Genomic DNA, 116,428 nt, shown 5'->3' with positions numbered 1-116,428 from the left:
GAATTTCCAATACCACATATGTTACTGATGGCCTACAACATGACTTGCTTTGTATCATGCATACTTAACAATCTGCACTATTCAAGGGTTTTGGTGACAAAAAACACATTTGCTCTGTCAAGAGCAGATACAGTGCTTTCAGAGCAGGCAGAGACATTGCTGTGGTGCAGACCCTGCCTTTAAACGTCTTATTCCATCTGAGGTGGCACAAGTACTGAGTTCACAGGCTGAGCTATGCAAATGATGGTCCAAGTGCATGCATATAATCTCAAAGGAGGCTCAAATGACCCCGCTTAATGCAACTGACATTTCTTTAGAGAATTTGATTCCATGGTGGTGGTTATACCTGAAGTGATTGAGGAGATCCCCCAATTCCGTGGAGGCATGATGGACTCAAGCGAAAGTGAAAGCGGGAGTTGGTTCCCTATGTGCTATGGCAACCCGCCACTGGAAGCACGTCTCTGCAACCCTGTATCACCTATGAGACAATCCCCATGATGAGGAAGTACCGCACTGGCAAACCCATGGCTAGGACCACTTGACAGCAAGCTCTGAAACATTTGGGGGAAAGCTCCTTAAGTCAAGGGGAACATTATTTACTCTGGAACAGAAATCACATCCTTGACTCATTTGGGGTTATAGGGGATATCCTGAAACAGGTGTGTAGGAAGTCAAGCAAAAGAAGAGCTGAACCTGACTCGTCCTTATTAGATTATTCATCATCTAAGGGGGGTGGGGGTGACCAATGAAGGTCAATTAATGCATCAGTGGACCTGTTAGCGCAGGATTCTGGTTCTTCAGATTCCGCAATATTTAAATCATTGATGGCCTTTGCCAGTACCAGCTCAGTGGATGGTGGGGTTGGCGGATAGATGGTAAAGGTCTGGAGGTGAGGTGTAGATAGGGGCGGAGACTCTGAGAAGTTTAAGAAAGAGCAACACGGGACAGACTGGTTTGGAAAGTGATCTGAAGGGAACGTATGGCCTGGAAATATCTTATATTTTTGAAGACTGGAAAAAACAAGTGGGTTCTCAGCTAGGAAAATGCCCATGGTATTTAGCGGATTGAAAGAGCCTTTCTTTTCTCCCTCACCTTCGAGGGAACTGGACAAGTGCAGCCCTCACGGGAAACTTGGGGCGGGGCTTTTCCTGTGGCAGTTACCGGAAGTGACGCAGTCATATCGCGAGAAGAGAGACGCGCGAGCCTCGGCGGCCCGGAACCGGCCTTGGAACGGTGGTGGAATCTGAGAACGCTTGCCCTCCCGCCCCATGGAGCGGCCCCCGGGGCTGCGGCCGGGCGCGGGCGGGCCCTGGGAAATGCGGGAGCGGCTGGGCACTGGCGGCTTCGGAAACGTCTCCCTGTACCAGCATCGGGTGAGGCGGGGCGCGAGAGGGAGCGGCGGTGGGTGTTTGTCAGAGCGTCTGTGGAACACAGCGACTGTCAGTATGTGAAACATGTCGGTGAGACCTTGGGCAGTATTGTGGGCCAGTGAGCCTCTGTATGTGCGTGTGTGCGTGTGTATGTGTGTCTGTAAGAGAGAGAGAGAGAGAGCGCCTACTGATTGAGGTCCTAGGTCAGCGTGTGTGAGATAGAGCTCTTAAGGAAACCTAATAGTATTGAGTGTCAAGATGTGACGAAGTATTTACCGAATGTGACAGTGCACATGTGTCCCTGTGAATGTAGAGAGTGTCAGGGTGTATGAAGCAGGTGCACATCAGAGTGTGTATTATGAGCACGAGTGGATGAGAAAATGGGGTTGAAGAGGGGGGCTTCCTGTTGGAATATGTGTGTACTGACTTGTGTGTGCTTGAGGCCATGTGATATCAGTGGGGCTGGAGTAGACAAGGAAGGTTTCATGGTGGGTCTGCAGTTAAGCTTTTGGAAGCATTGGATAGGCTTTGACATTGGGAATGGGTTTCAGGTAGAAAACTGTGAGGGTCCGCTCTTGAAAATGATCATGGCTTCACAAGGGAAGGAGGTAGATGGGGGTGAGATGCCCTAGTCTGGAAGACAGATCACATCCCACTGGGGAATTTTGCATTGATTTAATTAAAAATGTTTATAACCAGTGTAGCAGCAGTTAATCATGTTTGAGCTATGCACCTTTTGATATAAAAGCTATGAACCCTTTCCTCAGAAAAATGCACAGAGACACAGCCATGCAGCCTTTTTTGCATTTCCATTTGAGGAAGTTCATGCTTTCCTGAAGAACATTCACAGACCTTTTAGATCTACAGTAGTCCCTCTCTATATCGCGGTTCACTTATAGCGGCCTCACTGTATTGCAGGATTTCAAAAAAATATTATATTTAATTATTTATCGCAGATTTTTCGCTATATCACGGGATTTTGCGGTACTGTATACGTATGTTGTTAAAGTTACGTAGGTTTAAGAGTGTAGAATATGTTTGAGAACATAAGTAGTGTTTATAAAAGTGTGGAAAAGGTTAATAAGGGAGTGGGAAAGGTTAATAAGGGACTGGGAACGGTTTATACGTGTGGGAAGGGTTTATAAAGCCTTAAAATATATATAAATACTAAAATGTAAGGTTCGTACTTCGCGGATTTTCACCTATTGCTGGGGAATCTAGAACGTAATACCCGCTATAAGTGAGGGAATACTGTATAGACTCTGGACCAATAACCCCTGCAATATAATATAGCCTTTGTTCTGGCATCTGTAAAATGGTTAAAATAATGTATATGAGTCTGTTTGAGATTCAATAAGATAATGTGTGTGTATCTAAGTACAGTACCTGGCCCATGGTAAGCACTCAGATGTTAGCTTCTGCTGTTGCTGTGTTTTTGGTATTATCGTCATCATTAATTGACCTTCTAAAAGGAAATGCCAAGATAAAAGTGGCGTTCTCAGAAGATTTTTTAGTGAAAGACAAATCTGAGTGGAAAACATATGGGACAAGATGAGCAGTTAAGATAATACTAAAATGTTTGCAATTGGGTTTTGAATCGAGATGTGAATTCAAGAGGACAAATCATGATTTTCTGTCTTAAGATATACAGGTGTGGGTAGAGAGCCCATAATATAGGGTGGGAGGTAGGGGAGATGGAAATGTACCTGGAATAGGCATGTTTGTGTGGCAGTTACAATGACAGATGTCACTGATAGAACTGAGGAAATTTATGCGGTAGGTTTCCAGATAGAGCATAGGAGGAAATCTTGGAGAGAGGGAGAATGGAAGATGAAGACTAAGGCATTAAGTACTTTGACAGCCAGACAAATAGTAAATTTAGTCATTCTCACCATCAGGACAGAAAGGCATTCTAAAGAGAAAAGAGGGGGAGCCAAGTTCTTCCAGCGGATGTTGCCTGTGACCTTTTTATCTAAACCTGACCATCAGCCTGGTCATATGGAAATAAAGTATGCATGCTGGCATGCTTTTGTGATTGCTTTTCTTGGTCCTTGTCTGGGGATGGATGAATATATTACATTTTTTAAAAATTGTAAAGTGTATATATAAGTATAATTTACCATTTTAACCATTTTAAGTATACAGTTCAGTGGCATTAAGCACATTAACATTGTTGTGCAACCATCACCACCATTCATTTCCATAACTTTCATCTTAAACCGAAACTTTGTACCCATTATACAATAACTCCCTATTTCCTCTTCCTGGGAGTGTCTGTCAACATCATTTTACTTTCTCTCTCTACGGAATTTATCACTTTTTAAATGGAAGAGATTTGGATTCTCTAGAATCTCAGAACTCTTTCAGAAATTTTCCAGATGTCCAGAGTGGACTTCCCCCAAACTGGGGCATTTGACAGCTGGACTTGTATTGAGAAGAGAATACCCTGTCATAAGACTTGGAAACAGCATCATTACTTTTCCAAGCCTGACTTAGGGTTTACATGTACAGCTTTCAAGATCTTTGTGTTTTAGTGGAAGTCATGCCCCAATATTTCATCTACATCTCTTAAGTCATAATGAGGAAGAGAAAAGGATATGAGATGGTTATTTAGCTGATTTTCGTATTGGGGGCTGATGGTGTCCAAATAAACAAAAACAGTGTTTTCTGCCCTCTGGGAGATTTCAAGTCTAGTGGGAGAGGTAAACATAGAAACACTTTTAAGTACAATCTGGTAACCTATTAATGAAGGTATTTGTAAAGTAGTGTGGAAGCATGGCAAAATAACCAAAGAACTCTTCCTAGGGGAGAGAATAACACTTCTCAAAGTGTGTTTGGAAAAAATAATCCCGTGAAACACTTTTTAAAAAGGATACTATGGTCAAATATGTGCCCCGACCAGGGACCAAACCCACAACCCAGGCATGTGCCCTGACAGGGAATTGAACTGGTAACTTCCGCTTTGCAGGGTGATGCCCAACCCACTGAGCCACACTGATCAGGGCCATTTTAACCATTTTTAAGTATACAGGTCTGTGACATTAAGTACATTTACACTGCTGTGCAACCATCACTATCTGTCTCTGGAGTATCCCCCCCCCCCACATTTTTAAAAAAAATCCTCACTCAAGAATATGTTTATTGATTTCTAGAGAGAAAGAGAGAGAGAAACATTGATCTCTTGCCTCCCATACATGCTCTGACTAGGGATCGAACCAGCAACCTAGTTATGTGCCCTCACTGGGAATTGAACCTGCAACCTTTTGGTGTACAGGACAATGCTCCAACCACCTGAACCACCTGGCCAGGGCTATTCCCATTTTTTAAAACACAGAGCTCTTTAAAATTTTTTTTGCTGGACATCTGTAAACTTCTCACAACATTCTTTGTGTAAAGGTAGAGTGAGGAAAGCCTTTTAAGAGTAGGTGAAGTAGCATCTAAGGAGCGGAAGGGTTTTACAGAATGGGATCTTTTTGAAGTAGATCCTGCCTCACTCATGAGAGTTTGGGTTTAATGTTCGTGGACATACCAGATTATTTCCATAGTGGTAAAAGCTTACTTGCGACCTAGCTAAAACGAAGTACCTGCTTAAAACAAAAGAAAGGTTGAAGGGTGTGAGTCTGTGGTTAGACTAGATTGTAGTCTTAGTTCCTTTCTTTGTTCTGTATATCTACTGTCTTACCTCTAGCTTCTTTCTCACACCTTCTACTTTCCTCCATTTAGATTATCCCATACAAGTTATGTTTTGCTTCTTCATTTTAGTCAGAATTGGGTCAATTACTAATCATAGGCAAGATCTGTTAGGTTCATTTTTATAAATATGGACACAAGTACAACTATTGTTAGGATTTTTTGTGTCATTTGAAATGCAAAGAAATCAGAAACTAATTTAGAATTTTTTGTATTAGATTTGGTCATATTAAAACTATTTTTTGCTATTGAGGCCAGGGAGCCCTGAATTATCCTCTTCATTCTTCTGCTGGAGGCTGGTGCCCCTGCTAGCTTTCTTGACTAAGCTCAAAAAGGGGTTTGTTGGGGAGACAGACAGGGTCTTTGTATTTCCCAGCAGTATATAATGACAGTGTTTAGAAGAGACCTGTTATAGGATCAGCCTCAGTCACTTTTTGCTTGTGTGCCTTGGTGTGTTTGGTCAGTTTTAAAGCATTGGTTCTCGTGGTTTACCTAGCAAAAGCACTGGCACAACAGAGCTGTGGATAAATATGTTTATTTAGTAAAGCTAAGGAGTTTTGTTTTTCTAGGTTGGCATTTCTTTGGTAGCAGCAAGTAAATCTGCACAAGAACCTCATTTATGTATTTTTCTGTTGATTTTCTATTTTGGTAGGAACTTGATCTCAAAATAGCAATTAAGTCTTGTCGCCTAGAGCTGAGTACCAAAAACAGAGAACGGTGGTGCCATGAAATCCAGATCATGAAAAAGTAAGTGTACTTCTGTTTCCCAAGTCTGCAGCCCATCCTGATGTCGTCATTAAGAAAGAAGCTAGGAATCCATTCTTCTTAGGATCGTTTTGGGAATATAGTTTTCTCTTTCTCACTAAATAGATAAGCTCTATTTAAAATACTAACATCACATTATGATTAATTAAGTTTAGTTAAAAAAATCAGCTAGGTATTATCAGATTCTGCTCTCAGGGCTGAATCTGTTTCTTCTGAATCTTGGGCAATGCTTATCTACTTACTTTCTGGTTAAATAATAACTACGTATTTTCATTTCTTACTTTCACGTACTTTTGTTAAATAGTGTATCACGTGGTAAAAAATTACCCCAAAACTTATTGACTTAAAACAACAGACATTTAGAATCTCAGTTTTTGTGGCTTAGGAATTTGGGGACGACTTACCTGGGTGGTTTTAATGCAGATCTCTTCCAAAACATCTCAGAATGTTGACTGCAGTTGTAGTCATCCAAAAGCTTGAGTGGGATAGAGTATCTACTTCCACGCTCATTTATGTGCTGTTGGCTGGAGATATCAGTTTGTCACTCTATGGGTTTTTTTTATAGGTAAGCTTTAATGTTTTCATGAAATGGCAGCAAGCTTTCTTCAAAGTAACTGATCTGAGAGAGAGGTCAAGATGAAAGCTAACATATCTTTTATGATTTTTCCTTGGAAGTTGTACTCCATCCTTTCTGCCGCATTGTGTCTGTTAGAAATGAGACACTAAGTACAGCTCACACTCAAGGAGAGGAGAATTCAGCTTTTGGTGGGAGAAGTGGACACATTTTAAAACTGTCACAGGTAGTATGCTAAGTGCTTTACAGATAATTCTTCTGGTTGCCACAGCAACCCTGTATTTAGGTATTATTCCTATTTTATAGATGAGGAAGTTGAAGCTGATAAGAGTCATAAAATTGGTAGGTAAGGGAGTCTGGCTTTGAAATAAGCACTTTCTGACTTCAGTATCTGTTTTCAGTTCACTGGAAAGCTTAACAACAATATGAATTTTCAGGTCCTACATGTAGAGATTATGTCTCTTTAGGTTACTAAATCCTGGGAATCTATTTCAGTTTTGAGATCCGCTGTGTGATGATGATGATGATGGCTGGGATGATACATTTTAAGTTAAAAAAAGATGTTAGGAAACAATATATAGCATGATGTAGTATTTAATGGAAAATACATTTGTGCACAGATTAAAAATTGGAAGGAAGTATGCCAAAAGTATAATAGTATTCACCTCTGGGTAACTGATTGTGGGAGAGGCAGTATAATACAGGCTTTGGAGCCAGACTGCCAGATTTTGATCCTTACTTGACTACCTGCTTGCTGTGTGATCTTATGTACATAACCCGTTTGTGTTTCAGTTTTCTCCTGTGTGATGAGACTTTTAATAAATCTACATATAGTAGGATTATACATGACAAGTAAATAAATTAATGTATAGAAGGTGCTTACCACATGGCATAGTATTTTTATTTGTATTTTCTCTTTAAAAATTATTCATTTTTAATTATACAAATGAGGAATTAGAATACAGTAGTCCCTCTCCATATCGCGGTTTACTTATCGTGGCTTCACTGTATTGCGGGATTTAAAAAAATATTATATTTAATTATATATCGCGGATTTTTCGCTATATCGCGGAATTTTGTGGTATTGTATACGTATGTTGTTAAAGTTACGTAGGTTTAAGAGTTTAGAATAAATGTAAGGTTCCTACTTCGTGGGGAGGTCTAGAACGTAATACCCGCGATATATGAGGGAATACTGTATTACAAATAATGCCAGCCTTTCTTCTCTCACTGCCCCTCAATTAACTACCATTTCAAACCCAGTCCCTTTTCATTGGAAAAAAATGTTTTGATTATAATGTTTTCCCCTTTTTGTTAGGTTGAACCACTCCAATGTTGTGAAGGCCTGTGACGTTCCTGAGGAATTGAATTTTTTGATTAATGAGGTGCCTCTTCTAGCAATGGAATACTGTTCTGGAGGAGATCTCCGGAAGGTAGTGTGGATGTTTTCAGATGATGAGATACTAGATCATGAACTTTCAACAGTGTTTGAATCACCATGAGTGTGATAATCTAGAATCAGGGTCATTAAACTGTAGCCTGTTAACTGTTTTTATGGCTTCTTATTTTACTACAGTGGCAGCATTGAGTAGTTGTTACAGAGACCATATGGCTTGCAAAGCCTAAAGCATTTATTGTCTGTCTCTTTACAGGGAACATTTGCTGACCCTGATTTAGAACGTGCATTCTTTTGTTGGTGGTGGTATTTGTAGGATGGGAATATATTGGTATATTGGTGGTGTTAGTTAAAAATATCAATGTTTAAGGTGTTTCTTAAAACATTTTTTTCAATTAAAGTTTACTTTCAATATTATTTTGTATTGGTTTTAGGTGTATAGCATAGCGGTTAGACAATCATATACTTTATACAGTGATCCCCTAGATATTTCCAGTACCCAACTGGCACCATACATAGTTACAGCAATATTATTGACTGTACTTCCTATACTTTACATCCCTGTGACTGTTTTGTAACTGCCAGTTTTCACTTCTTAATCCCTTTACCTCTTTCTCCCAGTCCTCCAACCCACCTCGAAAAGGCTTTTTATTCTATTGCAAATCTTTCCTGTCTTATTTTAAATCTGCCATATGGATTATATATATATATATATATATATATATGATTTTTCAACCTTTTTCAATTTTAAATACTTTCTCCCTTCACCTTTTCTTCTATAAGCCTTGTTATGAAATTTTCCTCCTCTTACATTTTCTTAATCATGACTTTTTTTTCTTGACTGTTCTCTTAGAGTATAGTGATTAATGTGTTGCTGTTATTCCCCAGCAACATTAGCAGTATACATTTTTAGACTTCTTTTTTTCTTTAGCTACTCAACAAACCAGAAAATTGCTGTGGACTTAAAGAAAGCCAGATACTTTCTTTACTGAGTGACATAGGTATGTAATCATTATGAAAATGCCATCATACTTTAATGCCCCCTTGGTACATAAAAGATTCTGTATACTACTTACTATAAAGCATACATTTTTAGCATCTAAGAAATAATCAGAAAAATTTAACTGTTATTGTTGATGCTAAGTTAAAACTAGGATATTTTGTTATTTATTTTTTGTTTTTGGCTAGGAGTCAATTTTTGGCTAATAGATTAACTCCAATTGCTGACCAAAATAAAAGGGGGGTTGTTAAATGACCTAATTTAATTTTATTCTCCCCTCCTCCTTGATTAGCGCAGTAATGTTATTTAATAGTGGCATTGCATCTGTTAAAATAGGTTCTCAAGTCAACTCTAAGAGTAAAATCTCTTTTAATCAGAATAACTCCTGAAAACTCCCTAAAATGATCAGTACGTAGGCCCTTGGAGCAAGCTAAAATCCAAGAATATGTTTCCCTACATATTTTGATTTTGCTTCTTTTCCTCCGTTATGGAGGCCGAAGCCTAGTTGAAGAGGGAGGGAAAGGCTACAAGGGTAAATATAGGGTTTTTCTAAAGTGCTTCTTCCACTTCTTTTTAATGTTAATTCTCGTATGTTTAAATGGACATATATTATCATTTTATAGTATTTGTTAAATGTTTCTGGATTTTCTGTGGAGAAAATTTGAACTGCTGTAATATTAATTGAGTAGTTATGATAGTCCATATAAATTTGAGCATTAGAGAAGTACAAGAGATAAGGTGATATTTTTTTAATTCAGTGCTTTCTTTTATGTCAAAATACCTTTTAAATTTTATTTAGGGTCTGGGATCCGATATTTGCATGAAAACAAAATTATACATCGTGACCTAAAACCTGAAAACATAGTTCTTCAGGACATTGGTGGAAAGGTAGGTGAAAACTGAAGAAATGTTCCCTGCCAATTGAATACAGTATCCCTGAGGTAGTTAGTCTTTGAGGTTTGATGCCCTTCCATAGCACTCTTACTTTTCTACACAGCCCTCACTACACTGAATTGTGGTTTTGTGTTTAGTTGTTTGCCTCCACTGCTGAAACGCTAGCTCCATTATAGAAGAAACTGCACCTGTCTTGTTCACTTTTGTTTTTCCAACACAGTATCTAGCAGAGATAGTAGGCAGTGAGTAAATAATTTATTAATCTTTATGAAACACATTAAAAAAAAAAAGACATTCATCCTGGGTCTGCTATACTTTAAGAAAAAAAAGTACATTTACTTAAGTATTGGGTTGGCCAAAAAGTTCATCTGGTGTTTTCCGTAAGATGTTTCCAATACTACTTAGTTGTCTTTAACTTCATTTAAAACAATTTTGTTAGATTGTATTGTGACAACTGTCATATCAGCATGCATTTAAAAGCAAACATCAAAATTCGTGAATTTTTGTGTAGCCATTTTAATATTGAAGTTGGAAGGAAATTTGCAACATTTTCAAGATACTATGCTTTATTATTCAAGAAAGGTCAAAATGCAAGTGAAACACAAAAAAAGATTGTACAGTGTATGGAGAAGGTGCTGTGACTGGTCAAATGTGTCAAAAGTGGTTTGCAAAGTTTTGTGCTAGAGATTTCTCACCGGACAATGCTCCACATTTGAGTAGACCAGTTGAAGTTGATACTGATCAAAGACATTAATTGAGAACAAACAACCATGTGGGAGATAGCCAACATACTCAAAATATCCAAATCAATAAAGTTATTGGTGAAATGAAAAATGTGTCTTCTATTTTATGGAAAAAACCATACAAACTTTTTGGCCAACCCAAATAGCTTTTGTATTAAAAACAGAACACCTCATTCTCTTCCACAAAAGTCCTAAGTTCTATATTTAATTAAAATTCAAAACCTTAATTTCTCAGATTCTTAAATGAGTCATCTTGAGAAGAACCAGAAATTGTGTATTGACTCCTGAAATATTTGTTTTTGTAAGAATAATTTGAGCAATTTTCTTGCTTTTAGCACTGAAGTTCCATCCTGATAAAGACATAAAGCCAAGACTCTGAACTTTGAATTGAATTGTGAGGTCTTGTGGTTAGTTAAGATGGTGGTCAGCTGGAAGTGATGAAACCTTGATGATGCCTCTTGTGAAACTTTCATGTGTGCTTGGCATCAACTTCTCTCTCTCTTTTTATATCTAAAGACTTCCCGATAGAGTATTTCTGAAGTTAGATGGGTATTCACTCATATTGATCCATTGTAAGATGGTATGCTGCTGCTTCAAGTTTGGAAGTCACCTTTACCTTTGCCTTTCAGTATAATGGATCAAGTTTATTCTGAATATACCAAAATAAAAATTAATAGCCAGTTTATATTTAGTTTTTACCATGTACCAGGCATTGTGTTAAATTCTTTTCTTTGACTGTTTCACTGAATCCCAGTAACAGTTCTGTGAAGTAGGTATTGTTAGTTATATCATTATGTAGGAAACCAAGAGAAGTTAAGTAACTTGATCAAGAACCCAGGGCTAGTTAAGTGATGGAGGTCAGGCCTGAATCACATTTGTGTTATTACAGAGCCCAAGCTCTTCACCACCTCCCTCTCCAGAGCTTTATCAGAACATTGTTACCTTTCCATTTCAGATTTCTCAACCATTTAATGCTTATTATTTTACAGATTATACATAAAATAATTGATCTGGGATATGCCAAAGATGTTGATCAAGGAAGTCTGTGTACATCTTTTGTGGGAACATTGCAGTACCTGGTAAGACATGTATTGCTTCTTTGAATTTAACTGTACAAGATTGTTGTTATTTCTGAAGGTCATGAATATACAGGGGGGGGCAAAAGTAGGTTTACAGTTTTGAGTATGTGAATCAGAGTTTTGTTCTTGTATTATTGTTTATTATTGTATTTTGTTTTGTATTATTTCCATACAAATAACTCTAAAACCTCCTTTTGCTCACCCCTATAGTAATTCAAAAATAAAGTAGCTTTCTCTTATTGTATGATGTTTAAAGCATTTTTTCTTTTTAAGGCCCCAGAACTCTTTGAGAATAAGCCTTACACAGCCACTGTTGATTATTGGAGCTTTGGGACCATGGTGTTTGAATGTATTGCTGGGTATAGGCCTTTTTTACATCATCTCCAGCCATTTACCTGGTAAGAAGTGGAAGAGAACTTTGGTATGCTTGATGGGAATGAAAATTTTCAGTTGACTGTCTTTACTCTCCTTTTTTCCCCTCTCTTTTTTAAGTGGTATAAATGCCTTTTAAGTACATAACTGAATAAAATTAAATGGCAAAAATTTTAGAGTTATTTGTGAGTCAGGTTGCCTATTGAGGTAGTTTTTGTTTTTTATAGGCATGAGAAGATTAAGAAGAAGGATCCCAAGTGTATATTTGCATGTGAAGAGATGACAGGAGAAGTTCAGTTTAGTAGTCATTTACCTCAACCAAATAACCTTTGTAGGTAAGTATATTTCAGTGTAGGAAGTTCGCCTCAGTTTCTTCAGGACTGTAAAAGGACAATAGGGTTGTTGTCTGTTTCGAGTAGCATAATCCAGTAGAACTTTCTGTGATGGTGGAAATGTTTTTTATCTGCTGACCATATGAGGCTAATGAGCACTGAAAGGTGAGTAGTGTGACTAAAGCTGAATTCTAAATTTTAATTGTAATTAACTTAAGTGTAAATTCAAATAGCCACTTGTGATTAGTGTCTCCCATATTGGACAGCACAAGTCTAGTGGTAACAATAACTGCTGCCATTCAACTGATTGGCTTAGGTGCTAAGAAGGCTCTTGGGTTCCTTGGAGAATGGAACTGTACTTGCCTCTTGGAGTTGCCAGTAACTAACTTACAAGTGTGGATTTGGGGTTGTTTTTTATGGAAGTTTGCCCCCCTATCATTTCATGAATTATTTGAACATAAGATACAAAATGATACAGATAAGTAATGAGAAAGGAGATGGACAACCTATAAAATTACCTTTTTTACAGTACTAAAGAAAAATCGGAATAAGGATTTTCACCCTATTTTTGTACATTTTCTAGTTTAATAGTAGAACCCATGGAAAACTGGCTACAGTTGATGCTGAATTGGGATCCTCAGCAGAGAGGAGGACCTATTGATCTTACTTTGAAGCAGCCAAGGTGTTTTGTATTAATGGATCACATTCTGAATTTGAAGGTTAGTTTCTTATGAATGGGGTCTATTTCCTAAAACTTGCATTGAGGTTAACAATTTATTTGAAAAATTAGCATAAATATATTTTAATAATCTTTTCCTGATGCTTTTTTGAAAAAGAAAATTATGTTTTTAGAATGGATGTGTTTTTATTTTTTTAGTAAGCCTTCTCAGTTTTACTTTTAACTCATCTTTGTTGATTACTCCTTTGAAGCATCTTTTGGATTTTCCCCTTCCTCAGATTGGCACCATTATTACCTTACTCGTTTAGATCTGGATTTTGTTTGGTGAGAAAGGTTTCTACCTGCCTTATATGCTTCTATAGTTCTACCCATCTCATCTTCAGAAAATATTTTTGTATTTCCCTGTCCAAGAAACCAACATAGTTCTTCCTTGCCTACCAAGTCAAATCTAAACTGATCTGCCTTGCTTTGGGGGGCTTTCCTAATGCAGGTCCATCCCAACCACACTCTTGCTTCATACCTGCTTCTTTTACCCTTTACTTCATTCAGGACCAGCTTATGACTGCTTCTTACACCATCAAGTTCTTTATCCATTTTTGTGCTTAAACATGCTATCCTTTTGCCCAGAATGATCTCTGTTTCTGTGTACCTCCTCACCTACACTGGCACGTACTCAGCTCTCCTTTTCTCTTAATGGTTTCTGCCACTGTTTGTCATTTAATGATATTTACTGTAGTTTCTAATTGGTTCTCATCTTCCACTTACTCCTCTCCTTATAGACTGTCTTCTTCTTTAAGCTGGGATTGTTTTTACTACTTGTATTAACAACCGCCAACCCTACCACCGTGCCATCCCTACCCTGGCATTCTGTGTAAAGCAGGGCATGTATCAGGCTCTCAGTAAATCTTCAGTAATATCAATGAGAATTTCTTTTATGCTACATACCCAGAAATAGTTCTCATCTGTAGTATGCAGTCTTTCCATATTTGCTGGTGGCTTGGAGTAGATAGGGTTTCTGAAATTAAATGAGAAAGTATAATCATAAGATTTTTATGCTAGTCTTGAAATACATTTAAAAATATATATTTTATTTATTTTTAGAGAGAGTGTAAGGGAGGGAGAAAGAGAGGGAGAGAAACCTTGATCAGTTGCCTCTCGCACAAACCCCCACCGGGGACCAGGCCTGCAGCCTAGGTGTGTGCCCTCACAGGGAATTGAACTGGCGACCTTCCGCTTTGCAGGATGGTGCTCAACCAAGTGAACCACACAGGTCAGGGCTTGGAATACTTTTTAAAAATAGGAACTTAAGGCCATGTTGATGTCATTCATGACTAACATTGAAAAGGTATCTGTCTTCTTGATTTGGTTTTCTTCTACTATGCCAAGGAATAATTCATCCTTCAATGTGTTAGTTAAGCAGGACTTGGTCATACCTTTTAGTTCTCTGTGGCCTCCAGTAAATTTTGGGTTTTATCTCAATTTTTTTTCAGATTTGTCATGGTAATTGTAACATCATTTCCATTGTACTTTGAAGGGAGTCCGTGATCATCTGCTTGTCATAGAGTAGAGAAAGTGTCCTCCCTACGTGTTTTGTGGTCTGTAGACTTTAGTTCAATTTGTAGCACCACTGCCCTGGCTGGGTGGACCTGTTGGTTGGAGCATTGTCTGGTATACCATAAAAGGTTGCAGTTTCAATCCCCTGTCTGGGCACATACATAGGTTGTGGGTTTGATCCCCAGTTGGGGTGCATACAGGAGGCGACTGATAGATGTTTCTCTCTCACATTGATGTTTTTCTCTCTCTTCCTTCCTTTCTCTAAAAAGCAATTAAAAAACAGAAAACAAAACATAGCATCAGGTGAAGATTGCAAAAAGGAAAAAAAATTCGTAGTGCCACTATTTGGCTATTGTGTTTATTTATTTAGAGCTCACATTCAGTAATAGCTTCTTTAAAGGGTCAGTGTTATTGTCAGTTGTCCAGGATAAGGTATGCATGGGGTACTATTCATAATAGTTCAGGCATGCCTCCTAGACATGATAATAGGACTGAATTTTGAAGGATGAGGAAGAGTTAATCAGGGGAATGGCCAGGGGGAAAGATTAACAGGCAGGGGAATATCATGAACACAGAAGCATGAACTGCAAAATAGCTTGGTCTTATTGTAGGGCATTCTTCTAAGGTGTTTATTATATTGTTCAGTGAGAGAATGATGTCTATTTGATTTTCACTTAAAAATAAACCAACAGAAGTTACTAAAGTGTTTCTTTTTCTTTAAAAAATAGTGTAGAGCCCTGGCTGGTGTGGCTCAGTGGATTGAGTTGCTGGCCTGTGAACCAGACGGTCACTGGTTCAATTCCCGGTCAGGGCACATGCCTGGGTTACAGGCCAGGTTCCCAATTGGGGGTGTGTGAGAGGCAACCACACACTGGTGTTTCTCTCCCTCTCTTTCTCCCTCCCTTCCCCTCTCTCTAAAATAAATAAATAAGAAAGAATCTTAAAATAAAATTGGGTTGTCAATGTAAAAAAAAATAGTGTAAGAGTCTGATTGCATATTTTCCAACTATTCTGAAAAACTTTAAATTTGTAGAGAAGTTTTTAAAAAGTATACTGAACTTGCCACTGAAGATAAGATGAAACAGGAGTATTTAATTATTCCTTCTTTGCCTCCTTTCAGCCACTAACTATATCCTAAGAGCCACTTCTTCGTTTTGTTTTTTTCCATGTTACTTTTTCTTCCTTTTCTATGTACATTTCTTCAGTCATATAAACTTGAACTATAAAGTTCCACATTTTCTCCTCAGTTATGACTTTTCTGTATATTGCTATACCTAGTGTTACTGCTGGAACCCAAGACTTACTTAAAATGGAACACAATTTGCTTCATTAAATCTATTTCCACAGGTTTTCCTGTGCCTCTTGCTTTCACTATCACCTTTCCAGTTACCTTGGTTAGAAACTTTGGCTGTCTGATGATTCCTTCTGCTTCAATCTACATATTCAGTTACTTTATCAGATTTATCTTTTGAATGTCTTAACAACTGAGCTTGTCAGGTAAACTTAGAGAGTTTTCTATAGTTTACCCTGGATCAGTTGGTTGGAGTGTTGTCCCTTTTGGTTGCGGGTTCAGTTCTCGGTCAGGGCACGTACCTAGGTTGCAGGTTCCATCCCTGGTCCAGGCACCTATGATCCCCAGTGCTGGCGGGTGCAGGAGGCAGTCAGTTGATGCCTATCTCTCTCTCTCGCTCTCTCGCTCTCTCGCTCTCTCGCTCTCTCGCTCTCTCCCTCTCTCCCTCTCTCCGTCTCTCCCTCTCTCTCTCTCTCTCTCTCCCTCTCCCTCTCCCTCCCCCCCTCCCCCTCCCCCTCCCTCCCTCTCCCTCTCCCTCTCCCTCTCCCTATCTAAAAAAGCAATGAAAACATGTCCTCAGGTGAGGATAAAAAAGAAAAAGTTTTCTATGGTTCCTTTTTGCTTATTGAATAAAGTTTGAACCCTTACATTGGTATTCAGAATCTATCTTGGTCTTATTTCATCCCTACACTGCCAGCCTTACCTCATATTAGGCCTTAAGGGTGCATTGTTTTAGGTACATTTGAACTGGATTATTTATGTTCTCTGATTACACTCATCCCTTTCAACCTCTCTGCCTACCTTGTTTTCTGCCTAAAAGAACCTTTCTTCTTTCATTTATTTCTCATTCTAATATTTCTTCCTTTTCAAAGTTTAGCTCAAATAGTGCCTCTTTTATAAAGCATCCCTTTCCTCCTTACCAAGTAATTTCCTTTGGAATCTGCACAATACTTTATTATAGTACAAGCATTTTGCCTTGTATTTTAGTTCTCTTAATGTTTCTTAATATCTTCTATTTTACTATTATCCTATCGAGGGCAAGGTTCACAAGTTACTCAATTTGCATACCCACTGTCAACACACTTAATAGTATATACCATAGTAGGCACTCATTAAAATACTTGTGTGAACAAAAGGATAAATTTAAGTTATATTTCTGTTCCCTTTCTTTTGCTCCCTTCTGCCTCAGCTTTGGTAGTGGGATGCTGTGATCACTTACCCTAGTTTGACATATTCTCTGTATAAAGGTAAATGTTCACCTTAGGATTTTGATACTTGTATTGTATGTACATCTATGTCAACTTTGAAGATTTTCTTCTCTTCCCCCGACCTTTAAACATAAAAGGTTATTATATAGTAAAGGAAAGTTAATGCCTCGAGAGTAAGCATTTTCAGTAGATAATTCCAATCATTTCTATACAGGGCTGGGCAAAAGTAGGTTTACAGTTGTTGAGTACACAAAATTTATTTTTAAATTATTATTTATTTATTGTGTTATTATTAACCTACTTTATCCACCCTTGTACACTATCAGTATAAGACACTGGAGAAACATAGTTATTCATTTTGTATAGCATATCTAAGGATAGTGGAAGGAAGAGGATTTAAAATCATGTTGTTCAGAACACTCACCTCTAACTCTGCGGCTGTCTGTGGTTCCCTGGGTAGAGCCCCCACCTAATTCAGTTTCACATTTAGTTGGCCTGTATTAGGCTACCCCTACATTCAGTGGGTCTTTAGGTAAGAGTAGTATGACTCTTTATTTTCTTATCTGACTTTGGGCTCTTAGGCAGATCACTGCTGTGGGAAATGAGGATAACAATGCTTCTTCCTATTTAAAGAGAGGCCTACCTCTTTTATCATGATTATTTCTTGAGACAATGTTAGGTAGTCAAACAAATAGGAGTTCAGATCTAAGCTCTACCAGTTATCAGCTATGTGATCCCTCAGAGCTCTATTTTTTTTTTTTTCTACTGAAATGGAGGTTAGAAGATCTAATTAACAGGGTGTTTTGTTAAATATAACTTAACTAATTAATGGGATGTTATGTTAGACATAAGGCACTTAACTCTGTGGTTGGCATCTGTTAGGCACTTCATAAATGGGAATGCTTCCTTGTAGGTCTGTGATATGTTTCACAGAATAAATAAGTGTTTGGTTGTTTTTGTTGTTGTTGTTTAGTTTTCTGTATTTTTTTCCATTACCATTTACCCACTTTATACCCTCTTTACCTCCACCCACCTCCTTCCCCCTGGGTTTTTCTTTTCTCTTTTCTTTTTGTTGTTGTTGTTGTTGGGTTTTTGTGCATCCCTAGAACTTTGAAACTTTATTTCTGGGAACTAACATCTATTGTAGTAGAAAAGGAAACTTACATTTCCAGATGTCATTTTATAATTATAGAGGGAGATTTTACTTTGGAAAATGGTTGACTGTTGTGTAGTATAGAGATAATGCCTTTTGCTCATATACCGTTTAGTATCTAACACTGAATCCTTTATGTAGCAGATGGTTAATATCATTTCTCTTTTTTTTTTTATGTTTATACAGATAGTACACATCCTAAATATGACTTCTGCAAAGATAATTTCTTTTCTGTTACCACCTGATGAAAGTCTTCATTCATTGCAGTCTCGTATTGAGCGTGAAACTGGAATAAATACTGCTTCTCAAGAACTTCTTTCAGAAACGGGAATTTCTCTTGATCCTCGGAAACCCGCTTCTCAATGTGTGCTAGATGGAGTAGTAAGAAAATTCTAATATATCTAGAATAATATAATGAACCTGTTTGCATAGAGGGGTTTCAGATCATGCATTTTTGGATGTGTATTTGAAATTCCTTGGGGGGCGATACACATCTTGTAATTCTTTTAGTTTTATTCTACTTATTTCTTTTACTGCTTTGCAAGGAGAACCAAACAGAGGTGAAAAACATTTATTATTTTGAACGTAGTACAACTTTCTCTCTGGTGCTAGTTCTCTCCTTCCTCTTTTTTCCCTTTTTGTAGTTGAAGCCTAGAACCTTGAAATTAGATCAGCAGTCTCATAGGCCTTGCCAGAGGATAGATGGATGGTAAAATATGATTGTGGTCATGACTCTTTTTAAATTTTATTTGACTTTATTGAGGCATATTTTACATATTATATAATTTACCCATTTCAAGTGTATAATTCAGGTTTTTTTGTTTTAGTAAATTTATCTAATTGTGTGGCCATCACCATAGATCAGTTTTAAAATATTTCCATCTCAGTAAGGTGGTTCATGTCTACTGACTGTTAATCTCCATTCTGCCCACCCCAGGCAATCACTAATTTACTTTCTATAGCCGTATAGTTGCCTTTTCTGACCACTTGATATAAATGGACCATACAACCTGTAGTCCCTTATGTCAGACTTTCTGAGGCTCATTCTTGTCATAGCATGTATCTGTACTCATTCCTTTGGATTGCTGAATAGCATTCCTGTTGTATGGCTTATGTTGTTACAACCTTTTTGCTTTTGTCCTCTTGGATTTGGTGATTATTTTTCACTTTAGCCCATACTGAAGTTATTTACTTACTTTTTCTAAACAAAAGTTTAGATCTTAAGTCTGTAAGATGTATGCTAATGAACATTGACTTTGTTCATTTGTATTTTAGAGAAGGAAATTTGGTACTTAAGTACTTGGAGAATCTGGGATTTTCAAGGATGTTTTTAAAAATCATTTCTTTCTTTTTCAGAGAGGCTGTGATAGCTATATGGTTTATTTGTTTGATAAAAGTAAGACTGTGTATGAAGGACCATTTGCTTCCAGAAGTTTATCTGACTGTGTAAATTATATTGGTAAGTCTACTCCCTTACTGACTGAGATTTAAACCTGAAGTAATGTAATTTTGATTCAGCGTGATTAGTAGAAATGATCTTTGGTGTTTGTGTTCTGTACCTCACACTTCAGCTTACTCTTTATGGTGAAAAATGGATTTCTATAGTTTGGAAGGTGAAACGGTAGGTTTCAAATCACTGAGGATAGGCTTCTCACAGATAGAGGAATGAATCTCCATCATTCATTAAGCCTACTTTTTAGTTTCTCTTTCATTATTTAAGCTTGTCAAATATTTCATTTTATCCTATGAATATTGCTTAATGTTCAATTGTTTTCATTTATCCTATGAGTATTATTCTTTTCTTTTGAAGAAGGTAGTAGTCAATTTCTGTCTACCTCAAACTAAAATTAAGAGCAAAATTATAAAATCAAGAACAGAATTATGCATAAGGTCTAAAATTATTTAATCTTTTCTCTTTTACCTTTTTGTTAGTTTTTTAAAGAACAGATTTACAGAAAAAATGAGCAGATAATAGTTCTCATGTTATCCACCTCCCACACACATAGTTTTCCCCATTTTTAAAAATATTAGTGTAGTACATTTGGTTACAATACATAAAACACTATTTATTATTAATTACAGTCCATACTTTGTTCAGATTTCCTTAGTTTTCACCTGGTGTTCATTTTCTGTTCCAGGATCTCATCTAGGACACCACATTGCATTTAGTTGTCGTGTCTCCTTAGGCTTCTCTTGGCTGTGACAGTTTCTCAGACTTTGCTTGTTTTTGATGACTTTGACAGTTTTGAAGAGTACTGGTCAAGTATTTTGTAGGATGCTGCTCTGTTGCTATTTGTCTGTCCCCCCCCCCCTCATAATTACACTAGAATTGTGGTTTTTGAGGGAAAGATTACAGAAATATCATTTTTGTCACATTATATAATGGGTACATACTGTCAGCATGATGTATGACTTGGCTAAAGTAGTGTTTGTCATGTTTCCCCACTGCCCCTTTCCCCTTCAATATTGTACTCTTTGGAAGGAAGTCACTATGCAGAACCCACACTTAAGGAGTGGGACGTTATGCTCCCCTTCCTTTAAGGTGGAACATCCAAATAATTTATTTGGAGTTCTTCTGCACATGAGGTTTGTCTCTTTTCTTTCACTTATTAACTTGTTCAATTATTATATCAATATAGATTCATGGATATTTTATTTTATATTTTGGATTATAATCCAATACTAGTTTATTTATTTCGTTCAAAGTGTTGCAGCTTTGGCCATTAGGAACTCTTTTAGTTGGCTCTCTGTGCCTCTTTTACTTGTCTCATCAATGACGGTTTTCTTTTTTTAGCACTTCCTTACTTCCTGGCACTACAATGTACTCCAGGCCCATCTTGTATATTTCCTGCCCAGTCTTAGTTTCAGCTATTTCCCTAAGAAGTCCTGGTTCCTTTATTGGCAAACAGTATTAGAAACCAAGATCTGGACACTACGTGTGCTTCTTGCTACTATGGTATCATTTCTTAGGTCCTTTCAGATTGTGTGTGTGTGTACTTTGGTCAGGCTTCCCTCCTAGGCTCTTTTTATAAGTGTTTTGTGTTTTTTTTTTGTCTCTTGTATGTAAGAAGAAAGATTAATTGAGACTATTAATAATTATTAGGGGAGGCAAAGATTTTTCTAGGTATATAACTATATTTTTGAAGTCTGCTTCAAATAATTTGTTTTCTCATTATGAATCCTACTGTAGCAACCTTTCTCTGAAGGTTTGCATTGGAAAAGAATAACAGAATAGTAATTGCCACCATAAAGTACAGGATGACACTTTCATTCTTGGAGAAATCTACATAATTTCATAACATTAAAATGGGGTTTCATTGAACTTTAAATACATACCTGTCATGATTTTAGAAAGTAGCATTCCCTTTACCAAAAAAAAAAGCAAGATAATCATAAATAGATAATTTTGTAAGTTTGGCATTGTAAGTCTGTCTTATTAAACTGCTATTTACCTTGTATGTTTTCCTGAAGCTCAGTTGGTAGTCTAGGATATAAAATTTATTATTCAGAGTCAGGAAAGACTGCAGCAGGTTGTGGAAGAGAGAAGACTTGATTTAAAAATGGAAATAAATTAAGAGTTTATATTAGAGAGATAAAAAACAGAGTTCCATGTTGGAGGAAAGCAAGAAAAAAAAGTAAGAATAATCTCAGTTTTGTGATTATGTGGTGATTATGTTTTATTTTTATTTCCCCTTGTATGTGGAACAGAGTTTGTGTATTGCAGGTGCTCAGTAAATGTATATTGAACTGAATAAAACAGTAACAAGTGGTTTTTTCTAGCATCTATGGGAATGATATTTGTAAGGACAGGAAATCACAAAGTGTGATTATTGAGCTCTAAAATCTTAAAAAGTAACTCTTGTCTTTTTCCCGTCTTCCTACATATAGTACGGGACAGCAAAATACAGCTTCCTATTATACAGCTACGTAAAGTATGGGCTGAAGCAGTGCACTATGTGTCTGGGCTAAAAGAAGACTACAGCAGACTCTTTCAGGGGCAAAGAGCAGCAATGTAAGCTGATTGTCTTGTTTATAGGGATAGTGTCATGCACAGTAATGTTCAGGAGTTAATCTTGCCAGTTTTCACTAATCAATATTCCATGTGATACTAAAATAACAGGCCAATTTGAAGTGTAATATTTTGATCAGACTTGTAGAATTCTTACTAATGATCTGAAACCATCCAATTGCAATGGCTTGAGAGTAGTTCATGAGCAGAATGTCTTATTATAAAGGAAATTGTGTTACCACAGGCAGAAAGTCTTTAGGGACCAGATTCTAGAGATCAGCCATTTATCATAGATTGATAATAGAAACTTAGGCTTTGGGCTTATGGAAATTTAAGTTTTAAAATTTTTGTCCAGTGTTCATGAAATGCTAAAAAATTTTTTTTTTTTTGGCTATGGTTTAGGTTAAGTCTTCTTAGATATAATACTAACTTGACAAAGATGAAGAATGCTTTGATCTCAGCATCTCAGCAACTGAAGGCTAAACTGGAGTTTTTTCAAAAAAGCATTCAGCTTGATTTGGAAAGATATAGTGAGCAGATGACTTATGGAATATGTAAGTTTCTGTGTAATGTATTTTAAAGAAGTGTCGGGTCTCTTGTAGCCATCTACTCTTTTACCTTCTTACCTCATAGCCGGTTGTTTCTCTTATATTCAACATTAGAACAAGAGACAGAGCACCTCAGATCATTGTAAACCATGTTTGTTTTGAATGTTAGCTTTTTTTTTTTAACCTTTAATTGAGCAACTTTACAGGATTTCTTTTTTCCCCATAATTGGACTAAAGCTGTTCAGCTCCAGAAGTCATTTAAGAATTTGTGATTTGCAAGATACTGTGAAAAATAGATACAAAATCCATATTGGGATGACTTCTTAGCCAGGGAGAAATCCTAAACCACTTATCTTTCTGCAAATAATAACACAAATAATTCTGTTTCTTTTTTTCCAAACCACCTACTGTGTAGTCCCATGTGTTTATTGTACACAGCCTCCAATTTTTCAGTATTTCATTTCAAGCTATATTCCTTCAGATACACTCAGGAAATATAAAAAGCAGAGTTAAAATCGAATAATAAACTGAAGAGGTCACCACCAGCATTTCTGTTTGTTTTTTCCCATTGTAACAAATCCTTTTGTTGCGGGGAGTGGGGGACAAATCCTGTTTGTATACTTGTCTTGAACAGGGTATCTGTGTCTTAGAATAAATGATCAGCAGTGTCCAGTTATGTGAATAAGTTTACCTGTTAGAGCTGGCTGTAATTGATATTTTATGTCTAGTTGTGTATTATAGGCATTCTGGTGAATGGGAAAACGTAATTAGTTCACCAAATTATCTTTGACTTGTCAGTTGTATATATTATATGGCTATTTAAAAAGAATGAGGTAGATCACTTGGGTCTTTAATGGCAGTGATGTTTTAAGTTGGGAAAGAAAGAAAGGTATGTATAGATGGTCTCACTTGTGAAGGAAAGGGTATGTGACTTTATAACAGATGATTAAATAAGATCCCATAGGGTGGAGAGAAGGAAGAGAGAATTTTTCTTTTTATATCCTTTTATAATGTTTGATTTAAAGAGAATCATTTTCATGTGTCACTTTAATAATTGTCTTTCTTTTTTTAAAAGAGAAAACCATCTGTATTAGTGTCCTAGGGCTGCTATCACAGTGTACTATAAACTGGATGTCTTAAAACAACAGAAAATTATCATCTCACGGTTCCAGAGGCTAAAAGACTAATATCAAGGTGTTGGCAAGGCCATGATTCTTCTGAAACCCATGAGAGGAATCCTTCCTTGCTTCTTCCTGCTTCTTGGTGGTTTATCAGCAGTCCTTAGCATTTCTTGGCTTGCAGCTTTGGCACTTTACTCTCTGCCTCTGTTGTCAAGTGGAACTCTGCCTTCATATGTCTGTGTCTCTTAATGTGTGCGTCTCTTCTCTTCTTTTAAGGACACTAGTCATACTGGATTAAAGGTCCACCTTCTCCAGATTGACCTCATTTAATTTAGCCAGCTATCTGCACTGAGCCTATTTTCAAATAAGGGCACATTCTGATGTACTGAGTTAGGACTTCAGCATAACTTTTGAGGGGAACACCTCAACCCATAATACCATTTTTTGATGTTGAGATGGCAAGGAGGTAGGTAGGTCAGTAATTAAAACTATGGCTGTTTCTAAGATAACCAATTAAGACTTTTTTTTTCAGCTTCAGAAAAAATGTTAAAAGCATGGAAGGAAATGGAAGAAAAGGCTATCCACTATGCTGAGGTAAAGTCACAAAGCTCATTCTGTATATTTATTTATTCTTAAAGTCTCCCTTAGAGTAGTTTATTCTTGTCAGGAGAGAAAAGCGAGAAACATAGGAATAAGTGTGTTCTCATGTGAAAGATTGTAGAATCTGAAAGATAAAGAAGGCTTGAAAAAAGTCACTGTTTAATATTAAATCATATAGTTTTCCTACTGCAGCTTCAGGTCATTCTTTGAGTTCTTCCCTGTGTTGTATGGTGTTGAGGCTGTCATATAATTTATGTTTTGTCATATTGTAGGTAGGTGTCATTGGATACCTGGAGGATCAGATCATGTGCCTGCACACTGAAATCATGGAGCTACAGAAAAGCCCTTATGGAAGACGTCAGGGAGACTTGATGGAATCTCTGTAAGGACATACTTTGTGTCATTGGTATTGGTATCTATAATTTTTTGTAGCAGATTGTTCTTTCTGTGTACATCTGGCAGATCAAGCCTATATGCAGTTATAGTCTTTAGTTCTCCTTTCCCCAAATATTTAAAAAGAAAGTATTTTCTTAGTCACCAGAAATCTTATAAATAACTCTCTGGGTTGATCAAAGAATCAAAGAATCTTTTGCTGCTTTAATCAAAGAATCTTTTCATGTGCGTGTTAAGAATTTTTTAAGTACTCTCAAGTTACAAACTGTTTCCCTACTTACCATACTTCTGACCCAAGGTATTGTCTATTAAATGCCCTAAATGAGTAAATGAGGCTATTTTCCTAAATGTTTGGATTAGAAATTTCATATTTTTTCCCTTTAATCACAGGCCATAGTTTTTGCAAATTTAAGTGGTTCTGGTGCAAGGATCAGATAAGATATGTGATGGTAGACCACAGCAGATGAGAAGTATGTTAAACTTTGCATTTTAAGTTCTCGCTTATTAACCAGTGAAATTCTCTATAAAATATTTGTTGGCAATATGGACTTGCTTTAAAATTGGATCATTACTGTGTTCAAATAATGCTGTTCATTTCAAGCTGTAGATTATTAGAGTCATTAAATTATTTTCACATAGAAGTATGTTTTCTCTTTTGTAGGGAACAGCGTGCCATTGATCTATATAAGCAGTTAAAGCACAGACCTTCAGGTAAGACACTTTCATCATAGTACACAAAGGCATTTTAAGAAATCATCTTTAGCCTAATAAATCCTGGGGATTGAATTTTTTAATTTAATCTTTATTCTATTTTTTTCCCATTACCACTTAGTTCCCTTATATCCCCCTCCCACCTGGGGATTGGGTTTTAAATAACCTGTAGAAGAAATTCCAGTTTTGGTATTTCCATGGAGATGTTTATGGTGCAACAGCTTTTAGTTTGTGAGAATTTAAGAGATTAGGAAGGCAAGGTTGCAAGAAAATTGAAGTGGAAAAAAATTTAAAGAGAAATAAAAAGAATGAATGAAACAAAAAAAGGAACTCAAGGAAGGAGAAGCAAGAAAATGTGTGGAAAAATAGAAAAATATAAGTGTTGTTTAAGATTAGAGAGGTTGGAAGGAAGTTGATGCTACGGGTTCAGGTGTGGAATGGTCAAAGTGAAGGCCCATGTGCTACGCCAAAGCGGTTTACCTTGAAAATGATGGCCTTCATCTGTACCTGGTCACTATTGGCTTATTTCATTGGCATAATAATTCCTTTTGAACATCTGCTGAATAAAGAGCATGGTGCTGGAAACAGCACTGACTTAGAATTGGAAGGCCTGAATTCTAGACTGGGCATTTTACTGTTCAAGTAACTTCAGGAAAATTACCTAATCTCTCCATCTCTTTTCTGTTTTCTGCAAAATGGGATTGAAACCCAGCTTTCTTAACTCAGTGAGTGCATGCAGCATTGTATTTGAGAGGATGTTTGTGAAAATGCTTTAGAAACTATTAAGTATTGTGTACCTGCAAGATACTATCCTTCAGTTAAAACTTGATGTGTTTTGAAGGGTTACAGAAAAAAATAAAAGGGGACGTCTGTGCCCTAATTTGCCATATATTTAAATTGTAAAAAGAACAAAAAACCAGAAAACTCCACAGTGTTTTACACTTTAAAATTTACAGGCACATGAAAATATACATGTGAAATTGTATTTAACAAATAACGTTATCTCCTCTACATAGCTTTTATTGTAGAGGAATTTGTTCAGTTAATTTCAACCAACATTTATGAGGTACGTATAAGCTAGGCGCCCAACCCTGACTAGGGATGAGGGATGATTAGAGGAGAGATCCTGTAGGAGGTGACATCTAAGATGAGCCTTAAAGGACCAGTCATAGTATTTAGGTGAAAGGAGGTGGTCTCTTGATAGAAAAGCATAACAGACAAAAGACATGTATGTGTAGCACTTAGTAAGTTTGAGAAAATGCATTGTGACTGGATTATAGTTTCAGGAGGAGAAAGTTATGGCTGGATCATAAAGGATCTGGTATGTCATGGTAATGAGTTTGGATTTCATCATGATGGCAAAGAGAAACCTTAAATAGTTTTAAGCAGGAGAATGGCATGATCAGATCAGCATTTTAGAAATACTGCCCTGATAGCATGTCAATAATGGATTAAACTGTGGCTTGGCCAAAGACAGGGGCATTGGTTATAAGGTGATGAAATAATCATAGCTCAGTATAGGGCAGGCCATGAGCTAAGGAAGAAAGCCTAAACTGGCAGCAGGGTGGAGAGGAGGGCAATGGCATGAGAGATATTTAGGAGGTAGAACTGATAGTTGTGGGTGGTGGATTGAACATGGGTGCTGGAGATGGAGTTAGGGAGTCATAGATGCCACCTAAGGTTCTGGCTAGGGCAGCTGGGTGCATGGTAGGTCCACTCACCGTAACAGGAAGTAAAGGAAGGATGACAGACTTGTTGGGAGAAGATGAGTTCATTTTCATACATGTTGATATTAAGGTGTCAGTGGAACATTTAAGTAGCACTGCCTAATAAACAGTATTTTACACACACACACACACACACACACACACACACGAAAACCTCAATGCTGTCAATAGGTTCTGCAGCTTTAAGAAAAATGACACATATAACGAAACCAATTTTACCATAGGTTGCTTGATTTAAACAGAAGTTAATTTCCTACGGCACCGTAATCAACTTTATAATGAAATGACAGTGAATGAAAGTACATTATTTGAGGACCTGTACTTACACATGCATATATACACACATACATACATATGCATATGGATTTAGCAGAGAAGTCTGAGCTAGATATTTAGCTATTTTGAGAGTAAATAGCTGTAGAAATAAAGTGATCATCCCGAAAAAATTAAGTTGAATAAGAAAGCCAAGAATGGATGGAATCCTAGGGAATACCAACATTCAAGAAATGGATAGAAGCAGAAGAGCCTTCAAAGACTGAGAAATGCCAGGCTATGTAGTGGGAATGAATGATATAGGAATAGCACAGAGAGAGTTTCAAAAAGAAAGTAATTGATAGGGTGAAATGCTACAGAGGTGTAGCTAATAAAAATAATAATGAAAATATTCATTGGACTAAGCAGTTTGGACATCATTGTGATTTTGGCAAAATATATGTGATCTTGGCCTGTTGGGAACAGACCAAATTATAGTGAGCTAAGGAGGGAATGGGACAGAAGGAAATGAAGAAGTCATTCTAGACCAGCCATTCACAAAATGTGGTTCATGAACCCCTGAGGGTCCCTGAAACCTTTTCTTGGAGTCAGTGGTTTCAAAACTGTTTTCATAATACTACAATGTTTTTTGCCTTTTTAACTATGTGAACATTTTCACTGATGCTGCAAAGCATTTAATGGGTAAATGGCTTGCACCTTAATTAACATGAATCAAGGCACTAGCACCAAACTATGCTAGAAGTTACTATGCTTTTCATAACCAAGCAGTTATAGTTTTTAAAAAATGCCTGTTTCATTTAAGTGTCATTGATAAATCAGTGAAAATTTTATTTAACTCTCAACCCTTGAGTACATGTCTTGTTAATATTCTATGTGATGAAATGGAAAGTACTCGTAAGTGCCTCTGCTATATACTGAAGTATGATGGGTGTCTTAAGGAAAACCACTTAAGCATTGTTTACACTGCTGATGAACTGACTTCTTTAATGGAACACCATTTTTACTTAGAAGAATGTCAGATAAACTATGGTTATTCAGATTTGAGTATGAAGCAGATATTTTCTCAAAAATTAATGAAACATGACTATCACCTTAAAGAAAGAAAATGACAGTGTTAGCTGTCAATGATAAAATTCAATGTTTCAAGCAAAAATATCAGAATTTAGGAAAACTCATATCCATCAACTAAAATTTGTCAGCTTCTGAATACTTAAGACTTTTCTGATAAGATCAATGGTGATATTAGAGTTATTTGCAAAAATGTAAAACAATGCCAGTTTTCTCTCATTAATTATTTTTGTTTAGGAAAATCGTTATTTTTAATAAAAATATTAATAGTTCTTATTTTTAAATGAATAAATATATTTTTTAAATTTCTCATTTTAATTCCTGAAAAACACTTCGGTGTTATTAAGAATCTTTTAGTGTAAAGGGGTCCTGAGATAAAAAGTTTGAGAAATGTTTATCTAGGCTCTTCTTTTTAGAAGCTTGGCGAACAGCTATGAGATGTAGAATCAAGAGAGGTCCATTTTCATAAGGAATACTTGAGTATATTTATGTGCTTGGGGCCAAAACCTGGGAAGATGGAGGTCCCTGAAGAAGCTTGAGAAGCTGACTTCAGAGAATAGTGGAGAGATTAGGCTTACTGCCACTGATATTAGAGGGAGGATGGGTGTGGATACAGACACTTTTGTGGGTATAGGGGCTGGAAGGTGAGGGTCTTATGGCTTCCTATCCTGAAGTGAGAAGTGGGGTTAACTAATGTAAGAGGTGAAGACCTCGTAGATTTAAGGAGTATGCTAAGGATTTTTAAAAGCTGGTATGAAGACTCATTAAGAATCTATAGCAGAGGTGAAAACCTGTGAATTATTAGTTGACAACAGAGGAATGGTAGTATAGTTTTTTTGTTAGTAGCTTGGATGCAGCAACTGATAGAGCAAACGGTTAGACTGTTCCAAGGCTAGAATTGTACTAATAGAATAAGAGGACAAAAAAGTTGAAGATATTGACAAAAAGCGATAGAAGCTGCACTTAGAGTAAAATATGAAATTTAAGATATCAAATAGAGAAGTCTAAATTTTTTTCTTTAATCATTATTCATTACTCCCAGTCTTCTGGCCAATGAATTAGATATCACAGATGAAGATATATAAAATTCCATTGATTAACTCAGTCAAATTAGCTTTCCAGTCAGTGATAGCATTTATTTGGATTTTATAAAAACTTTGCAGTATGCATATGAGCATATCAGCATAGGGTCCAGAAATAAAAGTACTGTCCAAGTAGTTTCTTTGAACCAGTGGTCCCCTTCAGTGACAAACTAGTTAGTTGCAACAAGTTTCGTCTGTTGTTGTGTGTGGCTTATATAATCACAGTTGATATATATTCTGATGTCTTTTCTGTCTTAGAGTTGACTTGAGACTCATATTAAGCTGAAAGTAGTGAAAACCAACTTTTTTCATTCTCTGTGTTGGAGAAAGTTAAAGTTCTGAGGGCTCTGACCACCTGAAAGAGTTCATTCTATGGGAAACTGTTGGGCTTTATCTGTGGGATTAAGAAAGGATTGCTGTTTAGAGAGGAGCCTTTTTGGAGCCTCTGTATCTAGCTGTTGGTAAGGGAGAGACACAGAGAGATGTGTGGGGAATAAATAAAGTTGAACTATGGAGGAGGTCTTTGCAGTGATTACAAAGGACACTGAACTTTTTAAAACCTCTTTTGGTACTCCTTTCATAGTAAAATGTGGATAACAGTAGTAGCCATCTCACAGGAGTCCTGCGAGGGTTAAATGAGAAGACTGTATGTAGCTGAGAGCAAATAATATTTTTGTACTTGAGATTAATTATTGTTTAAGGGAGCAGCATTCCAGTTTTTTAAAACTTAGCCATTTTGAGCCACTTCTCCTGATGCTAGAAGAACTGGAGGATCTTTCTGACCTGGGAGAGGATCATGAAACCCATAGTCACACCAGCATTCAGACCAAAGGAAAAACTGACCAGACTAAGGTGACTCATTTACCTGAGGCACAGAAGGAAAAGATTGCTGAACAAGTTGCTGATTTCAAGAAAATAAAGAGTAAGCTGGATGCTAATTTTGAAATATGGGATGATACAAGCAATGATATTATTGTTCTGGCCAAGAAGATGTGTATGATCATGATGGAGATAATAGACTTCACAACGAAAAAAAGTAGTCTGTGATAATCTGTATCCTAAAACAGTAGTCCAATGAGTTTAAAAGTGACTGTTTTTTTAAAAAAAGAAGTAGAGTGTTATCAGAGGAATGGTGGCCTGAAATATCCTCTTGGTCTTTTTAACCCACAAACACACCTGAGAGATCGGCACACTGTTAACATCTGAACGTGGGCAAGTGATAACAAATGGGGGAAGGGAGAAAGAAGAAGGGCTAAGATGATCCATAGACACTGCCCTGCCGTTAGGAGCTCACAGCGGGGCTCAACCCAAAGAGGGAAGGAATCTGGTTGTGGCCCACACTCCCTTCAGCTCGGTATTCCCACAGCGGTGAGCAGGAAGAGCAATGGCTGTGCCCAGAGATCTGGGCAAGGACACAGGATGGGGTTGCAGCCACAGTTGTTGGGCGGTCAGCATTCCAGAGAAAGCTACAGAGTCCTGCTGCCCCATAGCCTCCCAGATCTCACCTTCCTTCGCCCTTGGTGTCTGCAGAGTACATTATCTGCAAACCTGAGAACTGGTACTACAGAATCATATTTTTCCCTGAGCAAAGGGTAAACTCTGACTGGTTCTGAGGTCAGGGTGCACAGGGGACCCTGAGGAGGTCTGAGGTCACCATTTCCTGGAGGGCAAAACAAGCTGGCAGGTTCCTCCAGCCTATCCCGTCCCCAAGCATTGCAGCTACTCTGACAGCAGTGCTTCTGGGAACCACTGGGATTTCACAGAACTAAAAAATGTGTGATTCAGTGCCACATATGGGAAAAGAATAGAAAGATCTTTTTGTATTACTCTGCTAGAGTAGTGCCACTCATCTATAGATTCCTAGGCAGAGAAGGAATCCATCAAATACCATTAATAACCAAGATAATAAGGCAGCTCAGGAAGAAAATGCATCTCCAGAAAACATACTTAAATGCATGGAAATATGTGCTATAAATGACAGAAAAGTCAAGATTGCAGTTCTGAAAATGTTCAACGAGTTGCAGAAATACAGATGGGCAATTTAATGAGCTCAGGAAACAAATCAGTGAACAAAATGAGTACCTTACAAAGAGATTGAAACTTTAAAAAAGAGCCAAACAAATTCTGGAGATGAAGAACTCAACATAGGAGATCAAGAATGAACTAGTGATCATAACAAATAGAGCTGACCAGATGAAGGAACGAATTAGTGATATTGAAGATAGAAATCTAGAAATGATGCAGAGAGAAGGAGAGGCTTGAGCATTAAAAAAAAGTGAAATGCTTCTACAAGAACTGATTTCATCAGAAAGAGCAATATAAGAATAGGCATACCAGAAGAAGGAAAGGAGAAGGGACTGCAGAGCCTATTCAAACAAATAGTTGATGAGACCTTCCCAAACCTATGGAAAGAGCTAGAACCTTGAATCCAAGAAGCCAACAGAACACCTATTTTCCTCAATCCAAAGACCCCTTCTAAAAGGCACATTGTATTAAAGCTCAAAATTTAATGACAGAGCCAGAATCCTCTCCCTGACTGCTGTGGCTCAGTTGGTTGAGTGTAGCCCTGCAGAGCAAAAAGTTGTAGTTTAATTCCCCTTTAGGGCACATGCCTGGGTTGTGGGTTTGGTCCTTGGTTGGGACTCACAGAGAGGCAACTGATTGATGTTTCTCTCTCACATTGATGTTTCTCTCCCTCACTTCCTCCCTCCTTTCCCCTGACTCTCTTAAAAAGATATAATTTTTTTTTTTTTAAAGGAAAGAATTCTTAAGGCAGCCAGGGAAAATAAGAAAGGAACCTATAAAGGAAAGCCCATTAGGTTATCGTTGGATTTCTCAGCAGAAACACGGTGAGCCACAGAAGAGTGGAACCAAATATCCAAACTACTAAAAGAGAGAATTTACCAGTCAAGAATAATATATCCAGCAAAGTTACCCTTTGATGTGAAGCAGAAATAAAGACATTACAGATATATAGAACCTGAGGGAATTTATCACCAGAAGACCTCCACTTCAAGAAATACTCAAGGGGCTTATTCTGCCCGAAACAACAAACAAAAGTCACAAAACTATGAGTAAGATCGCTAACAAACAGCATAAACAGTGATAATTTGTGACAATAAAAACATTAAAAGGGTTGGGGTAAAGGTCTGAATTTGCAAAGGAGGATGCAGGTCAGATGCAGTCAAAAGAAAAAGGACTACTGTATATATATAACTTTCTTTTTCATAAACCTAATGGTAACCATACACACACAAAAAAACAAAACTGAGACATATAATTAAAAAAAAATAAAAGGGAAATAGAAGAAAGAAGTATGCAATGCCACCAAAGAAAAACAACAGAACACAAAGGAAGAGAACCAATGGAGGCACAGAGCTACCAGAGAACAAAAGATAAAATGAGTATAAGAAATACTCATACATCAATAATTACTTTAAATGTAAATAGACTAAATTCAATAAAGAAACACAGAGCAGCAGACTGCATCATAAAACAAAACCTAATCATATGCTGCCTTCAGGAGACATATCTAAGCTGCAAAGGCAAAGGAAGTGAAAGAGTAAAAAATGATTCTCCAAGCAAATAGCATCCATAGAAAATCAGGTGTAGCTCTTTATATCTGACAAAATAGATTTCAAGATAACAAAGTTAACAAGAGACAAAGATGGACATTTTATAATGACAAGGGACAATACAGCAAGAAGACGTAACACTTCTTTATATATGTGTTATATATGTATACACGTCCAATCAGGGAGCACTGAAATACATAAAACATTACTAACAGAACTAAAGGGAGAAACAGACAAAATCACAGTCATGGTTGGGGACCTTAATACTCCATTGACTGCTCTAGATATAGCATTCAAACAAAATCAATTAAGAAATAATGGCCTTAAATGGCATAGTAGATCAAATGGACATAATACACATTTACAGAGGCTTTCATCCCAGAGCACTAGATTTTATGTTCCAGTGCACATGGAACATACTCAAGGTTAGACCATATGTTGGGTCACAAAACTAGCCTCAACAAGCTGAAAACTAGCTTCAAGAAGATTGAAATATCAAGCATATTCTCTGACCACAACACTTTGAAATTATAAATCAGCTGCAAAAAGAACTAAAGAAACCCACAAAATAGGTGGAGATTAAACAACATACTACTAAAAAAATGACTATGTCAAAGAAGAAATAAAAAGTGAGATCAGAAGATATATACAAATGAGAATAACAGTACAACATACCGAAACTTCTGGGAAGCAGCAAAAGCAATAATAAGAGGAAACTTTATATCATTACAGACCTATCTCAAGAAACAAGAGAGACAGTACCCTTGGTGGTCCCCAGAATCTGTCTCTTGCTTCAACAGGCTTTGGACAGAAGAAACCAAGGGATGCGCCTCCTTCCAGCCTCTGATCACCTTCCATCCTCTTTTCCAGTCACCACCTTCAGAACCGTCTCAGTCATCCTCAGCCTCTGAGACCAACCAACACCATTTTTGGACCTTGACTCCTCATGCTGAACACCATGAGCTCCCAGATTTTTCAGAATTATTCCACTGAAGTGCAGGCTGCCGTCAACGACCTGGCCAACCTGCATCTATGGGCCTCCTACACCTACCTCTCTCTGGGTTTCTATTTTGACCATGATGATGTGACTCTGCAGCGCACTGGCCACTTCTGAGAGTTGGCTAAGAAGAAGTGCAAGGGTGCTGAGCATTTCTTAAATCTCTTTAAATCTGCAAAACCAGCATGGTGACCTCATTCTCATCCAGGACATGCTGAAGCCTTCTCAAGATGAGGGAGTAAAAGTCAGGACACCATGGAAGCTGCCTTGGCCATGGAGAAGAACTTGAACCAGGCCCTTTTGGATCTGCATGCCTTGGATTCTTCTGTACAGACTCTCATGTCTCTGACTTCCTCCTAGAACCACTTCCTGGAAGAGGAGGTGAAACTCATCAAGTTATGGGCGACCACCTGACTAACATCTGCAGGTTGGCCAGCCCCCAGGCTGGGCTGGGTGAATATCTCTTTGAAAGGCTTACCCTTAAGCATGTTTAGGAGCCTTTGGAGCCCAGAGGCCTTTAAGGGGCCCCTCTGCATTTCCCTGGTATCTGGCTTTTGCCTGAGCCTCTCTCTGAAACCATTATGCATCCTTTTAACCACCCTGGAGTCCTCTCCCATTCTTTGGACCAAATGGAAACAAAGTTTTTTGCAGGGGAAAAAAAAAAGGAAGGGAGGAAGGAAGGAAGGAATTCCAAGTAAATAACCTAACCTTATATCTTAAAGAACTTAAAAAAAGAAAAAAGAAACCCAAAGTCAGCAGAAGAAAGGAAGTAATAAAAATTACAGAATAATTGAGTGAAATAGAAAACAAAAAGACTATATACAAGGTGAATACAACAAAGAGCTGGTTATTTGAAAAGATTAACAAAACTGACATACCCCTGGCCAGACTCACTAAGGAAAAAATACTCTCATGAACAAAATTAGAAAAGAAAGAGAACTGATTCCCACAGACATCACAGATATACAGAGGACCATACTAGAATGTTATGAAAGACTATATGCCACCAAATTCAATAACTTAGAAGAAATGGATAAGTTCCTAGAAATATATAACTTTCCTAGATTGAATCATGAAGAATTGGAAAATCTAAATGGACCAATAAACAATGAGGAAGTTGAAATAACCATCAAAAACCCATCCAATAAAATAAAGTCCAAGACCAGATGGCTTCACCAGTGAATTTTATTAAACATTTAAAGAAGATTTGATACCTATCCTTCTCAACTCTTCTAAAAAAATTAAAGAATAGGCAGTACTTTCTAATACATTTTATGAGGCCAACATAGTCCTGATACTAAAACCTGGCAAGGAAAACACACACACACACACACACACACACACACACACACTACAGACTAATGTCTCTGATGAATACAGATTCAAAAATACTAAACAAAATACTAGCAAATAAAATACAACAATACATTAAAAGTGGAGTTCATTCCAGGGGCACAAGGATGGTTCAGCATATGCAGATTGATCAATGTAATACACCACATTAAACAACTAAAAATTATATCAATAGATGTAGAAAAAGCACTTGATAAGATACAACATTCATTTATGATTAAAATACTAAATAAAGGGTATAGAAGGAAAGAACCTCAACATAGTACAGGCCATATATAACAAACCCTCAGCCAGTATACTTAGTGGAGAAAAACTGAAAGCTTTTCCTCTAAAATCAAGAACAAGACAAGGATGCCTACTCTCACCACTTTTATTCAATAGTTCTGGAAGTCCTAGCTAGAGCAATCAGGTAAGAGAAGAGGCATCCAAATTGGGAAGGAAGAAGTAAAAGTGTCACTTTTTGCAGATGGCATGATTCTACATATAGAAAACCCTAAAGACCACCGAAAAAAGATTTTTAGAACAGTAAACAAATACAGTTAAGTTGCAGGATACAAAATTACAAAAATCCAGTGTTTTCCTATATACTAACAATGAAACTTGAGAAAAAGAGTTGAAAAAGCAATTCATTTTGCAGTAGCAACCAAATGGATAAAATACCTAGGAATACATTTAACAAAGGATGTGAAGGATCTATATACTGAGAACTACAAAGCATTATTAAGAGAGATTGAAAAATAAACAATGAAATGGAAAGATATTCTTTGTTCATGGATTTGAGGAATGAACATAGTTAAAATGATCATATTACATTACCCCAAGTAATACACAGATTTAACTCAATCCCCATCAAAATCCCAGTTTCACTTTTTAAAGAAATAGAATAAAAAAGTCATCAGATTTGTATGGAACCACAAAAGACCCCAAATAGCCAACGCAATTGTGAGAAAAAAGAGCAAAGCCAAATATATCACACTACCTGATTTTAAATCATACTACAGAGCTACAATAATCAAAACAGCATAGTATCGGCAGAAGAACAGACACACAAGACAGTGGAATAAATTGAGACCACAGAAATAAAATCACAGGTATATGGGCAAATATTTTTTGACAAAGGAGCCACCAAAAACACAATGGAGAAAAGGAAGCCTCTTCAATAAATGGTGCTGGGAAAGTTGGAAAGTCACATGCAAAAGAATGAAACAGTTTGTCTCCATATACAAAAAATTAATTCAAACTGAATCAGAGACCTACATATAAGATCTGAAACAATAATATTACATAGGAGAAAATATAGGTACTAAACTTACGGACCTTGGCCATAGAGAACGTTTTATGAATTTGACCACAAAGACAAGGGAAGTAAAGGAAAAATAAATGAATGGGACTGTATCAAACTAAAAGGCTTCTGCACAGCAAAAGAAACTGACAGCAAAACAAAAAAGCAAATTAAATGGGAGATGATATTTGCAAACAACAGCTCTGACAAGGGGTTACTATCCAAATATATAAATAACTCATACAACTCAACACCAAACAAACAATCCAATTAAAAGGGCAGAGGACCTGAACAGACACCTCTCCCAAGAGGACATACAAACAGCCAACAGATAGATGAGAAGATGCTCAACTTCACTAGCTGTTAGGGAAATGCAAATCAAATCTACAGTGAGATACCACTCCACACTTATTAAGAGTGTGTGTTATGAGCAAAACAGGTAATAACAAGCATTGGAGAGATTGTAGAGAAAAAGGAACCTTCATTCACTGCTAGTGGGAATGTAAATTGGTACAGCCACTATGGAAAACAGTATGGTGGTTGCTCAAATGAAGAATAGAGCTACCATATGACCCAGCAATCCTGGATATCTACCAAAAAAACCTCAAAAACATTTATGCACAAAGATATATGCACCCCTATATTTATGGTAGCCAGGACATGGAGATTACCAAGGTGTTTTTCGAAAGAGTATTGGATAAAGACAATACGGCACGTACATACAATAGAATAGTACTCAGACATAAGAAAAGATGAGGTACTGCCATTTGCAACAACACGGATGGACATTAAGAATATTATGCTGAACAAAGTCAGAGGAAGAAAAGAACCATATTGTTTCACTAATATGTGGGGTATAAAACTGAAACTCATCGACATAGATCACAGTATGGTGGTTACCACAGGGAAGGGAGTTAGGGGTAGTAAAGGGTGCAGGGGACCAAATATATGGTGATGAAAGATGATTGGACGTTGAGTGGTGGGCACACAATGTGATATACAGGTCATGTGTCATAGAAATGCACACGTGAAACCTACGTGACCCTATTGACCGGCACCACCCCAATACATTTAATTTAAAAATGAAAATAAAACTTAGCCATTTTCTGAAATACAACAATTAATTTTAAAAATTGAGGTGACATCTCCTAAAAACTGCAGAACTCTGTGGCCACATAATCATCCATTTGAGGACATTTGTCAGCTACCACTTTGCTTTAAGATGTCATACTATCCTCAAACTGAATTTTCACAGTGTCTACAGGTCCTCTCATTGGTATATGAGATTTGGCTTAAGTTGGTCAGCCTTTTCTAAGTTTTTATGGGTGTGAACAGGGTGATAAACATGAAATTCCAAACAACCTCGTTGGAGCAACAGCCTCCTTTAAAGAGTGAAAGTGTAATGAATTGTCCTACTTTTTCTAAATAAATGATATTAATCATCTGAGAAAAATTTATTCCTTGGCTAAGAGGCTGCATATATGTCTGGGGATTAGGTTAGTATGGGTAAAGAAAGCTAAGGCTGTTCTCAAAACAGGCAACTAAGATTTCTGAAGATACAATGATAAATATCAATATATATAATATTTGTGAAAGCACATACTTTTAGATATATTATTGTAAATATAGAATCTTAAAATCATTTTTATCCAATTTTGAATTTAAGTGGAGATGTTATTAATTAAAACTAGTTTCAAAAAACAATCAGAACAACAAGAAGAAATAAGAATCCAAAAAAATGAGGGCAGTGTAAGCAGCCTCTGGAACAACTTCAAGCATTCCAACATTTGCATGATAGGGGTGCCAGAAGAAGAGAAAGAGCAAGAAATTGAAAATCTATTAGAAAAAATAATGAAAGAAAGCTTCCCTAATTTGGTGAAGGAAGTAGACATGCAAATCCAGGAAGCATAGAGTCCCAAACAAGATGGATGCAAAGAGGCCCACTCCAAGATACATTATAATTAAAATGCCAAAGGTTAAAGATAGAGAATCTTAAAAGCAGCAAGAGAAGCCATTAGTTACCTACAGGGGAGTTTCCATAAGACTTCCAGCTGAGTTCTGAAAAGAAACTTTGCAGGCTAGAAGGGATTGGCAAGAAATATTCAAAGGCATGAAAAGCAGGGACATAGAGCCAAGAAAGCTCTACCCAGCAAAGCTGTCATTTAGAATCGAAGGGGAGATAGAGAGTTTCCCAGACAAGAAAAAACTAGAGTTCGTCATCACCAAACTAAGAATGGTATTGCTCAGAGAACCGTGAGGAGGCAGCGAGCAGACAAAAAGTTTATTGAGGGAATTAGCAAGCAGGGAGGAAGCTGTGCCACGAATGGCCCAACTTCGGGGTTCTAGGGAAAGTAGGGGGCTGTTGTATAGGGGGAAGTAAAAAGAAACTATTGGGTTCAGTTGTTATCTCGCAGCTGTGAGTCTAGGGCTGATCAAGGCCAAACGGAGCTGGGATTGATGTACCCCACTATCATGGGAAACTTCCAGGCATCTGCAAGCCGGCAGGGGGAGGAAGGGTGGCGTGGGAACTGAGGCTGTCATTATTATTATATGAAATGTTAAAGGGACTTATTTAAGGAAAAGATAAAAACTATGAACAATAAAATGGCAATAATACATATCTATCAACAAGTAAATCTAAAAAAAAAAACTAAGCAAACAAGAAGAACAGAGACAGAATCAAGGATACAGAGAGTGTTTTTATGGTTGCTAGATGGGATGGGGGTGGGGGAATGGGTGAAGAGGTGAGGAGATTAAGAAGTACAACTAGGTAGTTACAGAATAGCCATAGGAATGTAAAGGACAGTATAGGAAATGGAGTAGCCAGTGAACTTATACACGTGACCTATGGATGTGAACAATGGTGTGGGGATTGCCTGAGGGAGTGGGGTGGGTACTGTGTGGTGAGGGGCAAAGGGGAAAAAATTGGGACAACTATAGTAGCATAATCAATAAAATATAATTTAAAAAACTGGTTTCAGATTTTTAGGATTTTTTTGTTTGAAAGCTGACATGTTCATGCAGAAGGGAGGTTATACCCACTGACTGAGATTCTTTTATAGATCACTCCTACAGTGACAGCACGGAGATGGTGAAGATCATTGTGCATACTGTGCAGAGTCAGGACCGCGTTCTGAAGGAGCTGTTCGGTCATCTGAGGTAGAAAAGTCATTTTATTTACTGTTGAAAAGCCAGAGTATTTTTATCATCTTCCTTCCAAAATGTAATACCCCCTTTTTGTAAATATACTAGACCTAGGAAGAGTTCTGGCAGAACCTTGAGTAGCTTGAGCACAGCTGTGTGCATTTAGGTGTCCTATTTTTGTACATTGCTTTGGAGATCAGTCATTAAATCTGTCTCTGATTGTGGTTTATTTCCCCAGCTGGGTTTGAGAGTATGGTGTACAGTCTTATGGGATGTGTAAGTGTCTGACGCTGATTTCATCTCTCCAGCAAGTTGTTGGGCTGTAAGCAGAAGATTATTGACCTACTACCCAAGGTGGAAATGGCCCTCAGTGACATCAAAGAAGCTGACAACACTGTTATGTTTATGCAGGGAAAGAGGCAAAAAGAAATATGGCATCTCCTTAAAATTGCTTGTGTAAGTTACTTTTAATGAATTATTTATTTTTATTTTTATTTTTATCCCCCGCCCCCCAAAGACTTGCTTATTGATTTTAGAGAGAGGAGAAGGAAGGGAGAGAAACATTGATCAGTTGCCTCTTGTTAGCACCCTGACCAGGGACCGAACTTGCAAACTAGGCATGTGCCCTCACCGAGAATCAAACACATGACCTTTTGGTATACAGGACGATACTCCAACCAAATGAGCCACATTGGCCAGGGCATGAATTATTTAATGAGACATTGATTTGTTGTTATTCCCTGCAAAAGGGATTTTTGTCAGCATGATCTGGGTCCTCTTGAAGACAAATATATTTTGTGTTGGGTTGATGCTTGCATTCTTTGCTTGGTGTCTGACTAGCAGTTAAGATGCAGGACTTCATGATCACCCTTCATTATCTTTCCTTTCCAGTCTCCTGTTTTTATACTCCTCCCAGCTCTCGACCACTGTGGTATCCCACCCTGATTTGGGGATAGGTGTGCCTGACTAGTTAATGAAACCCTTGTTCAAAAGAGTTTTTTTTTTCTTCCTCCAACTAAGGTGGAATTAGATGAGTAGATACATTTGGTTTCAGTCAATGAAGAAAGTGCCTGGGGATAAGATAGTTAGCAGTGGTATGTAATACTTACTACTGTGGAGTTTTGTGCAGAAATATTCTTGTTGTGCATATAAGTTGTGATAAAAATATGTCTTAGGAATATGGTAGGAAATCGTATGAATCAGTGGGAATACTTCCCTATAACTTTACTTTTATTTTCCTTCAGACACAGAGTTCGGCTCGGTCCCCTGTAGGATGCAGTCTAGAAGGTGCAGTAACTACCCCTCAGGCATCAGCATGGCTGCCCCCGACTTCAGTAGAATGTGAACATCCTCTGTCATGCGTGGTAACTCCTCAAGATGGGTGGGTTCACTTTGTAACAATATAGTTGTATTTTCCTGAGCAGTGATAGGAATGAGGCAGTAGAACATAGTGGTTAAGGCATTGTATTTAGTGCCCTGTACACTAGGGTTGAGTCCTGACTGTCCCTTTGTAATAACCTTGTGCAATTAACTTGACTCTTAATGTTCACAATTCCTCACCCGTAAAATGGGAACTGCTGTGAAAATTCCATTAGACAACATAATGTAAAGTACTGGGAAGTAAATATTCAGCAAATGCTACCTATTATTAGCTCAAGCCAAGTTCTAAGTTCTCTTTCTGTTACTAGCTTATCAGTTCTTTTACCCAAACTTTATTCTTTCCCTAACCATTTATCCCTGAGAAATTATGCTGTCTTTTTGCATTTATCATTTTGGGGTCTTGATCACCCCTGTAATGAACTGTTGAGTTTACTCTGTTTTATAACTTAATATTTCTAATATCAGACTGTAATGCCTTAAATCAGTTTTGCAATAGGAACTTAAGTTTGAAGCCCTATATATTTTTTATTAATTCCTACTCTTCTGCTAAAAGCTGAGTGACTATCCATTTCTGTTATTTTTCTCAGCATAAGATGTGCCGTATCCAGAGCCAGTGGCTCTATGCTAGCTTGTGTCTTGTCGCTTTTCTCACAACTCATGGAGAACTCTACAGAACCAGCATTTCCTGGAAGCTCTGCCCATAATTAGTTTTGCAGAAGTGCAGCCATGTTACATCACTGCTCAGGAGGTCATGCAGTTTGCACATTCTGTATTCTACTTTTATGAGAGAAAAGCACATGGCAGGAAGGCAAGCTGATTACAGGTATTTTATTTTTTTAAAGAAAGCAAGTTCCAGGTTATATCTTGGGGTCATTGTAGATTTGGCCCAGTGTAGTACATCCATAGCTACAACACAGGCTATAATTAATTATATAGACTTTAGGAAATAATTCCATTAATAGAGTTAAGTCAAGTTAAATTCAATACATTACTAACCTTTTTGCTTTCATTTAAAGACATTCAGGTTTGTTAGGGATGCTAATGCTTGCAGATGTCACTTCTATATAGTTTATTTTAGATTTGAAGTTGTGATTGTTTGCAAAAGTGTCTAAATGTTTCCCAGTAGAAATACATTATAAAGGAAAACTGATTTCAATTTTATGTACCTGTGATAGTTAACTAGCAAGGATTGGGAACTGTTGGCTTCAATTTTTCCATCTGTGGACTAAGAGCTGAATTACAATTAATTCTAAGCTAAAGTGGCTATCATCCATGGCCTAGAACTGATCTAATAGGGTAGGGACTCTGAGGGGTGTAAAAGATGAGGATAGAGGCCATACCCAAGAGGAAAGCGTGGAAAGCGGAAACCAGAATCCGGATTTCCTTCGAATATAAATCTCCAGGAATCTTCTTGGTTCTAGGCAGCTCCCCTGTCACACCATTTCTTCTGCTGTCTTCAGGAATCGGCTTGCTTGTTTCATTGTTCCATTGCTGTCATCTATAGTTTCCAACCAGAGTTTGCAGATCTTTGCAGAACAAGTTGTACTTTGTATCTTCTCCCCTGTATTTGTGTCTCTGAAAAGTAATCATGCTGATGGTCTTACTACTTGTAAGGAAAGGAAAATATTCCAGAAATAGAGATTTTCTGCTGTTTGTGCCACAAAGTTCTCCCTCCATCCCACCCATCCAGTTAGTAACTTCGGGGGGGAAAAGTTATATATAAGTGCCACTTTTATTTCAGAGAAATATCAAATTGGAGTTATTATGGACTTATTAAAGCTGGGCAGAGGCAACAGATGGAGTAACAAGCAGAGCTGTGCCTCTGGGAGGGAAGGGTGAGGAAACTGAAGACTACAGGAATCGGCTGCATTGGGTTGCAGGGTTGCAGGAAGGGCAGTGATCATATGACCCTGAAGACAAGAAATAGAGGAAATTTATATGCTCCTTTGCTGAATTTGGAAAATATTTTATTTATTTTTTCATCTGACAGGAAGACTTTGGCACAAACGATAGAAGAAAATTCGAATTGTCTTGGCCATTTAAGTACTATTATTCATGAAGTGAATGAGGAACAGAGCAGTAGGATGACGGTAAGTTTTCGATGGATATGGATGTATGTTTTAGGTATACTAGTGCAAAGGGTTTAACTTTCCATGCTAGCTTTACCAGGCATGTGGGATGCGTATGGGGAATAGAAGAGCTCAGATGAAAGAGAAAGAGCTTTTGAGGAATATCCTGGACCTCAAATGCTCGTCTTCTCTTACTCGTGGGTGTACTAGGATTATGTCATCAGTAATCCACGACAGTAGCATTTGTGGTCAAATTAAATGATTGGTGAGCTTTCTTTGTAATGTGACCACTGAAATTAAATGGTTTGTACCTTTTTGCTTCAACAATCAAATTTTCTCCAATAAGATGGGTCAGGATTTATATTATAGTTCCAATATAGTGACTGCTGTATATAAAATGAATACTGTTAATATAGTTTAATTAATAGAAGTATTTATATGAAGAAAGTTTAGTTACTGTGAATTACTATTGATTTGTTAAAACTTGGAGAAACAGCAATAAAATACTTACTGGATTAACTTTTACTGCATTTATTCTCAGTGTCAACTCTTTGTATTTCTTCTTTCATTAATTATATGCTTCAAATATTTATGAAAACTCTTTGAAATACTTTTTAAGTATATTTTATTGATTACATTGTTACAGTACCATTTTTTCCCCCTTTGCTCCCCTCTGCCCAGTACCCCCCTTCTCTCCAGCAATCCCAGCCCCCTTAGTTCATGTCCATGGGTCGTTGCATATAAGTTCTTCAGCTTCACCGTTTCCTATGTTATTAACTTTCCCGTCTATTTTGTACCAACCAATTATGCTTCTTAATCCCTGCACCATTTTCCCATTTCTCCTCCTTCCCCTTCCCAGCTAATAACACTTCAGATGATCCCCACACCTATGATTCTGTTCCTGTTCTTGTTTGCTTAGTTGGATTTTGTTTTTATTTTTTAGAGTCAGTTGTTGATAGGTGTGAATTTGTTGTCATTTTAGTGTTCATAGTTTTGATCTTCTTTTTCTTAAATAAGTCACTTTAACATTTCATACAGTAATGCCTTGGTGATAATGAACTATTTTAGTTTTACCTAGTCTGGGAAGCACTTCATCTGCCCTTCCATTCTAAATGATAGCTTTGCTGGGTAGAGTAATTTTGGTTGTAGGTCCTTACTTTTCATCACATTGAATACTTCTGGCCAGTCCCTTCTTGCCTGCAAAGTTTCTTTTGAGAAATCAGCTGATAGTCTTGTAGGCACCCCTTTGTACGTAACTCTCTGCTTTTCTCTTGCTGCTTTTAAGATTCTCTCTTTATCTTTCACCTTTGGCATTTTAATTATGATGTGTCTTGGTGTGGTCCTTTTCGGGTCTAGCTTGTTTGGGACTCTCTGTGCTTCCTGGACTTGTATATCTATTTCCTTTACCAAATTAGGGAAGTTTTCCTTCATTATTTTTTCACACAAGCTTTCAATTTCTTGTTCTTCCTCTTCTCCTTCTGGCACCCCTTTGGTTTGGATGTTGGTATGTTTAACGTTGTCCCAGAGGTTCCTAAGCCTCTCCTCATTTTTTTCAATTCTTGTTTCCTAATTCTGTACTGGTTGACTGTTTATTTCTTCCTTATGTTCCAAATCATTGATTTGAACCCCAGTTTCCTTCCCTTTACCATTGGTTTTGTGTGGATTCTCCTTCGTTTCATTTAGCATAGCCTTCACTTCTTCCCTTCTGCGTTTGCTGTATTCAAACATATATGTCAAGCCTGTGAGCATCGTTATCACCAGTGTTTTAAACTCTGCGTCTGTTAGGTTGGCTATCTCCTCCTCATCACTTAGTTCTCCCACTGGAATCTTGATCTGTTCCCTCTTTTGGGCCATACTTCTCTGTCTTCTCAACTTGACAGGCTCCTGTGTTTGTTTGCCTCTGTGTCTTTGGTAGAGCTGTCGCACCTGTTGTGTTGTAAGGGGTGGAACCATGGGTATTTGTCAGTACGGGTGACCTGTTTCACCACATTGTGGCGATGTAGGTGGGGGAGGGATCTGAGAGGGAACAATGCCACTTGCTCAGCACTTGCTCACTTTCCAGGCACTTCTCCCACTTATATATGGGCCTGGCACTTCTCTAGCTGTTTCCCTGGCCATCAGTCCCAGAGTGGGTGGGTCTGCAGATGTTCTAGGACCGTGGGGGCCCTTTAAACAAGCGGACTCTACTGAGAGACTGGCAGTTTCTTCCTTCACCCCACCCCCCACTGGTTTACACAGTCAGAAGCAATGAGGCTTTATTTTCCCTGGTGCTGGGACCGTGAGCTGCGCAGTCTGGTCTGGGACTGGGAATGCTCCCCAGGTGTCCCTCCCAACTTTTTAAAACATGTAACTGTGCTTTTTGCCGGCCTTCCACTGCTGCCGCTGCCACCACCACACCGCGTCCTCTCTGCCCCCTCCTACCTGTCTGGATGAGTATTTCTTCTTTATATCTTTGTTTGTTGGACTTCCATGCAGCTCAATATTCTGGAACTTCTGTTGTCTCCAGTTTTGAGGTAGTTGTATTCCTTCTTAGTTGTGGAAGGAGACGCAGCGTGTCTGTCTAGGCCTCCATCTTGGCTGGAAGTCCTGAAATTTTTTTTAATTAGCAGAAAATAAGGTAAACCAAGCAACTTATGCTCTTAATTGTTTAACTTTTGACTATAAAATATCCAGACATACAGTAAACTTGCAAAAATTAATACTTATAAGCCTACCACTCATAGTCAACATCTAATTGTAATCTTTTCATGCCTGGTTTTAGAATCTTGATTGGAGTTGGTTAACAGAATGACTTGCTACTTATTCACTGTCATCAAACCAATCGAAGTTGTTGCTGCACATGTTCGAAATTTGTTTTCTCCCATGAAACCACTCTTCAGACACCATTGATTGGATGAAATGACTGTGATCAAAAACTACTCATGGTTTTACAAGGGCAATATTTTGGCTTTGGGTAATTTTAACCCTTAAACAGATAGAATTTTATGTCTGTGAACTTGTTTAAATACTGCAGCTACTTAGGAGCATCATTGTAACCTATTTGACTTTAAACTTGGTAAAACATTACTTATTTAACGGACTAAAAATACCTTTTAACATTTAACTTTTTGGCATAGGTCAAAAGTATTATATACAGAGAAGAAAACCTCCACTGACATGTGTTCTGAGTAAATGTTGTCTGCCTGTGTTTCTGTGGCAGGGACTGCTCACAAGTGAAATTGCACTTCTTGAAGAATAAACCCTACCTCCTTGTGTTGCATTCAGCAGTGCTCTTTCTGGCATCATAAGGAGTTGGGTCAATCTCATTTTCAATTTTATTGCACATTTGACAGTATTCCTTTCCTATAGAAGGGATTGTGCATATGTGCTTTTAATACTAGTGGGCCGTCATAAGTGTGCTATGTGTATATGTATTTAAGATGTACATTTAGTAATATCATAGAAGTCTGTTAATTTATAATGTATTTGAAAGCTTTTTTTTTTTCATTTGTAAAAATGGGTCATTTGTTTCAGGAATCTTTCTTGTCTTGTCATACAAATACATAAAGGTCTGCATTCCCTTACCTGTAATTTCAAAATCCCAGAAACTCTGAAAACAAGGTTTTTCATAGGCGTGGTGACAAAACTCATTTGCTTGCACATCTAATCTGAACTGATAATTGAATCTACTTATCCCATTTAGTGTGAATATTCATTTGTTTTGCTGCAGAAATGTTAACATGTTTGATTATTTGGGGTGGGGGTGGAAGGCTGCTGCTACAGACCTTGCTGGGTGTTTATGTAGTATGATATATGCACTGAATTACCTTTGTAAAATCTAAAAATTTAATAATTCTGAAACATCTGGCTCTAACAATTTCAGATAAAGGATTGTGGATCTATCAGCTGTTATTTAGAAGATACTTGTTTTTAAAAATGTGAAATGCTTTTGTATTATAGTTTTTCACTTTGTGTATTAAATGATTTTTCAATTACTTTTTGCCTCTCTAATCATTAAAATCAGATGAATATAGTTGACCCCTGAACTACACAGGAATTAAGGGTATCAACCTCCCACACAGTTGAAAATATGTCACTTTAGCCTCTATAGTTGTTCCTTCACATCTGTGAATTCAACCAATGGAGGTTGGGAATGCGAAAACACTTTTTTTGTGATTGGTTGTATCTGCAGACACAAAACCAGCAAATAAGGGCTGATGACTTATTTTTAAAAACTGTGTAAGTGGACCCACACAGTTCAAACCTGTGTTGTTCAATGGTTTGGGAAAATGTGAAGGTTCCATGAAGTGGAATTGGAGCACAGAATAACACAATGGCCTGTCACTGTACTTTCCTTAGGAATTATACAGGACTTATAGTAAAGACTATTGGGTAGTTTCTTTAATTTAGTCTTTTCACCCAAGATGTCCTATCACCACTATGCATGTCTAAAAGCCATGCTCATATCTTGCCCTAATAAACCGATGTCTTAGTCACACCGTCTCCTTTTTGCTTGTAGTGTCATTTTGCCAATCATCTGAGTTTGAAACCTTGGGCTTGTCTTCTTAACATTTTAGTCATCTAATACTACTGATTCTCTAAATATAGAAATTTGACTGTCAGTTGTTATGAAAGGGAATCTCTCTCTTGCTTCTCTACTTCTAAAAGGTTTTAATCAAGAAACATTTATTGGGCACCCGTTTGGAAGATACTGAGCTGCATGGCAAAGTCAGAAATAGTTAACACAGACAGTACAGTAAGAAAGAATACTTACCTGGGCGTTAAAGACTTGAAATTATTGTTAAAGGATTTTTAAAATTATGTATTTTCTAAATATTGTAATAACTTATAAAGATCTGCTGTCGGGTGGGGCCATTTTATGTTGTGTGGCTGTGGTGCTGGACATCAGGGTAGCCTCATCAACATGAAGTGGGCAGGTGGTGTGAGTCAGAACAGACTATTATACTAAGATCACCTCAGATTTGCTTTTGATGCAATAGTTGACCACTATTTTTGTTGGGTGACAGCTTTTCAGAGTTGAATGGCAGTATGTGAATTGTACATACTTCATTGTCTAAAGCAAACACTACTATGAAAAACTAAGAGAATGCATCCAGAAAATGGGCTAGAACAAGTTTTTTTTCCTTCTTTTTGCTTTTTTGGATGTTAAAAATAGGTAAGCTCTGCAAATACTGTTTATCTGGACCAGACGAGGTCCCAGACATTCCTAAGTAATAAAGGGCAAAGGAATGATACAGGTAAATGCACTTATTGAAGGAAGAGGGCAGAGTGGTCTGGAAGGGTTTGCTTTAATAAAGACTTGAAGTCTATTTACCACTTCCCATTTCCACAGTCACCACCATTGTAACTGGGCCTGCAGTTTCTAACCACTTTGCTCCCTGCCTCCAGTCTGTCTCCACTCTTAACCAGTTTAGAAACTTACTGACCCTAAAGGACTGCTTTCCCATACTCACCTGCCCAAGAGGTTACAGAACCCTCCAACCCCAGTCTACTTGTCCAGTTATGGTCCCACTCCTAGCTTTTGAAGGCTTACAGTAACCATTACTGCCCAACCTTATTTCCCCTGTATTCGTCCGTCTCACTCCAGTCTCTTTAACTTTGTCCTTTCTGTTTTTGGTAATATATGCCTATGATGCATATTTTTAAAAAATATGCAGGAAAAGAAGTCTGTATATTCTCTAGCCATCCAATACTCTCCCTGCAGAAAAGGTCCATTTATGCCTTTCAAAGTCTGGGTCTACTCTATCATGCCACCCCATTCCATCATACTGGCTTCAGGGAAGCTCAAAAATGCTCACTCTTCCTTTTCCTTCTCCTAGAGGACCCGTTCCTGTTGCTTGGATGGCCTTCATAAAGCCCTCACTAGATAAGCATTCCGGCACATTAATAGGTGCTCGGAACTTAAAGAATGAATATGCTGTCAATTATCTTCCTCTTCTCAACTTCCACTTTACTTGCAACAAGTCTCGCTGCTCCTGAAGCACGTACTTACCACGTAGGTTTCTGTATAAACCGCAAAAGGACAAATACATGGAACAGCTACCACACTGAGTGGGGGAGTGGGTCTTTGAACAAGAACAAACTAACTAGTCCCTTTTCCCAGAGACCTTCTTCCTCTGCATCCCTGCTTACTCCAGATTAACGACTTCTCTTCCAGAGCCCAGAGCCGGAAACTACCAGCGCACAAAAAAGAGCCCCCATACTTTTGCAGGAAATTGCGCGGCAGGTAACTGGGAGAATTTTGGCCCGTCCGCTCCCCGTCTGTTTAGTCGCGGTGCGAGCTCTGCGTCTGCGTGCGTGCGTGCCCGCGCAGCCGCAGAGCCAGGCAAGTGGGCGGGGCCGGCGGTGGTGGGCTGTGGGCACGGCCGGGAGGTGGCTGTACGTGCCCGCGGGGGGCGATGCGTCAGTGACTGGAGTAACGTGGTGGCGGCCTCCCTTTGGAGTTTAGCTGTTCCTGTTCTTAGTACCTTTTGCCGGCGGGAGCGGCCATTGGAAGGGGTGGTGGTGTCACGACACTTACCGAGCAAGGGCGGCTTGTGCGCCGCCCCGGTGGAGGGATTATCGAGGGGAAGACAGGTTCTGCGAGGAGGAATGAATGAGGGTAAAGGCTCCCTAGCTCGGCATGCGGAAGAGAGCCAGTTGTCGGGACGCAGAGGGTGGAAACTGGAGAGGGTAGGCCTGTCTCTCACGGGGCTGGGGGTTCCTTTCCTCCCTTACTCAGGGGAAACAAGGATGAATATGACTCAAGTCCGGATTCTGGTGGTTGCACTGGTGGGTCTGGTCGTCGTTCTTCTTTACGCCTCCATCCACAAGATCGAGGAAGGACACCTGGCTGTGTACTACAGGTGAGCAGCTCGTGGAGTCAGCTCAGGTTCTAGAGCAGGTAGAAAGAAGTCTCCCGGTAGAGTGGCGTCTAGGAAGTTGTTCCCGCTGCAGCATCGGGGGAAGCCCTCTTCATTCCTAGGCAGTGATTCTTCGTCCCATCTCTAGGGAGAGTATGGGGTCCCAGGCACGCTTTTTGCAGGGCACCCTGCGGGTGTTGGACAATTTTAGTGCTACGTATATTTTGTGCAGAGGTTGAGCCCCTACATTTATTCCTTGTAAACTCGGTTATTTGTAGGAAATAAAATGAAGGAAGGAGGGCAGTGATCCCTCCACCTGTAACTGAAGAAATGGATAAGTTGTTGTATTCCATACAGCTGTACAGGGTTTCAGTTTGCGTTTTATATGCTATTTAGAAATTCTAGTCCTATTTGGGATGGTTCTTTAGATTTTATCTTTTCCCTTTAAAAGCACCTAGTGTCTGGTTTTGGCTTATAAGGCCAAACTATGATAGTGACAGTTGTTATGTCCCTGAAACTCAAGAGACATAAACACAGCATTGATGGGCCACCCTCATTTCAAACTTACCCTTTTTTTTTTCAGGTTGAGGAAAGGAATAGTGTGGAATATATTGCTCTCTAGTTGAACCCAAATAGCTTTTTCTTCAAAATGGTACCACCAGGTCCTTTCGACATAGAGAGAGGACAGTCTGGAGAAATTGCAATGATGTGTGTAAAAGGGCTTCAACTTTTTACTTGTTTCCATCATCCTCCAAAAGTGATATTTCTATTAAATTCACCTTGAATCTTAGAAACAGGCTTCCCCACGAGGCGCTAGTTTTAAATGCAATTTTAGTGATATGTCTTAGTAGATGGAGGTCTAACATAAAAACATGATAGATTAGTTCTTATTTCCATCTAGTTCCCCATAGTCTTACCTGGAAGTAAAACCAAGGAAAGAACTTTTCAAGGTATGGCTCTCAAAGAATTGGGGATGGACCTCAAACAGTTCATCTTTTCTTAGTTATTTGTTATGAATTCTTTGGAGACCTATTTATATTTTCAAATAGAAAGCTAAGTTCTATGAAGTTACTCTTCACTAAGTAAAATGGGACTTCTTTTTAATATTTGCCCCCAAAATGCCTTCTAAAAATAATTTCCAAGATCTGCTGTCGTAGTTCTCACATTCCAGTTTGGTGAACAAGTCCATGGTGACACTCTACGTACAGTTTTATTCCCTCACTCTTTATCTTTCTATGCAATTTTTAAAAATAGACTTTATGCCCTAGTATTTTAATTGCCTTATAGGTAGATTAAAAGAATCTTGAGCCTCAGAAATTTTTTTCTTCCTTGAAAGTTTGTGCTATCTTCTTTTTTCAGCCTGGTGGTTAAATATATTATGTTTTGAACTGGCTAGTGTATGCACAAATAAAATATAGCAACTAAGAGCCATTAGAACTTGTATACAGGTATTTCTCAGACAGTTAAAGACCAAAAAAGTTCCTTTGTATCTGGAGACCCAGAGGTATGGTTGATCCAGCTTATGAAACAAGATGTAACATCAGCAGTTTAATGTGATTTTTTTTTTTCAACCTTCTTAGTTGTGGCAGATTATTTTAGGGACCAGCAGTTGTTCATCCTGAGTAATTCATATTAGTGGAGCTTTTATAAGTCAGTAGCATGATTAAGAGTGAATAGTTATTGCAACATTTTATATTTGAAAAGAGAATTTCTCCTCATAATCTTGTCAAATTGAAACATCTTTTTGCAGGGGAGGAGCTTTACTAACTAGCCCCAGTGGACCAGGCTATCATATCATGTTGCCTTTCATTACTACGTTCAGATCTGTGCAGGTGAGTGATTTCTAGAGAAGCCCCTACACTGGATAGACAGGTGTGACAGGAACAGTTGCCACATTTGTGGGTGGAGATAGATTTTCTTATTGCTTAAGCAGATGGTGGTGTTTTAAAGTACAGAGTCCAGTTGTCACAGCACAGGTTATGACTTTGAACCACTTCAGTCTTGATATATATTAGAAGTAAGAGCTAGGTAGCTTGGAAGGACTGACTTCTCACATCTATACAGTGCTATGCAGCAGGTTTTTTGCTGTCCAAATAAAAGCAGGACTTGAGAACACAGAAGTACAAACCAGTGATTACTTGGTTTAGAACAGTGTTTGGTTTCCATAGAGGCAAGCTCCTGGACTACTGTTAACATGGAGGATCTGAATTTTTATACACAGCCTGGGACATTAAGTACAATTTTATGTGGACCCTTAGGGAGTGTTCTATTTTGATAGCATTCCAGAATATTTAAAGTAGCATCTGATCATTGAGAATAGTATCTTGGCCATGGGAGATACTTAGTAAATATCTTTTGGCATAACAAGATGACAAAGTAAGGTTAGATTGTGACTGCTTTTGTAAACTCTGATCATGAATCTCTGGGCTCAGAAGTTTTCCTTCTGTCTGCTCACTTTTGAGGACTGAGGAAAATTTAATATACTTAATCTTATAATTTTAAGTCTAGGCTTGCTAAGTCAGAGTTTCATTATGAATACTTAAATCCTTCAGGTTTCCTTCCAATTTGTTTTTAAATGACTTAGGGCAAGAATTTTTATCTGTTCAAGTGAAATGTGTTCTTCCTTTAGTCAGACTGATATCCGTATTGTTTTCCCATATTTATTTTATTCACTCTTGCCTTGGTTCATGCCTTCACCTCTTCTCTCCCCATCTTTTCCTTCATTTCCCCTGTCCTGTCTAAATCTTTCCAGCCTTCTGAAGGCTCATTGCACATCCCTCTTTTAACCTATAGGCTGAAAGTCTTTATTATCAATTTTGCCCCTTGGTCTTATTTCTTTTAATAATGTTGTCTTATATTGTTCTCTAAGTTTTTGTGTCTTATTTTCTTTCCAGAAAATCTCCAAGCTTTTTGAAGACAGGGATTGTAACCAATTTCTCTCTCTCACCTGTGAAAGTTGTTAAATTGAGCTCATTTCTCAGGAGGCAGTATGGTGTAGTGAACATGGGTCCAGAAACTTGTGGAGACTTGGGTTCTGGCTCTGACACCAATTAATTACATGACTTTGCAGTAATCACTTCATTGCTGTAGACTTCAGGTATTCCTCAGTGAAAGAAGGAGTTTGAATTACATGATTTCACCAACAGCCCTGGCAGTTTATAATGATGCTCTCAGTGGCACCATCAGACCCATAGAGATTAGGGGCTTTTCTAGATCTGTTGAACACCAGGCAAATCTATTTCTGCCTTCTTGAGACTTAGTATGTTAAGTCATACTGATGCAGAGATATATAGAAGAGATATAGATAATAAACATTACATAGGTTTTAGAGTTTAATTGCACTTATATATAATTATATATGTATATATACATATATTGTAATAAACTGTAATACAAGAAATGGAAATGAAGTTAGTAAAGATTTCAGTGTAAATAAATTACTTCACATTTATGAAAAAATTGAATGGAGTCAGTGTGACTAAATAGGAATATTCTCTTTTAATATGTGAAACAGTAACATTCTAGGAAAGAATTATATTAATAAAACCCTTTTAAGAAATTGTTCTTACATGAAAGAAACATAAATCTATTTTTATAAATTTTTGGAACACAGAAGACAAAGCATTCTATGTTGATGTAGAATATGGAAATTGAATTTTGTTAATGTTTTGAAGGAACTGTAATAAAATGAACTCATCTCTTCACTAACTTCTCTCACTTTACCTAGAACCTGTCACTGTGTTCACCATCACCCTAATATCTCAATCCTAGAGTTACATTCTATTCTTTTCCTTCCTGGAATTTTATATGCAACCAGTTGTTAAATCATTTGTCTATTATGTCTTCTGGATTGACAGCTTTTAATTACCATGCCCTTTACTAAGTCAGCCTAAATAAATTAATACTTTAGCTTCCTAGGTTGTTTTCTTACCTCTAAATATGATGGATACTGAGAACCATACTAGATATGAGCAAAGGAATTAAGGAAAAACATATTTTTGAAAGGTTTATTGTGTGGCTATATATAAGATAGACTAGAGAGCGCCCAAGTCCCATCCCCTGCTCCCCCTCCCCCCATGAACATGCAAGGCCCTCTATGTAATACCATGTTGTCTGCTCAGAATTTCAACTTTGATCTCTGTCACCCCTTCTGCCACAGGCTAGCCAGTCTGCTTCCTGTCACTTGTACATACAGTTTGTCCTCAGTCTCATGGATTTGAACCTAAGATGTCCCTCTGCCTCATCTGTTTTTATTTCTCCTTCTCTAGACCTGGCTTATAAATACTTCACTTCTGAGAGCTTTTCAACCTATCATTTTACTCTCTGTCATTTAATACCTAACAATTCACTTTATACTCTGTTATTTTATACCTGTTATAGATTGGTTTGTAAGGATTTTATCTCCAGTGTTGGATAGTGAACTCTTTGGAAACAGGGACTGTGCTTCCTTTCTCATTTGTATTCCATAAAGTAATATGTTGCTGTGTGCTTAATAAGGCACAGTGTGTCTAGACTATACTCGTTAGGTAGTCACCTGTCAAAGGCCTTAGAATGCAATAGAGAATCATTCTGGATCCAGACAAAGGGGCAGAGTAACTAAGTACCAGATTGTTGGTTCACTATAAGGGAGCAGTGCTGTGGGGAATCAAACAGACCTTTTGAGAGGTCACTGGGGCCTGAACTAAAATTATTGACTATAATTTTTGAGATAAAGATGCTGTTTAATTCAAGGGTACCTTGAGTTCTAGACTACTTGTATGCATTTAATACTTATGTTTTACCTTTATTGTAAGCAGTAATATTAACAATTGAATCAAAGTCCAGAGCACAAATCTTTGTATTAGTATCCTTGTGGGTAAGCTGTGTAGTTTGTAATCCCAGGTCATCTCGAGGCAAATAAGAGACTGAGAGGTTGAACGTTGAAACATTCATATTGAACATTGAAACTTTCCTAGTGCATCCTGAGTCAAGCATTAGCTGTAAAATATTTTGTCTCAAGGCTTTCATGTCTACTAGGTTAGAAGAAATTAACTTTGATAGCAGATCTTTGGTGAATAAAATTATAATGGAGCTCTTCTATACTTTCCTCTGAGTTCTCCAGAGGTTTTCTTCTGGGACCAGTAGTTCTTTGATGCTATGTGTCCTGAGTATTGATGAGATATTTTTTCTTCCCAGACCACACTACAAACCGATGAAGTTAAAAATGTGCCTTGTGGAACAAGGTAAGCTTTCCCCTCACTTACCAACCTCCCTTTAGTTCAGATGGAGTTTCTATTTATAAGCTGTGATCACTTAAACATCTTTTAAATAGTCATGAAAGTATTGGGTTGGCCAAAAAGTCCACATAGGTACATTTTTTATTTTTACCAATAACTTCATTGATTTGGATATTTTGAGTACGTCGGCTATCTCCTGCTATTGGCTTCTAGTGGGTAGAGGCCAGGACTGCTGCTAAATATCTTTCAATGCATAAGACAGCCCCACAGCAAAGAATTATTTTGCCAAAATGTCAATAATACCAAGAAACTTTGCAAACCACTTTTGACATGTTTGATCAGTCCCAGCATCTTCTCCATACACTGCACAAATCTCCTTTTGTGTTTCAGTTGGTTTTTATCTTTCTTGAAATAATAAAGCATAATATGACGAAAATGTTGCATATCTTCTTCCATCTCAATATTAAAATGGATGCACAAAAATTCACCAATTTTGATTTTTTTTTTTAATGCACGCTGATATGACAGCTGTCACAATACGATATAACAAAATTGTTCCGAATGAAGTTAAAGACAACTAAGCACTGCTAGAGCTATCATAAAGAAAAAACAACGAACTTTTTGACCAACCCAATAACTCAAGGAGATTTCTATTCTGAGCATTATTTGAGGAAAACGCTTCTCCAAATAGGAGCTTTCCATTTTCGGAGCCATTAATGTGTTATTGAAAAGAACCAGCAGACTTAAGTTCATATATCAGCACTGCCACATCTGCTTTACTGAATTTTTTTAAACTAGATTTTATTTTTTAGAGCACTTTTAGGTTTATAGCTAAATTTAGCAGAAAGCACAGAGTTCCCATATATTCTTTGCTGCCACACATGCCTTTATTGACTTTAAGCTTAGTTTCCTCATTTGTAAAAAATTAGGCAATAAAACCTATCTCACAGAGTTACTCTAAGGAATAGAATTAGTGTATATAAAGTGTCTAATCCAGCACTTGATCCGAAGTGCCCAGTAACAGATAGTTTAAAATGAAAGCTGTCTAATTTAGAGTTTCTGATTAGTAGATCTGGAATGAGACCTGAGAATTTGCTTTTCCAGCAGAAATTCCCAGTTGATGCTAATGCTGCTGGTCTGAGGGCCTTTGAAAATGGCTGCTCTAAGGAGTTAGAATGAAAGGAAGGCAAGCAAGGCCCAGATTATTTCTAGAATATAATCAGTATGTTGAATTGTATCAAAAGAAGAATATAAAATTGAAGGTATTTTTTAAATGCTCTATTTTAAATGACTAAAATATCTATTACAGGCCTCTATAAAAGAGGCTTTGACATCAGTTAAAGGACAGAAATGCTTTTTAAAAGGGAGCAGATTTCCTGTGCTTTAAGTTAACATGTTTGTTAAGTTCTCCAGAGGTCTGTCTGTAACTCTTTTATGGATTCCCCTTAGAGATGACTCAAAATTGGCAGCTGGTGAGGTTATGGGTAAATTTTTATGTTCATCTTTGTGCTTTACAATTTTTTTCCGCTTTTTGACTTTTTTTTTTTTTTAGTGAGCATCTATTTTTTTTTTTTTTTTTTTAATTGGGAAGAAAATGTCATTGTAAGTTGGTAGTAAGGCTTAGTTGTTTAGTTTCAAAATCTAACTTCATGTATCTTAAACTGAAGTTCACATACCTCTCAGGATAGGCCAGGAAATATAGGAAGCCGCTAATCAATAAGACCTGTCTTTCTAGAGTGTCAGTTTGATTTCAGGGGAAAAATTTTTTTCGTACTAGAATAAATATGGATAAAACATTGATAAAAACTATTGATGAATTATTAAGATAAAACAGGGAACTAAAAGAATTTTAGACTGGCTTGCCTCTATACCTCCTGAGGAGCCATTTTACTTGGTTTCTTGATGGAAGACTATCTGTTGGCTTTAGTTAATAAAGGCAGAATGTTAAGTAGGTTTAGTCTTGATCAAAACAGTTACAGAGGTGAACTTTTGTTACGAGAGGAACTAGGTAAATACATGTGTAGAGGTAGTTGAGTAATGATTAGTGGAATCATTTAAATCAGTAGTATATGTCTTTAGATTTTCCTTCTAAATTTTATATTGTGAGATATTTTTAACGATCTGGGATTATAGTAGATTTGAATTTGGCTTACACTTTTTCTTTCTTTCTTTTTTTTTTCTCAGTGGTGGGGTCATGATCTATATTGACCGAATAGAAGTCGTTAATATGTTGGCTCCTTATGCAGGTATGGTACCAACCTATTCTATTGTTTTTATAGTTACAATCAGAGTATTTATAACTGAGAGATTCCCTGAGGAGTAGAAAGGTATTTTTAAAGTTTTATGACCTCATTTATTTCTGACGTGTGAAAAAATAATCACTAATATTTTCCATTTCTAGGGGATGGTGGCAGAAATAGGTTACAAGTCCTTCCTAGGGCTGATTTTGTGCAACTGTATGGGTTACTCTTTGTTTTTGAAGAGCAAGACAGTCATTGATTATTTCTAGAATTTCTCGAAACTAGCATTTTATCCAGTCAGGATGAGAGATGATTTCCATGCATGCTAAAAATATATAACTGATCAATTCCAGGGCCATATTTATTTGTGACCATAGAAAAATCTTTTCTGGTTTAGATTTACTATAACTTGCAAAGCAGTCTGAAAGTCCTTAGTGTGGGGAAAACATTTTCTTGGTAAAAGACGAAAACCCACAGAGATGGAGTGGGCACTGTTAAAAAACTTAATTAGTTCTGAAGAAAATCTGCCTTTTTTTGGTTTGTTTGATTTTCCCTCCAGTTGTTTTTTTTTTTTTTTTTTTTTGTGGCAAAATACACATAACATAAATCATCTTAACCATTTTTTAAATGTACAGTTCAGTGGTGTGAATACATTCACACTGGTATGCAACCATCAGTAACTCCATCTTCGTAACTTTTCATCTTGCAAAACTGAAACTCTATACCCATTAAACAATAACTCCCCATTTCCCGTTCTCTCCAGCCTCTGGCAACTACCATTCTACTTTCTGTCTCTGATTCTGACCACTTTGAGTATTTATATAAGTGTAATCATATGGTATTTGTTTTTTTGTGACTGGCTTCTTTCACTTAGCATAATGTTCTCAAGTTTCATCCATGTTGTGCCCTATATCAGAAAGCCTTTCCTTTTTAAGGCTGAATACCATTCCATTGTATGTATATACCACATTTTGTTTATCGATTCTTTCATCAGTGGACACTTGGATTGCCTCCACTATTTAGCTATTGTGAATAATGCTGCTATGAACATGGGTGTACATGGGTCTCTTCAAGACCCTGCTTTCACCATTTTACCTTTATCCTTATTATTAACATTGGCATGCTGTTTTCGGCCAAAACAGTTTAAAAAGGTGATGTAAGAATCTTTTCCCTAAGGGGTTTTTATTTTACTTAAGAAGACATGATAGCAAATATATTTTGGAATGTAAGGTCATTGCTAAATTTCTTGTCACTGGAACAGGCACAAATAGCAAAAGGATTCAAAGAGAGCAAGCTATATTACGGTCAAGTGGATTTGGATTATATTTTTCAGTGATTATTTACCTGGTCTTTTTTCATCTACTTTCCCTGGTAACAAATCAGTAGAATGGATTATGATTGGAAAAATAGAAGAAGGGGAGATTGCTCTTCTCTAGCCAAAGATAAAGAGGAAACTGTTGGATCACCAATTCATTTGGAAATGACCAAGCAAATGAATTAGCAAGTATTTATTGATGTCCTATCTATCAAGGAAATGCCAGCGGAGCAAATCCTTGGGTCTGAAGGGAGAAAACAGCATGTTGTTTTTTAATTTTTTACTTTTCAGTTACAGCTAACATGCAATATTAGTGTCAAAGTTACAACCTAGTGATTAGACATTTATATAAGTTACAAAGTGATCACCTCGATAAATCTAGAGCCCATCTGACACCTATACATATTATAGTTATTTCAGTATTATTGACTCTATTCCCTACGCTGTACTTGACATCCTGTTGACTATTCTGTAACTACCAATTTGTACTTAATCCCTTAACCTTTTTTAACTATCCTCCTAACCCCTATGTTTTCATCTGGGAAGCACAGGTTCTGGTATGGTCTAGTATGTGCCCTTAGGCACATTTCTGAAATTCTTTGTTTCTCAACTTCCTCAGTTAGATATTTTGGTGAGAATTAAATGCCAATGTATGTACATAAAGCCTGGCCCAATAAATGTTAGCTTATTTATGTCCCTTTGAGCCTGGTGTCTTTTTTTACAAACTTTAAAAACTGCCTTTTTGAAAATGGTCTTTTGCAGCTGCTTCCTTCTTTTATTCACACTATTCCTCAATTAGTTCAGGCCCTTTTTACCTCAAAACTAGACTTTAGCTTTGCAGTACAGTGGAACCTCAGTTCTCGAACTTAATTCATTCTGGAAGGCTATTTGAGAAGCCATTTGTTTGAAAACCAAATCTCCTTTGTTTGTTGCCTGGGAGACATGTGACTGATTGATCATACAGATATCAGCATGGGAGGGTTGTCAGGTTGAGAACTGAAGTTTTGTTGGACAACAGACATTTTTTCTGTGAACAACTTGGTCAATGACTGAATTGTTCGAGGTGTGAGACGTTTGAGAATGGAGGTGTGACTGTAGTTGATTTACACATTCCTGTCTTTGATCTTTGTGCCTCACAGTTTATCTTCATACTGCTGCCAAAGTACAAATCTGATTGTGTCATGCCCTTGCTTGAAAACTATCAGTTCCTTCCGACCTCCAAGATATGTATACTCTTCTTAGTATGGAATTCAAAATTTGCCTGTTAGAATTACAAATGCAGTAATATCTGGAAAATTGAGTACAAGGAACATATCAAGGGGTTTTTTGTTGTTTTATTTTTTTTTAGAGAGAGAGGAATAGAGGGAGAAAGGGAGAGAAACATCATTGTGTGGTTGCCTCAAGCTTGCCCCCAGCTGGGGACCCGGCCCGCAACCCAGGCATGTGCCTTGACTGGGAATTGAACCGGCAACCGTTAGGTTCACAGGCCGGCACCCAATCCACTGAGCCACACCAGCCAGGGCTATATCGAGGTTTTGAATTGTGTTTCACATTTCCACTGTTTTGTTGGCACTTCTTCACATGTATGTTATATAAGCATAACTTTCACCTTGGTTGAATTAGAAGATACATAGGTAAACATGGATTGTACCTCTTCTTCAGTGTTTGATATTGTGAGGAACTACACTGCAGACTATGACAAGACCTTAATCTTCAATAAAATTCATCATGAACTGAACCAGTTTTGCAGCGCCCACACACTTCAAGAAGTTTATATTGAATTGTTCGGTTAGTGTCTTATTTGTTTTAAATATGTAAGTAACCAATTGGAAATCTTGTTCAACTTGTTTATGGATGCTATAATACATTAGTAATACACATTATGCTATTTGGACATTTTTTCCGAAATTGTAATAGAACCATTGTCTTTAAACTGTGCTTTATCTTAAGCTTAAATTTCTTATGATTAAGTTAAGTAGTTATTCAGACAAAATATTTTAAGAATGATAACCATTTTCTGAAATGCATGATATATAACTTGGTAGAGATTGGAAAAAGATCATTACTTATAGACTACATTCTGTTTTTACTATGATAACATGAAAAATTAGCTTTGTTGCTATTTAATAAATAATATGGAGAAATTTAGAAGTCTGTGTTTTGGAGTTTCCCAAGACCCACCTCCATGTCTGATGATTTGCTAGGAGAACTGACAGGACTCGGTATATATATAGTTGTACTCACAGGTAAGCTGTATTACAGCAGAAGGATGCAAAGCAAAATCAGCAAAAGGAAAAGGCACATGGGTGAGGTCTGAAGGGAGCCAGGCACAAGCTTTCAAGAGCATTCAGTAGAGTGAGTCAAGCAGGATATGCTCCAGCACTAAATTGTGACAACATGTGTGAAATGTTGTCTGCTGCTTAGGGAAGCTCATTAGAGACTCACTGCCCCGGATTTTTATTGGGGGCTGGTCTTGTAGGCAACCTCTGCCTGGTGGTACGTATCAGAATTCCAGACTCCCGGAAGAAAAGAAGTGTTTAGCATGAACCACATGGTTTGTATAAACAGCTTAGGTACAGTGAGTCATTCTTATCAGTTCTGGGGTTCCTGGGAATCCTCTTGGAATCCAAGTTCCCAGGTGACAAGCCAAGGGCCAGCTTTCAAACAAGCCTAAGGATGGCAGCTTCAGGCCCCATGTGTTTACTCTTTCTGCACAAATTTTCAGTTTTAATAGTGAAAGCTCTGACCAGGGATTGGGTTGTTGCTATTGGCTGCTCAAGAATTCTTCCTGGAATTCTTAGTGAATTTCTTAGAGGCAGGCATAGAGATGGTTAATCAGTTTAGAAATCTACCAAATGATTCCTTGTTGATGATTGACAACTATTGAGGTAGTGTGTGACAAAACTGGTCTGTCCTGATTTGTCAGGTCACCCATCTTTTTAATAAGGGTGAAAGTGTTGTTGAGGTGGATCAAAAATTCATGAGTTATAAGGCCAAGATAAGTGACATCTTTATTGTCCATTCTTGTGTGCTTCAAAGACTTTCCTGTGGTCTCTCTCCCCTGACCCTCTCTTTTTCTAAGTCCAAAATAATAGGCAGAGGTCCATGGAAATGAAATTTAGTTATTTGGGGATTTGGGGTAAAGACTGAAGATAGAAATTTTTTTTTTTTTTTTTAATGAGAATCTGGACACATATTAAGTAACAATACTGAATTGGTATTAGAGACCTGGATTCTCCATTTATTGGATCAACTTAATGTCTTTGATAATTCCTCACACTTTCTCCAACACAAAAGGAAAACTAAATATATATATAACATGTATGTATTTGTTTATATATATCTATGTGTGTGTGTGTGTGTGTATGTATGTATGTATGTGAAGCACTTTAAGCTCTGTAAAAGAATAGTACCACAGAAATTTTAGGTCTAATAATGACTGGTTTTGTTTCAATATCAGTACAATGTAAAAAAATCTTGAGTGTCATGAAGGCTGTTGTTTTTGGCTTCAAAACACAGATCAAATAGATGAAAACCTGAAACAAGCTCTGCAGAAAGATTTAAACATCATGGCACCAGGCCTCACCATACAGGTAAGCCTTTTTCCTAGAGAAGTTCTCTGGGAATTTTGAGAGCTTTGAATTTAACTGCCCTTTCATCAGACTGTTTATTCAGCAGTTATTTAATTGAAGTAGTATGGCAATTTGTAGAATACCTTTCTCAGTTTGACTTTATGTCTTTGCCAAAATAAAATACTCTTACACCTTATCATGAACTCTTAGAACAGATAAGCCGAGGCTCTTACAAGGAAATAAAATCCACACACTGCTATGTGTGAGGCATTACTAAGATACAGTATGGTTATAAATATGGAAGAGTATTCCTTGCCCTCAGTAAGATTATGAAAAAGGATTTTAAGTGTATGATTTGAACAATAATTCTAGACAAAGTAGATGTTCTAAAGTATTAATTGACAGATTGGATGATTATTGCTGTAAGAGTTTAGAGCTAGAGAGTTTGTCTAGAACAACTATGATTGAGTTGGGATTTTAGGTTTGTTTGGAATTAATAGGATTTATATGGGGAAAAGAAGTACAGAATGTATTTCAAGTGAATGGGATGGCCTGATTAAAAGCAAGGTAGCAGACAATGGTGGCGGTGACAGTGGTGGCATTGGGAGATAGGATGGTGAGAAGTTATGCCTGCTTTTTATGTCAATATTTTTTCAGATGAGATAGAAATCTATTAGTGAATTCTAAAATCAGTTTTAGTGGGTCATGACCAGCATTTTAGGTAAAATGGAATTGAATAGGAGAAGAAATTAGCACATGCCATGTAGTAAGTTTAAGTATCATTCTGTGAAATTTTTGTTTTATTTAAATATGTGGGTAGGTATTTATACTGGGTGTCACTGTAAAATGTGTTTTTTACTGTGGTCATGGTCAGTAACATATGAAAGCCATAGCTTCTCCTGTATAATTTCTCAGAGTTTTTAGATCAGTAGACCGTTGTGGTGAACGTTACTGAAGCGAAAGATAAAGCTTTTTGTTTGGTGTTGCATCACTACTGCAAGTGTGTATTCACTGTGAGTGGTTGTGTATTGTTTCATAAACAAGACTGGAAAGATGACTTAAGGTTTTTCCCATCCTCATTCATATTGTGCCATTAACTCAGGTCCCTGAGGGGGAACCACCAAAGTTAAGGGGTCATTTGAAATATGTCCAGAGTTAACTTTGTAAAATCTTGTTTGTACATTCAATTGTGGCTGCAGTAGCTTTTCAGGTTTCAAGATCATAAATGTGAATGTCATAGATTCTTAGATTCTGCCCAGGTTGTTATTGGAGCTTTAGCTCATTCTTTTTAACAGTTTCCTAGAATTTCTTGCCTTTTATTATGTAATCATTTCCCTATTGTTGCCTTTTGTTTGTTTGTTTGGTTTTTGTTTTTGTTTGTTTTTGCTGTTAGTATGCAATAATGTAGTTAACATTCCTGGCACATCTCCCTGTATGTACAAATTATCTTTCAAAGTAGCTGTACAAATCTACATTCTTACCAGTAGTATGTATGAATACTTGTTTCTCTACAACCTCACCAGCTTTTGAAGCAATCAGATATGTTAATTTTTGCTAAATGGATAGGTGTGAAATTCTCTTTCTCTTTGATTTTCATTTCCTTAGTTATTAATGAGGTTGAGCATCTTTTGGTTTATTTGGGGGGGTGGGGGGCATTTGTCCTCTCCTCTTTCAGTTGCTTATTCATATACTTTGCCCACTTATCTGTTTTATTTTTTTGTCTTACTGATTTGTAGTAATACTTTGTATATTCTAGGTACTTTTATACACATATGTTATATAGTATGTTTTAAAAATATAGATATTAGGAAAAAGATGAATAACAAAGTGAAATTAACCAGTAATCTTAATATATTTGTTTGTTTATAAGTATAAATAATGTTACAGTGTTAAACTAAAGTGGAATCATGCCTTAGCCTCTTTTTTTCACTAACATTATACAAGCATATAAGCATCTTTTCAGGTCAAAAATATAGTTTTGCTGTATTATCACTTTTAATGGTTTTTTATTTAACCTCTATGGCTTCCAATTTTTATATTTGGGAACACAATTTTCGTTGAGTTAGATCTGACACTTGTTTTTGACTAACTTTTGGCATTTGAATCCAAAAATGACTCCAGTTTTCCCCTGTCACATCAACTTTTTAAGGTACAGGACACGCTCCCTTTGTCCCCAAATAATACAAAATGTACATACAAAGGAAAATAAAAAAAATTACCTGAATATACTGTTTATTTAGTTATTTTATTCATATAAAGCCTATATATTGTTACTGTAAGTCAAATTTTGTACAAGTAGTAAAGTTCTGCTACCAAACATACATATTAAGGTATTTTATCTTTTCAAACGACAGGCTAGGAAATGCCAAAATGAGATACTTGAAACAGTCCCCTTCAGTTGGCAAAGCTTTAACAAATTGCTTCATGAGACCCAGTTTTATGTACAGAGGTGGAAATATAATGTTCTTTCTGTCAACAAGTGGCTCTTGTAGAATGTTTGGATCACCAGGTTTGAGATCAGATCTTGGAGGCCAATTTGACTCCACCCAATGCTTCTCATGAGCCCTGCTGTTCCACATACACAGAAAACAGGGATCCATGTTGCTGACCAAGAAGGAAGCAGACCATTTTAAGGTCAACACAGATGATCCAGTTGTGCTTGTGAAATTGCAACAGATCAATGACTCTCTTTATGTCTTCATATTCTTTACAAAAACAAACTTAATAGCCAGTTGGGACTGCACCAAATAAATTGCCATTGTGGACGAGGACACACTTCAAGCTCTGCTTTGAGCTGTCAATGAACAGTCGCCATTCAGTTGCATTCTAGATTGGAATTCCCAATTCCTCCATTAAACCATGTATGTTATGGCAATAAACAAAGCCACCATCACTTCAAAAGTACTGCAGAAATGCAATGTACTTTCTCTTGATTGAAAGTAGGATGCCTTCACTCCTTTTTCAAGCTAGTTTTTCTTGTGCAGTCTTGATGCTAGAACTTCTGAAGCCTTTGTGGATAGTCCCAAATCTCGTGCCAAATCATTCAACTCATGCTGATCAAATCCCTTACAAACTGAGTCATCTTTAATTTCAAAATCTTCATCATTGCTGTCACTTAGTTCTGCATCATACTCATGTTTTTCAAAAGAGGGTAGCTCAGTGAAAACTGGCACTGGGATTTCAGCTGAATGAGGCACTGGGCGTATAGCTGATGGATACTAGGATACTCTATTTTACATTTATTTTTCTTGTTATATCCTGACGTTTTCACTATACAAAGGTAACAGTCACTTGAATGTCTCTGGGCTCTCGCCAAACCATAGGTATACCAAATGGCAATTTATCATGCTTTCCCTTCGTCCACATCCGTAAACTCTTGTCAGAGTGCTTGCACATCTTGTGAGGGGCCCAAGACTTATCTTGATCACCAAGTTTTACTTTAAAATATGCAAAATAGGTTTGCCTGACAAAATGCACTGACATTTGTCCTTTGGGAATGGTGAAACTGCCACAGATATAGCAAAACGAATCAGGGTTGTTTAGGCACTTAACGACGAGAAATAGCAGAGGCAGATGTGATCTGAAGGAAAGGAAATAAGTATGTATGTAAATAAAAAATAAATTCTGCTAACTCCTTGTGTACAGACAAGAACTTGGACTACACTTCAGAATACGATTCACTATATAGAGCAGCACACAACCTCTCACCACACTGTCTCACATGTAACTAAATAGCCTAGACAAGTATCAACCTGTCGCTGGTCTCCAAGGTTGTCCCCCACCCCTCCCCACTCCCCACTCAAGGGAGGTTTTCTCTCAGCCATTAGGAGAGCACTAGCGCTTCCCTCCATCCAGGCTGGATTTAGCCTACAGTGGTTGCACTAAATAAGCTATACAGAAAAAAAACTTGATGTGATAGAAGAAAACTAACTGCAGTTTTGAAATCAGCATGCCTATTTAAGTCTAAAACAGCTGAAAAATCGAACTCAACAGGAATTATGTTAAAAATTGTTCCCCTGTGTTATGTACATGTTGCAAAGACCAAGCTTATAAATACATCTTTTAATAGTCCTTCCCTTAGAATAAATTCTTACATGTAGGATTGATGTGTCAAAACATATGCCCCGTTTATCAAATTGCCTTTCAGCAAAACTTTTAACAGCTTATACTCTCTCATCAGCAGTGTTGGTGAGCTGTAGTTTCCTACACATTTGATTGTGTGATTGGACCCAGATAATTAGCTGTTGCATGCCTGCTCTCTTAATTCTTTTGGAAAAAATTAATCTGGTCTTTTGTGTTAATTACTGATGTTGAATGCTGAGGCTATTTATTAGCCATTTTTTGTATTTCATTTGTGAATTGTTTGTGTTTGCTCATTTTTTGGTGGTGGTTGATCTTTTTTTTTCTCCTTGATTTAAATAAGCTATTTTTAATAAGTTAATTATTACAACTCTTGAATGCATAGGAAACATTGTTTTATATAGTAATTTTAGTATTTTTTCTTTATAGTGTTCTGCTATGCTAGCATGTTTTAAGAGCCTTTCATCACTTATAAAATACAAAAACTTTAATAAAATCAGAAATTATATTTTTCTTCTGCAGTTGTATTTTTAGCTTTAAATCTTGAATTAATCTGGAATCCATTTTGATGTCAATAGTGAGGTAGGGCTGCAATCACCACCACCCCTACCACTACCACCAATTTGGTAACAACAGTAATTCTGAATAATTTATGCTTCAATCTCCCCCTTGTTTGAAATGCCTTTTGTACTGTATGTTCCATTATAGAGTAATATTTTTTAGACTTTGTTCTGTTCCATTGATCTTTCTATTTTCTATTCTTTCATTAGTCATTGAGCTCTTGGTCTTTTCCCATCAAATTTAGTTCTCTCCTATTTTTTTCCCTCTTAGTAAATGGCACCTTCTTCCCCTAAGACCAATCTAGATGCGTGGGAGGCATTTTTGACCCTCTTTACCCTTAACCAGCTGATCAGTCCCCATATCCTACCACAGAAATCCATCTCACACTGTTCACACCTCCGTCTTCACTGCTACCTCCTTAAGCCAAGCCACAATCTCTGGGACTTATACGCTAGTCTATCTCCTTTCCACACTTTCACTTTTACTCTTGTCCATGTCATTTTCTGCACAGCAGCAAGAAGCGTCTTTGAAAGTTAGTTATATATATTTGTTGTTTATATAAAAAGTTAGTGAGAAAAATGTCACTTTATAATACATTTTTAAATTGGTAGATCAGAATCTTCATACTTTCCATTGCTTCAGTCTTGTTATAGTTTCTTATGATACTTAGAGTGCATTTCTAGAACTTTTAAGTCTAGTTTTCAACCTTCCTATTTTTAACACATTACTGTATAGTTATGATAATACAATGTTTTATTCACCTTTAAAATCTGGTTTTTAAAACTAATGGTTATTCATATTTCTGCCAGATGAGTTTTCTTTATTGATATTTTTAAGCTTTATTAGGCACCTCAATTAATGTATAAGTTTTAAAATTGGGAACATATTTAATGGCTTGACTTAATCACATCATCATTTTTGTTTCTTTTAGAATTTCTGACCTATGTGAGAAACTCCTAGCCCAAATTAAATTAATACCCAGGGATTTAATGAGTTTTAATGCTGTTAAATATGTAGTCTTTTTTTTTTTTTTTTTCTTTTCAGTATTAAGGTATGCAGGTGACTCGGTAAATTTATTGTGTATCTACAAATTTGCTGAATTCATTGTCTCCAGTAATTTTTTGTTGATTTCCTTAGGGTGTGGTGTGTGTGTTAAAAACACTTAACATGAGATCTACCCTCTTAACAAATTTTTAAGTGTACAATACATTATTATTCACTGTAGGTAAAATGTTGTACAGCAGACCTCAAAAGCTATTTATCTTGCTTGATTGAAACTTTGTAAATTTTCTTAGATTTTCTTTTTAGTTATATAATTATGCTGAAATAAAAATCTTGATTTTCCCTTCCACAGCCTAGTATTTCCCAGTCCCCAAATCATTCTATTTCAGTTCTTCACATAACACTTATAACTATCTGAAATTCTCTGTATTTATTTGCTTTGTGTTGTTGTCTGATGTATTTTTTCCCCCTTAAAATTTTAAACTATGATAGCAGTCTTGCCCTGTTCGTTGAGGTATCCAGAGTTCCTAGAACAAACAGCACTTGGCACCAATTAATATTTATTGTAAATGAATATTCTCTATAACAACCAGTATTTAAATTTTTCCCTTCTCTCTATCTATACCCCATTTTTTCTTGAACAACTACTATGGCAAATTAGAGTGGTGAAAACAGACATCCTTGATATTTTTTTCCTGTGTTATTTAGGGGAGTGACTATATTATATGCTGGCTTTTGGTTTAAGATATATGCTTATAACAAAGGGGTCAGTTTTAACAGATAAATTTATTTCATCAGCTTTCTTTCCTTGCTCCATTCACTGTGTGTGTGTGTGTGTGTTTTCATTTTGATCATTGTTTTTGGCTATGTTTTTTTGTTTCTTAAATCTCTTATGATGCAACTTACTCATGGTATCTGTTATAGGTGTTTATAATTTCACATATTTGAAAATTATGAGATTTCCCAGTTGGCAAGCATTTAGTTAGTTCTTCAGCCTCATACAACAAGATAGAAGTCAATAGAAAGCAGTTGTATTTTATGCTTCTTTTTAGAAGACTAAAGAGATATGTGACTAGTCTCTTAAATGCAATATGACAATGCTTTCCTTTGGATCATATTAAAAGGTATTGGAATTCATCTGTATTTCTGATAGTCACATGGTGAAAATCTAGCATTTCTCACAAATTCCGATTCTGAATTTTTGTCTTCTGGGTATCTCCACAGGTTGTTCTTTATGTTATCACATGCCTCACCTTCAGGGTGTAATGAGTTTTCTTCCCCACAACAGTCCCCAGTTTCTTATTCCATTTCATTCTTATTTCTTGTATTTACTGGAGTTACGATAGTTCTCGAAATTATGTACAGATCTGACTGTTCTCTTTCATGTAGGGAAGGCTATGTTTCTTACACATTTAAAGTCTTTCAAACGCCTCAAAGGAAGGCTGCCTATTTAAAGTGTTGCTTAAAATTTTAGCTGGTTTTCAGAGGAAAATTAACTTTCTCCAGACAGCAAGGTGTTTTGTGTATGTTTGCAGTGTCGGAGGGGAATGAGGGATGTTGAACTAGTAAAATCAAAAGGTTTTAAGAGATCAAGTTCCTGATGTAGAAAAGTCAGCCTTCAAAAAACCTCGCTTTCCAAGTAGATAATGTAATTATTTCTAAGTTCACTGGTTAGGAAAACAAAGTTCCTAGTAAACAGTGTCTACAAAGGCAAGTAGACTTTGTTCTGAGATTCTAGAAAGAATATAAACTCTTAATTGATATTTGTTTTCCTTCAGCCTTTGGCTATTTGTTTATAGCCCGTACTAAGTGATTGCTGGTTTAGAAAGTGGTAAATTCATTTACTGCACAGTATATTAAGTTGTATATAGGCCTGGGTTTTTGTTTTTGACTTTTCTACTTAACAATTTAAATCTTGGAATTTTGACTTATTTTTATTTCTTTGGTTTGCAAATTGCAAAAGGTAACAAAAGTATCCAGCTAAAGAGCTCTGTGGAAGGTCTTTTAAGAGAGAACCTTTTCTCTAAAGAAGTTTATTTCCTCAACTGGTAGATTGGTTTCTCCTGTAGCCAGGCGCGTGAGTGCGTGCGTGCGCGCGTGCGAGCGTGCGTGCGTGTGTGTGTGTGTGTGTGTTAGGGGAAAACAAGCAGCTTATCCTTGATTATTGATGTGATGGCTAAAAAGTGGATTTTCTCATGGGATCTCCACAGGTGTTAGTAGGCAGCTATGTCATAGTTGTTTTGTTAGTTTCATTTTAGTTCTTCTGTAAAAGATTTAGTTTGAAGATTTATTTTCAAATATACTTTGGCTTTTTCACTTTTATTTTTTAGGCTGTGCGTGTCACAAAACCCAAAATCCCAGAAGCCATAAGAAGAAATTTTGAGTTAATGTGAGTAATCATGGATGGGATCCCATTGTTTTATTTGGGGCTTACTATGTAGTAATACACTTCTCTAGAGGAAATGTGTGAGATATATTACATTCTGGGGTATATTATATGTCTGTCTTCCATACTTGAATTCTAGTAATATTGCCTATTCTAGTATTTTAATTCCCACTAGACTCTTACTAGGTTTCTCTTTATATATGGACATTTCAGGAGCAGCATCAGTGGCTAAGGATGCAGTTTGCTGTATAACTGTTGTTGAAAGCCTAAGGAGCTATAACTTTGTTGTGAATAAAACCTTGAATTAAATATTCATAGGGGAGAGGAAGAATCCTAGCTATTAAAGTTGAAGAGAGTGTCTATATTTTGTTACTGTGTTATAATGGTAAGAATAGATTCCTTATTGGTATAACATTTGGTTTGTATGTGATGGTGTATCTAAATTTAGATCTGGGTCTTTATAATTTGCCTCTGGGGAAGCTTTTCCTGAGTTTACTGTTGGTAGTATTCTCCTTTATGTATCCAGGGCTGACTGGATATGAGAAATTACTTGTTTGACATGTTTCTATGTGTTTTAGAAGCTCCCTTTTAGAAGAATACCTACTGTAGTTGAAATGGCAATATTATTCTCATATAACAGTACTGAGAAAAAAACCTATAGGGAATTTGACTGACATGTTAAGAGGAAAAATATGAAATGCTGGAAAAGTAACTTTACAAAAGTTAAGAATACAACAGATGGACAAATACAAGGGGTCCAAGGTATGATAATACTTTATGGAGTGATATACTTCTGTGTCCTTTTGGTCCCAAGTCTGTATCTTCTATTATGCAGCATTTTATTTCCCTTTTTTCATTGTAGAAAGGGAACTCTTTTAACACTTTTAAGTACAAAAGGCCAGGTTGAACAGAATCATGAGTCTGATATATTTATAGAAATATTTATTGATGGCTAAGTATGGTCTTAGGCTTCCAATATGATGGCTTCTGGTGATGGAAAGATGAATGCTATGTGTGCTCTGCCCTTAAATTCCTCATCATATCCATTATGTCATTTTATGTCTTTATCAATGTTGGCAGGAGGAAAGGAGAGAGCTTTAGGTAAATGTTTTGGGGAAACTATTAGAGTTACTTTTCAGGTGATTCTGGATCTTTCCTAATTTTATAGTCTGTTGGATTTCCAGAATTAAAGCCACATTGGGATCATCCAGTCTAACCTGCCATGTGGTCATCCAATTGCTTCTTGTTCATGCTTAGTGATAGGCCAGCTGCCTCCATTATTAGAAAGCTCAGATTCTTAGGAAATTTTTGTTACATTGAGCTCCGGTTCACTGCCTTAAGTAAACTGCCATCTAGTTATATCTTTTGTATAGCAAGGGCCACTACACAAGAGTGTCTGCCTGAGGAGGGACTCAAATCCAGCTCTGTTCTGCCTGTCAAAGCATGCACCTAAGGGGCTGCATCTGCCCAGGGGTTGATGCCTTTTGGTAATTGGCCAGAGGTGTTGTATGGGCTAGCTGGAGGCCTAACAGCAAAAGAAGCATTTATATACTCCAGATATTTCCAAATCACAGGTCTTTCCATGATATGGTTAAAGGAAAAGGTCAGACTAAAATTCAAGTGTACTAAATTTGATTCCTATCTGGGTGACTGGGCAAATCATTTAACCTTTCAACCTCAGATTCCTTATATATAAAATAGAGTAACACTCTCTTGCTAATGGGTCAAAAAGTTCTTTTTGAAGATGGTTCTCTGACACCCCTAGAGAGTCAGCATTAACTGCCTGTGACTCCATGTCATTTCTAATTTGTATAATATTTTGTCCACAGGGAGGCTGAGAAGACAAAACTTCTGATAGCTACCCAGAAACAGAAGGTGGTGGAGAAAGAAGCTGAGACAGAGAGGAAAAAGGCTATTATAGGTACTTGGATTTCTTTCTAAAATGGTTGTCTCTAAGTACATGTATTGTGTTTGTCCTGTTCTTTGTCAGCTTCATGTTAGATATTGATAGGACTCAAATAAGATTGCATCATATATAGTTTAGAATTCTGGATACTTCTTTGTATAGTCAAATGTCCTAAAACCTTTAAAAACAGATGAGGCCAATACTTAAAGTGTTTTGGCTCTGCACCCTGTCATCCCCTGTTGTTGTGGACACAACTGTTGCCTTTTCCAGGACAGGGAGGTGGGTGGGGTTTGGGGGCAGCTCTAGCCTCTGTGTAGTGCTTTTGTTTATGCATACTAAGAATAGGGAAGTTTGGGGTGAAGGCTCAGGATTATAGTGTGCCTCCTGGCTGTTGACATGCACCTAGTTTTATCTGAATAAATAAATATGTACATACAACGATCTCGAAAGCAACAGGATTGCTTATGGCTCATTTTGAATCGGGACCTCCCTAACACTCCAGGATGCTGTATGACAAGACTGCCGTCTTAGGCTCCCAGCTTTTCGTTCCTTGGATGCTGAAAGTTTAAAGAGTTTTTCATTAACTATTATAAATATGCAAAATGTACAGAGTACAGTATTAATGAAGGCTTAACTTTTTGCCGTATTTCCTTCAGATCATATTTGCTTTAAGAAAAAATTTACATACCTGTTTGAAGCTGCCTTTGTACCCTTCCCTGTTCTTATTTCTTGACCTGTCCTCTCAGAGTAACTTCTGTTCTGCCCATATTTTTATATTTTCACTGTAAGTATGTAATAATTCACAGATTGTTTTAAACTACAAAAATGCTATCAAACTATTTTTTATTTCACAACTTGCCTTTTAAAAGCAACATTGTTTGAGTATTATTCATATTGATACCTGCAGATCTAGTTAATTTTTAACTATTATTTTCTCCTTTGAGTGAACCTCAATTTACTCTGATGGATTACTAATGAAGAGTTAGGTAGTTTCTGATTTTTGCTTATTACGAAGAAGGCTGCAGTAATGCCCTTGTCCAGGTCTGAGCACGCATGCAGGAGTTTTCCTAAAGTAGTGTTACTCAACACGTGGTATGGGTCAGTGCCCATCACCAGCGTCTGGTTTCTGATCCAAGTGAGATGAGTGCAGAAATGGAGAAAGGGTATTCAGAGGTTCTTGTGGTGGTGGTGGTGGTGGTGGTGTTTTTAATGTCTGTTGAATATAACAATTGAAAACTGGAGGTCGTGCTTTTGTTTTTTAATATTTTTTCTAGTAATTCATTTTTATCATAATTTATAAAATAATGGTTTCTAACAGATTGAAATACCACAAAAGTCATATTTCGAAGCAGTTGCTGGGTCACAGGGTATACACAGCTTTAGATTTAAAATCTATTGCCAAATTGCTCTTCAAAGTGATTTTTCTATTCTACCTTTTCTTCAGCAGTATTTGAGTTTCAATATCTATGCTGCCATATTGAATTCCTATTTCTGCATTTCCTCCTTAACCCTTGGAGTTATCAGACTTTTTAAAATTTATGCCATTTTGATGGTAGATTTTGTGTCACATGATTTCAATTGAATTTCCCTTATTTACTCTGAAGTTGAATATTGTTTATTGGTAATTCAGGCTTCCTTTTTTTTTTGTAGTATATAAATTGACTGTTAGTATCATTAGTCTATTATTTACTTTTTTTGGACTGATTTGTAGAAGTTTTTTTATATCAATGGATATACATCCTTTCCCAGATTTAGACATTGTAAATACCTTTTCTCAATTTATGGCTTGTCTTTGAACTTTTATTTTTGACATAATTTAATTTTCAAGTAATTGGATTCATCAATTTTTTCCTTTCTGGTTTGTGCTTTTCTTGTCTTGTTTAAGAATTCTTTCTTAGTCCCAAAGTAATAATTTTATTTTAAAAGTCTTATTACTTTATCAGGACTTGATTTTAGTGTTTAGTGTGACATAGGAATTCAGTTTTTTATTTTCAAGTGTCAAGCCAGTTGGCTTCAGAATATTTATTAAATAGTTCATTATCTCCTCTAATATCTTCTTTAAAATTTTTATTTATTGATTACAGAGCAGAAGTGGGAGAGAGAGAGATTGAGAGGTTGAGAGGTTGAGATTTGTTGTTCCACTTATTTATGCCTTCATTGGTTGCTTCTTACATGTGCCCTGACTGGAGATTAAACCTGCAATGTTGGCATACCAGGACGACACTGTAACCAGCTGAGCTAACTCCTCAGTACATTTCTTTATATAGTTTTCTGGTGATTTCTGTAACATGTTTACTTTTATTTTCATAAGTGAGATAAGCTTATAATTCTTTTCCTTCTACTCTTAATGTCAGGGGTAATTTTGTATTTGTTTTCTTTTGTTTTTTGTATCATGGTTACACTAGCCTCAAAATGAGTTGCAGAACATTTCTTTTCTAGAACATTTTGTATGGAATATGTATTATCTCCTTTTTGTTGATTTGGTGGAATTTGTAAAAACTATCGCAGTCTAATGGGGTTAGTGCTTTTTTATGTGCTTATTTTTTTGTGGTAATAGTTAACCTACTGATTTAACTTTTTTATTGCATAGATGTCTGTTCAAGTATTTGTTTCTTTTTCAGTCAGTTCTAATAATTATATTTTTCTAGAAAATTGTCTTGTTTCATCTGCTGTTTTAAATTTGAGGACATAAATTTGTAGAATTCTCTTTTGATTTTAAAAATCCTCTACCAAATCTGTATGCTCCCTTTTTATTTTTAGTACTGTTTATTTGTGCTTTCTCTTTTCCTTCATTAATTTTGCCAGAGGCCTGTTCTATTTCATTCATCTTTTCAGAACTGGATTTTAATTTGGTTGATTCTGTTGTCACTTTCTTTTCAGTTATATTATTTACACTTAGTTTTATTATTTCTTTCCTCCTACCTTTTTTAAGGTTCCTTATTGGTTCTTTTGTAACTTCTTGAGTTATTTAATTCTTTAGTTTCCAGTCTTTTCTACTGGAAATATGTAAGAGTATATATTTTCTTCTAAGTTCTGCTTTAGGTATATTTCAGTTTTGAAATGTAGTTTATTATTGGTATTCTGTTTTAATTTTTTACAAAACATTTCCATTATGATTTCTTCTTTGACTCATGAATTATTAAAAAGTATGTTTTTTATTTCTGATTGAATGAGTTTTGAGGGGGCTACCTTTTTAGTATTAATTTCCATTGTTATTGCATTATAGTCAGAATATGATCTAGTATATAGATTATTAAGTATTTGTTGAAATTTGTTTTGTGGTCCTTTTTTGGTAAATGTACTGTGTGTTTGAAAAGATTGTATAGTCTCTATGTTGAGTGCAGGTTTCTCTATGTACTCATTAGGTCAGGCTGGTGGTGTTCACATCTTCAGTATTATTCTAATTTTTGCTTTCTTGGTCTTTCAGTTACTGAGAGAGATGTGTTAAAATCTCCCACTATGACCATGGATTTGTTAATTTGTAATTTTTTTCTTTATATATTTTGGGGCTATAGCATTAAGAGCATTCAGGTTTAGGATTGTTACATCTACCTCGAAAATTGTACCTGTTATGTAATAACCCCCTCTTTATCCCAAACATGCTTTTGGCATAAGGTCTATTTTGTCTGATAATAATATAGCTATACCAGATTTCTCTTGATTAGTTATTTTCTTGATGTATCTTTTCGCATCCTTTTACTTTCAACTTTTCTATGTCATTATGTTTTAGGTGTGTCTCTTGTAAACAGCATATAGCTGGATTTTGTTATCTTATCCAATGTGAGAATCTGTCTTTTAACTGGTGAGTTTAGTCTTTTTATATTTATTGTGGTTACTGCTGTGTTTGGATTTGTTTATATCATTAATTTTGTGTGATTTACCATGCATCTTTCTCTCTGCTTATTTTTTCCCTCTTTTGTGATTGGTATTGAATTGATTGAATTGTCTTTATTCTTCCTTTTACTTGATTAGAAGTTTGAGATTCAGTTTCTAGAATGTGTAACTAGTCATGACCTGTAAAATGTTAACAAGCATACCTAACTTGACAAAGTCTAAAGTTAATCATTTCTTTCTATCGTCTTCTTGAGCAGTACCTTAAAATGCTTTAATTCTTATCACTGTCCTCCAGTTTTTCATATCACTGTTGTCTAATATTTTAGCTTCATGTTGTTTTTATTCTCCCATTGATTATTGTCATAATCTTTGATTATTACAGTAAATATTTACTTTGGTTTACGTGTTATGTAGTTTTTTTCTTCTGTGTTGTTTCTAGCAATTAATTTTTTTTCTGCTAGTTTTTTAATCAGTAAAGGTTGAGGAGTGGAAACTTACTCAGTCTTCCTTGATCTGAAATGCTTTTGTTTCATTCTTAAATGGTGAGTTAGCCTATAGTTCTAAGCCCAACTAAATTTATTATTCTTTGTTACTTTGGTTATATTTTTTTGTTCTGCCTCTTCTCTCTTTACTTTTAAGATTTTTCTCTTTGGGTATTCTCCAGTTTCACTATGATGTGTCTAGGTAGAGAAAAGCTTACTTCTCACTAGGCTGGTAGGTAGAGTTTTGTAGTCTCACTGGAGTTGCAGCCCTTTAGCTGTGTCTGTTGTGCACAGGAGTCTCAGTTCCAACATCTCAAGGCCTCGTCTTGTGGCCCTGCCTGGGCAGGGACCCGTGTTCTTCTGCTTTTCTTGTCTATGAGCCACCCAGGGCTGCCACATATAGACTCTCAGCTCTCGCTTTGCTTAGGTCTCCTGAGGAGCTCCCATTCTTTCTTAAAATCTCAGCCATGTGTTAAAAAAACAAATTCGTTATATTTTATTTATCACTTTAAGGTCGCGATTTTCAACTGGTGTGCCACAAAATTTTTTTAAACGTGCAATACCTGACTATTTAGGGGCACTTACCTCTTTCCCTTAGATTGGCAAATTTAAAAAATGACAACCAACACAACAGTAGCCATCCAGTATGAATCAGAATTATACCTATTTTTTGTCAGATCAGCAAAAAATATATTTTTTGATTGCTGCAGAATTTTTGTAATTAGCTTATGTATGCCATGAGATTAAAAAGCTTGAAAGTTGCTGCTTTAAGGTGTTGTTAGCTGAAGGATTTTCTCATTAGCCTACTCCATCACTTTTCTAGACTGGGAGTTTTGTCACACTTTTTATGGGTTTATCCCCACATGTCAAAGAGCAGTGTGCAGTGGGATTATGGCAGTGGCGCCCCTATGTTGAGACACCATTCTCGGGGTTCTAGCAGCAAGCACCAGATCTCTTACCTTTCATTCAAGTTTTATCACGAGTTTCTGCTTATAGCTAAATTTCCAGCACGTTTGAATATAGCAGTCTGTTTTTAGGATGATGTGATATAGATTGACTTTATGCTAATGAGGAAATAAGGAAGTATGCCCTGGGATATAGTTAATAAAGGCTACTGTCTACTACAAAGAAGAAACCATTTGGAAATTTTCTTTCCATTATGCATTTTCCCTGGGAAGTGCATAAAATGTGTTAAAATACTCACCTTCTTAGGCCGAAAAGGAGAATTGAGAATGTTCTTCAAGAATTGCAGTGATTGAAATAAAAGTATAATTAGAATCTTTCGTCCCTGATTCTGGTTCCTTTGGTTAGGCCAGAGGCCTACTAAGTGGTTCTTATTTTATTTTCCCTGCCTGTAACAGCTGCTGCAGCTGACTCTTAATATTGTGTTTACATCTTCAGATGAATTATCCTGCTTTCTGTTTTATCTTCCACCACAGTCAGAATATTCCTTCTCTAGTATTATTTTCATTGTGTCATTTCCTTGATGGCAGTTTGACAGCTGATCCTAAGTATATTAAAGCTAAATTCCATAGGCTGTCACTCAAGACAGGGGTCTTTTAGCCCTCCTATTCTTCTTGTATTCTCTTATGAGCTGGCTCTGTATTACCTCTTCATTGTGACTTGCTCATTCATACCTTCTTGTCTTTGTTTACCTTCTGCCATGTCCTCGTAGTCCATGTCCATTACTTTCTTTAAGATTTCTTCTAGAAGGCCTTCCTTGGTAACTTATCTTTCTTGTTCTTTCTTTCTCCTGCTACATTATATAAAATTGTTGTTCCTTGCCATGCATTTATGTTTGCTCTGTTTTTCTGAGTATTTTCATGAAGTATCTTTTTTTCCCATTAGCTTATGGACTGTTGCTTTTCTTTTTTTTTTTTTTAAGATTTTCTTTATTTATTTTTAGAGAGAGAGTAAGGGAGGGAGAAAGGGTGAGAAAAACTAATGTGTGGTTGCCACTTGCACACCCCCAACTGGGGACCTGGCCTGCAACCCAGACATGTACCCTGACTGGGGATTGAACCAGCGACTCTTTGGTTTGCAGGCCCACACTCAATTCACTGAGCAACACCAGCCAGGGCAACTATTTAATCCCTGAAAGGATTGGAACTATTACCTTTTGTACTCCCCCTGTCCATAAAATTAGCACTGTCAAAATAGAACGGTAAAGTAGGAAACAATTCCCCCTTTTTTTTCCCTTTCTTTCTGTTGAGTTGTTTACAGTCTGGGTAGATAAAACTTAATGAAACAATTAGTCCACAACACCTTATGTGATTAAATGTTAGATTATGCGCTTCTGATTCTAAATACTTGCAGAACTAGAGAAATGTTTTTGAATGTAACCTCTTTTGTGTGTAATTATAGAAGCAGAGAAGATTGCACAAGTGGCAAAAATTCGGTTTCAGCAGAAGGTGATGGAGAAAGAAACTGAAAAGCGCATTTCTGAAATTGAAGGTACATCGGGAAAAAAGAGGCTCTGACTATCCTAATCTGCCCTTCTTCCCCAGGGATTGGGGGCTTGTGGGTGGGAAGGCCATAGGCAGAATAGTCTGAAGGAAGTGGCTGACCTGATATTCTAGACAATTATTTTTTAATTGCTATTTCATATCTAGCTCTTGGTTTGGTTTGTGACTATGGCTAACTGAACCTTCCCTTTTCCAATTTAAATGGGGTTTATTAGCTCCTGTTTTGTTCTCAGGAGGTACGATAATTACCCATAATTAGTTGTAAAGAATGTACAAGATGAGAAACCACATCACAATTGGGTTTCTACCTGTCAGCCAAAAAAAAAAAAAAAATTTAGCTGGGAAAAAGGCCCAGTTTTTACAGAGGTTCTCAAACTCCTAGATTTCACATAGTGAGATGTTGCTGTTTTTAGCTCATAGTCTTGAAGACCAAACGTTGCTCTTTTGCTTAACATACTGCTACTTCCTGTCGTTCTGCATTGACTGATACTGGATCAAATTTGGAGGGGGTGGAGACAATGTAGTAAATAGAGTAGAACTTTCATGTTTGGATTTAGTTGTTTCACTTGAAGCCAAGAGCCTGGTGGGGTGTGATTGTGGTATTTGGGCAATGGGGGGTGGAGGAAAGAAAGAGCAACTGTAGGTGGAAAATGAAGTGGGCTCAGGTGAGCTGAGAATTGTTCAACATTGACAGGAGTATTCCTCTTTGACAACAAACTGTCCGAGGACTGGGATTTAAAAACTGCTAGTCTGTAATATGCCTGTAAAGTAAAGTAAGTGGTCAGAACATCAGGCAGTGCAGAAAGGGACTCCTACTGAAGATAGAGCCTGAACTTATACCCAGCTGAGGAATTGGATTGCAAGTTTCCTTTGTTTTAAATATCCTGATTCTGTTGTGTTACTAGATGCTGCGTTCCTGGCCCGAGAGAAAGCGAAAGCAGATGCTGAGTATTATACCGCACAGAAATATGCCACCTCAAACAAGGTGACTGGCTTTTCATGCCACTGTCCTAGTAATAGAGCTTGGGGTTTTGTTTTCCCTTGTGGGGGAAGCTCTAAGTGTGATAGAGGCGATTTCATCCAGTGTCAGCCAGTCACTTAGCAGGATATATTTCACACTTCATTGTGTAGGAAATTTTATGCTTATAAAAATGAGCTATGACAAAGGCAAGCAGATTTATGAAAACAAATGCTATATAGCCATTCATTTGTACTGTTATACAAGAGCTCAATAATCAAGAAAGTTGAGGGACTTCTGAAGTGACAATAGGGACAGGAGATGAGTAAAGGTCACTTAGAATTGTTTCCCACAGAAGGTAGTTTTTTTTAAGTAGATGAAAACTTGTTTAAAGCAGTGTTTCTTATCAAAGGGATTCTTGGAATTTTGGAATAGAGACACTTTTTCATTGTTGAAGATCGTCTTGTGCATTATGGAATATTTTGGATCCCGGGCCCTTGCCTACTAACTGTCAATAGTATTTGCCAGTTATTTTAACAATCAACACCCCTCCCCTCACACAGTGTTTCCAAATGCCTCCAATTGTGTACTGCTTGTTTACTGGATTTAAAAAATGTTCTAGTCATGAGGAATTTCATGTGTAATAACTTGAGAAAGGAGGTTGGGTGATACATGGGTGACCAGTTTTTGTGTAGGGACTGGGATAAGTTTAGGTCTAGAGAATACGTGCCTAGTTAGCAGGAATTATTTAATTAAGAGGCAGCTAGAACCCCTATGTTATTCTGAGAAGGGACTGCTATGACCAAGGTTTGTAAGGTTATTAGTTGTAGAGTAGATGGGACAGAGAAAGAGGTTGCTAAGGTGTATGATACAGTTTGAAGGATTAGAGACAAGATTGAAGGTATAAACAAGGCTTAAACTTTTTCACTTAGAAAGGAACAACATAATCTGTATTCAGAAGAAATGATAAGACAGGATAGGTGACAGAATGAGGGTTGTCAGTTCTGTGAAATCCAATATGAATTTAGAAATACAGTTAACATATTGGAGGACACAGCTCCATAGAAACAGAATGGAGTTTGGTCAGGATGAAGAGATAAGAAGCTTGAGCTTACAAAACTAACCTTTCAAATCTGTCATAAGAGAGGCTGGCCAGGCACAAATATCCAGACCTTGTCATTGAGATCAGCATTATGCTAAAAGGGCAGTAAATAGTTTTATGCCACTTTGAAAAGTGCTATTCAGATATTGACTTATATTAATAAGGCTTTAGGTAGTAATTTAGTTATGCACTGTGACCAGATTTGAAGGCAATATTTCAGCAGGGGATATGAGTCAGCTGGAAATGGTGTAGGTCCAGGGAGTGGAAGATGTCAGAGGACCATGAAGGACAAGATGGGCCTTTGCCTGGGGAACAAGGTAGGACTTGAGATGAGGAGAGAATCACTAGGGAAGGCTCTGAGGGGCTTTTAGAGTATATTTTAAGGAACATTGGAAATGAATGTGTTTTAATCACACCCAGAGAGATTGTGGTTGGATATCATAGCATCATGATGTCAACAAAACACTTTAAAAAAATATATAGATATATAATAAGAGAGATCTGGTGATTGACAAACATCTGTCTATCACAGACAGTTTAAACATCCAGTTTCTGGGTGGAGGCAGAGGCCAGACCAGGTGATTTCTTGAGATATTATCCAGTTCTGGAATGTGGTCAAGAAAAGCAGAATCACAGGTAGTCGATTATAAGGTTATGAGCCCAGACCCTTCCTTTGAAGTTCTGCCACTCTCATCCATTAATCTCTTCACCTCTCAGGAGAGCCAGCAGAAATTCCAGACTGATTCCAGGTTGATTCAGCTAGAGAAAATGAGAAAGTATATATGAAAGTACTTTATTAGCCACAAGTTACTATAGAAATGTTATTATCATTACTTAGTAAATTATCATTCATTGTTTTCCAAAACCAACCCCATCCCCAATCTTTTTTTTTAATTAAAAAGTGAACAGTTTCTCCTACATTAGAACTGAGCTTGTTGAAGGAACTTCAAGTCTGGAATATGGCTGTTATGTGATAGTGCACTTCAAGGTTAGAGAGGGTCATTGGCAACAGGTCAGATTTCAGGAATGAGACTCACTAGAATAGGGGAAATAGTGTAAGGAAAGAGAGAGATGAATTTTGCACCAAAGTGTCCTGATGCCTTTGCTCTTGTTTGCCCCAACACAGCACAAATTGACCCCGGAGTATCTGGAGCTCAGAAGGTACCAAGCCATTGCTTCCAACAGTAAGATCTACTTTGGCAGCAACATCCCTAGTGTGTTCGTGGACTCCTCTTGTGCTGTGAAATATTCAGATGTTAGGACTGGAAGGAAAAGCTCTCCTCTCCTCTCTAAGGAGGATCTCGAACCCTCTGGAGAGAGCCTCGTCCAAAAGAAGGAGAGCATAGGTTGATGCAAGAAGTGGAAATGTTCACCTATATCAAGATGATGTCCAAGGGGTTCAGTGGGAACAATGGTAATTTGACTCTTCGTGCTTATGTGTTCTGCCTCTCCTGTGATAGTCCTGGCTTGTCAGCTGATTCCATGATAGAGCCAGCTGTCTGGCACCCAGATGGTCTTTTCAGCTGAGGTTTTGTCAAGTATGCTGTGTGTATTCCTTTCTAAACTGGTACTCCTGGAAGAGGGAAAGTCTGATGCTAAGATACTGCTTGCACTGGAGTGGTAAACACTACATACATAACAAACTGTGTTTTTTTTAAGCTGAGATTTATTAATGTTTACATTGGTCCCCGGGGAAATGTGTGCTTGGCCATTCAAGAGCTAGAAGGCCAGAAAGAAGACCGCCAGGATGTGGTAAGTGTAAAGAAGACTCAGTACACCTCGGATCCAGTACTCTAGGGTCCAGTCCTCACGTTCCTCGGTGTGATTAGCATCTAGTCTGCTGAAGTTCCCCAGGAAATGAGCTTCCACTTGAGCAACCATTTACTTGATACAATTTACACCTTTTTGTTTTCCTATAGTCAGGTTGGTGGCCTGCTGGGACATGCACCTTGCCACTCAACCAGATTCCTTGTAGAGATTTCTGATGACTAGTTTGTTGCATTAGTAGGCTCAGAGATAGAGCATGGTTTGAAGTTCGGGATGAGATGAAACCATTACTTTGAACCAAAGCTCTGGGGACCTACCTGCATTCTCCTCCATTGAGTGGTGATTGTGTTACTGCCCCAGGCCACATGTGACTAAGGTACCTGGTTTCTAGTCACTGACAACTCCTTATATGTCACCTCTCAGCTCTGGCTGGCCAAGAGCAAGACAGGGCTTTAACCAGAAATAAAAGCAGCATACAGTTCCTAGCTATTCACTGCACAGTATTGTATCATGACTGCAGAAGTTTTAATTTTTAAAACTGGATTTGGGGTACATTCATTTGCCCCAGTACCTCTGCCTAAAGGCTATATTCTAGGCTGCTGTGGTTCCTAGCACGCTGATTCTCCTTCTCAATATTGTTCATCAGGAGCCTACGTAGTGTGGAACAAAGAGTAACTCAAAAAGCATCCTGGGTCGTTTTTGTCTCCTCCTCTCTTGGCCCTGAGATGCTGAAATCAAAGTTGTTCTCCAGCTTCACCTTCTCTAGGAGATCAGGATTCCACTGACTTCCTGGGCAGCCAGTGGATTTAATCTTCCCTGAGAGGATGACAGTTAGCCTGTGGCTATGGGAGACCTATTTCATCTGGATGTTTTTTCCTTTAAGATTAACTTTCCTGAAATAGTGTGCTCCATAGTACATGCAGCTTGGTAAGACCTTTTGTGTGGATTTTGTTCAAGCCAGACACAAAAGTCATGGGATCACTTCCAGCAACCTTTCAGCTGACTGTAAGTCCTGTCAGTCTCGTGACAGCGTGTGGGTTGTGCCAAACACTTTATATGGGAAAGGAATCCCAGATTTGAGTGGGTCTTTTCCCAGGGCCTTATCCTATCGAGGCATTTGTAATATGGAGAGATTCATTTTTTCATTTTTGCTCAGTTAATTGTATACATTCTTTATGAGTGAATTTTGTGTTCTCGAGCCCTCCTTGAAAGAACTTTTGAACTATAAAAATAAACTCCTCACCTGTCATATATTGTTGCTGAAGATAAATAATGATTGTCGTGGGAAATCTGGGTCATTGATCTTTGTGCTTTTATTCCTAGAGGTGTTTCCTATTTACATAAGCTAAAAAAAGCTGCTGCCCCAAAGTGATAGATGTGGGTTATCCCTGGTGGCAGAGTTAAGGAACAGGGAAATCACATTGTGAAGTTTGAAAGAAAGGACTTCCACTTGAACTCCCCATGGAGTGTGCTTCCCTGTGCTCTAGATGTGTCCCTCTTTTGGGGATGTTCCTTTTGGCAAATATACACTGTAATCTTGAGTCTAAATTTATATGTGAAATGCTACCTTTTTAAAAAAAAATAGAAACTAAATAAAATTATTTTGTTATCAGTGATTTGTGTTTTCCATATGTTCCATTCTTTTCTGTTGTCTTTACTATGTTCCAAGGCTTTCTTGACCATTTCAGTAGATAGCCACTTTATTTACTAGTTTTACTTGACTAGAGAGGCTTTTCTTATTCTACTTCTAGAACACTGCCTCCCTGGTATGAGAATTTTTTAATAATTAAACTTTTTTAGTTGCAGTTGACATACATTAGTTTCAGGTGTACAACAGTGACTAGACATTTATGTAACTTACGAAGTGATCACTAATACCTGGCATAAGAATTTTGAAAGCAGGGTTTCTCTTCTTTCCTGACTCAGGATTTAACAGGGGATTTTCTGATTCTTTGTGGGGAACAGCCAGCTGCAGAGAAGGGAAGGGGGAAGATGGAGCAGTGTGTACCCCGCCCCCGCCCCTGGAGACTGCCTGTGAGCTGGAGGGAGGGAGGAGGCAGTTATATTGAAGTAGAGGAAGGACAAATTGTATGAATTATACCTGGTAATGGTACAAATAACTTCACTAATTCAGGTGTTAGCTCAAGAGTCAGGGTTGGACGTACTCTTCCCAAGCTCTCAACATTTCCTCTGAGGACAATTTCACAGTGATGTCGAGACAGCGGGGCTTGTGTATTGGGAGTTTTGAGGAAAGCAATGCTTTACCTGGGTTCCTGTAGGATCCAGTCACATAGTATCCTACATTTGTTACTGCAGACCAGGAAAATTTACTTCAAACCAAACGTCCTGTAGGCTTTTGGTAGGTATTAAAATGAAGTGGTTTCCTCTTGCTGTGGGGAAGGAATTTTGTGATTAGAAGTTGTGACTTCGAAGTAATTATTGCTTTAGGATTAAGCCCCACATGTGTGCATACAAGGCTTTTTGTGATTTGCCATTCCCACCTGACCTCTCCAGCCCAGATCCTTGAATGTACCTTCTCTATGTATCTGCATATATTGTTCCATTTGCCTGGCTCACTTTTTCTCCCCTATAGCTCAAATTTCCCTTTGCTGACTCCTAAGGGAGTCTTCACTTCTTTAGAGAGATCACCCTGCACTGTTTGCCCAGGTCAGTACCCTGCGTTTCCCTCTGTAACATTTCACATGCTTCGCATTAATGTTCTCACAAATAATTCAGCTTTCTGGGGGCAGAGACTGGAACCATTGTCTTCCCTACGGTAGTATCTATTACTCATGCCTTACATGGTGCCTGGCCCATATGAGTTAGTTATTTTTGTTGCATAAAGGAACAAAAGGATGAATGTGAAATGCAGGTTAAGTGACTAGTGGGAAAAAAGGACATAGAACTTTGGCTAGAGTGTCCATATTAGGACTTAATGCGAATCTTGGGCAGTTAGTTACCTGTCATCTCTGACCTGTTATCCCAACCTTGCAGGGCTCTTCTGTGGATTCAGCATCTAGCATAGTGGGAGTTGTTGGGAGTGTTAGTGCCCCCATCCTACCAGAGTCAACGTATGTTTCTGACTCTGAGTAGACAGTAAGTTCCTGTAGTGGAGATAGCACAGGGCCTGACATATACGAGTGCATCATAAAAGACATTGAATTATGTCTTCAGCAGCTGTGAGCTAAGCTACCTGGATTTTAAACCTCGACCACAGCTATACAGGAAAATCTCAACAAGCTGGCCCAGCTTCTCAGCTTACTCCTGGTCTCTTGTCTTTGAATAAGCATTTAGAACTACAATTGATTCTTGAGCAGATTAGGGGCACTGGCCCCCTGCATGGTTAAAAAATCTGACTCCCCAAAAAGCCTTAGAGATTATAGTTGATTAACACATGTTTTGTATATTAAATGTATTATTGTATTCTATGTATTATGTATTGTTTCAATAAAGTAAGCTGGAGAAAAAATGTTAAGAAAATCATAAGGAAAATACAATATTTATTGAAAAAAAATCCTTGTACAAGTGAACCCATGCACCTCAAATCCATGTTCAAGGATCAGCTGTAATTTATTGTTAATTTATTGCTCACTCCAATTGTCCATTATTACGTAGATCATAACTCAGAATGATATTTTACTTATTTTCCTTACCTTTCTATCTTTTATTCCTATTTTCTATCTATTTTTCTACTTAACCTGCTACAGACTTAATGTATCTTCCTAAATTTCCTAAGTTGAAGCCCTAATCCCAAATGTGATGGCATTCAGAGGTGGGGCTTTTAGGAGGTAAACAGGTTGTAAGGATGAAGCCCTCATAAATGGAATTGGTTCCCTTAACAAGATGAGATATGAGAAAGATGTCTGTCTCTTGGCCATGTGAGGACACAGCAAGAAAGTGGCCACCTGCAAACAAGGAAGAGGGCTCTCAGCAGACACCAAATCAATCTGCTAGCATCTTTATCCTGGCTCCTCAGTCTCGAGAACTATGAGAAATAAATTGTTTAGGCCACCCCATTTATGGTATTTTGTTACAACAGCCTGAGAAGACTAAGACACCATCTAATTCTATTTTTTATCTTCAGGTTTTTTCTTCCTATAATTATTTATTGTGCATCTGGTATGTGCTAGTTGCTGAAGCAACGAAAAGGTGTATAGCCTTGTATGTTGGACGGTGGGGGCTGGGGTGGTGAGTTAATAAAAGGCACTTATCATAGTGTGGTAAGTAACACAGCAGAGTGTATGCTGGAAGCAAGGGGCACAAAGGGTCAGCCCAGCCTAGTGGTTTCTAAGAGGCGATGTCAGGTTTGAGCCTGATTTTAAATGATGGACAGGAAGCAGCCAGCCAGCTGAAGAGTGATGGTGATGGTGAAATGTGTTCCAGGCAGTCAGAGCACCAGATGCTATACTAAAATGCAGTCCACTGGGTTCCCTTGCCTCAATAGTGCTATGCCTGCACTTAACATTTTGTGTTTCACTGCAGGGGTCCTCCCACACTATGGAAGCTGCGGTCATTCTGTACATAACTCAGATATGCACAAAACTGTCTCAAGGAACAACCCTCAACCAGTGGGAGACAGGAGCGCAAATGGTCAGAGGGGAGGTGACCCCACAAACCTTTTCAATGGAGACAGCAACCTTCCTGACACAACAGGAGAAAGAATGTGAATATCAACTTAAATATAATTCAGTTAGGGTTTGAGCATGTGGTATGAAAGCATGTAAAGCAGTGGTCCTCAACCTTTTTGGCATCAGGGACTGGTTTCATGGAAAACGATTTTTCCACAGACCAGGAGGTGGGTTGGAGGGATGGTTTCGGGATGATTCAGGCACATTACATTTATTGTGCACTTTATTATAATTATTACATTGTAATATATAATAAAATAATTATACAACTCAGCATAATACAGAATCAGTGGGAGCCCTGAGCTTGTTTTTCTGCAACTGGACGGTCCAATCTAGGGGTGATAGTAGACAGTGACACCCGAAGTGTGTCTGCTCTGTAATTTCGTTTTGGTTGCTGTTACAGTAGAAAACCCTGTTTCTCAAACATGGGATGTTGGAAATGGAAGCAGGCTTTTCAGTACTTTTGTGGCAGTCTCGGGATTTTCTGCCTTGACTTTTTTTTTTTTTTTTTTTTTTGGCCTGCAACAGTCTTTTATTTTTTGTCCTTCAAGGCTACTGAAAATCTGCACATAGACAAAGGCAATTAATTCTCATAATAAAAATACTCCCATCCACTCCAAGGTCTCCATCATATTCCATGGTGAGCATGCAGTACGTCACATTCTATTCTACAGGTGCATTTTCTTGTGAGTCTGTTGGGTTATGGTCAATTCTTTCTGGAAGTATTAGCTTCCCATAAACTGCACCCTTGATTGGTAAATACTGTGCTACTTCATTGGGCTCCGTGAAGAAGGAAGGCAGAACATGCATTAAATTAGCAATTTTGCTTTCTTGTGATGTCTATTCTTGTAACATGTAGGTCTTAGCCTCTGGTAAAGTCTCCTGTCGTTCATTCTGATAAGCACGCCACTTGTTCTCAAGAAAACCACAACAGCAGGAAAAAGCTGGAAGGCATTACTCTAATTTTCACACTTAGATCATGAAGTTTGTCCTCAAACAACTTCTTCGAAAAACTTAATTATTCTCTGGCTTTCAATTTCTCTATAAGATCTGTTGTAGGTACAACCTTTGACTTGACTGATTCCCCAAATAATGTTCCCTTATAACCTGTTGTATGGGTCCAGTCATACAGTTTAATAACCTCCTTGGAGTGTTTACCCTCGTCCTGCATTCCTGCCACTCTCCCACACAGGCTACTGTGAGCCTTCCTTGGTAGTTGTTTACACATCTTAAAGCATATGTAGCATTGAACTTGATCCCAAAGCCAGAACAGTGCTGGATTCTTAAAATGTTGTCTCCAAACATTATTTTGGGGAGGGATGGCATATGCAATTCATCAGCTAACTTCTCTGCAGACTTCATGATGTGGGTCTTAGTAGCCATCAGCTTCCAGAGCCCAAAGGAGAAGTCCCGGTGGCTGCTCTAGAAGCTGTGGATTGTCATGGCCAAGGCAGGGCCTGCGTGGGCCAGGTGGAATGGTATGGGGCTGGCAGCGGAAACTGGCTCCCCTGCCTTGCTGGGGCCCAGGCTCCCCACTCCCCACCTGCCTTGACTAATCTGCTCACCTGTTGAGTGTGGCCCAGTTCCTAACAGACCATGCCCAGAGTTGAGGAGCCCTGATGATTAAAGTATTATACCAACAGTGAACAAAATAGTGAATAAGACAGTGTCTCTGCTCTTTCAGAATCAACAGTCTCATGGGAAGGTAGACCTTAATCAAACAGTTCCAACTATGATAAGACTATATAAATGAGAAGAACATGGTGCTAGGTATGTATGAAAAAAAGAGCAGGGGGAGAGTAAGAATGAGAAAATATGTTAGCCAATTTTTAATGGGCAAAAGATGACAATAAATATTTCTTCAGAGAAGATACATAAATGGCCAGCAAGAACAAGAAAGATATTCAATATCATTAGTCATTAGTGAAATGTCAATTGATACTATGAGATGCCACTTCATACTCACTAGGATGGCTATAACAAAAAGATTCAGACTGTAATAAAGTTGTCAAGGATGTGGAAAAATTGGAATCCTCATACCTTAATAGTAGGAATGTAAAATGGTACAGCCACTTTGAAGTATATTTTGACAGTTCTTTAAAATAAACATAGAGTTGCCACAAGATCCAGCAATGCCACTTCTAGGTATCTACCTAAAAACTAAAATATGTCCACGCAAACTGAACTGCATACTTTAAAAGGATGGGTTGTGCGCTATGTGAATTATAGCTCAACAAAGCTGTTTAAAAAAGCTCAGATAATAGTGTGAAGACTCAGTTCAAGAACCTTTCAAGAATGGAACAAAGTTTAATATAGGCATCACATTATTTTTGAGAATGGGAACACCAAAAGATAAGACTGGCAAAGTAGGTGTCAAGAGAAGTAGAGATAGATCATGGTGGGCATTCTAAGTCTTGTTACTTAGTAACTTTTTTCAAAAGTTAGAAACCTTTGAAGCAATAACTTTCAGACTTTAAATTTTAAAATTCAATGCCATTTACATAAGCATCTAAAAATATGAATTACTGAGCTATAAGTCTTAACAAAATATGTACAAGATTTATTTGAGGAAAACTACAAAACTGATGAAAACAAAGAATTAGGAAAAGGGAGAGATATTTGAAGTTCATGGATAGGAGGACTCAGTATTGTCAATATGCTACTTCTTTCCAACGTGATCTATAGATTCCACGCAATGATGAAAAAAAGATAGTCTTTTCAACAACAGTGGTGGAACAACTTGACATCCACTTGCAAAAAATGAATCTAGACACAGACCTCACACCCTTCACAAGTATTAGCTCAAAATGAATCCTAGGCCTACATGTAAAACACAAAACTATAAAACTCCTAGAAGATGACAGAGGAGAAAATCTAGATGTGTGGCTATGACTTTTTAGATACGATTTTTCCTCTGCAAAAGAATATTAAGAGAATGAGAAGACAAGCATAGACTGGGAGAAAACATTTGCAGAAGACACATCTGAGAAGGACCGTTACCCAAAATATACAAAGGTCTTAAAACTCAACAGTGAGAAAATAACCCAATTGAAAACTAGGCCAAAGACCTTAGCAGACACCTCACCAAAGAAGATACACAGATGACAAATAAGCACATGAAAAGATGCTCCACATCATATGTTACCAGGGCGATGCGAATTAAAACAATGAGATACCACCACATACCTATTATATGGTCCAAATCCAGAACACTGACAACACCAAATACTGGTAAGGATGTGGAGAAACAAGAACACTCATTTGTTGCTGATGGAAATGCAAAAGGGTACAGCCGCATTACGAGATAGTTTTGTCTTACAAAACTAAACATACTCTTACCATATGATCCAGCAATTGCACCCCTTGTTGGTATTTGCTCTAATGAGTTGAAAACTTACATCTACACAAAAACCTGCACACAGATATATATATAGTAGCTTTATTCGTATTTGCCCAAACTTGAAAGCAACCAAGATGTCCTCCAGTAAGTGAATGGATACATAAACTGGAGTAACTTCCAGACAACGGAATATTATTCGGCGCTAAAAAGAAATGAGCTATCAAGCCATGAAGAGGCATGGAGAAATTTTAAATATGTATTACTAAGTGAAAGAAGCCTATCTGAAAAGGCTATATGTTGTATGATCCCAACTCTGTGACTTCTGGAAAAGGCAAAACTATGAAGACAATGAAAAGATCAGTGGTTGCCAAGGGTTGCGGGAGGGAAGAATGAATAAGTAGCGTACAAGGGATTTTTAAGGCAGTGAAAACACTCTATAGGATACTATAATGGTGCATCCATGTCATTATACATTTGTCAAACCCACCGAACATACAAGACCAAGGTTGAACAGTAATGCCAGCTATGGACTTAGGTTCATATGTGTCAGTGTTGCTTCACTGATTGTAACAGATAAAACCACCCTGATGCAGGATTTGGACGGTGAGGGTTGAGGGTACATGGGAACTGTCTGCATCTTCCACTCGATTTTGCTATAAATCTAAAACTACTCTAAAACCATAAAATCTTAATGAAAGAAAAGGTCTATTAAAAAAATGAATCCTTTTAAAATTTGTAAGCAAAGGAATGATATGTTTATGTAATTTTAAATCTGCTCTTTCCCAACTTGTTTCCAGCATCTCACTGTACTTATTCACCTGCTTCAACACCCAAAACAACACTACAGTCCTGTTGAAGCATTTCCAAGTCAATGATTACCTTTGCCTGGGTTCTCCGTGTGCAAACCCATCACTGGCTGTGGATCCATCCCAGCTTACAAGTTCTAAGGCTAATGGATACATGCATGCAGGCTAGTAAGCAATTGTTTAATGGAAATGGTCTGTTGTGAGAAATACAGAGAGATGGCTCTGAAATCAGTGAAAAATAGCCAAGTTAAAAACCAGGTAATGAATTTTTGTGCTTAATACATTTTTCATGTTTGCTATAATAAGTAGTAGAAAACCGCAGTAGATTTCTTTTTAGAGCTTAGAAAAATTTATTTTAGTAAAAATGCCCCATAAAATAATGTATAGATCTTACTGTTAATAGTAAGACTTACCCCTTTCTGGCTGGTGTGGCTCAGTGGATTGGGTGCTAGCCTATGAACCAAAAGGTCACTGGTTCGATTGCCTGTCAGGGCACATGCCTGGGTCTCAGGCCAGGTCCATGGGTGAGAGGCAATTAACCAATCAATATTTGTCTTCCTCTTCTCCCTCCCTTCCTCTCTCTCTAAAAATAAATTTTAAAAATGTTTTAAAAAAATTGTAAGACTTACCTCAAAGAATAAATCAAAAAGAACATAATCTTAAATACAAATACAAGGGAGATAACATTTTTCAAATACTACCTCAGTGAATGTTTTCATTTTCTTTATTGTGGTAAAATATACGTAAGATTTACCATTTTAACAGTTTTAAGATGTGTAGTTCAGTGGCATTAGATGCATTCACAGTTTTGTGTAGTCATTGTCATTATCCATTTCCAGAACTTTTTCATTATCTCAAACATAAACTCTGTACCCATTAAACATTAACAGCCCATTTTTCCTCCCCTGGGGCCCTGGCAAACTCTAGTGTACTTTCCATGTCCATGAACTTAGCGTCTCTATTTTGTATCTGGCTTATTTCACTTAGTATCATGTCTTCAAGGTTCTTGGATGTTGTGGAAAATATTAGAACTTCATTACTTTTTAAAGTTACCTCTTACTGATACCTTTGTGTATATATATATATGTTTTTATATACATATAAAACCTTTTTATCCATTCATCTGTTGATGGACACAATAGACTTAACTGATAAGAAACATGATAAAAAATTATGTTTGAGGACAACTCAAATAAGATGTCAGGATATATTGTCTTTTTTTTCACATTTGTGAATTTAATTATTTAAACAGATTCAGAAAGTCATGAAAACTAAAATGCAACTTTATAGTTAATCATTACTGCTGAAAGGGGAAAAGTACATGCAATAGAGATGCTTAGAAAATCAAAAGTTGCAGAATGAGAGGTAGAAAACATGAGTTTTTCTAAACCTCAGGCGTCAAGGTTCAGTACATTAAATAAAGCCAGAACCAATCCCAGGGTGTTCTTTTTTGTTTTGTTGTTTTCAGATCCAAGAACTGGCAGGTCACACCCCTGCACAAGACTGCTTTCTAAAAAGCACTCGAACATTCCTAACATCGAGTAGTTGAGATGGAGCTGCTGGAAATTGTTACTCCTGTTCTTATTATTTGTGCCATTTGCCTGGTTTTCCTTTTGGTGTGGAAAGGCAGTCACAAAGGAGAGAGGCTCCCGCCAGGCCCAACTCCCCTTCCCATCATTGGGAATCTGATGCATCTAAACTTGAAGGACATCCCTTCATCTCTCTGCAAGGTAAGAGGGTTTCATCCTGGGGCTGGTCATCTCCATGTGAGGGGGGCACCTTCCAGCTCTGCATCTGAGACCGCTGTGGGCTGGCCGGCTCATCTCAACCTTTCTTAGTTTGACTCACCACTGAGGCACTTCAGGGTGTCCATCTCTGTATTGCAAGACAGATAACCATTTTCTTTCTGGACTGGATCGCTCTAGAGCGGATAGTGAGGTACATTGACCAGATCTGAGATATAGGTTGAATTTTAGAGTATGAGAAAATTCTGGAATCAGAACATACTTTAATTGAAAGGCTTCCAATCCCCGTCGGCATAGGACACTTACCAAAAGGCAAGCCCAGCAAATGTAAATAAGTGTCAAACGCCCTTCTATATGATTATTTTTATTACTAATATTTTATACTAGATGATCTATTGGATGCATTGTGGTCCATACTCCCCTCCCTAGCATCTTGCTCTGATACGGCCCTATCCTGCTCTCCTGATGGACATTTATTCCTTTGCAAATATGAGAAAAGAAATTATCAGCAGGAGTTCATTGTCCAAGGAGTTATTCTCCAGAACAATCTAAATGCTTATCAATACATAAATACAGAAAATGTGGGCTAGCTATCTATTTACCTATTCTCTCTCGCACTAGAATGTTATTAGCCTTAAAAAGAGAAGGAAATCCTGCTATTTACAAGATGGATGAATCTGGAAGACATTATCCTAAGTAATATAAGTCAGACACAGAAAGACAAATACAGCATGATCTCACTTACATGTGGAATCTAAAATAGTCAAACTTGTAGAGAGAACAGTGTTCAAAAGCCATGCCCCAGTTGTTGACTGTTTTAATACTCTATTTGTCGTCTTGGAACAATGCTATCATAAATATGTAGGTTTCTCCCTTTTTTAATACTGTTTAGCAAGCTCTCCCCCACTCACTTTTCCTAGCTGCTTCCTTCTCATCTTTAGTTGAACTTTAAATCTTATCTCCTCATATATTCCTGATCTCTCTGTTTTATTGTCTTCCCATTATCATCCAACACAGGGCATACTTTATCACTTTCATAGAATTATGCTCAATCTGTATCACAAAGGTAGTTTGTTTGACTGTTTACTGCCTGTCACTTTCGCTAGACTCTAAGCTCCATGGGGGCTCCTGAGCTGTGCACAGTGTCTGACTCAGTATAGGTCGTCGGCGGCGGCGGCAGCCGTCCGTCTCAAGAGACGATGGTGTAGCTTCTTAAGAGTCTATCTGCACCGCCGAGAATGGCTGTGCAGTCCGACTCGGGAGTGACACGGTATCTGTCTCCTCCCGTGTTGAATCGACATCTTGCGATGACGCTGGAGTGTCCTCTCCAGTGAAGCTGAAGCTACAGAGCCTGGGCAGGGTGATATGGAGGGTCTGCTGTTGCCCATGCACCTATACTCAGTATAGGTGCTTAGTAAATATTTGCTTAATGGTTGCATATTATAAATGAAGGAAAGAATGAACCCATGACTATACCCCAGGTTAAATTTCTAAAATGGAGTGAAAATGGGGTAAAGGCTAAGCTACAGATAAATTATTACTCAATTTCTACCTAAGCCTCCAGTGGAGAGATGTCGCAATAGCATTTACACAGCTGCTTGAATCTTTTTCCAGTTAGCCCAAGAGTATGGCCCTGTTTACATGTTGTACCTTGGAACCAGGCCTGTCGTGGTCTTACATGGATATGAGGCAGTGAAGGAAGCTCTGATTGATCAGGGTGATGTATTCCTTGGCAGAGGACTTCTTCCAATTATTTCAGCTGTCCATAAAGGATATGGTAAGTTTCAAATCAAAATATGGGTTAACTTACCAAAATATGGAACTAACTTAATAAATGTCTGTTCTACCCCAAGCAACTGATTAAATGCCATAATACTGCAATGTAATTTTGATGCTATTACCCAGAGTTAGTGCAGACTCCATAGGTTAAGGGCCTCATCCCCAACAGCACTGCCCTTACTTCAGACCCCAGCTGTAAGTCCAGGTGTTCCCAGGTTATCCATATTTCTGACCAACTGGAGAAAAATTCAGGAGTTCCAGTGACCTCCTCAGCTTTAATAATTGGTATAATTATTCACAGAACTCAGGAAGGTGCTAACTTACAATTACAGTTTTATTATATAAGAGATCCAAATGAAGAGACACATAGGGCAAGTTTTGAGAGGGTCCCAAATGCAGAGCTTCGGTATCCTCTCCCCGAGAATCAGAATGGATTACCCTCTTGGCACATTAATATGTTCACCAACCAGGAAGCTCACCTGAGCTTTGCCGTCAAGTTTTTATTATATGGGTGTGATGGTTTGAGTGACCACGTGAGTGAACTCAATCTCTAACTCCCTCTACTCCCTGAAAGTTGAGAGATCAGTTGATATACTTTGGCCCAAAGTCCCAACCCTTTAAATACATAATTGTCTTTCTTGCATAGCTAGCCCCCTCTTTAAACTGTCTAGAGTCCCACTATGAGTCACCTCATTATCATAAACTCAGGTGAGATCCCAGGGGCTCTAATACTTGGGAAATTCCAAAGATTTATAAGTTCTCTCCCAGGAACAAGGCCAAGGACCAAACACGTTCTTTTATTATATAACAGATGCTCTGATAGCTCTATTGAGATGAACATCAAAAACAGTATAGCTCTGGCCAGTGTGGCTCAGTTGGTTGGAGCATCATCTGGTAACCGAAAGGTTGCAGGTGTGATTCCCAGTCAGGGCACATACCTGGGTTGCAGGTTTTGATCTCTGGTCTGGGCGCATAGGACCCCTCGTCCTGGTACCTATGGGAGGCAACCAATTGATGCTTCTCTCTCGCATCCATACATCTCGCTCTCCCTTCCTCTCTCTTAAAAACTATGAAGAAATGTCCTCCAATGAGGATTAAAAAAGAAAAAAACAGAGTCCAAGTTCCTTATAAGCTAAATAAACAAATATGATTGCGATAAAAACAATCTGGGAAACTTTTGAAATAAGTTTTTCCCTGCAGGTCTTAGGATTTAGGCAACTGGAGAAGCTATTCCTGGGGTGTTGTTTCACATGGTACAAGGGCTGCAGCAACAATGAACAAATGACTAGGTATAAAAATTACTGTTTTCCATCACAGCCTGTTTTGTGGGGGAGGGGTGACAGGGAGCCATAAATGGTACTAGTCAGACTGTAGGTCTTCAGTTGGACAATAGGCTCACAGATATTGTCTCACAGATAATTTATTTTACTATTATGTTTCAGAACTTAGGTATGTGTTACATATATTGCTTTACGTATACCGAGGATTACACACACACACACACACACACACACACACACACACAACTTCAGAGAGCCTGAAAGTCTCCTCCAAACCACTTAAAATTGTAAAGTTGCAAATCCCAGAGAAATAGAAATTTAACTCTGTTAAAGAATAAAATTCAGCTGAGTAAATTTGAGTATCTAATTGATTTTATGAAGCTATTCCTGTATCAGACAGCATCCTATCTATCAGCTAGAAGGACTTCTGAGGGGCTGTGCAAAATAGAAGGTTTTAATAGGCAGAGGGTATGGCAGGAAAGTTATTCACAAAAGGAAAGAATTATTTTTAGGCCAGGTCCTCTACCTTTAGGGAAAAGGGAATAGCAGGAATTTTATCATGCAGACTACCTCTCTGGTATAGATCAGGAAAGTCCAGATTAATTGGTTTAAAATTTCACTCCTGGGAGAGGCTGAAACAGCAGGAAAGTTAGTTATTAAGTTTAGGTTTGGTGATATGACTTAGCAAAAGTGACTCCATTTTGCCCTGTATTTCTTTTATTAACAATTCCCCCCTTTTGATCAAACTGTCTAACTCAGAGATAAGATCACATTTCAAAGGATTAGCATGGCTCTGCTCCTACTCTCAGAGAAGGAAAACTCTGACTCCAAAAAACCTCCGCTGCCTTGTGGCATACCTCTTCAGGGGAAAGGCTAAGGGAGTAAACCCCGACAGAAAATCCGGAGCCGGAGTCCCTAAGGCGGTTTGACGTTGTAGTCAACACCGGCAACTCCTGCGGCGCACCTGAAGCCAAGCTGTATTGACTCCGTCTTTCCCTTGGATCCTTCAGCTGTGAAGAGAGGGGGGGTCTGCTGCATGGGCAACAGCAGACCCTCCATATCACCCTGCCCAGGCTCTGTAGCTTCAGCTTCACTGGAGAGGACACTCCAGCGTCATCACAAGATGTCGATTCAACATGGGAGGAGACAGATACTGTGTCACTCCCAAGTTGGACTGCACAGCCATTCTCGGCGGTGCAGATAGACTCTCAAGAAGCTACACCATCGTCTCTCGAGACGGACGGCTGCCGACGACGACGGCTCCTACTCTGTAGTTCTTGAAGTTTTCTGTTGCCCCTGTGTGATATTCACAAATCATGGCTTCGGGTTCATAAATCTTTGAATAGGTGGTTTTTTGTTTTGTTTTAATTTTTAGAGGGAGGGAGAAAGAGAGGGAGAGAAACCTTGATCAGTTGCCTCTCTCACTCCCCCAATCGGCGTTTCAGTTGGCAGGACAGCACTCAATCCACCCAGCCACACCAGCCAGGGCAGGTATTTTTTTTTTCTTTGTGATGTTCCAGCCTTAGGGACATCATTTGCTCGGCAGTTAACAGCTGCAAACTTGTCATTGACTTTTGAGAGGATGCAACATGCTGATGAAACAGATGGTGCATTAAGAGCAATAGGAACTTCAGAATAAGTAACTGGTTTTATACAGAGGAAGAAATTAAAAAGTATTGGTATGAAACATATTGAGTTCCTTTGCTCCTTTGTTTCTTCTAATTCAGAGAAGTCTAATATTCACTGTTGTAAATTCGCGGGAGAATAGATTCATAAATCCAATATTGATTCACTTTGCTTATCTTCTCATAGAAAAAATCACAGCTAGAACTAAACCACAAGTTAGAGGAATATGAAGTGTAAAAACAGACCCTCAGGACAGGGGTTCATGAGAACACATGCCGCTTTTGATCATTTTTTAACGAAACCAGACAGAGGGCTTCCCACAGGTGGCAATGATTCCCCTCCCTGCCTCATCCCACCATCTTAAACTCCAAAACAGGCTGTGCTCTTAAATTGCCATTTGCTGAATCTCTGCTAAAGGGCACTGGAAGCAGCTCAGAGTAGACACGAGAGCAGCTGTAGGGAAAATTCGACCCCGTGATACAAAATACTTGCCTGCTCCTTGTTTCTTTTCCTAGGAATCCTTTCCAGTAATGGAGAGAGGTGGAAGCAAATGCGGCGCTTCTCCCTCATGACCCTGAGGAACTTCGGGATGGGGAAGAGGAGCATTGAGGAGAGGGTCCAGGAGGAAGCCCGGAGCCTGGTGGCGGAGCTCAGGAAAACCAAGGGTGAATGCCAGTGATCACCCCTTTGGGGGCAAGGGGACGTCCTACACACACCGCCCCACTGGTCAAAGCTCCTTCTTGGGGAATCACTCTGTGGTCCACGACCTGCTCTATTAATCAGGGAGCTGGCTTGGGAGAAAAGGGGTGGGAAGAAATGATGCTTTCAGTTAGGACTCTCAAATCCTTTAGTTCAGACTAATTTCCCAACTTCAGCACTTGCTGGGTGTGTAAATTTGGCCAAGTTTCTTAACTTCTCTAAGATGCAGTTTCCACATCTGAAAAATGGGACTAAAAATCAAACCTCAGAATGAGAGTTAAATAATATAGTTTGCGAGATGGTTGCAAGTATCCAGCATGTGGTAAATGTTCCATAATATCACCTGTTGCTCTTAGGACTATTAAAGTATTTTTATAATAGCATAATCAATAATATTAGTAGCATAGTGCAATGCTATGTAGTATCAGTATTATTAGAAGGTGCTTACATCTTAATTTGGGGAAGTTTAGAGGAAATAAATTCTGTGTATAAATCTGAGCAGGAAGAAGGTGCTGTTCTTGATAAAAATTGTGTTAAGAGTTCGTTTCTCACATCAGCTCAGCCCTTTGATCCTACTTTCATCCTCTCCTGTGCTGCCTGCAACGTGATCTGTTCCATCCTCTTCAAGGAGCGTTTTCAGTACCACAGTGAGAAGTTCCTTTTCCTGATGGGTTTGTTAAATGAAAATTTTAGGCAAATGAACTCTCCATGGATCCAGGTAAGGCTGAGGCTGCATCTGCGCCCAGAGTGGGTTTCATTGGCCCACTGGCAGCTTGCAGGCTGGGCACAAGGGCTACTTCAGGAACAAAGTGAGAACGTCAGCATTCACTGTCACTTCCCTTCCATGTATGTCAAGTGAATGAGTGCAATGACAGTTATTCTAGCATCACTGGAAGGTCATCCTCTGCTTGCCTCTATGGGTCTACTCACACAAAAGAAGACAAAACATCCCCAGTTGCCTTCGTTTCTTTTAAGGCCCCTGTGCCCATGCCCTGCATATGACTCTGGGGTTGACCAAAGCTAGGATGTGCAAGGAGATGGGCTGGGGCCACTCTCCTGTATGTGATGATTGTCCTCCCTTCTCTTCTGCCTGTTGGAGGAAGGGATTCTGCCTGACCAGACCACACAGAAGGTTAGGCACTCTATTCAGAAACTCTGGTTCCTCTTTACAAACTAAATTTTTAGTGTATTCCCCACCCCCTTCTTTTTTAGATGTACAATCTCTGGCCAGAACTCATAAAGTATCTCCCTGGAAAGCACAAATCATTTTCCAAAAGAAGTGAAGATATTAAAAATTTCATTCTGGAAAAAGTGAAGGAACATCAAGAATCCCTGGATCAGAGTAACCCTCGAGACTACATTGATTGTTTCCTCAGCAAGATGGAGCAGGTACTGTATGCACTGTCCCTCCCCAGTACAGTGTCCTATCCTCCCATGGGAGTACCTGAGAGCACAGTCACACCATGGAGGTAAATCTTGGTAATTTGATTTTTAGGGCAATAGGGTACACTGTTATCATTAATACTAGAACTTCAAAATGACCCAAAGCCCTCTTTTTCCTTTGTGTTTCTATTTACTTCCTATATTTGGACATTAGCAATTAAAAGTTCTTGATACATATTTAGGATGAGCTCCATGATAGACACACAAACATATACATGCCTATTTCTGAACATATATTTACCTTGGGGTGGATAAAACACATATGCATTTTCTCTACACACCCTTTACACACAGTCAGCCATATATTGCCACAGTGCTTTCCAGATAGTCTGTCATAGACCCATACATTATAAAAAATGGATTGTGTTATCTTATAGACAATCTCATTATTTGAAATGGGTGGTGGATAAAGATTCTAAAGCAAAGATGTTATATATTAGGCATGAGTGAGTGGTATTAAAAATATTGAATAGCAAATATTCATACAGCCACCAATCCTTTGACTGTCACATAAAATACCAGCATGGCTCTCCATGAGCACATCAGCAGAAAAAGAGCCCAGATGGTGACCAGCAATAGATAATAAAAACAAAACAAAACAAAAAACCATTTCATGTATAAATACACATACTAACAAAATATGAAAATTATCCTTTGAGCCCTATAAAATGAATTTTGCTTATGCATAGGTCTCCCAAGTATATATAAATGAAAGAAAAATACCACTCAATCATATCAGAAATATGCAAATTACAGCACACATTTAATTAATAATAACTTTAGTCTTAAACTAGCTATAAAGGGCTGGTTTGGATAGCTTGATTTCCTTAGAAAAGATGTCCAAGAAAGGTGTATTGATGTCCCTTTTACTGCTCAGAAATCTCCCTGTAATCAGTAGAGGCATTTAAACTCATTTCACTCCAAGGATGTGCATCAAAATGCCCTCTTCAATCTGAAGGAAAACTAGATGTTTGTTTGGGACAGAGCGGGGAATAGCCCATAGCCAGGCTATTAAGTCACATTCAAAAATTTTATTTAGTACCAACTGTGTGCCAGACATGATGCCTGGTAAAGGGAATAAAACAACAAAACAAATAATACCCTACAATTTTTTTTTCATAGCACTCGTCATAGTGTAAGGAAATATTTATGTAATTTACTTCTAGATTCTTCTACACTGCACTGTATTTGCCAAGAGGACTGGGGCAGTGTCGATTTCCCACACTTTGTGTCACTAGCAACTAGTACAAGGACTAGAATATTATAGATACATGATAGATAATGATGGATAAATTTAGTAATTCATTAATAAATATATAGTCCTTGACTTAATGGAGATTACAGTCTAGGGCAGCGATTATCAAAACAGATAGTAACAATGAAGTGCTCATAGGGGAAGTCCAAGTTGCTATGGGAGGATGTGGCAGGAACACAAGTGTTGGTCTAATGTAAGATGAGGAGGGACTTCTAAACCCAGGCCCACTGTGTACATCCCTGTACACCTAGGTCATAATTGGCCTGGGAGCTGTAGGGTGAGTAGGGGTTATTTGTGTAAAAGTGGCAGAGAAAAATATACCAAACAGAGAAACGAGATGTGCAAGGGCCCTGAGGCAGAAGAAGCTTGGGAATATGAGCGGTAGAAAGAAAGCCAGTGACTGGAAAGGAGAGAGCAGGAGAGAGCTGGGGGAGAGAAGCGAAAGCAGCGGTAGGTCAGCAAGCAGACCATTCACACAGGGCTGGCAGCCATATCAATTAGTTTAGTTTTTGTCCTAATGACAATGAAAATTGTTTGCGGGGTTTGAACACTGTGTAAGGAATGATCATATTTGTGTTGTGAAGGACATACTGGTCAACAGTAGGTGCATAGACCAGGAGTTGCCTGAAGGTCAGTTTCCTGGTAGCACAGCCTGAAATAGGGATTTATAGGAAAGCGATTTATTAAGGGAATTCCATTTAGAGAAACTTGTACCTGAATGAGAGGAACAGGAAGGGAAGAGGAAAAAGCTAAACATTGATGAAGTTTCGTATTAAGTCTAGTTTCTGCAGGATCCTACAGTGGGCAGTAGAGTATAAATCACAGGGCAGAGTTCGTCAGGCCCTGAGGTGAGTGAGCTCGGCTTTTGTAGCCCTGCACCCATTAGTCACTGGCTACAGGCAGCCCCCATGACGGTGTGTTTAGGCTAATTAATACCCAGGCATCTCCTGGCAATGTGGCTCCAGTGCCCAAGAGACTCCTCTAAAGAAGCTGCAGGTTGGGCCATTGAAGCTGAAGGTAGGTGACCTGAACCAGCAAAAGGGATCTGGGCAGGCCGCCTGTGATATCTCCTAGGTGAGACTACTGCAGTAGCCCAAGGAAGAAAGGGCCATGGCAGAGAAGGGTGCTGGTGATAGAAATGAAGAGAGGTGGATAGATTTGAGAGATGCTTAGGATGTAAAATTAACAGTATTGGTGGTAAGTTGGGAAATGTAAAAGGGGAGATGCTAGGTTCCTGGTTTGCCTAAATGCATGGAGGTTGGGGCCATTCACCAATCCAGGAAACACTAGAAGGGGACTGTGGACACACATGTCGAAGACTTGAGATTCACCGAACGAGGCTAGAGGAAGGAAGAGAAGGAAAGTTGATATGCCAATATCTGGATTTCAGTCACTTTTTCTCCTCTCCATGTCTATTTCCATGTCAACAGAAGCTGGGTAGACGCTTCTGAAATGTTTCTGTTTTCCTTTAGGTTTTGTTCCATTCTGTCTTAATATTAAGTTAAATTAATATGAAATCTCTATGACCTTATTGCATAATAGATTTGGGTTGTGTTAAGAATGAAATAAAATAGTAGAGTTCATTCTAGTTAGGGAAATTATAGAGTTAGAACATGAATAAAATATATGTTAACATTTCTATTTTCTCCCTCTTTTCACCAGCAAAGGCTTTTAAAAACTGACTGGATTTTCTCTTGTGAGGGAGTTATTTTATTTTCTGCTTTTATTTTTAAGTAAAAATGTCCTACAAGTACAGTCTTCATGTTAGAAACACCATTATAATGATGAATGTCATATGTGAGAGTGTGGGGCTGAGAGCGTCTAAGTAGTTTACGTGAAGGAAACAGACCAGTGGTGTCACTACGTGCTTGCATAGGGTTTATCACCTGATCTTTTTCATTAAATATAATATAAAAAGGTATTATTCACTGCGTATTTGTATGTATGAGGCATTGTTCCAACAGCTCCCACCCATTAACTCTTTTCACTCTTATAATTAGCCTATGGGGTATGTTCTATTTTTAATCCCCATTTCACAGATGATGAAACTGAGTAGAGAATAAAGTCACTTGCCAAGGGCGTATGTACATGTTTACTGACTACCCTGGGATGGAACCTAGGAGTTTCAATTTCATGATTGACTTTTCTTTTTTAATCCACCACGCAACAGTGCACAAAATGAAGCCTATTAGTAGTCAAGGGGTGTGATGGTGGAGCTCTGATAAGCCATTGCCTTCTTTTTAATTCATGTAGCCCTTAACTCTACCACCTACAGGAGAAACACAGCCCATTGTCTGAATTTGACTTGAAGAACTTGACAAGCTGTGGAACAAATTTGTTTGTAGCAGGAACAGAGACAACCAGTTCAACCCTGAGATACGCGCTCCTGCTTCTAATGAAACATCCAGAGGTGGAAGGTACGGCAGTATTCTAGTGAGCAAATAAAAAATGAGATCCGGGCACTAGACAAGGGTGAGAAGGTACTGCTGACAGTGACTGCTTCGCTTTCTCTGGACTGCCTTGTAGAGCGTCGTGCAAAGGGCCGGCTCTGTGCTTTTGCTTTTGCAGATCAGAACTCTATCTAATAATGCTGATAAGGAAGAAACACTTTTAAGAACACAATGCTATTGTTTAAGTTGAAAACAGAGGATCTTCAGAACCCCCACTTTTTGATATGAGGTGCAGTGCCAAAGAGTGAGCCCCCTTTAGATGAAGGACCCATGCTGGATTCTTATCCTGGGCTTGCCAATTCCTGGCTATGTGACCTGAAACAAATTGTTTCATCTTTCAGGCCTCTGTTTTTCCATCTTAAAAATGGACCAGATTCCCCAAAGAGGATTTTTAGCTGCAATATAATTTAACATTCAAAAATGAAATTATAGTGTTTGATTTTCTCAAGCACATTCTCAGAGCATGGGCCTTACAAAGCCAGTGTTTATACTGCTCAACAAAATGATCTGGGAGACTGTGAAGGTGACAAAGGGGATGCTCCCACTAGAGTGAGGCTTAAACATTTCCTCTCTACAGCTGCTTTGCCAAGAATCATGGAATAAACCATAATTCCCACTGGAAAGGTCCTACTTCATTTGTACATGAGAATAAGCCAATGAAGCCAGGAGGCTGAGACCATAGTTAACCCAGCCTTTATGTTTTCTTCAACAAAGTCTCTGGTATTTACAGCAAAAAAGAAAATAAAAATTCCATCAAGTGCAGAGCAGTAGGCTGTTTAGCAACATCTCTTTGACCTTGGGAGCCTATTATAGGCCACTCTGTGTTGCACATCACAAACATTTCAAGTAATTCCCATGTGTCCAGGGAACACATCTCTTGAGTAATATTCATGATTCATGTCTCTTCAGCCAAAGTTCATGAAGAAATTGACCGTGTGATTGGACCCAACCAGAGCCCCTCCATGAAGGACAAGATGAAGATGCCCTACACAGAGGCTGTATTGAATGAGATACAAAGATACATCAGCCTCATTCCTGCTAATGTACCCCACTCTGTGATCCAGGACACAAAATTCAGACAATACATCATCCCCAAGGTTAGATGTGTCTGGGAAAACTGACTGGGGCAGAAGGGGCAACACAATCCCTTGGTGGGGTCTCTGAGAGGCTCTAAGTTCTGTTGCAGAAAAAGAGGCAGCCAGGCATCATGGAAAGCACACAAGGTCAGAGTCAGGTGGCCTGACGGTCTTTCTGTAGCCCTGTCTCTGCCTTCTAAGAGTGGGGGAGTCTGACCTGGGGCTTCTAAGACCTCCTCCCTCTCTCACATAGAATGTATTAAGGGAGCAGTGATTTTCCTTTAATGAGATATTTACAGATCAATAAATTTGGCTATATATAAATAAGGAAAATCTGCCTGGAAAAAGAAACAAAGTCCAAGGTAAATGACAGACTGGGAGGAAATTTTGCGTAGTTCATAAGACAAAGGACTGATTACTGAAAAATAAAATGAACTCCTACAGTCAGTGTGAACAAACCCAAAAACCAACAGATGCAGTTAAATAAAAAACATAATTAAAATTTGAGTAAAAGTAATTGCAAATCATTTTAAAATGTGTAAAAATATACTCACACAATGAAATATGTTAAAATAAAAATTATAAAGAAAATTATTTTTACTTATCACAATATGTTGACAGGCTGTAAAAAATTATATATATATATACATATATATATATATATATATAGTTTCGCTAGTGGTATAAATTGATGTAATCTCAATGAAAGGCAATGTGGTAATTTCTATCAAAATTCAAAACACACATACAATTTGAAGAGAAGTTCTACTGCTTGGAATTTATCCTTTACATGTGCTTTCTTCAAAATAAAAATATTTATTGAAGCAATATTAGTGATATTTGAAGATTAGAAAATCCCTAGATGTTCATTTGCAAAGAACTTTAAAAATTCCTTTATTTCTATAAAGTGGAATACTAAGCAAGCTATCGCACACCATTTGTGTGAAAATAGTGGAGGATATATATGTGTGTCTTCTTTTTTTAATCCATGAGATGTCTGCCAAAGAATATGTCATAAAGTGGTAACAGTAATTACATCAAGAAAAGAAAAAACAGGTGACTTGAGTATAAGAAGAGACTTATTTTCACTTTATACTCCTTCGTACATTTTTTGGTATTTTATTCCACATGCACGTATTGCCTACTCCAATAATTCCAAAATTATTTTTAAGGATGTGCAAAATAAAGTGAAAATGGAAAAGGAAGCTTTCACTTAAACAAGGGCGCTTTATGATCAGATAGAACTTGGGTCAAATTGTAAACATGCCACCTGCTAAAAATATAACCTCAAGTAAGTTATTTTTCCCTCTCTGAACAGCAATTTCCTCACTTATACAAAGGGAACAAAAAGAGAACCTACTGGATATGGGTGAAGTGAGCATTAAATACAATTAATAAACAGCTAACTAAGGACAGTGTCCAGTAAATGTGAAGCATTCAATATAAGTGGTAGTTATTGATATTATTTTGTTATTTAAGCCTCACAAAACTCTTTTGTAAATTAGGAGGAAAGCCTGTGTTTTTATTAATCCCGCCCTATTTTACAGATGAGGGAAGTGGAGTCTGATTCAATAGATTCAAGGTTTCATATCTCACTCTCTTCCATTCACCCCCGAATTTGGAAAAGAACAAATTGTGAAAAAGTAGGCTCCTCCATTTGAGGCAGCAATTCCAGGAAAGCTCCTGTCTAGCTAATGTGGGCTGCAAACTCTTGTTTACCAACAACTGGTTATTGCACATTGACCATAACATCGCTTTTCCCAAGGAGAACCATCTTGTTACTTGATAAAACGTATTGTGTGATAGTGTGTGTAAATAGCCATAACTCGAGACCATCACTCAGCCGGCAAGCTTATGAGTGCTCAGTCCTATTCAATTCACTATAATTAAGAGTGTTAGACTTGTTTAGGAAGCAAGAACAGGCACGACAAAGTACAACTCCTCTCTCATTTCTCGATTCCAGGACACTACTGTATTGCCATTATTGTCTTCGGTCTTGTATGATGGGAAGGAGTTCCCCAATCCAGAGAAGTTTGACCCAGGGCACTTTTTGGATAAAAATGGCAGCATCAGGAAAACAGATTACTTCATACCTTTCTCCCTTGGTAATGCAAATAAATCCATTCAAATTATACACATGCTCATTTTGAACAACTTTTAGCTTCACTGACTGTATGGCATAACTAAGTAATCCACTGATGATAGCGAAGGCAACCAAGTGAAACTGTTACTGTTTCTGATGTACTGTAACTGTATGGAGCCATTTAAATCCGTATTCCAGCAGGATTAGGTAAATCATCCAGGGACTACTTTGTTGTTGGATGACTGAGTATAATGACAGCTTTTATTTTTATTTATTTTAATTTAAATTTTTTTAATGCTGTTACAGTTTTCCCAATTTTTCCCCCTTTCCCCCCCTCCACCCAGTATCCCCATTCCCTCCAGCAGTCCCCCTCCTTAGTTCATGTCCATGGGTCATGCATATAAGTTCTTTGGCTTCTCCATTTCCTATACTGTTCTTAACATCTGCCTGTCTATTTTGTACCTACCAATTATGCTTCTTAATCCCTGCACCTTTTCCTCCATCTTCCCCCTTCCCCCTCTCAACCGATAACCCTCCAAATGATCTTCATAGCTATGATTCTGCTTCTGTTCTGCTTGTTTACATAGTTTGTTTTTTAGATTCAATTGTTGATAGTTGTGAATTTATTGCCATTTTAGTGTTCATAGTTTTGATCTTCTTCTTTTTCTTATATAATTCCCTTTAACATTTTATACAACAATAGCTTGGTGATGATTAACTCCTTTAGCTTTACCTTGTCTGGAAAACACTTTATTTGCCCTGCAATTCTAAATGATAGATTTGCTGGATAGAATAATCTAAGTTGCAGGTCCTTACTTTTCATTACTTTGAATACTTCTTGCCAGTTCCTTCTAGCCTGCAAAGTTCCTTTTGAGATAGTCTTATAAGAACCCCTTTGTAGGTAACTCTCTTCTTTTCTCCTGCTGCTTTTAAGATTCTCTCATTATGTTTAACTTTTGGAATTTTAATTATGATGTGTCTTGGTAATGCCAGTTTTTAAAGAAACCAAAGTCAGTCAATCCAATTCAAATGTCACATATTACCAGATGAGGAAGGGACCTGCTTTGCAAATTCTTATCTGTTGATCTCTCCTTTGCAATACTGACTTTTCCAAAACAAATGTACAAGTTTTTTCCTTCTTTTTAAATTATTAACGATTATAAATTTTCTGATTCATAGAGCCACAGGCCATCAAAGAGACCTTGGCTACTTCATATTTTTTCTTCCCCTCTGAAATCTGAGCCCCACATGCCTTTGCCTCTTTGCAAGAGCTGCTTGGTCCCTATTACTATTTTGCATAAGATCATAAAGACAGTTTAGGATTGGTCAGTACATATTCTTTTTCCTTATCTTATTCAATCATTTAATAAGTATTTTCAAGAAATATCAGTTAAAATGTTTTGTTTCTAATTACAATGATAAATATTCACCATAAAAGGTAGAGAATGAGGAAAATAAATAATAATAAAAGAAAGTAAAATAAAAGTCACCTGCAATTTCACCCTACAGAAATAATCATTGTTAATATTTTACTGTATATACTTCAAACAATTGTCTAAGTATACATAATAGATGTATATTTTTAAATAAAATTTGGTTCATTTTGTAAAATCTTTGATAATTTATTTTCACTTAGTTTGTTGTGGTAAAAGACAGACTGTGGTATTAAGTAATCTTCCACATAAACATATTTAGGTTGCATTGTATGATTGATGCAGAAGGATTTCATTAATTCATTATAGATGGATATACAGTTTTCATCTAGCTCAACAATATCATAAATAAAGATGCAAGTGACATCCTAATAGATGACTCTCTCATTCCTACAGATAAATTCCCAGAAGGAGAATTACCCACTTAAAGAGCAAAAATTTCTTTAGAGAGTTTTGATATGTACTGAAATATCCGTGTACAGATTTATTGTCCTCTGGCAGTTAATAAGCATTCCCTTTCCTGGGCAGCATTTTCAATGGCTCTTAGGGGCATACTGTATTAGTTTTGTTGTTGTTGTTGTTTATTTTGGCATATTGTATTTGAATATGAGCTACCATATTTGAATTTGGAGCAAGCTAATGGAAATGTTTCCTCCATCCAGGAAAACGGGCATGTCTTGGGGAGGGCCTGGCCCGCACGGAGCTGTTTCTCTTCCTCACCACCATTCTGCAGAACTTTTCCCTGAAGCCCCTGGTGGAGCCCAAGGAACTAAAGACCAAACCTATTGTTACTGTGCTTCTCAACATTCCTCCACCTTTCAAGCTGTGCCTTATTCCTAGATAAAAGAACTTTTCTCTTTTAACATTTTAAACCAACTGGCTGAGTCGTCTCCATACACCAAGGTTGAGGGTTTAATCCCTGGGTCAAGCACATACAAGAATCAACCAGTTAATGCATAAATAAGTGGAACAACAAATCAATGTTTCTCTCTCTCTCCCTCTCTCTCTCTCAAAACCAATCAACAAATTTTGGATGAAGGAGAAGTTCAAAGTAATTGCTTTTTCCTCTTACTCCCTACACCCCACCCCTACCCCAATATCCTTCTCTTCATTTTAAATACTTCATAGGACAGAAACACTACTTACTAAAAACTTGATGGACATTTGCTTAAATCTACAAATCCTTTGACCAAAAGGAGCTGGGTCCTGAAAACTCCAAGGGTACAAATCGTGTATTTATACCCTGTGCAGTTCTTTAAAAACCATGCTTCAGCAGAAGCAAAACCAAGTCCACAGAAGGCCTTTGTCAGGAACAATCAGCAACATGCGTGAGCCTTCACTCTTTCTGTGGCTTTGGAGATAGCTGATTTTTGGTAGTTTCTTAAAACAAAGAAATTAATATAATAGCCCATATATATGATTTCTATTCCAAATTGAAAGCACCTACGTGATTTGTGCTCTCTTCGTAAAAAAATCTTTACTTCCACAAGATTGTCTTTCTATGTTTGACTTTATTTGAAATCTCAAAAATTCCCTTCCTTGACTTACGGGCTTTCTACAGTTAGGATATGATAAATAGATGAAATTAAGTAATAATCTCCTATCACAAATCTCTCCCTGCCCCACCACATCTATTTGCAACAATTGATTTTCACGGGACTCAAAGAGCTTTCTTGGATAAGAGGTCAAACCATGTCCACAGTTAGGATTCAGACATGCGTAGCTGCATCCTACTCAGAAGAGTAAGAGGTGGGGCTGGGGGTTGAAGAGCAAGAGGAGTTGCAAGGGAAGACAGCATTCCCAAGAGAACAGTGACCCAGAAAATAGCTGCAACTACCCCAGCAGTGGCCCAGCTGTGAGCAGCTGCCAAGAAAGGATGGCTCAAAAACCAGCAGGCAGCCCAGCCTCCAGGGACACTGGAGGGAAAGGAGCTTTAAAAGTAGAGCTGAGCTTCTGGGTAAATACCCTAAAGAATTGAACACAGGGACTCAGATTTTTGTATACCCACATTCTTACAAGCATTATTCACAAAAGCCAAAAAGTAGAAACAACCCAAATGTCCATTGACAGGTGAATGGAAAAGCAAACTGTGACAATACTATAAAATTATATATTATAATATTATATGTAATATAAGATATATATTATTCAGCCTCAAAAAAAGGATACATATTCTGACATATGCTACAGTATGAACGAAACTTGAAAACACTATATTCAAGGTGAAAGAAGCCAGACACAAAAGACCACATATGGTATGATTCCTTTATATGAAATATTCAGAATAGGAAAATCCATAGAGACAGAAAGTGGATTAGTAGTTGCTTAGGGCTAGAAAGTGACCACAAATGAGCACAGGATTTTCTTGGGGGGAGATAAAAGTATTCTAAAATTATATTGCAGTGATGATTGTACAACTCCATATATATTTAAAACTACTAAACTGTACCCTTAAATAGGTGAATTTTTTAATGTGTAAATTATCTTAATAAAGCTGTCTTTTAAAAAAGAATATATGCACAAGCACAAAATCATTAATAATTAGTACAAATTGTCCTGATAAGTAGAAGCATAATGACTAGTAAGTACTTTATGGCTAAGAGGTATATTATAAACCGTGCCTCAGGGCATGCTACAGTCAAAATTCAGGTTCAAGCCCTGGCTGGTGTGGCTCAGTGCATTAAGGGCTGGCCTGCAAACCAAAGGGTCACATGTTCGATTCCCAGTCAGAGCACATGTCTAGGTTGCAGGCCAGGTCCCCAGTTGGGGGCGTGCAAGAGGCAACCACACATCGATATTTCTCTCTCTCTCTTTCTCCCTCTCTTCCCCTCTCTCTAAAAATAAGTAAAATCTTTAAAAAAATAATTCAGCTTCAAGACAGCATCCCAGCTCCAGTCAATCTCAAACATCAGTATAGAATTGAATCAGGTGAGTAAGGAGAAGGAGAAGATCCTAGCACCATCAGTAACAAGAACTAGAAGGAACTGTGACCCATGTAGAGTGTTAACAATCCAACATAAAGTTTAAGGGACTTGGCAAACTCAGGCTGGATTGAGGCTGATGTTGAGATGGGAGAGAAAGACAGAAGAGATGAATTGAGTTTCATGCATAGGTCCTGCCTGGTAAATAGTAGGTGTTTCTACAAATTTGCAATCACAACAAGACAGGTTTAGGACAAAATATCTTAAAATTTTTTTTGTTATTGTTGACAGTATTACAGATATCCTCCACTTCCCCCTCTTTGCCTCCCTCCATCCAGCCCCTGCTTCTCCCCTATCCCACTGCTTTCACCACACTGTTGTCTGTGTTCATGGGCTATGTGTATATACATATATGTTTTTTGGCTAATTTCTTCCAGTCCCCTCACCCACCCCCTCTGATATCTGCCAGTCTGTCCCATGTTAGGACAAAATATCTTTGACCTCATTGATATCTCAAAGACCGTAACAGAATTCAGTACAAAAAGTTATAATAAATTTAGAGTGGTTAGTTCTAGTTCTGACTTTTCGGTGAAGCTGCATTCAACTTCATATTTATGATCATTTGGGATGATATAACCCCCATAGATTTCCAGTTCTCAGGTCTCTTATAGAGCAAGCCCAAGAAGCTCGCTCAGGTCTCTTTTCTATTACTCTTCTCAGTTAGTTTCTAACACATAAGAATATGTTTGATTTTCAATGATGATCCAGTTGCTCAAGCTGAAAAAAAAAAACTTCAGTCTTAAATAACAATTATTTTTATCTTCAGGGTCAGTGATTGCTTTAGGAAGGACCATAGAATAGAATAAGGTTACTAAGTTTTGAAAGCTGATTATATCTGACATTTTCTAGCTGTGTGACCTTAGGCAGGTCCCAACTTTCTCTGATATTCATCTAAAAAAATGAAATTAATGACACCTACCTTCTAGGGTTAGGGAGTTGAGGATGTATGTATTTTCCCTGACACTAAGGAGGGGCTCATAAATGATGTTTTTTTATTTTCAAGTCATTGGAAATTCTACCACAGTCGATACATATTCAAATTTTAAGCTTTAAGCCACTCATGCTTTTTTTAAAGTCTGTTTCATGGTTTAATGTGTAAAACCCCAAGCTTACTCACTATTTGATCAATTAATATTGGTTATTATGTTTTTCTGACATAGTGACATATTGGGTTTCTTTTATACTTCTTATTATAACGTATTTCTCTGAATTTAAGATGCTATATGTTTTAAGATACATTCCAGTTTCAGAGACATTAAAATGTGAAATAAACAGCTCCTTAGAATCAATGAAATATGGTTGCCCCTACTACAATTTGGACCCGCAATCTGCTCCTGGTTCACTTAACAGCGCTGCTCAAAGTCTGAATTATGTTAGTCCCTTCATTTCAGATAACCAGATCACTTTGAGTCAGACTCTTCCTTTCCAGTTAACCTTCTGCCTGATACCCTGATACCTAATATGATGTCATATCCGTAAACACACATTACATAAGTTTTTTTCAAACTCAGAAAGAACCTCTTTACTCCCAACAAGGAGGATTACACAGGTGCAGGCTATTTACAAATTAGGCAACACAGGTACACAGAATGAATTCAGAGTCCATGCCATTCACGTTTTCCATGGGCTAGAAGGCAATCTGAGTCAACATGTCACCGAACCAATGATTGTCCTGTGGGAACTAGCATGAGGGGGGATATGTGGAAAAGCCAGGGTTACTGGAATTCCATTTAATCATTTCCTGTCCTGTTCTAAAGTCAACAAAATGTTAATAGCTTTTCAACATGTATTTAATACATGTTATACCAAGTATAGGAAGGACTGGGAGTCCAGAAACAAATAAGGTATTTCTCAAGCCTTAAGGACCTTATATTTTAATCAGGGAAGACAAAAAAACAAAGAAACAAACAAAAAATAAGCCAACAATTATAGCATAATGCTATGTTTATAGAGAAGTATGCACACCATTTTTTGTTGTTGTTTTTTTTTTTTTTTTTGAAACACAAGTGAGGAACACTGAAATCAGACCAGGAGTAAGTGACAGGAAAGATTTAGAGAAAATGGTGCCTGAACTTAGTTTGGAAACACAAACAGGAGTTAGTTTCCAAATGGAGGGAGAACATATATTCCAAAATTATTTTCTGTTGCTGTATTTTACCATAATTTTTAAAAATTGGAGAAAACATATACAGAGACTTTCAAAAGATGGCAAATTGGCATGGAGAGCAGGAGGAAAGGATGAGGGGGAAGGGGGATGATCTGATGCTGGAAAGACTGGCAACATCGGGTCCCGAAGGTCTTGTTGCCAGGGAGAGGAGTTTGGACTTAACTAAAGAGAATGGAGAACCAGCCAAGGATCTGAACAGTGGAAGCAAGGGCAAGCGGAAACATGATGTCGTTGGCTGTGGTTGGCACTGAAGAAAGATAACGCTGGCTACTGTGTGGTGTGTGGAGGGAGAGGATGGAACCCAGGCAGGAAAGCAGATCCAGACAAGGATGAATGAGAGCAGAACTGAGGCAGTGGCAGTGGAGGTGAGAAGCAAGGGGGCAATTATGAGAAAGGGCCTAGAGGCCGAGGGCATTTGGGAAATGAGCGACCGGAATTTAGAACAGCTCCCATATGCTTGACTTGGGCAACAGGTGGTGCCATTTCCCAAGAAGAGCTGGTGGGGAAAGAGATGCTGCATTTAGAGTCAAACAGGTTGCACCTGAGATCCCTGAGGAATAGGCAGAAGGGGAAGCATCCTACTCAAGGTAGTAAGAAATAGTATATAAGACTAATACATATATAGCACTCTACAGTGTATCCAAACTGTTCTTGAGAAGTGAGGTATTTCCCTGACCAGTGTGGCTCAGTTGGGTTGGGTATCATCCTCGCCAAGCGAAAGGTCGCTGGTTCGATTCAGGTCAGGGCACCTGCCTGGGTTGTGGTTCCGTCCTGATTGGGGCACATAGAGGAGGCAACTAATCGATGTTTCTCTCTCACATCATGTTTCTTTCCCTCGCCTCCTTCTCTCCATTCCCACCCCCCAAAACAAAACAAAACAAAATCCCAGAGAGTTGTTCTCTTTTTTAAAAAAAGAAAAGAAAAGTGAGGCATGACTAGTGAAGACAATGAGAGGGATGGGGCCCAAAGGGAGTTTAGCTGGACAGGAAGAGCAACCTGTTTATAGAGAGTATTAAAAATCCAGTCCTAGAGGTTGGTCTGGATTCAAAAGAGAGAGAAAACTCCAGAAGGATTTATCTTCTTGGAAACCCTTGAGAAATGCATTTAGAGAAAAGGATATTCAAGATATTTGTTCGGGTTGAAGATAGTGGGAACACAGCATTTTGAATTGACTCCTAATTTTTGTTTTTGTTTTTTTAATTTATTTTATTTTATTGATTACGCTATTGCAATTGTTCCAGTTTTTCCCCCTTTGCCCCCCTCTACCCAGCACTCCCCACTCTCTCAGGCAATCCCCACACCATTGTTCATGTCCATGGGTCATGTGTATAAGTTCTTTGGCTACTCCATTTCCTGTATTGAACTTTACATCCCCATGGCTATTCTGTAACTACCTATTTGTACTTCTTAATCTCCTCACCTTTTCACCCATTTCCCCACACCCTCCTCCCATCTGGCAACCATCAAAATGCTCTTCCTATCCATGATTCTATCTCTGTTCTTCTTGTTGGCTTAGTTTGTTTTTTAGATTCAATTATTGATAGATATGCACTTATTGCCATTTTACTGTTCAAAGTTTTGATCTTCTTTTTCTTAAATAAGTCCTTTTAACATTTCATATAATAATGGTTTGGTGATGATGAACTCTTTTCATTTTGGGGGTGCTTTTGTTTTTGTTTTTGTCTGGGAAGCTTTTTATTCACCCTTTGATTCTAAATGATAGCTTTGCTGGGTAGAGAAATCTTGGCTGTAGGCCCTGCTTTTCATGAATCTGAATATTTCTTGCCAATCCCTTCCAGCCTGCAAAGTTTCTTTTGAAAAATCAGCTGACAGTCTTATGGGGACTCGCCTGTACTAACCAACTGCTTTTCTCTTGATGCTTTTAAGATTCTTTTTAAATATGATTGCGGGAGAGGGGGTGGGTTGGGTGGGGGAGAGAAATTAGGGGAAAAGGGGACAACTGTAATTGAAAAACCAAAATTAAAAAAAAAAAAAAAAAAAAAGAATGGGACTTCCAGCCAAGACTGACATGCTCCATCTCCCTCCACAAATAAGAAGGAATACAACTACCTCAAAACCAGAAATAACCAGAAGTTCCATAAAATAAATGGAAGTTTAATATGAAAAAAAAAAGATTCTTTTTTAATCTTTAACCTTTGACATTCTAATTATGATGTGTCTTAGAGTGAGCCTCTTGGCATCCACCTTGTTTGGGACTCTTTGTGCTTCTTGGACTTGCATGTTCATTTCCTTCACCAAAGTAGGAAAGTTTTCTTTCATTATTTTTTAAAATAGATTTCCAATTATTTGTTCTTTCTCTTCTCCTTCTGGCATCCCTATGATACAAATGTTGGGACGTTTGAAGTTGTCCCAGAGGCTGCTTGTATTATCCTCGTTTCTTTGGATTCTTTTTTCTTGTTCTGATTGGTTGTTTTTTTGCTTCCTTATGTTCCAAATCATTGATTTGATTCTTGGCT

At 37.8% G+C, this 116,428-nt stretch overlaps 3 protein-coding genes and 1 pseudogene across 4 annotated transcripts; 3 read left to right on the top strand and 1 right to left on the bottom strand.

Annotated features, from left to right (window-relative positions):
• Window positions 1–1,201: 1,201 nt before the first annotated feature.
• CHUK (component of inhibitor of nuclear factor kappa B kinase complex) lies at window positions 1,202–47,407 on the top strand. Its single transcript, XM_090278402.1, has 21 exons — window positions 1,202–1,373; window positions 5,713–5,807; window positions 7,718–7,832; window positions 8,727–8,796; window positions 9,595–9,683; window positions 11,422–11,511; window positions 11,785–11,909; window positions 12,111–12,218; window positions 12,799–12,934; window positions 18,287–18,481; window positions 19,457–19,559; window positions 21,989–22,112; window positions 22,512–22,663; window positions 24,311–24,372; window positions 24,651–24,760; window positions 25,433–25,482; window positions 39,902–39,998; window positions 40,292–40,439; window positions 41,228–41,364; window positions 43,354–43,453; window positions 46,194–47,407. The coding sequence occupies exons 1-21, from the start codon at window positions 1,269–1,271 to the stop codon at window positions 46,221–46,223; spliced, it is 2,241 nt and encodes a 746-aa protein (XP_090134528.1). The 5' UTR covers window positions 1,202–1,268; the 3' UTR covers window positions 46,224–47,407.
• A 2,384-nt stretch (window positions 47,408–49,791) lies between these two features.
• Window positions 49,792–84,776, top strand: ERLIN1 (ER lipid raft associated 1). Of its 2 annotated transcripts, XM_090278400.1 has the most exons (12): window positions 49,792–49,810; window positions 50,154–50,277; window positions 52,025–52,106; window positions 55,450–55,496; window positions 57,675–57,736; window positions 60,708–60,833; window positions 62,565–62,638; window positions 70,591–70,649; window positions 72,476–72,567; window positions 79,233–79,322; window positions 80,239–80,318; window positions 82,520–84,776. In XM_090278400.1, exons 2-12 carry the CDS (start codon window positions 50,165–50,167, stop codon window positions 82,742–82,744), a joined length of 1,050 nt encoding a protein of 349 aa, XP_090134526.1. In that variant the 5' UTR covers window positions 49,792–49,810; window positions 50,154–50,164; the 3' UTR covers window positions 82,745–84,776. The 2 variants fall into 2 exon arrangements, with proteins under 2 accessions (XP_090134526.1, XP_090134525.1); XM_090278399.1 differs by lacking the exon at window positions 49,792–49,810 and having other exon boundaries at window positions 49,899–50,277.
• Window positions 84,777–88,451: 3,675 nt separating this feature from the next.
• LOC150010491 (TIP41-like protein pseudogene) lies at window positions 88,452–89,237 on the bottom strand (annotated as a pseudogene).
• A 4,080-nt stretch (window positions 89,238–93,317) lies between these two features.
• On the top strand, window positions 93,318–109,675 carry LOC150010490 (cytochrome P450 2C23-like). Its single transcript, XM_090278398.1, has 9 exons — window positions 93,318–93,664; window positions 95,294–95,456; window positions 98,880–99,029; window positions 99,621–99,781; window positions 100,276–100,452; window positions 104,037–104,178; window positions 105,121–105,308; window positions 107,251–107,392; window positions 109,466–109,675. The coding sequence occupies exons 1-9, from the start codon at window positions 93,485–93,487 to the stop codon at window positions 109,645–109,647; spliced, it is 1,485 nt and encodes a 494-aa protein (XP_090134524.1). The 5' UTR covers window positions 93,318–93,484; the 3' UTR covers window positions 109,648–109,675.
• The last annotated feature ends 6,753 nt before the right edge of the window (window positions 109,676–116,428 follow it).

Source organism: Furipterus horrens, unplaced genomic scaffold (genome assembly GCF_987537825.1).
Source record: "Furipterus horrens unplaced genomic scaffold, mFurHor1.1.pri manual_scaffold_5, whole genome shotgun sequence".
Classification (NCBI taxonomy): domain Eukaryota; kingdom Metazoa; phylum Chordata; class Mammalia; order Chiroptera; family Furipteridae; genus Furipterus; species Furipterus horrens.
The sequence above is the reverse complement of the archived record's forward strand: the minus strand, read 5'-3'. Positions and strand labels throughout refer to the sequence as shown.

Excerpts from the sequence above, each read along its gene's own strand:
- CHUK (XM_090278402.1), top strand. The coding sequence starts at position 1,269 with ATGGAGCGGCCCCCGGGGCTGCGGCCGGGCGCGGGCGGGCCCTGGGAA. Across the intron at positions 8,797-9,594 it reads TTCTTTACTGAGTGACATAG|GGTCTGGGATCCGATATTTG; the intron begins GTATGTAATCAT and ends AATTTTATTTAG. Across the intron at positions 24,373-24,650 it reads AGGCTATCCACTATGCTGAG|GTAGGTGTCATTGGATACCT; the intron begins GTAAAGTCACAA and ends GTCATATTGTAG.
- ERLIN1 (XM_090278399.1), top strand. The coding sequence starts at position 50,024 with ATGAATGAGGGTAAAGGCTCCCTAGCTCGGCATGCGGAAGAGAGCCAG. Across the intron at positions 62,639-70,590 it reads CACCAGGCCTCACCATACAG|GCTGTGCGTGTCACAAAACC; the intron begins GTAAGCCTTTTT and ends TTTATTTTTTAG. Across the intron at positions 79,323-80,238 it reads GCGCATTTCTGAAATTGAAG|ATGCTGCGTTCCTGGCCCGA; the intron begins GTACATCGGGAA and ends TTGTGTTACTAG.
- LOC150010490 (XM_090278398.1), top strand. The coding sequence starts at position 93,485 with ATGGAGCTGCTGGAAATTGTTACTCCTGTTCTTATTATTTGTGCCATT. Across the intron at positions 99,782-100,275 it reads TGAACTCTCCATGGATCCAG|ATGTACAATCTCTGGCCAGA; the intron begins GTAAGGCTGAGG and ends CTTCTTTTTTAG. Across the intron at positions 105,309-107,250 it reads GACAATACATCATCCCCAAG|GACACTACTGTATTGCCATT; the intron begins GTTAGATGTGTC and ends TCTCGATTCCAG.